The sequence below is a fragment of the Aulonocara stuartgranti genome (assembly GCF_965226115.1).
Source record: "Aulonocara stuartgranti genome assembly, chromosome: 3".
In the NCBI taxonomy this organism is placed as follows: Eukaryota; Metazoa; Chordata; class Actinopteri; order Cichliformes; family Cichlidae; genus Aulonocara; species Aulonocara stuartgranti.
This window is the reverse complement of record NC_138941.1, coordinates 47,611,606-47,739,141: the sequence shown is the minus strand read 5'-3', so window position 1 is coordinate 47,739,141 and position 127,536 is coordinate 47,611,606. Positions and strand designations below refer to the sequence as shown.

The following is a 127,536-nucleotide window of genomic DNA, read 5'->3' as shown; positions in this document are numbered from 1 at the left end:
GCGCAATTCTTCCGATGACTAACCACGCAAACAATTTTCAAATGAACGGAAAATGATAATTGTTCAAATTTTAGTTTAATCAGGTTTGAAGCTGAATTTAGGCATTAACGGTGATGTCAAAGTATATTACTCCGTAAATGAATCTGTATGCCATTAAACCCACCTCAACATTTTAAAATAATTGTGTTAATTTATAAAATGTTCTCACAGGACTAAATGCATCCCATGGCCCTCTCTTCTTTATTTTAGGGTTTTGTTTTGGGTTTGTTTATCAGCATTTTAACCAGGTCTGGACTTGGACATGACCATTGCAGCACCTTGATCCTTTCCTTTTTCAGCCATTCTGTTGTAGATTTGCTGCTGTGACTGGGATCATCGTCCTGTCGGATGACCTGATTTCAACCAAGCTTCAGCTGTCAGACAGGCGGTCTCACATTTGACAGGTTCTGCGAAATGAGGCCAAATCACCAGCCCTCCACCAGCGTGCCTGGCGGCTGATGTGCTGTGTTTCGTTTTTGCCAAACCTGTTGCCGTTCATTACGGTTAAACGTCTCCACTCCACAAACGTCTCATCTGGCCAAATCACATTGTTCCAGAAGTGTTGTGGTTTATTCAGATTTATTATTTCTCCTGCCAACCTTTCCAAACAAGTCGTATTTGTTCAGGCATTTTCTAATTTGACAATCATGAACTAACTGAGGCCTGTGGAGTCTGGCTCTTTGTTCTTTTACATTTTCTCAGAGCATTTCACAGTGAAGGATCTCAGGAGTGAGTTTGCTGAATGTTCACTCCTAAGAAGATCGCTGCTTTGTGTTAACACATGGCTGAATGCCCCTTATTGCTGATCAGTTAATCGAGTATATTTGATTAGCAGGCTGGCTGCTACGTACCAGTCATAGTACGGATTTCCCCCAACCCAGTTTATTTCTCCAAACTTATTCTTTTTTATTTTGCTTAGCACAAAATTATAGAAAGGAAACAACGGCTAACAGAAACCATTTTATGAGCTAACTGGTGTTTATTTCAAGTGTCTCATGGCATATTACATTAATTACAGGTTCATTCATTTCTTTCTTTGTTTTGAATTTTTGGCAGCTTTGGTCCTCCATACGAGTCTGAATGGAGAGGGGGAAGCAGCTCATATTATCTCAGACGTTATATCACCATCCAGAGAATAATATTATTCTGGGCTATTTTTAACTCTTTAGAAATTCAGCAGGTCAGTTTGAACTTCATGTGCTACCCTGTAAATGTTGGCGGCCCGGGACTCGTAAAGTTTCACCTCCTCTCTGAGCGCTTTGTTTAGATGGTGAATTGATTTTCTTTTTTCTCACAGGCTGCTCTCTGCAGCCAGTAAAAACATAAAGTAATGGTGAAAGTTTAGAGAAACCATCATGTGTCCTGGGAACAAGCACCTGCTAGAAATCCTGTACGTTATGTTGACTTAATGGGACTTTAAAATGGAACGAACCCTGTGAGCTAGCGATGTTTATTGAGCCTTCAGAAACAAAGACAGAGATGCATAAAAATGTAATGTTAAAAAAAAAAAAACCACACTGGGTGAACATCTTAGAATTCATTTGGGATTTTTTCCAGTCCACACAGGATCGTACAAATGTACATGCATATAGATACAGGTTCTAAAGTGTGTGTTTAACTATGACAATGCCTATTAAAATTCAGTTGTATTTATATAGAGCCAAATCTTAGCAATGGTCACTTCAATGAACTTAACATACAACTGACAGTTCTTTGTCAGCATGAAAGGGATTTGTTTGACAGCAGTCACTGACCAACATTCAGAACAGTGGAAAAGTCCAAGGAACTCGGGACGATCTAAGCTGGAGAAAGGTAGATTTACATAAAATAGGAAGATCTCCGGAGACACCCTCAAGGCTGGAACGCCAGCATCGCTGTCCACAGAGAATCGGCACCTTCCAGCTTGACTGAAATTTGCAGCTGCCCACATGGAGAAGCCAAATGCTTTCTGGAGAAACGTTTTCTCAGTCGAGACAAAGATGCAGTCTTTTGATGCTGTGTGGATCATAGAAAATCCAAAAAAACTTCAAGCTTTTGCACCCAATTCTTGTTTGTTAAAGGCAATGAAAAAGAACAGTTCAAATCAATCTTTAAATGCCCAAAATTACCATGATTTTCATGCCCGTGATGAATGTACAGCTGTAACCTACAGAATGCTTCTCCTGCTCTCACCTGCATCCACCAGAAGGATCTGGGAGGATGATTTACTCATCACTGTCCAGTTTTATGAGCAGCATAACTGCAGGGAGTGGTGAGCTCTGAGATCCCTTTATCACTCCGTGTATATCAGAGTCTGCAGCTCATCGAATCGCTCTCAGCACATTTATATAAGTGTTTAAAACTAGTTAAATGAATGCTTTTGTTATATACAGGGATGAGATGAGTGTCTCATTACCACTGTATTTTGGTTGGCCCACTGCTGCAGCAGCTTTATTGATTGTGATTGACCATTTCCTTTTAAACATCATTACCCTAAACAAGATCATCGCCATGATGATGATGATGATGGTGATTTAAACTCTAAAATCAGCCTGATTGAAACATAAAAGCACCAGCGTTCATCTACGTCACGTCCCACCTGACTCTGGCGTGTATTTGCCAGTATTTGGACGGATCTGTATCGATGCATCTGTTTCCAATTGAGCTGTAAGAGAAACTTGCTGCTTGCTTGCTTTTTGATTTCTTTTTATGAGCTGGTGCCAGAGAGACGGCAGGTTCGAAGCTCCTACCATTTCAGTTAATTTAACATGCTGGTCACTGATAATGAGCTTCGATTTGCCTGCAAAATAGTGCAGAATAGACACATACAGGGGATCACACCAGAGAAACGGGCATTTAATGACCAGAAAATGAACTGTAGACTTTAATTCTAAGCACGGAGACCTCGTTACTGATTATTTCATGGCTTAGATGCAAAAAGTGACTCATTTTGGACAATACACGAGTCCCTTAGAGTAATTATGCATTACCTTTCTAAAGGATTTTGGCTAATACATGGTTGTAGCTTGGTTTACCTCTGCATATATAAGCTGGTGTGGATGATTGATGTTGGAGGCATATATAGTGTTGGATGGTAACTGAGTAGGAAAGCCGCATTAATTTAAATCAATATTTATTCATTTGAGCCACATTTCACATCACGTGGAAGCACTTTCAACTTCTCCTGTCTTATAAATGATGTGAAGTGGGTAGGGAGAGGTCTATGGTGTCGGCACAAGACCCAAAATATGATAACTTCAGGAGACTGGCTGGTTATTGATCGGCGGACAGAAAAGCTTGTGCAACAGGCTAGACAATGGTTTAAGATAAATTGATCGTTTTTACTGTACTATTAACAAAGTGCCTGACTTTTTTTTAAGAATACTCCATCCTGGCTGTGCTTTCTTTGGTCACAAATAGAAACTGACTGACATACATCTCACTCAGTCATAACTGTGGAGGACCAAAACTGCCAACGATTTGATGAGGTCCCAGTAGGCAAAAGAGCGAATTACTGCGGCCGTGTGCAATGAACATGCGATCATGTTTTCTTTGACATCACAAGCGCTGAAGCTTGAGACCAGGTCTGCAACACCTTCATTCGTATTGTCTTCAAAGTGACTTTGGTGCTAAAATGACAATAAGATGGATTCAGTCTGCCATCAATTTAGAACTAAATCAAGTTTTGATACTATGGTGATAAACAGCAATAAATCACTGAAAATACCACATCTGTTGAAACTCTATTGACATGCACATTTTAAACATCTAAGCATTTTTACTTTAAATGGAAATGTGCATTAACTATTTACAATCAGTCCAGACACAACCTCATAGATTTGAAAGAGAAATGTAGAAATTTCTCCTGAAAATACTCACATAGGTCCTGGAGAACAGTGATTTAAAATTGCATGGGTGCGGTGCCACTTTGGTTTCACTGCTGGGAATTGATTGAAAAATGCAAATATAACTAATGCAATCAGTAATTATAAATCAAGCAGTAATTGATTAAAAAATATGATGGAAGATAAAATATAGTACTGTGCAAAAGTTTTAGGGAGGTGAGAAAAAAATGCTGTAAACAAAGAAAAACAAAGAATGCTTTCAGAAATATAAAAGATTGTTTATTGGCCCCAAATGTATTCTGCAGCAGGATAATGACCCCAAACATACAGACAAAGTCATTAAGAACTATTGTCAGTGTAAAGAAGAACAAGAAGTACTGGAAGTGACGGTATGGCCCCCACAGAGCCCTGATCTCAGCATCATGGAGTGTGTCTGGGATTACATGAAGAGACAGAAGATCTGTGGTTAGTTCTCCAAGATGTTTGGGACAACCTACCAGCCAAGTTCCTTCAAAAACTGTGTGCAAGTGTACCTGGAAGGATTGATGCTGCTTTAAAGGCAAAGGCTGGTCACACCAAATACTGAATTGATTCAGATTTCACTTTTGTTCTTTCACTGCATTTTGTTGAATGACGAGAATAAATGATTATCACTTCCATTTTTCAAAGGATTCTTTGTTTACAGCATCTTTTTTTCCTCACCTGCCAAAAACTTTTGCACAGTACTGTAAATACTTTTTTAAAAACCAAGTTCTGTGTTTATTTGGTGATTTCAGTCCTTCATAATATGTACTGAGGCATTTAACCTTTATTTTTATGACAGGTCAGTAGAGTGCGCAGGAAAAGAGGGCGAGGATATGACCCCTGCAGGAGCTACAGCAACGCCACCTTCTTTTTAATGGTCAGCAGGGGGCGATGTCTGTAATTTTAAAAACACTTGTGTTTCTTACAGAAGCCTATGGGAAAACTGGCTTCTGGCTTGATTGCTAAGTACATAAAGTAATAATTAAAGTGTTCTTAGTCACTTGTCTTATTTGATATCTAAAAACTAAGTAAATTTTGTTCATTTTGGTCATTGATAGAGTGTGAAAGTAAGACTGGTGTTTCATCAGAAAGGGCATAATACTTGGCCAAATCTGAAACTCTGTGACAAGAGAGCAGCACTGATAAGGTAAAAAAAAAGGCCTTATCCAGCAAATCTGTCAACCACAGGTTGTTATCCAGTGAGATTACATCCATCTCACTTAGATCCTCGTCACATCCATTTTTAAAAAATGGTCAACCTGAGGACTCGTTACGAGACTTCGCCAATGGTTCGGTCATACTAGAGTAAGAAATGCACACCATCCTCCTTGTTACAAGGAAAAATTAGGAGTTGCCTCGTGACGCCCTCAACCTCTGGACCGCCACTTTTGATCGCAAGACAATTTTATAGGTCACCTGGTGGGAGTATGTCTGTGAAGGTTCTCAGTCATCCAGGTCATCGTAGTCTAAGGAGCTTGGTAAGAAAAGCGTCTGGACTTCTTTGAGTTGCTTGAAGATGTTTCACCTCTCATCCGAGAAGCTTCTTCAGTTCTAAGGGTGGGAGGCAACCTGTCTCCAGGCAATCACAATTAAAATGCCTGCGATCACTGTTTTTCCACCAGTGGGTGAGGTCACAGTGACTACATCCATCTTTTATACGAGTGATGTTGATCTCATTTTACTTCGAGGGTCATACTCGGGCAACTTTGCTATGAAATGGGCTGGATGAGTAAAGATCATCTTTCTGTTAGCGTAACGTTGTTTAACTACACATTTAATCCCTGAGATTAAGTCTTAATGTCAGATTTTAAGAACTGCCGTTTCAACAGATTTGTCAGGCCATTTCTCGTTCCTGAGCCTTATGTTTGACACCCCTGCTTTAAACTGTCGTAAGACTGAGAGCTAATAATCTTGGTCACTTTCTTACTCTGTCTAATATTTATATTTAGAGTTCTTTTACATGTTTTTCCTTACACACTGGAAAAGTGCATGCCAAAGCTTAAGCGAGCAAACACTTTAACTGCTAGGCAACAGTTTGTATTTTACCAAAATAACGCCGTCGTGGGTACTTAAGCAAATAACTCCACCTTTGACTCGAAAAGGTATAATTACCTGCAGGCGTGACTTTACTGACATTGTTATGTATGATGCCTCTGCCCCCAGAGGTCACCGTCCACTTTAGGCGCCACTTGCTTAGATGACCTCGTTGGCCCTCGGGTGTCAAAGGTGTCATGTGGTCACTCTTGACTCAGCGTCTTCGAAGTTGAGTCAGAGCTCGTTTGTGGCCACATAATCTCTGTGAGAAGGAAGTCAGAGGCATGAAGATGGAGGGGAAGCATTTGTTTATGCGTGCGTAGGCGTCTGCACATGGATTCACTTTTTGCACATGAGTGTTTAGCATCTGTGTGTGTGTGTGCGTGTGTGTGTTGGGGAATGTGAGTGTATTGTAGCCAGCTAGAAATGACTCAGTGTATTCTTGAGTTCAGTTCCTGCGGCTGAGCCTTCACATGGGGCTCGGGTTACCTGCCTGCTCATGACTTCTACACTCTCACACCTGAAAAACGCTCACGTACACATTCGCACACACAGGTTATACTTTATACTTTTATATTGTCTTTCCTTCCTACTTTTTTTCCGTAATAACTCTGACTTTTTCTTTCCTGTGTTCTGTTACTTTCCTCTAAGATAAGCTTCCTTGCCTCATTTACTGCTCTTTGTGTCATATCAGTCATCCAGTTCCCAGGCTCACCATTGTGTCTGTGCACATTACAAAGCAGCAAAAACATCTTGATGTGGTAATAGGCCAAACTGAGTTGTCATCCTACACCCTAAAGTGTCAGATCTCTCTCTCTCTCTGTTTTTATGCCTTACCTGTCTGGGTCTGTGTTCATCAGTGCAGAAGGAACAAAGGAAGCATGCAAAGATGACTTGTTTGTTTTCCTGAGGGCTGTACAAAGTAAGCAAATATTTATGATCAATCACTGCCTTTGTGATTTAAGTGTCTATGTGTATGCAATCCAATCTGCACCACAGTGCTGCCCTGCAAGGCACACCTGAGGTTATCAGGTGGAGTTTCCCACGGTTGCCTGCTAAAAGATGTGTAACTCACAAACTGACCTCTCATGAGAAACAAGCTAAGGCCAAGATATTTTAGCAATGGATACCACTGTGTGTAGTCTTTGAGGATGGGGGTCGAACAAGAAGCATGTACTGTAAATTCATAGCTAAAGTGACCTCCTGCCTAGCTTAGGTTGCTCTCCTACCCTTTGAAAAAGTCAGCACATGAGTCCTACCTTTAAGAAAGTAATAATTATACAACGTTAAGATGTTTAGAGGTGCTGTCCGGAGGATTTTGCTTTCTTTAGCGGAGCGGTTCTCAAACTTTTCACAGTGAGTACCATCTCACAAAATATTTGGCTCTTGAAGTACCGCCCTAACACTCACAGTAGTATATTTACCACCACATACAGTTTACATGAGACAATTTTATTTCTTATATGAATGTTATTTATTTTAACTGTCATAAACAGGATGTGACAAGTGTAATAATAACAACTGTAGTGCATTAAAACATTCACAGCAGGTAGGATATCCAATCTTTAAGTGATGACTTGATGAAACCTGCTTCCGGGTCCAAACTACTCTGCGTTTATTAAGACTGTTGTGTTTTTAACATGTTTTAATGCTTTATATTTTGTTCTGTCTGTAAAAACAGTCAGTGATCACTGTCGGCCGCTCTCGGTTTTTATTACCGCTAATCATTTTAAAGCTCAGTTGTTAAAACCTTATCGTGTAACTACAGCCCAGCCCATGCAGCAGTATATTAATGACTAACCTCACATTGTGGATGGATTATCTCAGTTGTTCTCCGGTCCGTTTACAGCATCGTGCCATGCGATCAGGGAACCTCACATTAACTTTTATTGAGTGGAAAAAAGTTAGCGTTCATCCTCTAGCGTCACTGTGTTTATATTATGCTAACCATAGCTGTGTAGTTAGCCACCACGCTAGCACATCATTAGCTAGTCCAACTTCAGTAACCCTACAAACGCCACTGCTGTTTAGTTTTCTGTCTTCACTTTTGTCAGAAGTGACAGCAGAGCTGTATGTTTTGACTTTTGCTTTAGAGAGTCATTGTAAATATATTGGTAGTTGTTGCACGCTTCTAGCTTAGACTGCCAGCCAGCGGGTTAACATAAAATGAAGGCCACTATATGGCTGCGAAATGTGGCACGCAGGTTGAATGTCCTTAAAGAAGCCTGGACAACTATCCCTAAAGACTGCTTAAAAAACATTACAAGAAGGCTAAAAGTTTAAAGGAGTTCAGGCTATGTTAAGGAATAAAGGTGGTCATACCAATTATTGCTAGAAATGTACAAAGGAAAATATAAACTATTTTTGCCTCATATACTATATTTCCATGTACGTTTGCACATATTTCAATTAATTAATGTACCTATTTCCTATTTTCCAAACAAAATATAAAGAAATTATGGTTGGCTCAAGACTTTTCCACAGTACTATATAGCAGAATTAATATATCTATTTTAACTTATGTAAATCTACCAATATTTTCGATTTACTTTCTTTTTTTAAACCGAAAAATTAATACATAGGTTATATATAGTTTAAAAATATATATATTTTTATCTTTGTTCATACACTAATTAATGTCTATCTATAGTTTTCCTTTTTTTTCTTTGGTTTTTGTTTCCATTTTGTATCCTTATAGTATTTATATTTATATATATATATATATATATATATATATATATATATATATATATATATAATTATAATTATAATTATAATTTCGGCAGCTTTGGTCCTCCACAGCCAGATGCTTGTTTAAGAGGTTTCTCTTTATAATATTATAAGGTCAATATTATAAGGTCTTGGTCTTACTCTATGATCTAAGTCAAAACAAACAAAAATTTTTTTTATAGATATGACTACATGGGACTGCTGTTAAAAAGCCACGTAGCCACTACTCATCCATCAAATATCACGAGACTTCAGGTTACTAAAACACATCTGCAGAGTGTTTTGGAAAGGCTAAATAACATCCAGACTGGGAGCAGGCGAAGTGTGTGGGGAGCATGTAGAGTTTCTGTACAATGGTGTATGGTATGAAAATAAACTTGACTTGGGGTTACTGCAATGTAAATCTGGCTCACATTATTGAAAAGACTGGAAAAAACATCAAGAAAAAATATCCAATGCAAAACAAAGAAAAAAGTATTGCATAGATTTTAAGCCACATTGCAAAAAGTATGATTATTACAGCATGAAAAATGTTTGTAAAGAGAAATAGCTAAGGGCAGCGCGGTGCCACGGTCGAGTGGATTGGTCACAGTGGCATTGTTCATTAACTGAGTGGCAGGCGTGATGGATTGTGGCGCAAATAAAGCTCATTGGTTGTTTGTGGAACTGAAATCTGGGAAAACTTCAGAACAGTCTGAAATAATTTTCGAACAGATGCTACAGCAGTGAGTAATAAGCAGAGAGGAGCAATGAGATGACAAATATATTTAATAAATTACAATATTTCCTGCACTAAATAAACTGAAGATGCTTATGGTGGAAAACCTCAATGGGCTCATAATCTTGATCAAATCTATTCTGCAACATTTCCGCTTCACATCAAAAAAATAAAGTAAGAAACAAATACTGCGCCAGTGAGACCTGTTTTAGTAAAATACAGCACTTCTCACATATGAGGCCTACTAATTTAGCAGGCACACCCTCCGTAGAGAAAAAGTGCAAACAGATGTATTTTAAACACGATTTCCATCCAGTTTTCATGTTGATACACGGTGCTGCTTGTTTCAACCAGGCAAAATCAATGTGAAGGCATGGAAAGCACAGGCTGCACTATAATTTAATACAACCATCGCCATAAAGCTAAATCAACGTCTCTCTAACGGTATAATATTTATTACGGTGTTGGCCTGGATTGCGTTACAGTGTGCAGATGCTTGTATTTTTCTGGTCACAGTATTTAAAATGTTACAGCCAACATGTCATCCTGATCCCCGGCCAAACATTCAGCTAAACCTGCAGATTTTTAAGCTGTGCCATATTTCTGTCTTGTAACTGTTTATAAAAACAAGCACCGAAAGCACATTTTTAGACATGAGGAACTCTTGGCAGGACTGGTCACTCATCAGCATTTGGCAGATTGATTTAAACCTCATTTAGTCCATTTGTGTCGAGCTAAAGTCATCAGTCTGCTCATTTTACAGTAATAAAGCAAGCAGTGCATGTGCTGTCTTCCTAAAACGTAAGGTATTACGTTGTGCTTTGCACAGATGTAGTAATTCTGAAATTCCCTTTCTAATCATCTTCAAAATAAAGTTTTTCCTGATGAGAATTCTGTCACAGTAGATGATTGACATGTTTCAGGTTATTTTAATGTCTGCTAGGCCTGTTTGAATGAACAGAGCAAGAAAATGTAACCAGTGGTTGAAGTGGGATTTGGCAAGTGGTGGAACCCTAACACTGGATGTAGTGGTGAGGGAGGAGGAAACTAATTACTCTGAAATAATAGAAATGTGTGAGTCTATGATCAGCTGACCTGTGCTCCAGCTCTTTGGGGATTTACTCTACTGAATTTGACAATATATAAGCCCATAGGCAGATGTTTCACAAGTTGTAAGGCTGATTCTCTAGTCCCTGGACGCTATACTAGCAAGCATATTTGAGTAAATCCAACATTTCTGACTTAAATGCATGTCTACATTAATGTCTGCTATCCTTGATGTAACATCGCCACTAGTTGTTATCAGTCCAACATATGGATCTCTATAAACTTCACCATCATGTAAAGCTTCAGTATCTGATTTAACAAACTGAATGATGATAGTTATATTTCAATTTCTAGTCTGGCACCTGTCACTTGCATAGTTCTTTTGAAAACAATCTTTCAAATTCATTTAGCTAGCTAGATACTTAAAGTTACTGCGAAAGTAACTTAGCATCTGCACCATGAACGCATCACAGAAACGGGCTTTAACCCGTGGACATAGCCACCATAAATTCACATTGTGAAGCCCAAGTTTCACCGTTATGGTTGTTGCCATGTTGTTTTGTTGGAGCCAGATGTTATATTTGAACTAGAGTGAAGACTCTAATAATTTGTGCACAGCAACATAATGAAATAATAGATTTTTTTCTCACTTTAGCTGAACTTCAACAAGAAACTTCTTGGAAGGTCTGCAGGACTGGTGAGTGACTCACATTAGCAAAGGTGAGGCTTGGCAGACTCTGTCAAGATACCTGTCAGTAAAATCAGCCATGCTTCTAACTGTAAGCCCTTCCAATGCGCACACGGATGGATCTTAAATATTTTGCCCGCTGCACAGAAGTTATGCAGGGTGAGACTAACCACAGAGGCTTAAACGTTTTCTTCCTCCATGCTGTAAAAATGTTTTTTGATGCTGTAAACTTGGGCATTTAAACATGACAGTCTATGGGGGCTAAATTGCTTTGGTGCCAGCCTCAAGTGAGGAATTTTAGCCATTTCCCTGTTGGTTTTGTTTTTCAATTTTTTTGAAAAGCACAGATTTCGACAACAGATGTTTTCCATTTAAACTCTTCCATGTCACAGCACTGGTATGTATGCTGGCTCACTGTAACGACAAACATTTAGATAACATGGAGCCATTGTTAAAGTTTCAGTAACGCTTGTTCTTAAAAGCTTAAAAAGCTGAACAGAACAACAAGTAATTTAAATGAACTCTACCAATTCTGCCAAGAAGACTAGTCAAATATCCAGGCAAAATTATGCCAGAATGGCCCTCGAGGCCTGGAGTTGCCCACCCCTGGTGTAAATGTTAGTCCTGCGACAGACTGGCGACCTGTCCAGGGTGTACCCCGCCTCTCCAGCCCCCCACAACCCTGATAAGGATAAGCAGAAGAGAATAAATAGATGGATGGAAATATTGAATTATAAATAAATGAGACTGAAAGAGTTTGCTACATCTTCAAAGAATGCACTCGAAGTTGACATGACATGAGTTTTCATGCTTTGATAATGGTAACATCAGTCTTTAAGTTGGTAGAACAAAAAGTAATACTGACACTCTGGGATTCAGAATAAAATACAGAAGAAGAATAGCTGTAGTTGAGTATGTTAAAAGTCTGGCGTGAGTTTCATGAAGTTACACAAAGGGCTAGATTTTTGCACAAAATGGAAAATATTTTAGCCTGGGGACAAAAATTGGCTCTGTTGCTTTCAGTGACCTCAATTTAGCTTCCAGTGTCCAGAGAGGAAAATTACGACACACTGTTTAACACTGGAACAACATGCTGGATAAAAACCAACATGATTGCAACCACAGGTCTATGTTCTGGCTTTGTCACGGATGTCATCACACGATGGCGTGACCCAAGCCCCTCAGTGATCAGGATTCCTGTACGTTATGTGTGTAGGGTTCAGTAAAACTACCTGAGAGAACAGAAACTCGTTCCACCAGTACATTTAGATCACTTCCAGAGTACGTGTTGGCCGTATAGGATTTCTTTTCCATTTCCCACTTCTCTGGATTCAATCAAGCTTTTTTTTCACCTCTTTAACCTGTGTTTTTGATCAGAAGTCTGCTCCCCGCGAGCTCTTAAAACAAAGAGGTGCCGGCTCGTGCCACCTCAACCCAGCTGTTCCATTAGATAAACTATGAGCAGAAGCCTAGAGGCTACAAAATATCTGATCCGTGCATTGCTGCAAGAGACTAATTCAGCACATAAATATCAGTAAAATAACACACTTTTATGGTAGCACTTGCACAAGCTGCCAGCACAACCCGGGGTTAAAGGTGTAAGGCATGCTTTTGTGTTGAAAATATTATCATACAGGCTCATAATTCTGAGGTGCTCCCTGTCCTCCTCAAAAGCTTCTTTAAAAAAATCAGCTTCATGGAGCATAAATAGTTTGACACCTACCTATTGACAACTTCCTTATCAGGAAGTAAATGTTACAGAGCATTTTAATGTCTCTAAGTTGGTTCCCAAGAAGCGGAAATCTGTTCATTTGGATGTTCTCAGTGGGAGAAATGTTTCATCACTCATTCAGGTGACTTCTACAGTCTCATCAACTTTTTAGGATTTCCTTACCCGGATGATTGAGCACACATCAAGACACTAAGCTGGTTGTTTTTGGTTGAGCTCAAGCTTTCTTGTTTCAGTTGCCCTTAACACTCTCATCAATGCAAAGTTTGCACAGCCAAGATAGCATGGTTGTTCGTGCCAAACCTGTTGGTCTGAATATTTCACAAACTGGTGATCTGCTGGGATTTTCCCACTCAGCCATCTCAAACGTTTACAGAGAATGATCTGAAACAGAGAAAATATCCAGTGAGTGGAAGTTCTCTGGGTGAAAATGTTGATTGTTGATTTTAGAGGTCAGATGAGACTAGCGAGACTACTTTGAGCCCCCAGGGCACTTTATATTCTAAGGTAGAGACCCTGCAATAATACAGAGAAAAACCCAACAATCAAACAACCCCTATGAGCAAGCATTTGGCAACAGTGGGAAGGAAAAAAATCATTTTAACAGGAAGAAACCTCCAGTAGGACCAGGCTGAGGGAGGGGTGGCCGTGTGCCGCAGCTGGTTGGGCGTGACACAAAGGCTCATCAAAATTTGGAAAATGGAAAATTGGAAAAATGTTGCCTTGTCTGTTCCTGCTGCAACGTTTGGATGGTAGGGTCGGAATTTGGTGTAAACAACATGAACATTTGGATCCATCCTGCCTTGGATTAAAGTTTCAAGATGATACTGTGTGGGCGATATTATCTTGGCACACTTTGGGCCTGTTAGTATGAACTGAGCATCATTTAAGCTTAGCTGAGTAATGTAGATGACCATGTCCATCCCTTTATGCCCACAGCGTGACATCTTATGGTGGCTGCTTCCAGCAGGATAACACACCATGTCACAAAGATCAAATCATCTCAAACTGCTTTCTTAAACTGTAATCAGATGGCCTCCGCAGTCACCAGATCTCCGTCCAATAGAGCAACTTTGGGATGTGGAGAAACAGGGGATTCACCTCGTGGATGTGGAGCCGACAAATCTGCAGCAACTGTGATGCTGTCATACCAACATGGAAAAAAATCTCAGAGGAATGTTTCCTGAAATAAGCCACGACTAATGAAAGCACCTCTGAAGGCAAAAGGCGGTCCAACCTGATACCAATAAGGTGTAACTAATGAAGTGTCCTGTGAGATTATATAGTTTGTTCTCATAGTTATAAAAATATCAAACACATAATCTCTGTGTGAAAAAGCACTTTCTCTGATGCACACACCTTTTTATTTTCTCATTCTCTGTGGGTAGTTTCCTGCAGCTTCCTGTGACAAACCCTTTGTGTGCCAAGGAGGGCTGCTTTAAAGGCCTTATCAAAGGCCTAATAATGTTTGTTGCTCCGCTGCAGGAATAACTGCATTGTTTAGGTGCCCTGTAAGGTATTCTGATAGCACCACTCCCACTGATTCTGAAATTCCCATTTCCAATGGCCGGTAGTCAGGGCAGCGGGGTTGAAGCAGTAGTATTGTTCTTCCAAAAAAAGTGTGTGTGTGTGTCAGGTTGAACGCTTGTCTGGCCCCACTTAGTCTCTTCAGGATGTTTGGGATTTTCTGTGTGTGTCTGTGTGCATGTATAAGTTTGTGCATGTCTGCTTTCCAGCTTTATAAAACTCATTTCCTGGCTGGCTCTTAGGAAAACAGAGTGTATGTTGGGCAATAATACAGGCGACATGGAGAGAACGGCAGCGCTGCTGATATGCTGCAGTGTTATGATGGATGTGTGTGTGTGTGTGTGTGTGTGTGTGTGTGTGTGTGTGAGAGAGAGAAGATGGAGGGAAAGCGGGTCCAGTATGAGGAGAATGCTGATATGAAGATAACAGTAAGTAGGTGACTGCACAGTGCTTGTGTGTGTGTCAGGAAGGGTGGTACTCTATGGATGGGGGCAGGTTAGAAAAACCAATAGGTCTTTTGTTAACACTCCTATGCAAACACAGCAGGTCAGAGAAAAAGTCATTTAAGTGTTTAATATGACCAATGTCTCCATTAATCAAAACGTCTGTCTGGTCTGTGGAGCTGCTTGTATGCCTGTTACTGTACTGGCAAAAGCAGTTTGTTGGTTAAAATTGGCACAAAAAGAAAGTGTTTCTACAATTTCTACATTCCTGGTACAACTTAGGTATTACTATTGGTTCAATTATACTCAGTTTTGGACACAGACAGGTGGAGACCCGACAGACATGTAGTTGCTTCTGTTATACTTCTTTGAAGTCTGCTTCTAATGTAAATTCTCCACAGATGAGTCTGTTTAAAAAAAAGGGCAGGGTCAGGGTTAAGCAGGTAGGCCTAAAGCTGCACGGATCCTCTGTTCACCATCTGATAATGAAATTTACATGGCATGGCTCTATGCAGACTCTAGTGGACTCATGGATACAGAAAGTATAATACTCGTCAGACAGGTAGCCAGGAACTGCTTGGTAATCAAGGATCATTAAGTCCCAATTATTATTATAAAATGAAAACCACCTCCACCTGCTTCAGTTCGGTTGTAGCCTCACCAGGTGAAATCTCATGCTCAATCTTGAAACTCTACACCAACAATGCAATAATTTATGTCTATGTTTGACTTTGAAATGCATTCTTCTGGTCAAACACGTGCTTTCCTTAGTTTCAGATTAGGTCTTTATTAGTCTTGGAGCCAGTTATCACTGATGGATCTACATGCTGTCCAAGCATGCTGAAATTACACACATTCTTAGCCCTTCTGCAGGGTAATGAAACTGAGCTTTCCTTTCATTTACCAGGATGCACACACTGTCCCTTTGTCCACACAGTCTCAGGGGGAATTTACACTACTCGTTATGCGTCTTTATGAACCAGCCGTCTTTGTTATTTAACCGGTTTCTTTTGTCTGGTAAGTTTTCTACTGTGCCCACTAAAACACACATAAAGCAAACCTCTTGAGTTAGGAGTGACTGATTTCATGTCGGTTTCCTCAGATTCAGGAAAAGAAAAATGTCTAAAGTCGGCTTGAGTTGAATGGTTCTGGTTTATGCTAATAGTCTTTCAAACATCAGCAGGACGTTAAGCAAAGCCAGAGACAATGTAAACTGAACATGATGTTAATGCGGTTTCCCTCAAGTGTTTTGTGTCACCGTGGCTGTCCTTGCTTCACCCTGGTGGTCTGTACAGAACCATCCTGGTTACCTTACTCATGTGGCATGCAGAGAAGATGAGGGGCATCAACAGGGAACAGCTTCATTATCCGCCTGTCAGCAGTTTGCCTAAAATGTCCATCAGCCGTTTGAACCCATGTATAGGCAGCAGATGTTACCAACTTTAAGAGCCTCCAAAGAGCTTTGAGCATCACAAAAGTGTTCATGTGTTTGTGCTTCAGATGAAAAATGCCACTAAGAAAAGAGAACAGCTCTTTCTGCTTCTCATGTTCAAAAGAACTCACTGGTTACTTCGTTAACTGAAACTGGCTTGTGGTCCAAGCAAGAACCACATCTTTGGTAACTTTGGCCCATACAGTCCTAAAGCAGCACACACAAATACACACACACACTGATCTTATTTGGATTGGTGGATGTGTGTTTGGTTCATTGGTTCAGAGAAACAATGCTGCTGGTTATTATCTCTCTATGACATAACACAGAAATGAACCCAAAGAAAGTCCTATCGAGTTTGACAGGAAGATATCCGTGCAATTCTGGCCTGCTCCACATCTCTGCTGCTTCCTGCTGTTCTTCTTTTTCAAGCCGCTTCACTGGCTCAGTGATGGTTGGTTTAGAAAACGGCAACGAAAATTACTCCATAATGTCAAAGAAAAATGCATTACATAAGATTCAATTCAAACCAGCACAGCACAAAACTTGGGTATTGAAGTGGCTTATGTTATATAAGGTTAGATTCTAAGGTTACAATTTTAAAAGTCTCTTTTCTCATAAAACAAACAAACATGCCAAATACATTTTGGTATCAGTCACATAGTATGTGATATCTAACATGCCTAACAGGTACATAAAAAAGAAGGTAAGAAACAGATAAATAAAAACAATAAAAAAGCAGTTATATTAAATATTTGTATGGAGCTTTTGGGCATAATTTCCCCACCAGTGTATTTCATTGTACAACATTGTACAAAAGTCTTGAGCCATCTCTTGTCCCTAATTCTTTATATCTTACTTCCAAGCAGCCAGACTTTCTTCTAACTTCTAACTCTGTTAAATTTCATAAATTCTGTTTTCATGGATGCCTGGATGTTAAACTTGATTGTTACACCTGGGAGGCTCCTGACTACAGTATCCGTAATACTCCAACAGTCCATCAAGTGGTGCAGCTTCGTAGCTTACCAAAGTCGTACTAAAACATTTTTTGACAAATTTCTGATCTTGGTGTACCATGTAAAATCAGTTCAAGGTCAGTAAGCACAATCAGAATTCATACATGAGGCGCACGGTCGATTTTTGAGAAAATTGAAGTATTTTAAGTGCAGCTTTTTGTCCAAAAAATAGGGTCATTTTCAGTCTGGAGGAATGTTTTTTCAGATTTTTCTTTTGGTTAACACTGAACTATTAATCATTTACACATAACAGAAAACCATTTCTTGAGCTGAGAAGCATCTGGCCCTCCAGTAGACCCATCTGCTGTTTGCTGAACTCTCATCAGAAATGGTCTCACTGGAAGGGTGGCTGTAAAAAAGCCGGAAGGGAAACAGGGAGAAAAGGCTGAGGTATGACGAATTACACAAGAACTGGAATGAAAATCGGTGCAATACCATCTGGAAAACATCTGATTGGCAACACCTTCATTTTTGTAGCATGACAATGATCTCAAAAACACTGTTAATGGAGTAAAAGCATACCTGAATAGAAAAATACACAATGGAATGCTATCAGTCCTGGTTTGGCCTCCCAAGAGCTCGGACTTCGACATTACTTAAGGGCTGTGGGATCATCTTGATGAAGAACAGAACAAAAGGCAGCCAACATCCAAAGAGTTTTGAATGTCCTTGAAGAAGCCTGGAGTACTATTCATGAAGACTGCTTCAAGAAATTACAACAATGATTGCCTAAGAGTTCAGGCTGAGCTAAAGAATAAAGGTGGTCATACCAAATATCAACTTTCACACACATTTTCCTAGTAAAATATAAGAAATAGGGGGTCGCCCAAGACGTTTGCACAATACTGTAAGATGCCATGTTCAGATACAGAAGTTTTAGTTGAAGATTTCTTTGTAAAGTAAAACCAAAATTTCCTTTGGTCATTAATTTCACCTCTGTGGCTGTATTCCACTTGATGAAAATGGAAGTATCCTGCCAAAATCCAAATTACAGCTGCAATTACAAAGTGCTCAGTTTGCACAGGATCAGTATTATCAAGAGACCATCGTAAGGAAATTATGGTGGGCAATTTGTGTTGGAATTTGTACTTGACAAACTGGAGACATTTTGAATTCACAGAGGGTTAAAATTACTGATAGAGTCAGCAATTATTACAAATTACTGGATATCCTCAATAAAATTCCTGTGTTGAGACGTAGAACAAAGGTGAGCCTTGGTTCTGGATTAACCTTTTAACCAGTTGGACAGAGGGAGCAGTTGTAGGAAAAGGGGCAAACATAAGCTGAACACAGTAAACATGTGTTGTAATTACACTAAAATCTTGTAATTACAGTGCCAAAGAGTTTACGTCTGCAGCCGATCATAGTGGCAGGCAAGATAGCTTTGAGAAACTGGGTCTGTTGTTTCAAGACAAACCGAACAATCAACTGTAAGAGTTTTAGATCCTAAATGAACAATTGGTATAGGTTGCTGGTGTTCCCATTATAACACCAGCAACCTATACCATCCATACAAGACAGGATGATTCATGCTTTTGTATTTTCTTACACCAAATTCTTACCCTACCATCTAAATGTGGCAGCAGAAATCGACCCCCATGAGACAAGGCAACGTTTTCTGTTGTCCAAATTTTGGTGAGCCTGTGTGAATTGAAGCATCAGTTTGCTGCTATTATCTTATCAGGCAGGAGTGGCACCTGCTGTGGCTTTCTGCTGCTGTAGCATGGCTGCTTCAAGTTTTTTGTGCATTCAAAGATGTTCGTCTGCATAACTTGGCCATAACGAATGCTTTTTGTTACCTTCCTGTCGAGTTTGGCCATTGTCCCAGCACGTTCTCACTCCTGAGCGTACATGTGTAGATTCATTCCAAACCGTTCTCACGTTTTCATTTTTTCTGATCTCGTAATGTAGAATATATCGTAATATATCGACGGTTTGTCACCTAGCGTAAAATGTTACGCTTTGGGAGTGAGAGCGTGTTGATTCTCCTCACCTCTGAAATCAAGAAGGCATTTTACAGACCATTCTCTGTAAATCCTAGAGATGGTTATGTGGAAACATCCCAGCAGATCAGCCCATGTGACAGCAACAACCATGCCACATTCACTTACACAGTCACTTACATCTCTATTTAAAGCAAACAACTTGGCACTAATATTCCTGTTTGACAGTAGGCACTTTATTTGAGCACAAAACGACACAGAAGAGCATTATTTTTAAAAGGCACAAGGCAATCAGCAGAACTTTACATGTACATTCTTCAGTTGGTATCAAATGTGATTTTAAGAAAAGCAAAAGGATATGTGTTGAACAGTATCTACATTCATAAACCGCTTTAATGGAGAACTGTTTGTTTCAGTGATCCCTGTGATGAGAATCAGTTTGTAGTGTATTAACATGTCATTTTTTATAAACTAGAAGACATATATGAGCAGAAACAATCATGAACGAAAATCTCCGCCTCGTGACTGTAGTGTAGTCATCAATGTAGCTGATTTGTCAGAGTGGGGAATTGGAAACAAGCTTTATCTAACACTAACAACACACTAGAAGCTGTTTCATAATGAAGTCTAAGATTTATGTTGTCTGTGTGCACGTGATTCATTTCAGCTCAGTGTAAGTCTGCTGCTGTTTAGTTGCTCTCTGTTTCACCGAGTGTGTCCTCTGCTAGACTGTGTTTGTGACGCAGAGTGGAGAAGAGGAGTGAAAACCACAGCAGCCGACTTCAGGAAAATACAATACACTACTGTGACTGTAATAAAAAGTTTCCAACTAGTGCTAATCCACCTAAATTCTTTGCTTGTGATGATAGTTTGCTACAGGAACTGTAAACATTTTCATGCGCTCAGGGAGTTTTTTCTCTACTCTGACTGGCAGGAACAGAATACTATCTCTGTTATGGGTCTGTCTGATTCACAAATTCAGCCCTGCATTTTCTTCACACAGTGGGGTCTAATGCTGTTCTTGTTTGTGTTCAAAGAAATCTTGTGAGTGAGTAAATGAGTGTAGCTTCCATGAGCCAAAGGGTGAGGTTGGGGCTAATTTACATATCTATTGAGCCATGACTAGTAAAAGTGATGTTTACATCATTTTAGGCCATGGAGCGATTACTTTCTTGGGAGAAATTCTAAATGTGTAATTTGGTGGTAGAGTGGGTCACCGGAATTCAAAGCACATTCACTCTTGTACTCTTAGTCAAGCTAGCATTGGAAAGGACATGTGTTCATTTTTGGAAAGAACAGAATTATATGTGAGGTTTTGGACCAAAGCTTAGACAGCCAGCTGATTATGAGATTTAATGTTTAATTATGCAAGCGGTGCTGCTTAGTGACAACTGATACAAATCTGCATAGTGGTGCACATCAAAGTCAGAAATAGAAGCAGCAATTTAAAAAAAGCACTCTGCTGTTTTCAGATGCTTGTTTGGCATATGTTCGACTTATTGCGTAACAGTGATTGTCTTTTATTTGTAAGATATTCAAATATGTACACAGTTCCAATCCTCTGCAGTGGGGGAAATTTGCCTGTCCTCAGCTCCTCGAGGGCTGTTTCGGTGCTTGCAATAGAATATAAATGTTTGACTTCTGACAAGTACGCCTGTGGAGATATAAAGACATTTGGGGGATCTGGTTGTGTTTGTCCTCTTCAGTTCAATAAATTTGCCAAATAATACAAAACAGTATTTATCATTGTGTCAGTTCCCTGCAAAAACTGGCAAAAGGAAAACTAATCTGGTCCTGATGAGTTGATAGAGTTAGTTGTTTCATGTCGGTGCCAACAGAGCACTGCGGCATATTTGCTGTGTATGTGGTACTCCGCCAACATTTGGGGGTGTATTTCAAAATCTGCCAGTCACTCGAGCTGTTAAATAGACTTAAATTCGATTATTTCTTTAAGTGTCCTGCAACATGCAGCTATTTAATAAGCAACAGATGTTTCTTAGAGCTGGTGTTGAAACCAAATATAATGGCTGGGTTGCACCTGGGGAACAACTTGAATCATAGAAAATTAGCTAACTGGCAGGAACTGTGGTCAAATTATAACATATAATGGTCTCACTTGTGGTTCTGTGCAAAATCATTATGGCAACATGTTAAGATATGTAAGGTAGATGGTTGCTATGAATTTAAAATGTATGCTTCAAGTTCTTCCAAAATTTGGCTCTCAGTGTGTGTTTTATGAGAAAAGATGCATTCAGCTTGTTTATTAGTGTCCAAATGGTTTATTGTGTCGGGGAATCACGACCTCAGACTCTTAAATACAGCTACATCCTCACCGGGATCAAAACAGGAGCTTGAAGGTGGTGTTTTTCCCACCCCGTGTAAAGCCAAGACTGGAGAAGCTATTGTGTTTGGACACCCAGTTTGTCAAAGTGAAACTGGACTTGTGAAGCCCTCCCCTTCAAAATATATATCTATGTTCCACAAGCCACGCTGCTTGCAAAATATAAACACAGCATGAATCTTGGATGGGAGCTCAAAAGAGAGCATAACTGGAAAAGATCTCAACGCTGACTTACATGAGGTCTAGATTTTAGAGTGCCCCACGGTGATGGCTTAGTTTCTCTTTCCAGGTCTCGTAGAGAGCAAGAGATGGACATGTCTGACTCGCGGTCTGGCAGTTTCAAGCGCAATGCTTTCAACTGTTGTCCAAAACCACTTTTGTGCATAACCACACACACACACACACACACACACACACACACACACACACACACACACACACACACACACACACACACACACACACACAGATACACGCACAGGAAAACAGACAAGATCTGATTTCAAACTAAAAGCAATATTTTACCAAAACACATCAAAAACAGGCCTTGCTCAATAATAAGAACTGAACTACAAAGGTAAACATCGCTAGGTGGTGATGTTTTATCATTCACAATCCAACAGATTTAACCAAACACGTGTTGGGTTCACAGCAGACCACACATATATTTGTACTCTTCCTATCTCACAATACGACCCTTCTAATGATCATCTGCTGGATGAGCAGCATTTACATATGATAAACTTTGGTTTTACTTTAAGTCGCCTCATCAATTTAACTTTATGCTCTCGCTTTCTCATGCACTATACTTTCAATCTTGCCAATATAATAGCAACGATTTTGTATTTAGTAAGGCTTAAAAGTAGGAATTGAGACCATAAACACATCAGCAATGTGTTTAGAGTGGCTGCAGATAAGTTAAAAAGTTAGACTTTTTGCTCATTGGCCTCCATAAAATCTGACTTCTTTTTGCGACCACAAGAGTCGCCCCCTGCTGGGTATTAGTAAGACTGTAGGTTTAAGGCACATGAATGTTATGTCCATCTTATGTCCAACACATAAAAGAACACCCACAACCACAAGACTAGACAGTGGCAATACCTAATCTTTGATTCATTTCAAGTTGCAACATTTTTGTCACTGTTTTACATTACTATCGTGTTAGTTAATATTTCTGTGATAACCTTGAGTAGTTTGGGGAAAGCTTTTTTTATTGACCCAGTAATGTACTCTGAGTTTAGGACCGACTATTGTTGCTCATCAGCCTAGTAAAATCCAATGACTTGGATTTATTTCACCCCCACCAAACACCATCTGATGTTTTGAGTTACTTGGATGATTTGTTGTGACATTACCCCACAGTGTGCTGACAAGCTCATGTTTTATGTTTTTAAATGATAAACTAAAGCAGCGTGTGTCCTTATTTATACATTATCTAACAGAAAGTGAAATGCTGAGAGATGAACACACTCACTCTGCAGGGTACTCCACATGAAAAACATTTTAGCTTCAGAAATTTAATTAACTAACCAGCAGGAGTAACGAGTGTGTACACAGAAATGTAATGAAATGATCTGTAAATCAAATCATAACAGAACAACTGTCCAATTACTTGCAACATATGGATCTCTGAAAATCTTTGGCTTCAGCGTAATGAATACATCTCAGAGGACAATCATTTATGGATGGAAAAGTGACTTTACGTGACATAAACTTCTCAATTATTATCTTGTGACTCTGTGACACATTGTGAAACATTTTAAATCACTAAATCACTATGCACAGAGACCCCAACACAGCTAAATGCTGAAATATGTTATTTTATAATCCTTTCTGTTAAATCTGGAGCAAATTTGTAACATTGTTTTTGCCTGCAAATTGTAAAACCTAAGTTAGCCTAGCATAGCACAAAAAAATAAACATGGAAGCCATTACCACGACTTTTCCCAATGCTCACTAATTGCTCACAAATAGCCTGTCTTCTATACTGTGAATTTAATAAAGCTGCTACTAGTAAACATTTGAAAAGTTTCAATGCAACTTCTTATCAATTCTACTGTTTCTGATACCTATGCTAATCTAAGCTAATTATCTATTAGCTATTGCCAGCTACACCCCAGTCATACAGGCCTAGAGAATGACCGCTGTGGCAGCAACAAGTAAAAGTGTGAAGTCTCCAGTATGTTATTGAGTGATTAATGGAGGTTACTGGTAGTCACTATGTGAAACTGGCTACCAAGAGGATGTTGCACCAAAAACCTTGTTAGCAGATTGCTGCTGTTGCATGAGAAACACTGACTTGTCTGCAAACCCTCACCAATTAGTCACCAAAAGGCAATGAAATTAAGGAAAGTACAACATGAAGACAGTTCTCCATTAAAGTAAAAGGTGCATCTTTTGAAACGCATTGGTTATAGCAGCAAAGCACAACATTTACTTAGTTAACTTTCTAGATTTCTGGTTTGAATTGTATATTTTTAAGTTTTACTAAGGCTTGGCCAGTAAATGGAACATCTTTGCAGATAATTCTACAACTTTCCTGCAAATTATCGGCAACTTCAGTAATTTGCTAGCAACCAAAGCAATCACACTTTTTTGTGTCTGGCTAACAGTTTAGTTGGCAGAAAGTACAATTTTAGATTTACCACAAATACCTTTCCACAAAAGGTATTTGTGGTAAAGGTGTTTGTCTGTTTGTTTGTTTTTTCACTCAAAAGAATAACCATTTAAACTGCAAAAGGTAGGAAAACTTTGTATGCGTGGTATAGAGATTTACAGTTATAATATTATTTAACATGTTGCATAATTGTTGAAGTTACCATATATTATTTTAACTGGAATATAACTTGACTTCACACAGGGAGCGTTAGAGCAACAGAAACATGTGCAGGTGCGTGCCACCCAGCAAAAATTGAGCTTAAAACAGTAATTTAATGCAATATGAGATTTGCCTTTCATTTTGTGATTTGAGTAGAAAATAAACCAGCTCTGTTGCTGTGTTTTCATAGCATGCCTGACAAAACTACACCATAAAATAACCTTCTTCACGGTATGCATACAAAGATATCCTGTGCTGTATGGGAAGGAGGGGCTTAGTCTGGAAGTTACCCTATTAAATGTGTGCTTAAGTGTACAAAGTGTACAAAGCAAACTGGAGCTCACATTTGCAAATAAACACATGTGAAAAACATTTTTTTACCGCATTTTCTGAATCATCTATGTGAACCAAGCCCTTTGAATTCTTGTGTGCGCACCCTCGCTGTATGCCAGATCACTGACAATTACCAGATGGCACAGGGAGGCTAGACAGCCCAGATTAATCAGGGCATATGTTTCTCGCTGGATGTGACATTGGATGATGTGTGTGTCTACATAGCACAGGCTAGCCTGGATGTAGTGTGAGGCGATGTGTGTACTTTTTTATGTGCACACAGAAAAAAAAGCATGTAGGGGTTGTGTCTGTGCTAGGCGGTGGATGGTTTATGTCTGCAAATATCCTCTCTCACTCGTTCCAAATCTTGGGCTGTGTTCGCTTGACTTGGTGTGGGATCCTGTGTTTCAGATTTGTAGCATCCGAGTGTGTTTGAGAATACAGTTTCTGAACTGCTCATAATGTTTGCAATTGTTATGTGTATGCACCAGTGTTACTAAGTGACTGTCAGCCAATTTTAGTCAGCTGTTTGTGTTTCTGAACAAACAATTTCAGCACCGATGCATTAAATTAGCTTCCATACCCTATTTCTTTCACTGTCACTGACGTCTACAATAATAACATAGCTGAGGTTACATAATGAAAGTATTGTTTATCTTCCCTTAACCTGGGCACAGGCTGCTTAAAAACCAGCCTTTTTGCCAAGTCAAGTGCTTTACATTTGTAGTCGTTCTCATAACCAGCAGGGGGCAAATCTCTTGTTGCAGAAACAGGTCCGATCATGTCGAAGTCTGACCTCAGTAAACAATCTCCTGATGAGTAAATGTTTGCAGACGCAAGCTGAAGATACCGACCACCACAATGCTAAACTCAAAGCTCGAGAATGTCCACAAACCAGTGGGTGACTGTGTATTCAAACTATCAAAATGTTCCTTTGAGTTTTTCTGCTAAACCCATGTTCTTGCTTAAGGTGTGGATTTTTTGCATTCTGAGTGTCCAGATGGTGGTTAAAATGTTTAGCACCAATCATTTTTCAGCAAATAGAAGGACAATATGTTCCACTCTAGCTAGCACAGAGAAAGCTTTTATTGGCTGTTCCCTTATTTAAAATGAGTCGCCACAGCGGATGCATCCACATATTTGATTTGGCACAGATTTTTAGGCTGGATGCCCTTCCTGATGCAACCCTCCCAGGGATCTCCACCTTCTCTGTGTTAGCTACTATACTAGAGGATTTTTCTTTTTTTTTTAACTGAAGCATTGACATTGCTAGAGGCTTGACAGGTTTTAAACTTTCCCCAAATGCAGAAGCTAGACCAACAATTACAGTGAAAGAAAGCATAGAAAAAAGTGCTCATGTGAATGGGTGAATGAGGCAAGCTGTATGAACTGCTTTGAGTCCACTATATAAGAACCAGTCCTTTTACTAAATGCTGCAGTTGTTTTAGGTAAGTGCACATTTTGCCATGTTCAAGTTGAGCTACTACCCTGGAAAGATAATGCAATACACCAATAACACCAATGTTAACTCCATGTATCCAAAATGAGATTTTTATGTTATGGAACCAGTGATCATTGCAGTGAAAACAACAACTCCATGTAACCCAACCTAAATGTCACTTTAATCCATGCTCTCTGTGATTGTGAAACTAGACTATTTGCATGTGTTTCTGTCATCTTCTTCTCACATTGTTGCTTTGTGGTTGGTTGCATAACTGCTCCATGAACTCAAATATAATGCAGCTTCACAGGTTTGACAAGATAGATAAAATAGTTAACATGAAAAGATAAGAGAAGGAATCAAGGGAAAGAGAAAGAAAAGACATCAACCACGCAGAGTGGTCAGGCTGCATACTACCCACAGCATCGCTCTCTGTCCTTTAATCTTTCAGTGCCGGGCTAATTCTTATTGGCGTTATCAAGATTTCTCCCTCCTTGTTTTCACTTCTTCTTGGCTTGCAGACTCCTCTTCAAAAAGCTCTTGGCTCTTTCTACAGTTTGTCACAGAGGCAATCCCCTTCCTCCACTAAAGGTCTTTACATAAAATCCACAGTTTTAGTGTTTCGCAAGTAGGAAGTCTTTAGATTCCCCAAGTGGTTTTAAGTCCAGTCAAAGGTAAAATAAAAATGAATTACTTTTAAAATCACCACAGTCCATTGTGTAAATCTCATTCTCAGCCATACATATGTACAGAACTCCCATCGCACACTTAAAAAAGAAGTTTTTGCTTTGGTTTGATTGTTTCATTTTCTTCTGCAGCCGTTGATGTAGAGAGTAAAGTTTTTATTTTGTGTAAATTCTTCAAATCCAAACCAAGGGTTTAATTTTTTCCCATAAAAAGGTCACTGACATATTCACACATGTAGGGTCATGTTATATTGAGATCTAGATAGCATGGTGGACTAATTTCTGAACTTCACCTAGAAGGTTGTGATTTTATTTTTTTCCTGTGGCAAATTCCCCCTTAAGAATCAACTGTAAATCAAAGTCCTCACATTTATTTCTTTTTCACAATTGCACATGTCTTTTATCTTGAAGTCTTGCTTTCTCTTAATCGAGAGAGCAGGAAAGGCAAATCCACTATCCTCTTGCAGTATTCTTCACCCATGTAGATCTTTCAAACCCCAGTTCTTCCATCCTTCAGTGCATCTGCCCAAGCAAACACTGACGATCCAGACCTCCATTTCCTCTTCTGTCTATAGGACCATTTTTTCCCCCCCAATCAGTGGATATTCAAAAGGCCCCAAGCTCTCCAGCCCATCTGTTTATCCATCCATTGTCCCATCGCTTCTTTTTTTTTCTCCAATCCTTTCCTCTCAGAGGTCCAGACGGAAGGCGCCAAAGTAGCTAGCAGATTCTTCTGCATTTACCATGGTGGGGGAAGAGACAGAGACGAAGATCTCGTCACCGGCCCTCAGTTCAAAAAGTCCTCCCTGGTAAACGGAGTGTAGGGCGTACTCAGCGTCTGGAGCCCAGCACTTGGTTCCCACACCTTTCAGGAGCTGGAAAAAAATTACAAAGTAGAAAATCATCCCAGTGCTAATGACAGTGCTGAAAGGTACAAATACTTCAGGGTGATCTTTGATTGTTTTAGGAAAACAGAGATGCTGTACCTGTATGGGGCTTGGGTAGGACGTTTTCTTGTAGACGCACTGCACCAGTTGGTGGCTGACGCTGCGCTGGTCCCCCTCATTTGCAGATGGGGATGGATAACGGAAATACACCTGGACAAAGGTGGAAATAAGTTAATGCAGTGACTTGTTTTATGTTTTTTCCTCTTTGACGTGCCCTTGTTTTTGACAGAAAAGCAGGTTTCCTGCAGTCTACCTTACAGGTAGACCCTACTTGTAAGGTAGACCCTACGATAATGAATCCAATCATGTTGTAAACAACAATTAATGGTTAATAAAATTTAATTTACAACAGTCACAGACACCTTTATTCAGCAGCTATCACTACAAGGTTAATTAATGACAAACTTGTCATGTTAAAACACACAAAAATATGGCAAAGTGCCTGGAGCATCTCCTCCATCTGCATAGCTTTCTCACCTGTGAGTACAGATAGTACCTCCCATCTTGGGGCACTCGGAGCTTCCCATTAGACAGGGTCATGTTGTGCAGGTGAGCTCCTAGGCTCTGATTGGCCCATGAGCGGACCAAATGGCGGCAGGACTGATGAAGACCAGGCATGATGCTCAGGGAGGAAGAAAACCCTGTTGGCAAAGATTAAAAAAGTGTCAAGAGACAAATTCTAAACAGAAGAGGGAAGAAAAACTGTCACATGGGGATGGAAAATAAAAGGAGTGGGGAAAAACAAACCAGCTAAAGCCTAGAAATCATAGATTGGATGTAATAAAAAAAAAAATCAATACCAGGTTTAAAAACTAAGCAAAGACACATATCAGTGAGTGTTTGCCCAAAGCTCAAAAGCGGCAGCAGCTGGCAAAATGAACCTTGAATAAATACAGTTTGTGACTCCAGAGTAGTGCGCTTCTTTCTTACAGCTGCCAAAGTTGAGCAATAGTTTGCCTTTTCCCCTAAAGCCCTTAAAATATTGAGAAACATCTGAAATACTGAGTTAAAAAAGATAAAATCCTGTGATTAAAAAAAAGCACTTTTAATTACAGTATTATTTAAAATTTTGGTGAACGATGTTTACATTACACAGTTGAGCCACCATGTCTATTGGACAATGTAGGCGATGTGGATTTTCCTTCTGAGTACTCTGTAACAGGGCACTCTGAAGTGCACATTCAAACTTGTACAATGGCCACTTAAAGCAGAAGTGGTGATTTAATCTTTGGTTAAGCCTGTTTCACCGGTAAGAGGCACCAACTTGAAGCCAAAGTCCTGTAAGATGCAGGAAATACTGAATACTGCTGACTAGAACCATGTGTAGCAGTTTTCCTCATGGCAGAAATTAAACATTTAACACAAGTGATTTCTCGTGCATGCTGGCTTTATTTCCTCTGCCACGTGTACTTGTGTGACTAGTGTGCAAATCTGAAACACTGCCATCAACAATAGAAGCGTAAGTCTATAACACTACAATGTAAATGCTGTGATTTATTAGCACATAACCATCACAGAGACCTTAACTGAATAAACTCTTCCATCTGATCCAACGCTGAAAAATGATTTTCAATCCAGAAGTGCGAGAAACTGCAGTTCCTTTAGTGGCCACTTGAGGCTCCAAAAACAAGTCACTTTCCAAAGGCTTGCATTAAAAAACATGTTTACAGCCTGATACCAAAAACTGCATTAGCTTTTCTCTTCATAAGAACTCCATGCTGGGTGATTTTTTATTTTAGAACACATCCACCTGGATACTGAAGGGATGGGGGGGTACATTCACTTTAAATGAAAAGTTTTCCCAAAAGAGCTTCACCTCTGCTAGTCAATGAAGTGGACTGCACCATTGTGTACGTGCTGTTTTAGCAGGTACTATCCAAAAAATAATATGACTTACTGTATGGAACAAACCATCCAAGACGTGTGTTACTGACCTGTTGTCTGTGTGACAGTCGTGACAACTTGGTCTTCAAGATGCACTGAAACTGGAAAACGGTAAACGGAGATGGTGTGCCTTTAAGTACAAGTTGCATTTTTTGAAACTTGTTGGCTGCACCTCTGCAGTGCAACTTTTACTTTGAATGTAAAAGTAAATTTATTGTACAGTTTTTCAAGTTGCACTGCTGCTCAGCTAATAGTTAGCAAGCATTCGCAGACAAACATGAAAAACAGGAAACTGAGGCAGTTTGTTACCAAACAAATCGATTGCTTGGAGGTTTTTGGTGCAGCAACTTCTGTGCAACCAATTTCCAGCCAGGAACTATCAGAAACCCTAACAACCAGTCAGGAAAGACGCAGTTGCAACTAGCAAATGGTGATGTCCAACATGGCGATAATTCATGGCATAACTCTTAATGTCTGCAAAATGTGTGCAAGCTTATCTTCATTAACTAATACGTAAGCATGCTGTACTTTTGCTGTGCTTTTGCTGTCCACATAAGGTACCTTAGGGCTCCAAACAAACCAACGTGGCAACAGCCAAAAGGCAAACTCTGAAGCTTCAAAACGGACAGTCGAAACCCAGATGGCAAAGTCATGGTGACGACTTCAATTCTTTACACTCTCAGTTGTAATTAGTCGGGTCATAGCTTGTGTGTGCCAGCGTGAAACAGTTTTCTTCATGTGTAGGATAACTTCTCTTTCTAAGAAACACCCATCGCGGATCAAAGTTCCTCCAGTACTTCCTTATGAGAAATCCAGGCTTAATGTGTGAACCTCACCCTCTTACACACACACAGTCTTTCTAGCTCTTGCACACACACACACACACAGCACATTTCTTACCCTTTGTCAACTCAGTGGAAATAACATAAGGAAGGCTTTGCCAGATTGTCAACACCCTTCAGCTTGCACGACCGATTCAGATGAAACAATACCAAAGTCATGAAAAACACATTCCAACTTTAAATTCCATGTTTTATAACGTGTGTGATTCTGATCTGTGAACTATATAAATATCTACTTTACTGCCACATACAGCATACTGGTAGACCTCACAGACTCAGCTTAAAACTTCAGTGTTTCTTAGTAAATGCCTCGGGCACACAGGAAGTGGTACGAAAAAGAGCAGCAGAGTAGACTTTAATGCGCTTCTAAACATGCTACACAGGAAAATGGGGAAGAAAATGTGATTTGGAACTTTAACAGATGGAATAACTTAATAATCCACCCATTCATCTTTTTTAATTGGTTATACAGATAGGACCAGTGGAAGGGCTGGAGCCAATCTCTGCTATCATTGGGCAAAAAGTGGGGTACAGGCTGGACAGGTTGACTTCCATCACAGTTCACTAATTTTGATTAAATAAATAATCAAACATACATGTTTTTGGTTTCTGGGAAACCAGAGGCCCCAGTGTGCACCAAAGAACTCGATAATAATACATTTTATTTCTTTGTGAATAATTTTAATAAACAAAGCTTCCTAAACAGGACTGTAGTGTGTGTAAATCTGAAAATAGCCACTGGGTGTGCGTGACACTCACGGACTGTAGCGCTACATTTCTGTGATCTAAGGCGCTTGGAAAGAAAAGCTCTAGACTTCTTTAAGTTTCTTGAAGATTTTTTATCTTTCATCCGAGAAGCTTCTTCAGATTTTTTTCTTTAGATATTTTTAAACTTCATGAGCAGCTGCTCCCAATGCTCGTCAGTGTTCCTTAGTCTAATTCAGTCCAGATGTCTGCACCATGTAGGAACCAAAACTGTTTATGTGCTTATCGTTGATTTTAACCAATCAACCCACAGTTTTGTGCATGCTCGGCACATGCAAAACATACGGCTCAGCGGCAAAACTTTCATTTTCCTCTCCGACTTCCCGAAATCTTGCGCCTAGATTAATGATGACCGCTTAAACACAGATGCCTCACCTTGAGAACTGGCGTCTCTGAGGGTCAAGTGGGCAGATGGCCTCTGGGTCACGGGGCTCATAAACTTTGACCCTGAGTTGTTGAAATTGTGAGGCATGGTTCTCGCCTCTAAGGGAGAAAGGGGATCAAAGAACATTAAAAAAGTTAGTGAGAAGGTGTGTGTCTGTCTGTGTTTGTGTGTGTGTCTGTAGACAAAGGGATGCTCACCAGTGAAGATGCGCTTTGAGATGATGCTATCTGCCACCTAAAAGAAAATATAGAAAAACATACAAGTCAACAAAAATGTGAGAATAAGAAAAAAAAGGAATTGTTCACTTTATGCTGTTAAATTTAACATCTTAGCGTGACCTAAAAAAAAAGAATGTGCAAACTCACTGCTGGATAAAAAGGAGGTTAATGTAACATGGTGAGCTAGACTAGCTTGTTTCATCTGAGTAACGCAAATAACAAAGGATTATTCACACAGGGCTGGATAGGATACAGCTGATTCATCTAATGCCATCCACCACAATTACCGGACATGTAAAACGATATAAAATTGTAATATTTGTGTAAAAATCTAACATTCAAACTTTTGTTGATAAGTAAACTAAATCAGCAAAAATAAAGTAATTTTTAAAGTTTATTTAATTTATTTTTGTATATTTTGTATACTTTTTGTTTTTTGTCTAAAATTAAATCTCTATATACTATTTACATGTTTTAAATACATTTATTTATTTAAATGATTACATTTCTATTTTTTCCAATGCTTTTTGAAGCATAATAAAACATTAGCAATAAGCAAATAAAATATAATGGTTAACTTAATTCTCTAATGCCTGACAGGAGGTCAACTTAGGTCTGATGACTGTTGTAAATACACGAGCATAAATCAAAGTTACATGAACTTTCCATAATGTTCCAGAGAGAGGGGAAACTGCTCTTTAAGTTAACTACAGTACATACAGTACATATTAAATAACTGAGAAAATTGTAAATAGCTTGATTGAATTATTTCAGGAAATCAGAGGATCTCCAGTCACAGTCACATTGCATAGCCACAGGAGCACAACATCCTTAAACTATGCACGGAATCAGTCTTTAATTAATCATTAAAGCAATTAAACAGCACCACAATAAGGTTTTGAACTTGTGAATTATTGGTCCCATAAATCACTCCCCCACAAATGTTGTCTGTAATTGGATAAAGTACAAAACACTAAGTGTATGAAAGTCAATTTAAAGATAAAGGCACTGTGTTGTACTGTAAGTGTTGTCTGTCAGTCCATTTTTACAGTAACTGTTAATAAAGATGAGCTTGTCCAGCTAGAGTGAGAGTCGAAGGTGTTATTTAACTCTGACTGTAAAGTGAATCATTAACCTGCAGCTGTTTCTTTGGGCTCCTCAGACAGCCAGAGCCAGTTTTATGGGTGTGAAGTGGCTGCAGTGGACACAGTTGTTTTGTTTGTGTCGACTGTTCTGTAATGAATTTATTGATTCTATAGTTAAGTAATATTTGTACAGCCCTAAAGTAGCAATGTGTCATGGTTGAGCTTCGTGATGTTTACGACACCGTCCCAGCTTTGATTCACATAGGGAAAAGAAAGTTTGCTAAGAGAGGAAACCTTAAGGCAACAAACATGTTCTAGGGACAAGACAAAAGCAGAAGTATTGAAATTACAACACGAATCATTGTGAATATATCAGATAAAGATAAAGATGTAATATTTGGTTTTTTAAGTTTAGCTGCTAAAGGTAAAAGATATTTTCTTTTTTCACAGAAAAATCTTCAGTTGACCCAAAATGCTGCACTGAGAGCACTAACTGGGACTAGAAAGAGAGAGCATATTTCTCCCATTTTGGCTTAGTTTTGGCTCCCTGTTTAATCCAGAATCAAGTTTAAAATATAAAGTCTTTAATAATCAGGCCCCATCTTATCTTAAAGAGCCTTCAGCTTTCAGGCCCCTCATCTGTGGAAACAGCTCCAATTAAGGTTTGTTAGACAGACTCTTTCAAGATGAAGTTTTCCGTATAGTTATGCTGGACCAGGTGACCCTGAACCATCCCTTAGTTACGCTCCTAAAGACTGAGATTGCTGGAGGATTTCCCATGATGCCATTACTCCTCCAATCCCTTCTTTCTTCCTTTGTACACCACTATTGCATGTCATTAACTTTTGTCCCAGACTGCCTTTTGTCCTGTTTATTGCCTATGGTCTATTACCCCCTCACTCCCAAACCAGTTGCAGCAGATGGCTGCCCCTCCCTGAGCCTGGCTCTGCTTCTTCCTCCCCGCCATCGTAAAGTGCTAGTGGAGCTCTTCCTCTAAGACCTTGCAGGTCTTCACGTCACAACAAAGTGCCTTGAGATGAGTGTTGCTGTGAACTGGTATAATTAATCTGAATTATTTTAGCGTAGCTCAACTAACTTTGGTACACTTCTCTCAGTGAGAATGAGGGAGAGGGACCTGATCCTGATGAATAATGACTACAGGAGAAAGAACATTCAGGACATTTTCATCAGCAGAGAATGTGTGGAGAAGTTTCAGACTTAGCTTAGTTTTAAAATTGGACAATACACTACATGCTCTTTTTTTCTTTCATTTTACACTCTCCTGTCTTTTTTGCCTTCTTTCATCATCTCAACTCTTAAATATAAACTTTCCTTTTCTTCCCTCAACAGCACACACTTCCCCGTCGTCCAGTCTCTGGTTTATTTCTCCTGCTCCTCTCTATCATTTATGTTCCCAGGGAGTGGCTTTTGTTTCATCCCAGGTGTAGACACAGCCAGGACCAAAATACAAACAACTGACAAATTCAAAGAATAAAGAACAAACAGCCAAAAAAACAAGCCGACCCTCAACAGCACAAAGTATGTTCTAGTAAAGTGTTTGGGCAGCTCGTGCTGCCAGAACAGCTTCGGTGTGCCTTGGCATTGATTCCTCAAGTCTCTGGAACATCAATCTAACAAATGATATTCCTTTATTTAGTGTTTTGATGATGTGGTGGAGAGTGCTGTCCAAAGCATGGGCCCAAAGATCTCCCACAGGTGTTAAACCGAACTGAAAGCTGGTGACTTAAAGCGAAAGCATATGATTCTCATCAAACCACTCGGTGGCATTGTCATCCTGGAGTCTGCCATGAGAATACAAGTGTTTTAAACTGATCTTTTCCTCTAAGGAATCAAGAAAGCCAACCCCTAACAGAGCCACCAGACCCCATAACGGCAAGGGTCAAGGGTCAAAGTTCTTCCTTTAATTTGTCACGCGTGCACACACACACACAGATGCGTTTTGTCTCTCACACACACTCAGTAAATCTTCTTCTCCTACACACTGCTTTCTCTACTGACACGTGTTCCTTTTTTTGTCTCTCCCACTTTGTAAATCAAGCTTCAGTTGCCTTTTGTGCATAAAATAGATTTCCCTCAGCTTTAACTTACTTAGCGAGCTTTTAATTTATAATTCCTTTTACTTCTCTCCCCCCTTTTGCCTGTTCTCTCTCCCTTTCCCCCCTTTCTACTACATGTCTGCCCACTCTGCCCACCTGTTGGGCTCATGTGGTCAATCTGAAGTGCCCCGAAGCTGGGCACTGAGCTCCTATTGAAATAAATCTCTGCGATTAATTTGCAGAAATACCACAATATCCTGAATATGATTAATTCCATTTTTAATGGTCACCCAGCTGCCCATGTGATGTTATTCTTGGCAGTGGGATTGTTTCTCCTGCACTGAACACTCAGCTCAACCTGCAAATTGAGCATGATTGCTCTGGGGTTCAGTATGTGTGTGTGTGTGTGTGTGTGTCAGCGTGACACCACGGCTTGTGTATATCCTATGTACTCTAAGGGGGGAACACAATATAGAAAAGTGCAACACAGAGTGTCGGCTGGTCTCGCTCGGCGTAGCGTGCCTGTCTCTGCCTAACGTTCCTTGGGTCCTGAAACCAGAAAATTACCCCCACACACACTTAAAGAGAGAAAATTGCCAACAGACTTTCTGCCCTGCATGTGGCTGCAGTTGAAGAAAGAAAGGGGAAAAAAAACAACCCAGAAAAACACAGTGTTTCAGAAGCTTTCAAGCTCTTTCAGGGCAACTCTGGAGCAACATGTTTTCATTATGTCTGCTGTCTCTGATGCTTAAGCTCTCGCTTGGGAAACTATGGGATGGCTACAGCGTGACATCAGCTACATGCATAATGCTGCACACAGGATTGGAAGGTTTCAGTGGCATCCTGAAAGATTCTGGACCAGCAGCACTTTTAAATGTGAAACCAGTGTCACTTGGAGTTATAGTGCTTTGTTTCCTTTACTGCCATTTGCCATCTGGTTTTTATTTACAACCTTCTGTATGCAGTAACATATGCTCGCTGGCCACTTCATTAGGTACAAGGTGTCAACCGCTCACTAATGCAATCAGCCAATCACATGGTGGCAACTGCATGCATTTAGGTATATAGGCATGGTCAATACGACCTTCAAATACCAAATAGGAAATAAAGCTGAGGAAGGAAGTAATAATAATCGCTTATTACAACCAAGGTATTCAGAAGAGTGTCTCTAAACAGACTGCAGCTCAATCCTTGAAGCAGATGGGCTACAGCAGCAGAAGACCACACTGGGTGCCATTGCTGTCAGCTAAGAACAGGAAACTGAGGCTACAGTTCACACAGACTTAATCATATTGGACAATATATTGGACTATATTGCACATATACATATAAAGCACATTCTCACTTTTAGTCTTATTTTAGAATGTGTACTTGAGTGGGTGTTGTGTGTTTTGTGTACAAGGCGTCAAACTTGCTTGAAATAAATAAATGTGAAAAGATAAAGCACATTTTAGATAAAAATGATTCCTGCGGGATTTTCCATAAAGACATAAAACACACAACTGGCCGCAGTGAAAGTAAATCATGTTCTGAGCGAGGATGATTTTTCTTGCACTGTCCAAGTCCATTGCTATGAGAGTTAAGAAACACTTGCTGAAAAATGGAGTGTGAGGGAAGGAAAATGAGTTCTGACATCTTAAACATATAACGTAAAAACACATCTAAGTGTTGTTCTGCATAAGTAAACACAATATTTCCTTCAGGTGAGCCGATCGCATGAATTATACCTCAGTGGAAACTTGCATGGCTTGTTTTCAGTATGATGAATTGGTAATAAAGGGAACTTTTTTCTTTCTTTCTTTCTTTCTTTCTTTCTTCCTTTCTTTTTTTTTTTTGATTTTCCAACTTTCCCCTCTGGTTGCAGCTTGAAGTCATTACTCTGCCCTTTTAATGAAAGGTTAATTATGGCTAGGATCAAGAGATAATTCTAGGTAATAGGGGTTTGTTGTAGGAGTAAAACAATTTCAATTATTTAATTACACTTTTAAAAACAAATAACTCGATTAAATTAAAAGCTGGAAGCTGCATTTGGATTACTCTGGGACATACTTTAATTGAATAAAAAACATGGAAAAGTTTTGCACAGAAAGCCATCCTGGTCTTGAATCCACGGGATATGAAAACTTCAGCATGCACACCTGTTCTTTAGCTGAGTTAAGGGCTGTTATGGCCTTAAATACAAGTAAATAAAAATAATTCCTTACATTCTCAAATAGGTTTGATTGTTGCTAAAGGGCACATGCTTGATCACAGTTAGTTTGAACTGATGCTGTAATGACTGACATTGTGAAATATTTCCAGCATGCTAACATGCTAAGTGTGACACTGACATGGAAGTCATTCCTGGTATGAAACTATGGAAACTATTTGAATTTGATCTGTTTTCCTAATTTGGCAGCAGACCTCCAGTGAGGGGACTTTTCCATTTCAGGCTTCACTGTTGGAACGAAAAATAAAAAGAGACTTGGACCCATCAGTATAGAAGAAGACGTATCAAGATTGTGATATGTTTTCAAAGTTAGAACCTCTTGTAATCGTGCAAAGTAGCTGAAAGAAGATACTGATGCCACACACCACACTGGAGGTCTCCAGCCAGCTCATTCATGGCCTGCTGCCATCTTGTAGACTTTGTTGCTCAGCCAGTTTTTGCCAATAACAATTCACAAATGGCCTTTAAAGTGTGTTTTCATGCCCATGTCCACAAACAAAGAAAAATGAATATGCATGAATACTCATCAGTTTTGCATGGAGACTGTTGTGAGTGGGTACAAACATACCAGGCATGACAATGCTGGTGCTTTAAAGGTTGAGGTAAAATATTTTTATGGACATTTCATTAAAAAACAAAAATGTCAACCTGTTTGCGGCACTAGAGAAGCACTAAGTCGATTGCCTGTTTATCTTCTGAGCAATCTAAGAATCCACCTTATCTTAGCCATTTATCTGAGGATTGCTTCAGCCAATATTTTGGACCTGCGAGACCAAGACTTCCTGTTCCATCCACTGATCGCTGTTTACAAATGTAAATAAATTTACAAAAGCAACTAAACAGCAAAATGATGGTCATAGAAAATCAGACAGCTTCTAGTCTAATTTACATTTCAGCAAATAGGTTCCTTCTCATGTTTTGTATCTGCATGCAACCAAAGCCTGGTCAAACATGAGTGATATTACTGGGACTACAAACTGCAACCAGAAAGGTATAAATAGTTATTCATCCATGGGATCACAATTTTAAGTGGTGGTCATTCATTAAAAATGTCAGTTACACCAAATCATCAGCTCTGCATCTATCTGTTATTTATTTTTGCTTCATGTATGTCTGACACAGTATTGTTGGAGAGCAGAGAGTCATAAAGTCAGTACCGTAAATGAGGATAACACATTGGACTTCTTGCCTGGAAGTAAAATATAAAAGTCTTCACTGATGCACATCAGTTTCCTGTGAGTTACACTCCAGCCACTGAACCCCACTGGACTTTGCATTCCATGGAGCCCATCTAAAATCTGAAGCCTGGAAAGAGTTACTGCGTGTCGGAGGTCGAGACAGTTATTTGAGTCATTCGCCACTTAAATGGCTCCCCGCAAATGACTAAAGGCTGCGTTGACAACGCATTGGAGCTGCTGCATTTCAGGTGAGGTTGTTTATTTTCAGGGGTTTTATCTTCTTTACTTTTGATGTTTCACTTGGTATTTTTATGTTTTTTTGAGAACTGTTTGCATTGATTCATTTATGGTGTATCCTGACAGTTTTTTAAATTTAGGACTCTTCACTTCTTCTAAATGATTTTTTCTTCTCATGTCAGCTGCCTGCTCGTCTAATAAGACGGAAAAGGCTTTTTTTTTAAGCTGTCTTTTCTAAACTGTTCATTCATGTCCTTGGAAATCAATCACACACAATCCTTCTAAGTGCCTCCTTCACACACATGCACACACTATCCTCCACACTCACACTAATGTTTTGTTTTACAGCTTCATATGTCAAGATTAAAAATGAGAACATCAAGAAAGGCTCAAAGATAAGGCGCCAATGCTGAGAAAGGAATTCTTTACCTTTTCACCCTACTGAACTTTTTTGTGCCATTCAGGAAGAAGAATGACAGGAAAGAAAGGAACAATTAGCCAGAGATACTTAGTAGCAGTTATATAAAATTGTTCTGACCAATAGTTCTCTAGGCTTTCTAAAGGTCTGTCACTCATTTTCCCTTATTGTACCTGACCATCTCTAGAGATTTTGTTTTCTTCAAGCCACTTAACATTGACCTATGAAAGGATGAATCAATGTAGTATCACAACAGACAACTTCGCGAAGAACCAATTTTAAATTGTATCTTTAGGCACAGCAGCTTTAGCAGCAGCTTTTCACAAAAGCACATCATTTCTTCCCATTTCTATAGTTGAAGCTAATGAAAAATACCACCAACAACACAGTTTGACAAAAGTACAACATAACTCACCATGGTGTCCTCAAGAAATTGGTGGAAACTGGACAAATGGAGGACAAAAGAGTAAGTGTCAGGCCTAAGAAACTAGCACCTGAAAGTCATGTGCTTAAGAAACAGAAAAACCTCCAGCGAAAACCTCTATCTAACCCTTCATTCGTTCACTGAAGCCTCACCAGAAATGGTCTCAGTGGAAGGATGGGCGTTAAGAAGCCATTCCTAAAGAACGGAAATGGAGAAAGGGCTGAAGCATGGCAAATTACCAAAGAACCGGACTGAAAAGCAGTGGCAGCAGAGTGATAGATCCTAATTTGAAATGTTTGGTCCACGTTGTTGTCAATATGTACGGAAGATGTCAGGAGAGAGATAAAACCATGAGTGTCTACAGCCACCTTTGAAACATGATGGTCCACCATTGATCCACTATGCAATTTGCCTGATTGCTGATGGATTCATTTTTTAGCTTGACAATGATCCCAAACACACTCCCAATGCAGTAAAAGCATACCTGGATGGAAGAACATACGCAGTGGAACACCATCAGTCATGGATTGACCTCCCCAGAGGCCGGACCTCAACATTTTTGAAGCAGTGCAGGGCCATTAAAAAAACAACTATTCCTGAAAAATACTTAAAGAAGTTACAAGAAAGCTGCTTCAGACAGTTCAGACTGTGCTGAGGAATAAAAACTGTCAGAGGAGGATTAAAACTGTTTCTTTCAGATAGAAGAGAAACCGAGGGGCCGCATCAAGACCCAGTTTAAGCTACATATGGAGCTGGAGCTGATAATAAGCACAATCGCTGCTCTTCAGAAGGATCATTTGCAGTCAAATGTTGTTTGCTCATTGCAAATTACAGTCTTTATGTCAGTGAAAATTAAAGAATGCCTATCAATGCATGAAACCCAGATGAAACACTAAATAATTGCCATAACTCTAACAATAATTCATCTAACCTTACCAAAGGGCTCAATAAAACCTCTTTCTCACCATGAAGTGAATGCTTTTGGGCTTATTTTCTGCAACAAGGAAGTAAGTTTTATGTGTTTATGTGCTTTACCCTTAATGAGGATTTTATCAGCCACTGTGTGCTGGTGGTTTATGGTGAAAGACTGCACTCCTGCCCTCGTTAAGGAAACTGCTTTTGTTTCCAGTAAATCACTATGGAGGCTCTGATGTGACAAGCCTCAAAGTTCAAGTTCACTGCCAACGTGACCTTATGCGAGTGCATGTTGATTACACCGACCTGAGGGCATTTGCTGTGGTGCGTCTGCGAACGTGTGCGCATTTGTGCAAATATGCATGAGCTTTAGGGAAGCCTGAAACAGCTCAAGTCCAAAAGAACCCCGTCCAGCTGCAATAACAACAACAAATAAGCCCTGAACTTTCCTCTTTCACCCTGTTTGGAACAACAGACAGAGATAAAAATAACTGGATTTCTTCACGTCATGCTATGTCTGGCCAAAAGCTTAAAAAAGAAAGAAATGGAGAAATCGAGGGAAAAAATTTAAGGTTACGGTACAAGGAGAGAGACAGAGAAAGAGACAAGATAGCGAGTAAATCCTTAAAAATGTCTTCTTGGAAGCTCTGCTTTCTGTCAGCACTGCCGATATGGGGGGAACACTGGTCAAGAGGGAGTCCAGAAGGGTGTTCTAACTTTTAAATAATCTGCTGGATTAATTTGTCAGAATGCATATTATCTTATGCCTATGGATTAAAAAATCTACTTAATATGTCCTAATATTTCTTAATAAACTGGCAATTTTACTGGTTCAATCGATGAGCTTACATTAAAGTCTCCATTCAATAATGGGAGTTAAAGTACAGAAGTAGCTGCATGTATTAAGAGTGATACAGAGGAAACACGCAGCCTGGACATGGCAGCAGTGAAACCAGAAGCTGGCTTACTAACACCAGAGGCACACAGCTGGAATCACTGAAAATGCCACTTTAACTGAAAAGCACCCTTGCTGTTCTTTCTGGGATAAAAACTGAATCTAATGGGGAGGAGACCAAAAACTGGAGTAACTCTAATGGCCACTTGAGGCTTGCTCCATTAGTGAGTCAATCCCAATGTTAGACTCCCTCCGTTATACCATAAATAAACAGGTTTTTTAACCAGTTTTTCTTCCCCTTATTCCCACCGAAAGGCCCCAGCAAGCCTGTGGATTTAAACCCAGGACACTCTTGCTGTGACCCCCCCTACCAATGGTAACCACAATTTGGGTCTTTATGACTAAATTTCCTCATTTTGGAAATCTGTAAAGAGGAATATTACCACAACTTACATATATTAAGGCTTAAAGGGGGCGATCGTGGTTCAGGGGGTTGGGAAGCTCATCTTGTAACCAAAAGGTTGCCGGTTCAATCCCCAGCTCTGTCTGTCCTGGTCATTGTGTCCTTGGGCAAAACACTTCACCTACTGGCATTGGCCACAGGGCACCTGTGGCTGCAACTGTAGCTTGCCTCCACCAGAGAGTGAATGAGTAGTGGAATTGTCTTCATTAACCAAAAATTTTCTTATGCAACAACACACACCACTTAGCAGGTCCACACGGGATGCACCTGCCGATCAAGTTAGCTAGCAAGTACTGGCCCTTCCCCAGATCTATCCTGGTGTACAAATATGGCCACATCCAGTCTGAAAAAGACAAGACTGTATCTTTCAAAACGAACAACAAATAGGATGAAATACGACAAAAATCAGATGCTGTTAGGGCGAAACACCAGTGCCAAAAATCAGAAACTGGTGGGAAAAGAGGGAAACGGATCGACAATTATGGGAAATGAGAGAAGAAGAGGAATGATGGTAAAAAAAAAAGAAGGAGAAGTTGGGAAAACACAGAGGAGAGTCACAGTGGACAAGTATGGAAAAAAAAGAACAGAAGGGGAACTGAAAGGGGGGATTGAGGGGGAAAAGAGGAGAGTGAAAGAGGGACAAGTATGCACATGAAGGAGCGTTTCTTCTGCAGATTAGCAGTAGCTGCAACCCAATACTTTAATATGCTGCTCGACCCCGACAGGCCTGGACTGGCAGTATGTGTGTGCGTGTGTGGTTCACTGTGTATTTCTGGAAGCTACAAACTCTTATCAGCCCTAATCTGGTCTAGGAAGCAAGTCATACCACACTGTCTGAGTGCAATAAAAAAATGACATTAACCAAAGACAGAGGTGAACTACCACGTTTATGTACCCAAGGGCTGCCTCCTTAAAAGTGGGTAAAAGATTAATCTGTAACTCAAATGTCATTTAAGGCCAGGTCGAAGGTGACTCTGTGACTTTGGTCTTCTTGGTAAAGCCATACTGTTCAAGACTAGCACCAGTTCCAGAGCGATAAGAGCACAAATGAACATTTTATGGTTGAATGCTTTGAAGGTGTTTCTTTTTCACATTTGCCTTAATGTAAACCAAACACCTCAGTGTCAGGAGTCGGTATGCATCAACAATGTTTTGTTTTTCTTTGACAGTCTTTCCTTTCTTAAATCTCCCTCGAGCCAAACCACAAATTTATGCTTGACAGGGTAATCTCCATGGAAAGAAATCCGACCACATTACGGGCCATGCACAAATTTGAACAGATGAAGATATTTTTCACATTTGATGGCAGGATTTATACTTTTGGTTTTTCATCAGTAAATAGAGTAACTGCTAGTTTACTTGAGTTTTGGCCTTTGGATTCATTGCCTGACCTTTTGATGTTCTATATCTGCTGAAAAACTGGTAAATATTTTTTTTATTTGCTTTTGGTTTTTTTGCTTAAAAATTAAAAAATCATTTAAAAATGAATTTATCAATAGAGATGTGGCTTTAGCGCTACAGTCGTACAGGTGTTTCCAAATCAGCAATGTTGATACAGAGTTACAACTTGAAAGCAGCTTAAACATCCCCACACACTTCTTCCTTTCGACAGTGGAGTCAAACATGGTACAATAAAGGAATAATGGGCCATAACATTAGAAATGAATCAAGGCTCAGAACAGTGTTATTCTAATCCACATGAGCTCCATTTATGGTTTATTTAATGTATGGACTGTTTGGTCTGGAGTGGTGTCAGGACGGGTACTTCCAGCATCGCCACAGGAACGTTTCCAGCCAGTTGAGTCCAAGTGTAGGGAAAAAGAAAAAAAAAAGAAAGATCATTCACTGCTTTTGTTGTAGAGAAGTCAGTGGAGCCTGAACTTGCAGACCCAACATTTTAGTGGTTCCTTTGCATAATCAGATGAGAGTAGAGGAGGCAGGAAGGTTTCCATGTGTCGTATTCCACAAAACTTTCCTCTCTGTGCTTAAACTATCTCCAGCGAATACTAGAGTAGCTCTGCATTATTCGCAATCTTAAAAAAAATCTGCTTTAGGCCTCTAGTCAGCAACCTCTACTCCCTGTAAATCCCGGTAATCCCTGACTGGTTGGCAAGTGATTGCTTGAGGCTGCTGCTAGTTTCTGGGTAAAGAGAGAGCTGCACCAAAAACCTTGTGACTGCACTAGCAGATTGCCACCATATGAAAAACATTCACATATCTGTAAACACTTCTTGACAAACTACCGAGCATATGATGCAAACCAGAAACTGACGCTGTCTGACTTCAAAGTAAATGTTGGGCGTAACTGCTGAAACCTGTTTCAAGAGGCGCAACTTTTACTCTGAAGTGATATGGGAAACTGTCTCTGTGTCCAGTTTGTGTTTTTTTTCTTGTAGTTTTGCTGCTGCTTGGTGGGTAGCTGTGCTGTGCTGTGCTAACATCCAAACAAAGCACACAGATGTTTTCAGTGAAGCAGCGTATACGTTCTTGTGAACTTAGCAACAGCAAGTCAAGGAATACACATTTTTCCTGGTGAATGGTGGTTACCAGGGAGGTCACTGACTGGTTTCCAGGCTTGTGTGGCTGGGGCATTGGCAATCGATTTCACGTTGACTGCCAGCAACCACCCACATCTGGTCAGGGAATATATATTTTTCCCTAGTGATCGGTGGTTGCAAGGCAATCTCCAACTGGTCTCTAACCCCATGTGACTGAGGTCTTAGCTCTGCTCCCTTTAAGCTAGCTTTCTTCTGACTGGCTGCCTCTTCTCACAGCCATAGCCATGTGCCTGAGATCATTACATATGGAAACTGGTCTTATTGACCTCATAAAATCCAGTTGGAAACAGAGTGTTTACATCAGTCTGAAGCCTGAGCTTTTGGCTCACAGCCCTACCTGCACATAAGTTGGCCTCATTATTTTAAGTTTGGTCACATTTAATAAGAGCAACCACCAATGTAACAGTACATACACAACAGCAGAGAAACCATAAGAGGTCTTCTTTAATGCATTCCTTCCTAATTAATGTTCTTTATTGGCTTTAGAATTGGATGATTGACAAGATTTTCTTGGCGCAAGGAACTCTTACTGGGAATTTTTCCAAAACCTTCCAGCCACGTGATAGCAACAATTCATTTGATTAACGCCGTGAGATGAGGCTGAACGCTGTCTTAAATTTGTGTTGTTATTCAAGCATTTAAAATCCCCTTTGTTTGCCTCACTGACATTAAAACAAGAGTATGCTATAAATACCTAAAATCTACAGTATATATCCTTTTTATATTTCTATTTAACTTGGAGCGGTAGTCTAAGGTCTCTGCATACAGTTGTCCGTCTGTGATTTACTCCCAGTGCAACTAAACAGGAGTCGTTCATTAGGTTTATCTCTGAAAAGCAGCAAGGAAAGGTTTCATGACAGGTAACACACCAGCGACCAGCTCGATGCCAGGAACTGATTACTGACCTCTTTTGCATGGTAGGTTCCTGCCAGATAAAATGCTGTGTACAGTTGAGGAAGCCATTGACTGTACACGCTTAAGAAGAAAAAACAAACAAAAAAAAACCGGGAGATTGGTATCACCCTTTATTGCTTTTGGAGTTTAGTTTCAGCCACATCAAGAGGACTCTGAGTTATTAGCCCTGCTGTTCTCAATAACTTTCACAATATAGTTTCACAACCAAGAACGCAAACAGGATAAAACTGTTTATACGCTAGAAATAGTGCATTATCGCTTCTTTCTTATGTGTATTTACCTTCCTATAAGTGTTTGTGTGTTTTTCTTTCTGTATTGTTCTCTCTGGCTTTGCTGCAAAAGAGCTAATCAACTGTAGGGCTGCATTCAAGGAAGCAGTTTACTCTCTTTCCTCCCTCCCTGCATCTCTTTATCTTTCTGTCAGTCACCCCGTAATCTCTTTTAAAACTTGGTTATCGCCCCTAAAGAAGCAAACAACATTAACACAGGCCAGAGGCAGAGTTGTCTTACAGCCTCGGTCTTCTGTTTCTCTGACTCAGTATTGTAGGTTTCATTTCATTGCAAATAGTAATTATAAGGTATGTCATAATGAAGACAGCAGTGTCTGGGAGATCTCTGTTCTTTAATAAAGGACAAAAAGAATTTGCATGCGACACGTGTTTCTGAAAAAAGCATTTTCTTTTTGTGTTCCCAATAAACATCCCATAACATCAAATTGAGGGAATAAAACAATAAAAAAATCTCAGCAGAACTGCAGCACGTACACAGCTGGAGTCATCAGTGCTGCTTTGTGTCATTTCCCAGCAAGAATTATAAAAAGCATTTCTGACTATGACATGATAAAGCACTAAAACAAATACCACTGGCTCAGCAGTGACTTGTGCATGATAATTGACCTGCACGATATCCTCATATCTCCCATTGCAACCACTTTTCTTGTTTCAGGAAGCACTTTGGGCTCCTCAGTTGGCACCAACCCATAAGGACAGTTGGTCATCACGGGGATGAGAGAAAGGAGATAAAAACATTTTAAAAAAACATTTTACAGGCCAACAAAACTAAAAACAAAGTTGCTGCAGGTGACCGAGTATGGATGCCTGAATTTGCATCACAGGTTGAATATACAGCTTTAGGCACCATATCAACATTTGTGAATTCACCGTTAAATGTTTAGCTTATTTTCCTTCTGATTCTATCTTCTTTGCAACTCTGGACTGTTTTAATGTGGCTGCTATTTTTAAATTGCTGTTCTGAACTTGTGGAGACATCAACTTTTACATCAAACCAACCCTGTAACTGATGTACCACCCAGCAGTCACTGGCAGTTTTTGGGTGAAGAGTCCACAGTTTCTAACGACCAAGGAGCCAATGCGCCAAGTAAGGAGCGTAAACAGGACTGTGCTTGGCCTTTTCTTTTGTTGATATTCACAGTGTTGCACACCAAGAATTCATTGCCCATGGTAATACAATGTGCAGTTCTACTGCAATGTCCTGATTAGATTTTAGAGAGAAAATTCAGCAGAAAGACTCAAAATAATTTTTTTTCCTGTTTGTCTGCAAACTCCTCTACATAACCAGAAGTTGAGCAACCAAACTTAGGGCTCGGGTACATCTTTATCTGCGTACCATTTTACATTTAAAGTTTTTTTTGTATAAATTAGATGTTATTGTTGTGAAATTAAAGTGATATTATAAAGTTATGATACATGTGTATAAAAATGTACTTCGGGTATGATATAGTATGATGTCATTTGTTACCTCTCAATCGCCACTAAAATCCCAGATCAAGCAACACTGTAGCATATAGTAGTCTTACTATAATTCACTAAATCTCCTGCCCGTCTCTCTGTTTGTCCTTCCTTGAGACTTCCTACACAATCAAGAGTTAAGCAGCCAGTTGGCTAGGTACATCTTAACCTCTGAAAGTTTATATATACTACAGTAGAGCAGGGGCATTACAGGCAAAAATTGCCTAGCACTCAGTCCCATATTTCACTTTTTTTATTTTCTATGAAGCATCTATCACCCTTAATTTTTCCTTTTTCTCAATGTGATTAATTACATCAGTTTGCCAACAGCACAAACAGACCAAACAATACTGTTACATGGGCATGCACCAGAATCTGTGCTTATCACCTGCCCTACTTTCCATAGTAGTTTAGGTAAAAACTACAGGGTAACTATTGGGTAGCACTTGTAATAAATGGTCTGTATTTGTATAGCGCTTTACTTGGTCCTAAGGACCCCAAAGCACTTTACACTATACACAATCATCCACCCATTCACACACTGGTGATGGCATGCTACATTGTAGCCACAGCCGCCCTGGGGCGCACTGACAGAGGCGAGGCTGCCGGACACTGGTGACACCGAGCCCTCTGACCACCACCAGTAGGCAACGGGTGAAGTGTCTTGGCCAAGGACACAACGACCGAGACTGTCGGAGCCGGGGCTCAAACCAGCAACCTTCCGATTACAAGACGAACGCCCAACTCTTGAGCCACGATCGCCCCAAACTACTGAAGGGAAGTCAGTAATGGACTGGACTGAGATGTGACATTTGGATAAAAACATTTGACATTTTTTCCAAAGTTGAAAAGTCTCGACCAGATTGTTATTGATTTCCTTCCTCAGCTGCTGCTTCAGTGATTAGTATGAATTAGAACGATTGTGTGTCTTCTTTGTTGCACCTTGACTATGGCAAATATCCAAAATAAGAGCACACCATAAACACACTGACTCATCAGATGAATATCTCTCTCTAACTTGGCTCACCTCTGTATGTTGTCCAGTGACCCCACCCATTTGCTACATCTGGCAGGTTAAAACAAAGCTCTCAGGTTAACATGACAGCTTTTTTCTTTTAATACCGTGAAAAAAAACCCAAGCCCTTAAGCAAAATATCTCATATGAAAAAAACAAATCTGTTGGGTCTTTCCAGACTTGGAAGGTGGTGAAACTCTAACTCATTCTGTTTATCCTGCCAAAAAGGACACATTTATCAAAAGTGGCTTTAGACTTTCTTACCATGCTGTGACTTCATTGGGGTAATATGTTACTATTTCATCTCCAATTTGCATTTACGCCAGTTTTTCCATTTTTAATTTTTATGCCGATAGCAGAAAAGGCAGAGTGTGCTCCAAGAGGTCAAAAAACATCTAAAGAAATGCTGTAAATTTAAAAAAAAGATAAAAGTAAGGGCTGCAGATAATATATGATAAAACCATAGTACACAGCAGAGAAGCCACAGAGAAGCTCTTCCTGTGACTGTTATTTCCCCTGAAGGAAACTCAATAAACAATAAACCCTCAACAAGAGCATCCTTGATTGTGAGTATGAAACCATGACTTCATCAGACCCGACTCAAATGTCACATTTTTAAGGATGCAACAAAGCAGACAGTATGTTTTAAAACAGATCCTGTTTATCCCAAAAGACAAACTGTAAAATTTTTAACCAAGGCTAGAAGCCAAAGAGAGGAAACCAACCAGTTTTGATCTTCTAACAATGTTTCGTCTGTGAACGCTCCATCAACAAATATGTGTGTGTGTGTGTGTGTGTGTGTGTGTGTGTGTGTGTGTGTGTGTGTGTGTGTGTGTGTGTGTGTGTGTGGAGGGGCTGTTTCCCAGAGGCTTTAGATCCTTATACGGGTTTATTAGAGCAACTTGCCTGTTTTACCCTCAAAGATATGTTTAAATCAGATTCTGTGAAAAAAAGCAAGATAATAAGACCACAAAAGGCACTAGAACCTAAACATTTGTAAAAAAAAGTGTTGTAAAAAAGACGATTTTCGTTAACATTTAAACTAATGAAATGGTAGATCAGACAGAGAGAGGGGGGGAAGAGATGCGGCAAAGGGACGGACTAAAACCCGGTCCGGCCGCTCTCGGCCGTATGTGGTGGTTGCCCGCTCAACGCACTCAGCGAAACGGGCGCCCAATGAGTTTGTAAATAAAATCAGCAGAAGAGTTTTCTCATTGACTTTCACCAGGCTTTCTGAAACCACAGGAATCTTCACCTGCTACCACACTAGAAAACCTCTAACTAAAGCTAGCAAGCTCGGAGCATAATAGCTCACTCGAGTTGGTCGGAATTGCTCTTGCAGCCTCTTTCTGTTTAGTCTGAATTTTTCCATTTACTGAAGTCTGACATTTAGTTCCCTTGAAAGTCACTGTTGACAGTTTGTTTTTTTGGCAGTATGCCAGTGAATCCACTCATTGCAGTGATTTTCCAATAAAGCTCTTCCAATCAACCTTCATTGGATATGAAGTGTAATACCAAGATTTATGTGTGTTTTTGATCCCCAGGTGTGAGCTGAGTGTGTTGCAATCGGGTGACGTTTGTTTTACTCGTTCCAAGTTTCATTTTTAACACTTCTGACTTCTATTTGCTAATTACTGATTCTACTTATTGGTTCTTGTAGAAAAAAATATGCCTGCACTGGTTTTCTGCAGCCATCCAATTGTTTCAGTATCTCTCACAATGGAGAAACAGTGGAAAAGTTTGCATATACAAAAACTCTGCTGTTATGAGTTTGACATCATTGTTTTTTCAAGGTGCAGCTGTCAGAAAATGATGCCAGGAACCGATAAACTCAGACATTTTGAAACATGTTATTAACTAGAAGGGGTTAGAGATCCCCGCAGCAGTTATCGATATTCTGCACTAAATCAGATTCTCTCTCTCTCGTTGTTTTTCTAGAAAACCTTTGAAAAAGACTAACACAACAACTTTAAAGGATATTCAGACTGGGTATATAAACAGGATTCACTGAGCCTAAACTGACTCACAGCTGTGCCATGGTCTCACCAACAAACCCACGTCTGTTGGTTTCTGGTGAAAACCCTGCAGAGATCCACAAAATATTTTTCATTTTCATAACGCTGGCCAGAGAGCATACAGTGTAAGCCAATACAAGAGCCCGAGAGAAAGTAATACATCTGTTATGGGTTATTGGAAAGAGTGAAAAATTGATTGGAGCACCTGTACATCTTGTAAGCTTTGCTTTTTGTTAGCACCAAGTGTACAAGGTCACTGTAGGCTATTTTTTTTGGTTGTTTTTTAAGTTAAGGCATTGAAAGTTAATGTAAAATTTGTATGAAATCTATTACATGAAGTTGAAATACTTTAGGGATGTGCTATACATAAATGATGGATGCATTGGTCATGTGAGGAAAAACTTCTGCTTTGGGGAAAAAAATAACGTGAGTCTGGAATTGAGCATTTAATGGATATTTCGTGACAATATGAAAGCTTTTCTGATGCTTAAGAAACTCAGCAAATGTGAAAGCTACAGTGAGGTATTTAGGATGTGAAGATGGAGGTAAGGGGGATTTTCAGGGGTTTGCTGGACAGGAACACGTCCCAAGGAATGAATGGAGAGAGAGAGGGAGGGTGGTCGACGCCAGACACAGAGGTCTTTTGTGTTTGTCTATCAGCTGGAAATCACTAACAACACAGCAGCCCACCACTCCACCCTGTGTGTGTGCTAGTGCATAAACAGTATGTCAGTGACTGACATTTGCTTTTCAATAGCCAACTGTAGAGCAGAATAAGATAAGGGAGTTTTGCTCAAAAGCCAACTTGTTCCCTTGGCATGAAACAAATCCTCAGACAAATCCAAGAGTCTGTCACTCCAGTTACATCATGCTGCCTTCAATCTCTTCATCACAGATGAAGGTCAAACAAGTGCCTTCTAATTTTTGTTTTTAAAAAAATATATATTTACATTTCAGTGAAATATGAATTAATGAAATTATGTTCTCCATGTTTCTCACAGTCAAAAAGTCCAAAGATCAAACCCAACAATGACCTCATCTTATTTCATGGAGACTAACGCTCATTCAAAAATTATTTAGCAACAGCAGTGAGCGAGATGTTCTTGCAAGATACTGAACACTGTGAGTATTTTGCAAGCCACTTTGTAACCCAGCATCAAAATCGAATCTGTTTTCATGAACAACTGCACAGCTTTCCATATTTTCCAGTGGAAGGACCAAGGAGTCCCAGAGCAGGACCATGCTACCAGATGCAAATTAGTGTTCTTTTGAATACAGAAAACTTTATTTCTTTGGATGCAATAACCTTTTCACTAACTTATTAGAAAGTATTACTGTTTCTAGCTTGACAAAGTTGAAACAACTTACTATGTTAGTTTCAAGTTCATATTTTTTACTGAAATATAACCGTTCTTGCATTATTCATCAGCCCAGGCTGCGCTGTCCTGAGTTGACCACATTGAGTATATTCACACACATTGACTTCATACACATCTACAAGGAGGAGAAACTCAAAGCAAGATTTTAGAGTAAACTGAAGGAAGAATTAAAATAGGTCCATTTGTGGGGTTTTCCCTGGTTGAAAAAAGCAAATAAAAATCCACAAATCATTACTGGGAGTTGTTTATTAAAGACAACGATGTCCCTAAAGGACACCACATGTTTGTCTCCATGGAATAACGTGACAGTTGATCTATTTCATTTGACAGCCAAAGAAACAGTTAAGGTACTGTAAGAGCAAATGTGTTTTTGCGAGGTCTGTCATGTGGAATATAGACCAGTTGTGTATTGTGACACTTTTCATGAGAAACAAGACACTACTGTTTTTTGTCAACAGTGGTACTTGGTGTTTTTTATGCCCACTGTTATAACAATGAAGCTCTTGATAAAATATAAAGTGTGATTTCTGCCTCTTTTTTCCTCAGGAACTTAAAAGGAAATACCTATTACAATTACACAAAGTATCATTGGTGCACACACTTGCTATTCTTTCCTGCTAGTGCACTAGCAGGAAAGAATATTTTTAAAAAAGGCTACGAAATGCATTACAAGCACCTGCGTACTTGTGACAGTCAAAAAGTTGGAACACTAACCATTATCAGCCATCATTTTACATATAAAATCGAAGGTGAAGGCCCACCAACCAGTTTTCAGCCAGAAGAACGAGGACACATTGTTGATGCTGTGAGTTAGCATTAGCTAGTTAGTCTTAGTAAAGTAATGTTATCAAGCTAGCAGGATTTTTTTGTGTGACATTATATGTATTTAACGTTATTTGGTGTTTATTCATGCTGAATTTGTCAGAACCACGATAAGGTATTTATTCTCAGCTAGCATGTGGCTAGCAACCAAATGCTAGCAGGCAAATTGCCCATTTCGAATCCTGTTGACCAACTTCCATTACATTATTTTATAAGAGTTTTCTGACTGATGCTAATTCTTAGAAGATAAAATAAAAGTCAGGGTTCTCCTCCAGCAAAATGCAGCCAAATCAGGTGCTTCAGCTTGAGGACAACAAAGGGACCGGAGGACATTAACAAATACGTCCTTTAACGGTAAACACCAACGTTTTAACACTACACTGTCTTCATCAGAGTCCTAAAGTGAACTGGGACCATTGACTTTAATATTGGCAAAACTTATTTTAAGGACCTTTTCATCATCAAAGCCTTGCCTTGAGAACTCACAATGGTGATGAAATGTTCATGCTTAATAAATTGTGAGTCATGGGTCCGACTCTTTGACGTCTATCAGGGCTTTGTGAATTCATAACATACTGTTTGTTGTTAAGTTTGACTCCACTTACTTTCCTTTATGTGTAGAGTATTATTTGAGTGCAATAAAAGAGTTATTTCAGCAAAGATTTTAAACCGTGCATTTATAAACCACAAACATCTTTCAGACACAGGGTTCGCTCAGACTTCAAGTGTCGAAAGAAGACGAGAGCGGCAGAGAATCAAAGACACACTTTTTTCTGTTATTGGTTAATATAATTAAAGACGTTTTGGTGTGGCATAATAAAGCTGTTGAACAAGACCACATTCTTGTCTTAATAGCAGAAGTCACAGTGAATAATTAAGCTTCAAAGAGTAATTTAATACTACATTGCATGGTGCATGAAGGTTAAACCTTTGAAGCCTGCAGCTCGTCTATCCACACCCTAAACACTGATGTCAAAGCAGCTGTTCTGCATCAGCAGCCAAAAGCTAAATATTTGCTGTGACATCACCGCTTTGAGACGGGGGCAGATTTAGAGATATAACATAACAATGCTTTCACAAAGAGAGACCAACGGAGCTTTGTTTCCTAAGGAAACTGAGCTACGATTGCAAATAATACACTGGAGCGTAACGTGTCTACAGGCACAAACTTTCATATTTGTCATCTGAAACAGTTCTGAAATTATTATTATTATTATTATTATTATTATTATTATTATTATATAACTATTGAGTAAAAAAAGAATTAAAGAGGCGAGAAATTACTTTTTTTTAAACTTTTTTAAATTTTACTTACTTAGTTTTTTTTTATTTCTTTTATACCAAAACAGGTTCAATGTTCGTCTTAAACTGTACACATTTCATATGGTTAGGTGTGGTTTCACTTTGATGTCATGTGTGCACACTAAACCTTATTTGAAATATCTAAGGTTGGTGTAGTGGTAGTAGTTTACTTACACCCACCCAAAAAGAACAGTTCAAAGAAATCATTAAAACCCTCAAATTATCTCAACATTCATGTCCATGAGGCGTGTGTGGAAAATTCTCACCACAACTTCCTCTTTTTCTTGTTTTCACCACGTATCCAGTATCCATATGCTTCCACCTACTTGACAGTGATGGGTTCCCAGATGGGCGTTCATCTGACCTCAGCATGCTGTAAGCTCAGCAGGTAGCCTACTATTGCCAATTGGGTGAATCAAATAAAGTGAATGAACAACATCCTTTTCTTAACGCCTCACATGCTGTTGATGCTTTATGTGGCATAACCATTCCATTCTCTCCCTCATCCTTTGAGAAATTCTTGTCTATTTTCTAACACATTGAACCGTTTTTCACATTAGGCTCTGCCTGCTCCTTTAACTGGGTGTTCCTGGCACCCATTTATATGCTATAACCTCTAAAACCTGGCTAAACTTTGTGTAAGCGCTGATATCTGCAGGTGAACATGCTGGCAAAAGATAAGATTTTTAGTTAGAGGAGTACTGGCCAGTGCTTGGCTTATGGTTGTGTGTTGATATACTCCGTGTGGAAAGCAAAAATATGAAACTTTTTTTTTTAAGTGCAAGAACACTGGCCATTGTCCAATCAGGATTCAGTTCTTTATTGGCTTTTTAAAATTTATGTGCAAAACCTTAAATAACGTCCAGCAGAGGAAGTCTTAAACTGGGATCCCCTCACCACACTGGAATCCCTGATATATTAGCTGTTGACCTCAGACATGTAATCAGCATACTAACTGATCGGTTCCCATTTTCCTGGATTACTGTAGGTCTCAATGTCTTAAACATGAAGAAAATGCTGGAACATTAAACTAAACCTTGGTTAGAATTTATCCAGACCAAGACAACTTTTTTTCATGTCAGACGACCGTTTGGCTATTTGTCCCAAACTGTGCTCCAGGGAAGGTTTCAGCATCTGTCATTTTGGTCTGGAGAAAATCTATGTTTCTTGATACTCAAGCCTAGTTATATTTTGTGAACTTTGGTAACCATCAGATATTTGGTAACATTTCATTAAAGCGAAGCTGTTCAACGGTCACAAAGGTGGATCCGAGGAACATAAGTAAATGGGATTTCTAATGTAGTCTCCTCTTTTTGTTAACTTTTCACACATTGCTTGCATACAATGGCCAAGATGCAAAGCTAATAACAGAAGAATCTGAAGGTCATTAAATGTCTCTATGGGCGCTTTCCATCATCCCAGTTGTAAAGTTAGGGGTTTCAGATTTTCACTTTTTCTGAGACTCCCTCCATGTTGGCCAAAGATAAAGCAGCAGGTTTAGATAATAAGGTTAATGCTCCTTTATGTGGACTTTGAGATGACAGAAAGAAAATGTAAAAACGTCTTCCTTTCCATGACAATAAGCAGCCCTGTCTCCTGATAACACCACATGAAAGCTCATGTTAAATAGAAGCTGAGGTCATATGAGGATAGCTATGATAATGTTTCGCTACAGGTCAGAAAAGTCTTAGTAAATCTGCAGCTCTACAGCTGGGTGTGGATTGACTCACTCGCCCTAAATTGAAAGGTAAATCCTTTTCCTTTGCTCTGAACAGTCAAGACGAGTTGGTTTTGACCCTTTGACCTATAGCAGAGCGAGCAACAAAAATTCCCCCTCAAACAAAATGAACTTCTCCTCAATCCCTGTATTCATCTTTCCAGTTTCATTCACTCAGTTTTCAGAAGTTAGCAAAATAAGACAAGAAGCCAGTCTGCAAGTCAATGAAGATAAAGATAGAGTAGCGCTGAGACCATGCAGAGGTCTAATATAGTTTCCTGCTGTGTTTTGAGTTCAAACCAACCCAGTCCCTGAGTGTCATCAATCACTGCAAACTCTGAGCTGTGAACTGATGCGCGGATATCGGCAAGGTTGTTTTATGCCATGAACCATCTGGTCTCTTATTTAGATGCATACACCGGTAAGCACAGTGCAATAAAAGTGTTAGACAGATATACTAGAGTCAACTAAATAATTTTATCTAGAGTGAAGTTTAACTTGGTCCCCTTTCCTCGCCTCCACACAATGTGTATGTTATTAAAACCGTGCTGTGAGACGTTTTATTGATTCTGGGTCAGCTTCTCTCTCTCCTCTTTCATCTGCAGAGCCCCTACGTGTTTCCTGTTTGCATCTACATCTCTTCTCCCTCTCTTCTCTCTTTACTTTTTACTGCAGCTGAAGTACACATGAGGCTTCAACTGTATGAAATAGGAAAATCCATCTTCAAAAGTATTTTTGTGCAAATGTTTTTTTTCCTCCTACGGTACATTGAAAAAATAAAATCAAGCAGACCTGACACATTTAAATGTGGTATTAATAACAGAAAGAAACATGTTTGTTGCTACACATGAAGATGTCTCATTTAGCAGTTATCACTATTTGTTTTCATGGAATCCAACTGCTTCAGTTTTCGCTGTTTCAACGTAATTACGAAATAATTTTATTTTTTACAATCTACACTCATGGATGAATACACAACACATGTTTATCTGCAGTTGGAGATAGATAGACAGTTTTAAAATTAGCTTCATGTACAATAACTCTTCTCCATAACGATAAGAAGTAATCAGTGTGATTTTTTAAAATAATTGTGATATACGCTACTGCCAAAAAGTAAACGGTATACAGACTGGTACTTATATAGAACCTTTCTACGCTACCTGAGCACTCAAAGTACTTTCTACAACATGACACATTCGCCCAAGCACTTCATCTACACTTACGCGCTTTTTTAACAACTTGGGGTATGCAGACTAGCATAGCCAAAGATTTAACCACCGACCTTCCAATTAGTAGATTGGAAGATTGTTCTCTATGGCTACACCTGTCCTTCATAAAGTATATAATACTGCAACGTGTACTCACGGTCTAAGTGTTGATATACATTATACAAAGCTATGGCGGTGTCACTGTTTGCAAGCAACACAACCAGTGCGGCAACCGCAATGGACCCATGAGATTGTAATCAATGAAATGTCTTTTTGAAGAGTTGTGGTAGACAAGTGATTACAGCAACCAGTAAAGTAAATATCCTTCACATTTAGTGCATATGATGAGCCGTGCTCAAATTTACTTATGTTTCTCTTATGTTTCGTTGGTAGAGTTACATTTTTTATGGTGTTGTCTGAAATTAGTTTGCTTTTTAGTTTCCATTTATTCCATGTTCATCGCTTCCACTTCCATTCCAATTTGAAAGTGCCAAGAAGAGTGTTGACTAAGATGGATTAGGAACACCGCAGGCAGGTTTTAAGTGTCTGCAAGTTGAAATGAACCAAGAGAAGAGGTCTAAATGGTCATGAGATTTAATGGCAGTCAGAAGCGAAAAATGTCTGATCTCATGGTGTGCTTTTTATTTCTTTTCTCTCCTGCCTGTTTTCCGTTCTTCTTCAGCCTCTCATCTATATTTTTCCCCTTCTCCATTTGTTTCTGCCTGGTTGGGTTTGTTGATGGCTTCTCGTTTTTCTTACCGGTTTCTATTTGTTACATCATCACCGCATCACTCATGCACAGTTTGTAGGAATGTGCATTTGGTCCATGCGCTCCATGGATGAGGAATCTCCATGTGGAGCCAACGCATTTTATAAGATAAACGACAAGCCAGATCTGCTTTAATGCTACTTTTTTTTTTTATCGTCGCCTCTTTATTAGTTTTACATTCTTTCCTCTCAAGCTCATTCTTAATACTTTGTCCTTCTCACACTCTCTACTCATCAGTCTGTTTTTTCTTTTCTAACCAAAACGTCACGGCCAAGCCCAAGCCTATCCAACACACATAGTTCATCAGTGAATCCCATCCAAGCATCTGTTTTGGACTTGTTGGATTGTCGGTTTCGTGCCAAATCTAAGAGGCACAGAGCCATTGCGTGTGCTTGAGAGAGAGTTTGTGAAGAAAGAAGTGAATTCTCAAAATTATTAGTGAAAGGTTAGATAGCTTTTTTGCTTTCATGTGGATAACTAGAGATCTTTTTTTTTTTTTTACCTTGGACTTGTCAAATATCTCTTTAATAATCTTTATCCAAGATTAACCATGTCCTCTTGCCATGTGCGTTTGTTTGTTAAATTATGCACTTAAATGGACATCACCCACTAACGCATTTTCACGCAAGCACAGTAATAAAAGTCAACAAAATGTCAACATGTCGCAAAAGAGTGCAGCACCAAATGGTTTTAAGTGGCTGCAGTGAGGATCCGCGATAAGCTCCTCGCTTCCAGCACCTGTTAGCTGCAAACAGCTGGTGTGCCTTACAGACACCAACAACATGCCTTATAAGTGGCTGTGGTCAGACGTGACCTATTTTTGTCATATAGAATTGTGCTTGTTGTTTGGCAGTGACTTTTTGCTTTATTCCACTTACACAAAGACCTGCTGTGGTCATCAGTTGAAGGAGGAGAAGGAGGAATAAACGTCTCAATGTTAGTCAATTCAGTGAAGCAGACTGTGTGAATCGCAAAGGCTTAGCAAATCACTAGTTTAGCATGGGAAACTGACTCTGAGACTAACGGAAGAGCTCTCAGCCTCTTAATGTACTGACAGTCAGGTGATAAGTGGGTATATTTTGCCCTGTGCTACACAGATCACGACGTTCCCATCAGAGCTCTTGGCTTAACCCTGCTTTCATCTTAAACTGTCTGGCATGATGGGGTGGACGCTTGTTTTTCTGAGTCAACTGTGTTGTGATTCCTGTGAAAGCTACTGATTAGCTTTAGTTTGTCTCAAGGACACAGTCTGATTGTTATATGACATTCTCGCTGTTGTACAGCTGTCATAATTGAGAATGTATAACTGCTTTCCAGCTTCTCCATTCATCTGTTAAAAAAATGGCAACAAAACTTTGGAGTTTCATCTCTGGTTCTCCGGTCACTTCACTGGAACATTTTATAAGAAAAGGGATGGCGCCTCCTTGGTCTGCCAGCTTGATTTAACCACCATCTTGGCTTTTTCGCGTACCAGTTCCACTCTTTAAAAAGTCAATCTAGTGACGCGAGCTGAAGAAGAACAGAACGTGTTGAGTTTCAAAACCAGCTCGAAGGAATCAGTAAAAGTGGACAGGCTTCCAATGGCTTACAAATGAACCGAAGGAAAATTCCGGGGGGGTTTCAATTAGCACGATAGTACGTGTGTCTGCATGTGTGAGCATTTGTAGGGAAGTAATGAGATGTAAACATGTTTAAGTGTTTGTCACCAGCGATTGCCCGCCTGCATTTTCTCTGTTATCCACTTATGCATTGGAGAAAAACTAGACATTCCTGTTCCCGTCCACTGAGGACCACAGGGGCATGGAGCAGCACTCTCTGATTGTTTCATACAAGTAGAGCAGAGAGAGAGGAGGGGGTGAAGAGGTTAAAAAAAAAAAGGTAGAATGTAAGCCAGACACAAAAAGAGATTTTGAGTGGGGGCAACAGGAACTAAGGGGGCTGAAGATATACTGCTGTGAGCGTCCAGACATTCAGACTGAGGGGAAAAGTCCTGTTGGCAATGTCTGCAAGAGGAGGACTTATATCAGTGGAGTGGGTTAGTGGGTTTATGAATGACTGTGTGTGTGTGTGTGTGTGTGTGTGTGTGTGTGAGAGCAGTGGTGGGATTCTCGAAGGGCTCTCTGGAGTCACTGGTATGTTGAAGCTGATTCAACATATGCACTGAGACGAGTGTGACGTTAATGTGTGTCAGCTGCAATTTGTTTACCTACAGCAGGGATGTTGTGTGGGTAATTGTATTGCGGGCTTACATTGGTGGTCTACATTGCTTATGCGGTTTGGACCTCTGAGCCCCAAGGAAACCACATGCCAGTCGATGTGGTCGACTGGCATGTGGGAAAACTACTGGACAAATACTGTGCAGCCCCCCCCCCTCTTGTGTCAAAAAAACAGATCATATTCATTGGGGTATAAACATATGACATTCCGGTGTGTCCTGGGGCATCCAATGCCAGAAGGTTAACAGCAGCTACTTTGGGCCCTGTGGTTTGAGGGTTTCGATCTTTGGCTTGTTTTGGCACAACTCAGGATGGGGTCTGGGTAGTTTGTAGCAGGGTCAGTGCATCAGATCGCAGCAGGATGCATTGTACTGTGGCTTGAGACCAGTGCCATCGGGGAGTTCACTTGAAATGTCACAGTGTACTAGGTCTCCACCAATATTTAGGTGGGTGGTGTATGTCAAAGTAACATCTACATAGCTGTCAGTATGCAAGGTTTCCCATCTGGTCAATGTTTTTCATTTCACCCTTCAGTAGTTTTAATGCTTTAGTGTAGAAAAAAAAGCATGATTCATGACACGTGTGAGGTTTTTCACAAACTAGCACATGTGAGTGCAGCAGTATTTTCTGGCATGTCACGTTAGTCTGTCGTTAGGTCGTTGTTAGGCAAAACAATGACGTCATATCATATTAAGCATAATTCAATATTTTGTAAATAGAATTCATATGTTGTGAATATAAATGACAAGTTACTGCCATGAAACGAAATGATACTAAGCTTTTCCATGGTCTTTTAGGTCCATAAGCAAAGAAATTGTTAACTTTAGCCTGTTGGTTGCTAGGAAACATGATGCTGTCTTAATATCTGATAAAGATAAGAACCCTTAGGGGCCTAAAATGAACTTGTGTGCCAGCTTTGGTTGCTCAACTCTTGATCATGTAGGAGAAGCTTGCAGGCAAACAAACTGAGAGTTTTTTTCATCGTTAAAATATAAAACTACAATTGTATAATCACTTCTAATAAGTCAATGTCAAGGAAGACCACATTTTAAAATCTGAATATGGTTGAAAGAGATGAAGACTTCCCACAAAGTTTTATCAGTTCTATAAACAAACCCTCTAGTGCCTGAGCTGTGGGTCCAGGAAAAGAAAAAAAACAACACACCTTTCTTCAATCTGCAAACAAAAGAACATCATTTTACAACTTCGAAATGATGACCAGAGAATGCAAGCTTTGCACAAAATCCATCAGGCATTGCACAAAATCCACAATTTTTTCAGTAACACAAGAATTTGTAACAACCCTGCATGAAGAATCTTGCCTGCAAGTCACTGCCCACATTTGTTTGACTGGCCCAAGTGCTTTAAGAGAGCAGTTTTACAGATTACAATGATAAAGGCCAAACAGGTTTAAACCAAACATTTGGCAGGCAAACACATGCAAAAAAAAAAACACATTTGCAAATCAAGCTTTTCAAATCAAGCTTGTGTTGACAAGTACAGAATTGCGTAAGATAGAGGTTACATATGGTAACGTCTAGCAAAACAGCGGTGTTAGATTATAAATGGATTAAGGCTCCAGTGGCACACCTGATGCAGTCAATTATTGACTGGTGTTGTGATGACTGCATGACTCTATAAACACCTGACAGTCTGTTGGGTCAAAGGTTCATCTCTACTAATACTATCAATAAACTTGCCACAGAATCAAAGAAAATAAGCCAAACTATAAAAAAAAACATGCAGGGATTCTGACTGTTGAGCACAAACTTAGAAAAATTAGGTGTTTTACTTACAGCGCTCTCATTTCTAGTACTAATAATGATTCCCTTTCACTTAATCCATCATAAACATCTGGGTTTCCAAGACATTTATATGACTGATATGGTATTCTTTCTTTATTTTTTTGTTGAAAGGGTACACTTGACCACAAAGCCAAGACCATGAAGTAAAATTGAAAGAATGGCAAAACATCCTGCCATTTTCAGTAATAGAGAGTACAATGAACAACCAATGAGTTCCAATTAAACCATGAAAAAAGTTTAGAGTCGGAAAGCTTTCACAAGAGCCACACATACGATTGGTTTATTTAAATAATCTGTTCTGGATACAGCTATTAGGCCATTGAAACTTGTCACTCAGTAAAAGCCATTTAGCCATTTACTACACATACTGTATATTAGTGGACTGCTGTCAGATGCTGTGGGACATTGTGTATATTTCAGACAAAAACCTTGGATGGTATCTTTACAAACTGTCCATTCCTCTTAATTCAACTCACATGTCCTATACACATATATAGTTATCTGATGATTGAGTGATTTTCCCTCGGAGCTGAAGTTTTTTTTCTATTATAATGACAAATACACCCAATTACTTCCAGCCAGAGTTCCAGTTCTGCATCAGTCACTGCAGATGTTTCTAAATTCACTGTAACTGTGCAGATTCCTTCATGCTGAAACCAGGCTCCATCTGGTCTTTAACCCAGGGTCAGCGGAGTTGTCTGGGCTCACATCATTAGTGGCAACATTAAAAACTTTTAGTTGAGGGCTTTAAAAATTCAAATCTGGATTTCATCAGTTAACTTAATGGGATATAAAGATAATCATTCAGAAAAGTACTGGATGAGTATTAGCTGGTAAAGATGCATTTAATGTACCATCCAGTCTACAAAAAGTATATTTGCAATATTTTTTCTTGAATGAGCAATACTACATTCTAACTTTTGTTCGTTGTTGGGTTTTTTTATACAAAGTACCAGACATACACAATAGCCATTGACTAAATTAGCATTCTTGAAATCAATTTTATAACATGTTAAGTGTATCTCAAACCTTCTACTTCTGTACTTGCCCTTCTTAAGCACATGAGTGCATATTCAAAAAGATATCTAGTCTTATATTAAGCACATTAAGAGTGTGCACGTCATGTTGGTGATGTCATCACAATGATGTTTGCTAGTTAGCTAAGTTAATGCTAACTGGCTAGCATTCAAGAGTATATATATTTTTTAAATATGAACTTTTAACATATTGTGGCATTACTTGGGTTCATGCAGTTTTCATTGCAGTCTTTACCGTCTGTACTCTGTACCACAATAACAGCTGTTGACAGCAGAAAGGTTTCTGCAACAGTTTGTTTATTGCTTCTGGTCTTAGCTAGTGTTTGCTAACACCAGTGACTGGAACTTTATTTGAAGTGGATCTAACACTGTCAGACTTGGGCAATTAGCCAATTAACTCTCATTTGATATTAGAATTTAATCAAACTCTTTATTAAAGAAAAACTCAGATGATGTACATACAAAGGCACAAATCTTACGTGGTCAGATATGGTTTGAAAAAGCTATTTGTGATAGCTTCCAGTAGTTTTTGTTATATATATATTTAGGTGTTTGAAGTGACAATCAGATTTCCAGTTTCTTTCAGAATTCTTGGGAATCTGGAATTTTCTATTAGAAGTTTATTGGGTTGCAGAGGGTTAATGTAAAAGAACTAGTGTTGTGTTTGTTCAGGTGTTTGACAAATTGCAATTGTGAGATACACGCAGTAGTTAGGTTGAGTCACTGTCAAACATTGCACTTATCATTCAATCTTTTTTGATTTAAGACAACACTACTCTGCCAAAATACATGCTACATATTGCACACAGTGCACTTTTTGGATTTGTATTAATGGAAGAATGCAAACTGAGGCAGTTTTACGTCAGTGTGTGTGAAGCTATTATTTCAAGATAATATCGGCACTGGAAAACTAATAGACCTACAATGTTGAAGGCTGTATTAAAACTAAAAACAATGCCCTAATACGAGAGGCAATTAAATCTTTTAAATCAATTTATTAAACATGTTTTGCTTAATAATATTGTTATTCATTTGGTTGATGCATGGTAAATGTAATGTTCCTTTCCTTCCATCTCTTACCTTGGAGATGTAAGCTTTGATGCCTTCGGCCAGTTTGATGCAGGGTTCGCCAAAGAGCTGGGCTAGCTGATCTGGGATGTCCTGGTCCTTATCCAGAGCATTTAGTAAACTCAGGCATTTTAACTCCTCTGTCACTCCCTGGCTACGCACCTATAGGACAAACATGAGACAAAAACAGAGAAAGTTAAACGACTGTTAAATGACAGTAATTCTTGATGCAAATTGATCCTCATGAGATGCGGAACCCAAAGATCCAGCGTATCATATAATATTTGTCAGTAGCTAGAAGACAATCGTTATCACAACTGTTTCCACAATAACTATCCCAAAATCAAGTCTTATTAATCATTTCTGATCGCTTACATGGGTCCATAAACATCCTTAAATTGATTTATTCTTTCCCTTTACTCTTGATATTTATGCACGTCAGTTAGTCATACTCTTGTGTATCATCACTCTGTCAGCATTTTCAGAGCATCAGCTCATGTGCTGTCAGTTTCCTTGAGCACGTGTTTCTAATTTCTGCTATTTTTTTCTGCAACATTATCTTGAGGCACCAAACCTTTCTGCAGGTTTTCAAGGATGGAAATAACTGATATAAGCAGGTTTAAGTAAATAAAAGTCAATCAGAAGCAATAACAACTAGGATAAAATAATAATTTGAGGATTATTTTAGAATTTGTGCATTTTTTTAAGTGTTTGGGGGGGAAATGGCATTCGTCTCGGATTTATTTGTAGGCTGAGACCAAACGTAACGAGAATATTTTGGCACAGGTGCACCACTGAAATGCAGGTACTTATGCAACAACACTTAGTAAAGGGTTTTTCCTAGTGTGAACATTTCTTATCATGTGTGCAGACATACACACATATGGAGTCTAATAAGAGACAATTGAATCAACAATTCCTCAGTGGGCAGAGGGGAAATTGTTTGTTTTGCTACGCCTCCTGTTTGGCAGCGACTTCCATCCCAAATAAGAAATGTTTTCATGTAATTTTAGGCAGCATGGGTCAAATAAAACATCTTTGGGAACCAGATTGTCTACGGTGCTCTAGCTTTGGAGTTATGCACACAGATGTGTAAGTGTGTGTATCCGTGTGTGGATATCTTTCAGGGAGGTTGTCGGCATCACGATCTGAAAGCCCTGTTAATGACTCTGTAACAAGCACTGATGAGGAGAGAGATTACAGTCCTGCCCTCCTTCAACCCTCCTCTGTATTTTTATTAATTTCTTTCTGCTTGACCTCCATTTTCTAATGAAACCCCTTTTCTTCCTCTGTGTTATTTTCCATCCCCTGCCTTTTCTTTTCCCACACCAGCTCATGCTGATGCAAACGTCTGTCTCCCTTTCCTGCGACTGTGTGGGCAATTTAATTCAAACCAAGTGAGAAGGACAGAACCCTTACGGGAAAGACCACCGGGGCCACATCTCAACATTGCTGCCCAGCCCTGACAAAAGATGACTCACGTCTCTAATGACTTCACTTCTATTCAAGGACAAATCCCAATGAGTCTAATTAGACACACATGTTGGTACACATTCCAGTTACAAGTCTATGTCTAGTTTGAGGTCAACTTTGAGAGGCTCTTATTATCCATTACAGTCAAATTTACAAAATGTGCAAAGCTGACAAAAAGGTTTTCTTGACCTATCTGACCTTTGCATGACCCCAAAACCTGTGTTTCATATAAGACGGTGTCAGTAGCAACACAAGCATGAACCCGACAGCTTTTTGGGAGAAGGACAAGAAGACAAAATATCTAATGGAAAGTTGAGTCTTCACTGGATACATTACTGTTAGGGAGAGCATTTGCAACTTGACTGTTTCTCCTGTAAAAAACAAGTCGACATCTGAAGTTATCACATAGATCTACAAGGTTTTTATTTAAGTTATAGCTCTACAGAACAAACTCTTTCAAAGTAGCCACATTTTGTCTAATTCAGCATTTTAAGATTATCTGTACAGCTTTTTATTTATATATTATACTATATGAAACTGAGCAGCCTCAAGTAGGTGCTTGTGGCTCGCAGGAATTAATTTTATAATTAATAAAATTTGAGAGCTGTACTAGTATATATATGAGGCAGAAAATAAGGAAATGCATAAAAGGTCTTCTTAAAATAGCTACCAAAAAAGTCTCACGTATTCGTTGTTTAAACCTGCAGAGGGTAAAAATGTGCAAATCCTTTAACTTAATGGCATTTAATGGTATTCTCTGCATGTGATGAGGTTAAACTTAATCGCACACAAAATTACATACCGCTGAGTTAATTAGAGTACACGCTCATTTTAAGCGTTTTGTGAAACTTTAAGGGTCATTTGTGACTGTTGGCATCACTCTTGAAGACTTGGCTCAAAAACGTCTTTCTTTGAGAAGTGACTTAAACTCACTCATCTATCTACTCTCTATTGTTTTTCACCATTGCGATGAGAGAAAAGGAAGCACAGCAGGTCATTTTAGATCATCCGAATACAAGCAGGATACATCCCAACAAAAACTGCTGACAGTGGAGTATGGGCAGAGACACCCCGTGCATTGCGAGGAGTGATGACAGCAGAAGTGATAGGGAGTTTCACACATGCATGAGTGGATCTGAGCTCACTCAGCACACGAAACAGAATGAAAGTGAGTTGCGTTTCTTTCTGGCGCCTTTGCCAAAACACAAAGATCCACCCTGCTTTGGTGGATCTGGTTGAAGGATTTAATTGCTATTAAGGAGTTCCTTTGTATATAAAAATAAAAGATTTTACAGACCATGCTTTGCAAGTGTGTTTGCACGCAAGCATGTGTGTCCATTAAGTTTTGACAGGGCCGGTAGGGAGTGTTTGATCTATTATGGGAAACAGTCTTGTCCATGTTAGTGAAGAGATAAAGCCCATGCACATCAGTGCACAGAGCTAAAAACAGGATTAGAAGTAATCTTTCTGCTCCATTAGTGGATGGAAACGAGGCCAGAGGCCAAACTGAGCTTCCACAGAAACATTATCACAAAGTTAATGCACTTATTTGTTTCTGAATTTAAACTAATAGTAAGTTAAGTGTGAAAAAAACATCCTACGTCCTCTCAGTGGAGAAATTATGACATCATCACTAATTAGGACTAAACCTTTGAATATTTAAAAAGAAACAAATTGTAATTTGCAGTAAACTAACTGAATGTGAAATAACCTAAAGGTATTTAAATTGCACTTACAACTTACCATCAATTTACCACTGTGAATATATTTACGTACCTCCAATTATGATTGTATATGCTTTTCTTAATTTGTGATCATTTTCTTCTGATTCTGTGTCAATTGGCATTGGGTAATTGACCCAGAATTGGGAAACTGGAAAAAGATGGATTGATGGATGGTTTTCGGTTGTACACATACAATGAAATTGCAGGACAATATGAACCATCCACTGAAGGTTTGACTACCTCAGCTGGAATTCTGTTATGTATAAATAATAAATACCTCTCCACAGACAAATCTCTGCAGTCAGAAAAAAAAGAAAATTGTTAACAAAATTTTAGCCACTTAGATCTAAGGGACCTTACAGAAGTCATGGAAATGCAAGCTATGATACTTTGTTTAGGGTACTTTAATTTCCCCAGTGTACAGGAAAAAACAACCTGTCCGACCTGACTGATACCTACACGTTCAGTAGGTGATGCAGATGTGTGGAATAAAACCTTTGAAACATTGGCTAATGTTGGCTGTCTCTACAAAATTGTTCAGACACATTAGTGAAGACCAACCTGACCAATAGTGGATTGACCAGCTAGCAAACCAACATTGCTGATTTTTGCCCAATGCTGTGCAATCTGACTAAAAGATCATTGTTTGAACAAACAACCCAATGACTTCCAGTCCCAACTGAGAGATGGGTTGGAGGAACAAATTTTGTCACATTTATTTAGAGTCTTCGTGCTGTAGCTCTCATGATTACAATGCAAAAGCTGGCTGGTGTCTGGCTTCAGCTGGGAGCCAGCACCACCACAGAGCCAAGCACAGCCTTTCTTGCTTTCCATGTTTGGTTCCCCTGGAGGATCTTTCCATAAATACTTAATCTAATTGTCTGATCTGTCCGTGTAAACCAAATTCTTCCGATCCGTTGGTTGGCAGTTTGTCTTTCATTTACTCATTTTGAAACCATAATATTAAAACGAACTCTTCATTTAAGCGATTGCATCGGTCATTTCCAGAACTCAAAATCCTTTTAAAGCTGTTGGAAAAGCAAAGAAAATGTGAGTGTGTTTTTTTTCCTGTAGGCCAGTGTGGACATGCAAGCCTCTAGAGATGGAGGAATCAGCCCCTACATCATTACCATGCCCTGAGAACATCCATCTGGAACGGCTCCACAGGTTTTTAAGCATGAGCATTATGAAGAGGTCCCTCCCCTCATCCATCCTGACTTCTCCACTGACAGCAGTTTGTCAGCCAGTTCCTGAATCCTCTTTGCCAAAACCCCTAAATTGCAAAACTGCCTTTATTAGCTATCATTTCAGGAATAAGTTACACCCCTGTGATTCGACAAGAACAAATCAATAAGCTGGTGAGAGGACAGAATTACTTCTTTACAATTTGCAGAAATGTCTTCTGACAAAGACTTAATTACTTTTAATTCTTAAACAATGGTCTAAAGAGGGTTTCTAATCTTATTGATAGCATGTAATCTGCTTTGCAGTTTTGCTGTTATTATTTTATGAACGCACACTTTAATTTTCTCTGAAGCCATATGATATATTTTACACAAACAGTCTTAAATTCTGGTCTTGCTGCACTTATCCCCTGAGCAAAGTATTTTCTCAGTGTATTGACATCAATCATTTATCCTTCCCTTGGCTCCTAAGCAATGAGTCCATCGGGCCCCCTCCGCAGCCCAATCCAAACCAACAAAAGCTAAAAGCATTTGCAACATGCAAAAATCTTTTGTAACTCTCAACTGTGTTGTTAAACTTGCTCAAATATAACTGTATAATGTTGGCTAGCTTGTCAAAAGAAAAGAAAAATAGATATGAGAGTCTGTAGATGTTGTTTTCCTTGGCAAGACCCCTGACAGTTGTTGCATCGCGACATATCCATTTGAAAACTGCGATGAAGATTAATTTTAATATATTTGGATCATAAAAAATATATTTTGTTAATCCAGGTTACATGGTGATGTAATGCACCCTCAGGCAGCCTTGCTAAGAGGACTAAGAGATGAAACATCTGGCTAAACTCTTTGGCAGAAGTTTGTAGAAAAACAGAAAAATGGGTTCATTATCATTGTCTTTCCAAGACGTACTTGCAGTGCGTTGGACCCTGTGCTTCTATTGTGATTACAGTTTGGCAGCTAAAGTTAGAAAACAATTACTCTGACGACTAAAACAAACCAGCTTTAACTGTTGTTATCAGACACAACATGAACTGTGGTTTCCAGTGTCACACACTTAGTACATCAAAACCATATCAAAACTGACTTTGAAGATTTTAATGGAGCAATTAAAAAATCATTTTCCTGTGCGCAAATGGTCAGATGGAGTCTTTTTTTCCGAGTGTGTGTGTGTGTTGTAACTGCTGCTTGTTTTTGTGATAAAATGGCAAGGCTGGTGATTTTTTTTGAATTGTTAGGTAGTTTAGTCGAGGACATTGGGCAAAAAATAATCTACCATCAATTAAGTTGAATATACTGGAATTTTCAGTACTCTGCAAAACTTCTGAGCCACCCATCATTTCTTCATATGTCGCTTCCACAGTTTTAAAGAGAGCAATAATTCTCCAGCTCCATTTTCAGTCATTTTAATTTAGGTACAACCATGAGTGTATACAGCCATCTGTAAAACATGGTGGTGGCCGTGTCATGGTTTGAGGCTACATGTGGTGTTAGAGACCTTGTCTAAATTTATGGAACTGTGAATGCCAAAAAGTACCATCAGATTTTAATCCAACTTGCAATACCATCTGGAAGCTTTGGATTGGCAGCAGCCTAATTTTTCAGCACGACAGCGATCCCAAACACACTCCTACACAAACCGACGTGGATAGAAAAACACACAATGAAACACTATCAGTCATGAATTAGCCTCCCCAGAGCCCAGACCTCAACATTATTAAACCAGTGTGGGATCATCTAAAGGCAGACAACATCCAAAGAACAACTCTGAATGTCTTTTAGAAAGCCTGGAGAACTATTCCTGAAGACTACTTAAAGAAATTACAAGATATGTTGACTAAGAGAGTTCAGGCTGTGTTAAATAATAAAGGTAGTCATGCCAAATACTGACTTTGAAGGTTGTTGGAATTATACAAGCTCTGTTTGTGTCCTATATACTGTATTACCAAGTAATAAATCACTGCATGTATTTCCCATTTTCCAACCAAAATATAAAGAAGTGAGGGGTGGCTCAAGACTTTGGGACAGTTCTATGTATGTATGATCAGTTTAGAATTATGAGTCAAGCGAAGATTAATTGTCCTTGTGAGTCAAACACAAAGACACAGAAACACAGACTTTTTGCTCTGCTAAATATTGCACCACCAGATAATGCTCGTTCTGGTCCTGTTGACAAATTTTTGAAATGCACGACTTGTCGTACATAGACACCACTTCAGGACCCTTTAAAACCCTCCATTCTGTCCCTCAGGCCTGTGGTTGTAGTATAGAGAATATATTGGAGTATATTTTAAACCTCAGTAGATGCCCTGGGATGAGTGCACAATCCAAAATTAAAATTAGATGGCATAGTAATCATTGCTCGCATCTCATATCTAAGACTGGTAACTCAGTAGAAATGTATACTGTACTGACAACTGTATTGACATGGTGCAACTACACTTTTCCCTTTAAAATGTAATAAAGCACAAGTTATGTAACGACTCTGTAGCTTGACTAATATCTCTGCACACCAACATCCAAATCATATTTTTTTCTTGCCAGTTTTGTGGTACAGCAGCAGACTGCTTAAAAACAAAGACAGGAAAAAAGAAAACATTTCTCAGCCTGTCAAAAAGTTATTTTACTGCTGAACCTGAACTACTGTTCTCCAGACACAAGAGCTAAACTGGGATACACTCCCCATTGGTCTGCCTTTGGAACTGATCCTCGCTGCAACGAGTGGAAAATCACACACACAAACACATGCATTTATGAGTGATCTATGCGCTTTTTAAGCGTGCTTAGCCAAAAGACATGTGGTCTCTCATGGCTGTCCATACTCAATTAGATGCCTGGGCTTCAGAGAGAGGCTGACAGAGCTCCTGTGATCCTGATGCCGGCTCTCTCAGGAAGTAGCAAACAATGCTTCACTGTTTCCTCCCCTGTGTGAGAGTTTTTGTGTGTGTGCATGTACATCTGTGTGTGTGTGCATATGTGCAGTTGAGTGAATGTGTGTCTATGTGCATGACCGTTTGTGTGTATGCTTGGCCCTCGGTGGGACACCAAAGCCTGAAAAGAATATCTCAGAGGGCCACTTGGAAACCAAGCTACAATTTTGTGTTTCACTGTGTATGTGTGTGTCTGGGAGTTCTTTTGCAGTCCACAACTCTCATTTTAGGGGATTAGGAAGAGGAGAAGGCAACCACGTAACTCAAATCCAGCAGGCCAGAGGTCTCGATCCAAGAGTGTGTGTGTCTGTGTGTGTGCATTGCAAGATGAACGGCTAACGTAGAGGAAGACAGAGAGCAGGGTGAAATAACCGCTGAGGCCTCACTCACAGTGGCACTGCACATAAATCACTTCATCCAAAAACAGCGGCAGGGAGACACACGAGTGCGGGAGTCAAATAAAACATACTGAGTGTGCAACACGGTGGAACGAGCTTCATCATGTTTAGTTACACCCCAGCCCGTGGCTGTGGGAGGGAAGAGTCTAGTTTTTAGGGAGCAATCTACATGGTATCACTACAAATTACCATCAAATCGATCCGTGTCTTTAGGCAGAAGGAGAATCAGTAGCAACAGTACACAAGAAGGTAGTAACTTGGAAAAAAAAAGCCTTTCACTGGTTCATTAAACTGTATGTCAAATTTGAAGACCATTCGTGAATGCCTCTGAAGGAAATGCTCTGAAGCAGAAGTGAACCAAGGCTCCTACAGTAACCTTCGGGGTATGGTTGCTTGCCTCAACAGGTGAGGTATAGAGGCAGAGCCCGTCCTGCTCATCCAGTATTAGCAATCTGCTGATGTATCGATATAGATACATAAAAACATTAAAAAGTAAAGAAAATATGGAAAATGCCCTTTAGCCATTTTATGGGTGCTGATGTTACACAGTTTGTCCACTGTTGGCAACACGTGTTACAACATGTAACACGACCATGCTTTTAAAAAATAAACTTGGTTTAGTCTTACAAGTCATGGCCATTATAAATGCCAAGACTGATATATTGGTGAATAGCTAGTTTCAGCTGATATATCGGTGGGGCTCTAATTGACAATGCTTCCATCAATCATTTTCTTGCCACTCACAAAAATGCCTAAACAATCATTTCACATTAGATAAAAGAAAATATTCTTTTTTTTAATCATATAAGATGCCAGAGGGAAAGTTTTGAGTGAAACTGTGCATTCGGTTATTATTTAACTGACGCACGTTCAAAATGTTTGAACAGTAAATTTATCAACTTTAAAAATCTCTTTTATGTCACTTCACAGTGTAGCCTGTATCCTGTTTTGGCAGTATTAAGATACACTATGATTTCGTCTTGCTGAATAGCTAACTATACAAAAAGCCGTTTCCACAGCTAGGATGAACCTCAAGAAAGAAAGAGCTTATCACAGCTGTGAAATCTGTTTCTACCTCATCCAAACTGTTTCTAGCAACTGCAACCACAGCTGTTTGGTAAACTGGAAGTAATGGATATGTCACTTTCCACTGTTTGGTTTATGCAAAGGAAAATGAAATAAGCCGCCTCCTTGAATACAAACAGCTAAACAAGAACACCATACCACACTGAAACAATAAAGTTCAATGAAACAGCAGGTCAGTCACGCACACGAAAATCAATAACATGAGAAACTAAGGGATATCTGTAAATGCTGCAAAAAACAGGCAACATGTTTTAGCTTTAATAGCTTTTACATACTTCAGACCTATGATTAGCACGTATGTTTCTGGAGGTTGTGACACCTTCAGAAAAGTACACGTTTAACTAATTTAGAGAAAGTCTATACAGTCATAAACACTGGAGTATTGTAGGCGTTGTGGTGATTTATTACTTCGGCACTTAAAAGCAACACCCAGCTCACTGTAAAGATGAGCCTTTGGCAAGAGAGTCTGACTCTTCATCCACTACTCACTTTCCTTTGTTAAGTAAAAGGCCCAGAGCAATCGTTAAAAGCTGCAGTGAATGTAGTCATGTGTTTGCATCGGTGTACAAGCTTCTGGTTATTTGTGCATGGGTGGGAAAGAGCAGTTTTATATTTAACAGATAGGTTTGAGACGGTTTTCAGTCTAAAGGCATGCGTGTCTGCAGGTTTATTAGCACACTGTGTGCAAGCTTCACTATCTGCTGTATCTGGCAGGCAGCCAGGGTGGCGCTGACACTGATTTATTCGACAGCGTTGTCCGTTACACGTTTAATGGCCGGCCATTTTTTCAGCAATCCATCACGTTAAACACCAGGATCTTTTTGCTAAGGAGCTCTTGATTGCCAATAAGGCACAAATGGTATTTACGAGGGAAAATAAAAATATAGGCTGCTTTCATTGTAAATAGTGAAGTAAACTGCGAGTTTCTACCTCACTCCAATGTGCGGGCCAAGTTTTTGTCTGGAGAGAAAAGGCCGACACTCCCCCACATGAGGCCTGCCAGATTGCAGCACACAATACAAAACAGCTTCCAGGGGAGTATTTTGAAAACTCGAGCCAAAGACACAATCATTAGAGCACCGGGGAGCAGAAATCACCATTTTTAACATGGGTTCATGCAACCACATGAGTCCCAGCCGGGCCTCACATGCCAACATCAGTTTGCTTCAGGAGAGTAACCAACCCGGGAAAGTCTTGGAGAAATGCCGACATTTTTAAAGAAGATAAACTGAAAAAAGTGTGCATCAACATGCAACTACATTTGCAATCATCATTTAAAATTCTGACTATTGGTGGCATAAGATTTATTTCCAACCAATCCAAATTACAACAACATCTTAAACACTCTAAAACATTATAGAAAGAAACCCAACGACACAGCAATCCACTATGAGTAACGGTTTGGCAACGATCGATGGAGTAAACAGGAAAAAGAAAAACCTCAGGCTGAACTAACTTCAGGGAAGGCAGCTATCTTCTTTCATCCTTCAGGTCCCACTGTGACCAAAAGAACTTGATTCACTGTTTATCAGAAAACATGAGGAAGTGCCAGTTCTGGCATGGAAGTGATTAAAAACCACGAAAACCAATCCTCGACTTGTAAACTCTACATCCTCTTCCCCATCTCGGTGACTCGCTTGTTTTGCAGTGACATGCCAGTCATTATTTGGGAGTCAGTGTTTGGTCTTTGCAAATTTCCCCCAGACAGCAGCAGCAGGTGCCTTAAAATGTAAAGATGAGCGGACTCTGTCAAGGTCGAGACCATATTTTTCAAAACAATTTTTTTGATGACATGAATAAACAGAAGAAGAGTTCAAATAACAAGATCGCCACTCATGCCCTGTGATAAGGAAATATTGCCATTTCACACCGCATTTTCGGTGCCATTTAGCTGACCCCGTCGCCCTAGTGCAGCACTGAAAGCGCTTTCATTATGAGCCGCAAATACTATGTAAAAGCCATTATCGGTTTAACGGATCACACGGCTTTGCCTAAATTTCTTCTGCATTAAATTTCAATCATGCTGTTGCCATAATCTTCCCCAATTTAGAACAACCTTTGCTTCACCGTGACGTCTCTCTGACTCTGATCTTTCTGAAGTTCGATTTCTGCTTATTTGCCTTTAATGAGTGTGTATTTAGCCGCTAGCTCCTACACAAAAAGCTCCACTGATTGCAGCCAAAAGGGCAATTTTATAAATTAATCAGGGAGGTCCTGAAAAATCTTGATTTTTAATCACAATCAAAGAACAAGTCAGGCTCTGTGAGAATAATAGTGAGCCTTCAAAGACAAGTTAAGAGTACACAGATCCATGTGACATGAGTATAACAGAGTCCTGGATGGTTTTGTCTAAAAAAAAATGTCACAAAAAGCTATGAAAAGTTATTGAATCTTGTGGCAGAGTTACTATGTGAACTGAAATATCATGATTGCTGTTGGGTATTGGGTAAAAATGCCAAAAAACAAATTGTCGAATCGTCAAATATTCAGGCACAGTGCTACTTATTCAGAAAGGAACTTCGGACAATGTCACTCAGGTTACATCAGTGTCCGAAATCTGCTCCAGATGTGTTCTCACTACTGGAAACACTTGTTTGTCTGCTCTGTCACTGAATTCACACAGTGACCTTTTCTTTTCTTACGTGGGACTTCACACAGATTTTGTACTAGGAAGCTGGTTGGTTAAAGACTGTGTTATGTCCAGTTAAACTGGTTCTCACATACATCAAGTAATGTCAAGAACATTTCAGGGCTACATTGCATGTGTATAATTGCTTCAGAAGATGTTACTACAGGTGGTGCAGTGCTTTGCAATGCACAGCACAGTCATTGCCTCACAGCAAGACTATTCTGGGTTCACGGGTGGCTGTGTTTTGCCAGTGCACCCTGTAGCCGTGCAGTTTCTCCAGGTTCCCTTTGAATTTGACCATGAGAAGCATGTGGTTTTCTCTCTGTCTATATGTACCCCGCTGGCGCCCAGGACAGACTCCAGCTGCCCACAGTTTCTCCAGAATAAAAGCAGGTATAGCGCGGATGGATATATCGCTACATTCAAACAATGAGTGTTTTATTGCAGAGTTTCCTGGTGAGAAAAGATACTCAGCCGCAGCCAGATCCACTCAGGAACTAGATCATTTCCTCCAAATCAAGACAAATTGAAGGTAACCATGTGCGAACATGATTTTAACAAAAGACAGCACACATGTTCAGAGAAACTTCACCTAATCTGATTCGATAAATATTCAAGAGATGAATTGCACCAATAAAAGCCCATAAATACACAATTGAACAAGCTCGTCTCCCACTGTTAAGTCAAAGGTTTCTCTTTGAGCTTTAAATCACAAAGAGTCTGGATTTTATACATGCTTGGAAGATGTCAATAAGGCTATAGCTGCTTCTTTCTTAATTCTATCCAGAAGACGGGCTGCTTCTGCTTGCAGGCATTAATGACATCAGGCGCAGGCAGTTACTTCCTTCTGCTCTTATTGGTTTTTTGAGGCCTTTGACATATTTATTGATCATTAGTTTACCTGCCGGCTACAATACAAATGTATGCATGCATCTCTGTGCATTCGGGCGTATGCATTCATGCACGCCTTTCCCTGCCAATATGCGTGACAGTGTACGCAACCCCCATCGAGAACGCAGAACGCCACTCCCAGCTTTAGCGTGTGGAACTATGACCTTTCTTTGTCAGCTTTGCTGTTTTGGAGTACCTCCAGTTTAAATAAAGTTTAAAGACATACAAAAGCAGGGCGGACCTGCATGCTGTTCTTCTGGCTTTGTCCCCTTTTTCTTTTTTAACTTCCTTGTTAGTAAAACAATTGAGAATATTGCTGTTTAACTAAAAAAAGAAAGAAAGAGCTGTTAAGATTAGTTGTGATAAGGACACAGGGCCTATTGTAATGCAAGGCTATGGTTATGCGAGCTGCGTTATCTAAGTTGGTTTTGCTGCTTGATTTGGTTACAAGGGTTAAGTTTCTGTTTCTTCATCATCTTTCCGAGAAGAAAGAAAGGGAAAAAGACATTGTGACAAAAGCGAAGCCGAGGAAGAGAAGAGATCAGGACTTTCTGGTTCAGGCACCTGTGCACAAATGACAACAGAAACACTTACAGTAAATGTGTTAATTATGCCTGATATGAAAGTCGAGTCGAGTCTCAGCGAAAGCAAAAAAATGTTTATTCTGATCAGCATGGAGATTCTCGCAAAGGATTTGGTGCATTTCAGCACATGCTAGAAAATGGTGTATACAAGACAAGTTAGCACCTGTGCTATTTAAACCTAATTTAAACCGGATACTTCACAATTTAAGTCCTGTCAGTAAATTACAGAAATAAAAATACTTTTAAAATCCATTTAATAGCGCATAAAGCACTTAATGCTCCGGCCCCTTGGCATATGTCCATCTAACTCACTATTTAAAATCCAGGTCATCGAGTGGATTATTTTATTTTTCCTGTGGAACAACTTTCCTGCTGACTATAATCTAGTGTTTCAAAAGCAACATTAAAAATCTCAGTTTCTGCTTAACTGTTGGTTCGAATGTTTGAAGATATTTTTGTTTGTTGGTTGGTTTTTGTTGTCTTTGAACGTAATGAGCTTTGTGTTAGAAGAACTACTACAAAGATGATTTTCATTCTACTTTTTTAAAAGATTCATTTATATTGATCTGTTTAAACTCATGACACAGTCTGTGTAGATATTTGAACACACAAGCCCCGATGTGGGAAAGCACCAGCTGACATGTGTGTACTGGTTGTGGGGACAACCAGTTTCAATCAGACAAACAGCTGGATATCATTAGCAGCCCACATGTATACTTTTACCTGAAGTAACCCTAAACTGTTTAGCTGTAGTTCTTCCAAAGAACCACTTAACATTTCTGTTGTATGCAGTAAAACCCAAATTATAGATTAGATGTTATACTACTGTACCGTCCCATCATGAATCATATTTGGGAAAAATCAAAGTGAACAGAATGCTAAAACTGTGCGCAATACGACCAGTTAAAAGCAGCTGTTAGACCAAATAATACACAGCAAGTGTGGGGAAAATGTCACTATGGGAACCAGAGTGGGTCAGAATGCTGCTATGGGGTCCTGTAGATGCTTCTGGGTGGGCAAGTCCACCATGTGTGGGCAAGGGTGTTAAGTTAAATGTGTTTTTGTGTAGAGGTGCTGAGCAAGTAAGATTCAAGAGGAGTCTATGTAAGTGTTACTATAATGGTACAAATTGTAGCTGATGTGTTTTCTCTACTGATGTCCAGGCGGCTCCACAAGAAGGAAAAAGCATGGAAAGTCTGAGTTATCTTAGGGTTTTGTGTTAGAAGTGCATTTCCCTTTCATATAGTAAACTTAGTAAGTAAGTAAACTTTATTTATTAAGCGCTTTTCACAGACAGACAATCACAAAGCGCTGTACACAAATATTAAAATATTAAAATAAACAATAAAATCAATAGACATTATAAACAATGTAAAAGATCAAATGTAAATGATGTAAAAAATATAAAATATGTAGATCAACAAAAGGCTTGTTTGAACAGAAGAGTTTTTAACTGTTTTTTAAAAGAATCCACAGAGTCAAGCAAACATAAATGTAGTGGTAAACTGTTCCACAGCCTTGGTGCAACAGACTGAAAGGCTCTGTCCCCTTTTGTCTTCAATCGTGTACGGGGAACAACTAAGAGACTCTGAGTCTGTGAGCGGAGATGACGAGCAGCAGTGTATTTTATAAGAAGCTTGGATAAGTAATCTGGAGCCTGGCCATTTAGTGCTCTGTATGTTAAAACAAGAATTTTAAAGCGAATTCTAAACTCTATTGGGAGCCAATGTAAAGAATATAAGATGGGAGTGATGTGAACACGCTATAGCCCTAATTCTCAAAATTAATTAAATAATAGTAGAGAGAAAAAGTGGCACTAAATTTGTTTCCATGACTATTTTAATTAAAATTATTTAGGATTAGACAACTTTTACCAACCCTCCGAAAAACATTATTAGCCCTTGAAGAACAAATGAGGAACACATTAGCAACAGCAAGTCTTTCGGTAGTTACTATTTACAGAAAAACAATTGAAATTCTAATATTAATGAATCATTAATTAGTCATTAAGGAAGTGTACATATCCAACATATGTACCAAATAAGCAGGAGTAAAATCATTTAAGGCTTTAAATGTTGTCCACGGAGAGAAAGTAGGGCTACTAACACAGAAGTAATGTGACCTCTCTTTCAGAGCAAATTGTATTACAAACTTTAGTAAATTCATTTACACTTTCTTACTTAGGTGTTGCTGATTGGTCCTAATCTAAACCTTTAGTTTCACTAAAGGGGTAACTATTCTTGTAATATACAATAACCCCAAGAAGCCCTTCTTGCTATGTTTTTAGTTTGTATTTGTGTTAGCAGTTGTTCTTTAGTTACTTAGTACTTAATGAATACTTCCTCATCAGTAAGTTAGTTTTTGTGTCCCTTCTTTGAATGACTTTGAAAACATCTCAACTGAATTCCTGGTGGTAAAAATGCATTGCCACCATTTCTGTGTTTTTGTTTTCATGCATAGATGACTGCCTGCCTACGAAGCTACTGTTCAGACATGAGTAGCTGTTAGTGTTACCAGCCGCCACAATAAACACACAGTTGACCTCACAGACCGCTCTGGCTACACTGTCGTATACAAAACTCTACTACTTGGATGGTGCAGTTTGTTTGTGTGTCCTTATAGTACCTATGTTGTGGAGACATAAACGTGTTTCCGATACCACACTGTGGACACTTTTGGGGACAGAAAGCAAATTGGCACACATTGCAGTTATTTAAATCTTGACAGAAGAATTCCCAAAGTAAATTCTCCCCTGCAGAGAACAGTTTAAACATTTGCTAGATGTAACATTATAGCACTGGATAACTGAGTAAATCCTGTCTGCTTTATTTCCCTGCTTGCTAGGTCAAAGGCTATCAGGAGCTGTCGCTAAAACCATGACTGACCTTAGGCTTCAGATCCTTGAAATATACTCAGATTTCTTACTTGAGAGCTTTCATGATTTCACTACAAGTGCAGTACATTTGCACTTTGCTTACAAGAGCACAGCTCCGACACGTTCTCTTCAGAATTTCTTTTCAACGTGTTGTTCATTTTAGCCGTGAACTGAATCAGCCTGGCATTATTAAATAAAACCAGACCACTTGAGATCTTTTGTATGACTTGCAATACAAAGCTTCACCAGCGTGGCACTACTTAAAACCTATTCCGCGGCTGCTATTTGTCAATGCGCTCCAATTCCTCCATTCAGTTAAAGCCAATCATTGTGTATTTGTGCAGTCTGTTGAGAAACACCTTGAACACCCCATGAGAAGATTAAAGCTGCCAACTCGAGAATTTGCCAACTCCCAAAACCTGTTCGACATGTGAACTGATGTGATTCTTTGCTACTATTATGCTGCTTCCTGGAATCCAAAGCAAGATGGTGAAGTTACTCCAGCTCTTGCTGACAACTAAAAACCTTCCTTTACGTGAGAAGATGAGGGTTGGGAGTTAAGCTTATCAGTGAGGACTAGACTGTTAAAGATATAGGTAATCTTCTTATGATTAATCTCTATGCCAATGGTAGATTTCTGGTTTTATTTGCATTCTGTCTGTGGTCCCAGTACATATCTGTTAGTAGTGACCAGTTACGCATTGGTTGCATGCAAGTAACAGTCCCTATGGAGAAATGCATCAACTTTCATAAACAGTGACAACAACACAAAACAGGAAGTTTTAGTCCAGATATTTTCTGGTGAAACTGGAAGTACCAAAAGGTTCCTTGAGGCCAATGGGTGTCCAAGATTGCCACACAGTGAACCCTAATACCTTTGATAAACTCCCTCTGCTATCACCACCCTGAGGTGAAATTAAGTCAAACGCTTGAACAGAAACAGGATGTAGTACAATGCACTTTGGTATCATCCTTAATTTCCCCTCAAGTTGAATAGTAACACTTACGGACACTCTTACTGTTGACTATGCAGCTCTACCAGCTCAATATTTGAGTAAGTCTGTTATGTCAACTACTGCTTTCATCCTGATAACCTTTAAGAAAAACTGGGTGAAACTACAAATCTTGACTTCTTGGAGAAGCAAAAACAGCCCCTCTGTGTTGGCTACAAGGGTCTTCAGTATAAAATTCTTGGCGTCCCCTCCTGTTCACAATATTTTGGAAGACCCAGTTCTACATTGGTCTTGTTTTCATAATATTCAGGCAAGATCTCCCCTACAAGAAGCCAAGACATCCATGTAGCTATTTTTGGAAACAAGTCTTTTTTTGTCCAAACAACTGCAGCATGTTAATGTTTCTTTCCGCCTCTGGAAAGTCTGGGAAATTTGATTAAGGCACTGAAAATAAGGTCAATGAAACCTTAAATGAAAGCACTGAATCGCAATCTTTTTACATACATGCCAGAGGAATGTTTTAGTTCTTGTATTCTGATGACCCGGCTTCACATCTTGATCTAGATCTGATTTGTTCATCCAAAGTCCCATTACATTGAGAGCTAAAAGGTCAGTGTTAAAGGTGCTCTAATTTAGCAATCAAACCAAGATCTGTTTTCCAAAATTTCCTTCCTTCCAGCTTTTAACAGACAAAAATATCTACCCGCACTGACAACATTAGTTACAAGTCAAGGCCCGAAGGGAAAGCGGCTGCCTGACAGGTTCATGATTTCACTTCTTTTCCCAGAGCTTTATATATTGAGGGTTTTTCGTCCAGCAGCTGCAGACAAAGCCAAATCAGCGCTCAGAGGTTGATTCATTGATTCATGGATGGCCTGTCCAAGAATTTTAGAGGTTTCTAATGAAGTAGTGTTATTTTGTGAAACACGAAGCTGGAAAAAAATATTTTTTGGTTTATAGCTCAGTGAGGCGCTAAGGAAGTGGGACAGCGGCGATAATATTTTTGTGGTTTGTTGATCTGAAAAAGCAATGATGATAGGTTACGATGGGCTCTGATCACAAGCCAAAACCACAGTATTCCTTACAGTCAGTGACAGACTGGGGGAAAACAAAAGGATAGACAACACTGTGGTTTAGGGAGGTAACTGTTTTTAGAAGTGGGACCTGAGCAGCTGGAGAAATTTGGAAATGATTAGAAGACAAAGCGCAGAAAGGAGTTCAGTGGTTGTTTAATTGGTAAAGGAATGAGAGCTGACAGAAGATCAGGCTGGCCTTATTACTCAGCTCAGAAACAAAATGTTGATATGAGAGGGAGAATAAGTGTGTGTATGTGTGTGTTTGACAGAGAGAGGAAGGAAAAGACTGGATTTAGAAAACCTTTATGCAATGACTAAAAAGGGTCTCCTCTTTATGCCAGGAGAGATATATCTGTCGATTCCCAAGGACAGATAATGTAAAAGCAGCTAAGAACTTCCCATCTAATGAACCAAGGGCTAATCAGCTAACACACAGTCTGGGAACCCATCGACTATCATTACATGGCCTAGCCTCTGGGGATGATGTCCAATATTTCAAAGGTAATAGTTAGGCTAGCGGTTATCCAGTCCAAGACTTCCTGCTCCATGATGAAAATGAAAAAAAGTGTATAAAAAAAGACTGCTTTCCTCCATAAAGCCTGCTCAAACTTACAGTAAATGAAAACCAGAAAGCTCCCGGTACTTAAAATCTAACCCTTTTGAACACAACATGCAAAGGAACAACACATGTCAATATGAAACCTGATTTCACTTCAAGTGACTTCAGTTGTTGCTTTGTCTTTTTCAATTTATCATCACTCAAGGGAGAGACGAGCAGAAAGGCCTTTTTAGGTGAGCGCCTCATTCTTGGAAAAGTTTGTTGTTTTTGCTTGATTTTTTTTTTTTTAATTTGCTGATCAGTCACTTAATGATTTTTCCCCACAGAACTGAAACCATGGAGTTTCTGATATGACACATTTTATAGCACAACTTGTACAATAAAAATTTGCAGGGTTTTCAAAAACAAAGGTGTATTGTTCTGTCGTAGTCTTTTTATTCTCCATGTATTGTTCCTATTACTTTTTCTTATTTAAAAATAAGTAGTGATATAAGGTTTCCCTCTGTCTGTATTTCTGTTTTGCCCCTTTGAAGACTGGTTTCTTGTGCTTTTACTTCCATTCTTTGTTCTTTTCCAGCTTTCATTATTGTCCAGTTAAGTCGATCTGCTTCTTTTTTACCGTTCCGTTTGAGTTTATCTTTATTTTTTTTTGTATATACAATACACTCACATTTGACAGTGACTTCGTTTTTACATTGCCATTACTTTCATCCTTCAGAAACCCTTTTACCATTACCAAAATTACTCATCCTATACAACCACTCCAATACCATACCATACCATATTCTTAGTTAGCGTATTGTCTGTCTTGTCTTAATGTTGGTTTAAAATGGAGCACTGTAACAAAAAATAATTTCCCCCAGGGATCAATAAAGTATTCTGATTCTGATTCTGATTCTGATATGCTGTGGTTTGGTCTCTTTTGATGACACATGTATAGAAAATAATGAAAAGGCTTTAGTTACCATGTGATGGAAGCCATGTGGATCTTTACAGTGAAGACTAGAAATGAGAGGAGAGCCACTTTTTGTAGAAGGCAAATGCAATTTGTTTACATCACAATAAAATTCACATGTTTCTTGGCAACTCCAAGACTCGTAAAAAAAACTCTGCAGAGGTATCTGTGTATCACCTGGCTAATTTTGCACAGGCACTGTTTTGGTGGTTATTATAGCTTATTAGCTTGAGGGGGGTCTCTGTTAATGAACAACATTTGTATAATTTAATAAGCTTCTACTAAAAGAAAATGGTCTTTAATCTAAAGCCAAAAACATGGTTTCTCTTAGAAGACTTCTAATAGAACAATTGTAGGGGTTTGTTGTTGCTGTTGTTGTTTTGGGGGTTTGATATACGTACTGCCTGTTATCAGGCATCAATAATTAATACAAAAACTCATGTGAACATATTAATTTAGTAAACCGAAAGCTAACGCTGCAGTTAAGCTGAGATTCTTAAAAACTGAAACAGGTTTATAAACATGAGCAGCAAGGATGACAGTTATGAGATAGCTCTGTTAGGAGCATCAATGCCCTCAAATCTCATGAGCAACATTTATCAGAACTTTATAGCCATGTTGACCGAGCAAACAATGTGATAACACACAGTGCTGCACCAGCTGTTGGCACATGCGCGCACACACACACACACACACACACACACACACACACACACACACACACACACACAGCTGTAGCCACAGCCTAATGAGCATTCCAGTGTGGGAACACAAATACCCTCTTTTTAAGTGTCAAGCTGTCAACCCAAGGTCGTGTGTGTCTGAGTGTGGTGGGTCTCTGCATCTGTACTCAATCAGATAGCATAATGTATAGCAGCAGACTCCTGTCCTGCTCCCTTTGAACTTACTAATAATCTATGCGGCACATCACTCTATTAATCATTTGCCTCTTTTAGCACAACTCCTTCCTCGTTTTAGTTATTTTAATTTAGAGACACCTTTTTTACCACATGTTTTGGTGAAGAAACCAGGCATCCCCCTGTGCTTTAGAAGTTTTACAATTTAAGATCACAGTGATTTTAAGGAGCATGGCCACATGTAGTGAAACCAGACTCATCAGTGAGAAGCGGGAAAGACTGGAAGTATAAATGAAAACCACAAACTTGTTAAACGAACCCAAAAACACAATTTTGTGCTGCCTCATGGCAATAATTAGCAGGTTGACACATTAAAGCATTTGTCATAAAGAAAGAAGAAAAAGAGCAGTGTTTTCCCCCCTGATTGCTTGATTTGTCTTTAATGATATTGAAAATTGTGCTGGTTCTACTTAAAAATTTCACAGTTGAACGATAAAATATTTCGAAATTATGCCAGTGAAGGTTCTCAGTCATCTCTCCACCATTTGACCCTTTAGAACTGAAGAAACTTCTTCCGAATCCAAATCCAGTTTGGATTCGGGAGACAGACACTATCTCTACTTTTAAGATTAGGCTTCAAACTTTCCTTTTTGCTAAAGCATATAGTTAGGGCTGGACCAGGTGACCCTGAATCCTCCCATAGTTATGCTGCAATAGGTGTAGGCTGCCGGGGGATTCCCATGATGCATTGAGTATTTCTTTTTCACGTTTCTCACTATGTATTAACAGACCTCTCTTCATCGAATCATATCTGTTATTAACCTCTGTCTCTCTTCCACAGCATGTCTTTATCCTGCCTTCCTTCTCTCACCCCAACCGGTCTCGCAGATGGCCGCCCCTCCATGAGCCTGGTTCTGCTGGAAGTTTCTTCCTGTTAAAAGGGAGTTTTTCGCCAAAGTGCTTGCTCATAGGGATCATACGATTGTTGGGTTTTTCTCTGTATGTATTATTGCTGGATAGTTTCTAGTGTGAAATTTGGCACAAAATGGTAGACCTTAAATATGACTGTTTTGGTCACTAGCAGGTTGCCAGTAGTTTGCATGGCATTGCAGACTTTTCTGTAAACACTCACCAACTACTCCACGCAAAACTGTGCCACGCAGAGTAAGTAAGAGTTGTGCCTCGCTGTTGAAACCAACACATTTCATAAGGTGCAGCTTTGACTTTGGAGGTGAACGTTCTACGGTTCTGTATCAGGTTTTAATACTGTGTTTGTAGGCATGTCGGCATCTTCCATCTCAACCTGTGTGACTATGGCAGTCTGTTGGAACACAGATTTTTCCCCACTGGCTGGAGGTTCCCAGGGGGCTCACCAGCTGGCCTCTAGGCCCATGACTGATGCTTAACTCACTCACAAAGTTGAAAAAAAAAACATGCTTTTTGGCACAATAACAGGAATTTAAAAATCTAACTTGCTATTTGAAGAATTTCAAATTCCAAAAAAAGGGAAAAAAGAATTATGTACATTATGCTATGCTAAACTTTGGCCCCCGTGTTTATCTTCAAAGCTTAAACCCAGAGTTTGACAGTATCACATTCATACTTTCTGTCTCCTTGGACAAACACTCTACCTTTAATATTAAAAATGAGATGCCTTAAATGGCAATATTCTCACTGGGCAACAGCAAAAATAACCCTGGAGTTTTTTTGGTAAAATTCATAGCTTAACTTGTGTTTACAATGTGGATGTCAAGGAAGTGTGCCTATTGTTCTTGTTTCTGTGTATATACTGCTTCACGGCAGGTTAACGGTTTTAAATATTCAAGTCAAATCCTCCTCTGTCAACTCTCAGGTCCAATTTCTCTTCTTGCCTCCCTCTATCTTCCTGCAATCCTTGCTTTCTTTTTCATCCTGCTCCAACTGACCTGGCCATGAAAACATTGAGTGCACATCCAGGCACTGACGCCACACTGTGTTCCATGGACATGTCTCCACAAGTCTCCCAATGTGTGTGTGTGTGTGTGTATGTGTGTGTGTGTGTGTGTGTGATATAGAAAGCAGAGGCATCACCTTTTTCTCTTAAAGCTTCTCTCTTATGGGATCAAAAAAGACAAAAATATTTTATGATCATGGTATCTTATTAAGCCCAACCAACTCTTGACAGAAAAAAGCCAGAACTGTTTATTTGCTCCAGCCAACACGTCTGATTCATATTTGTCAAGAGGTTATTTAACAGACGTCACTGGGACCTTGTCATTTTAATTTAAGTCACGTAGACATGAGGTTAAAAGCAACGCCAACTATATTCGTCTTCCACCTTCTTGAAGTAATCATGTGCATGCAAGCCTCTTCTTTCCTCATTCTCTCTCTCTCGTTTTATGTTTTACACCACTGTAAACACCTTACGTAACTTTGGAGTTGTGCCCAGGCCCTGTTTAGATGCACGCACACGCACACACACACACACACCAGCTGCCAAAGAATCACTTAACTTGCAATTCTCATAAAAGGCAAAAAGAAAACCTCTGCTTGTGTCACTCTTGAAAAATCCATCCCACCCTTGAGTCCTGAAACTGACTGTAACTCGATTCCCCGATGTGGACCTGAAGCATAGCACACGGAGGGGGCAGGAGGTTAAAGAGAGAGAGGGAGATTTGTGTATTCTGGCAGTGGAGCCTGGTGTAGGGTGGTTAGTTACTAGTAGCTTTGAATTAAATCTAAATATTTGCAGTGACAGATTTGATTTTTCTCAAAACTGTTTGCCAATCATGAACATGCGAGTGTGTGCAAAAGAGAAGTTAAAGCTTGAATGTCAGTCTCTCACACACACACACACACACACACACACACTATTGCCCACACATTGACACCTAACCCCCTGTTATGCACACGTGCTGCACCCCCTCTGCACATGCATGTATTTCCATTCTCGTTAGGGCAACCACTGGTTCTTTAATGGTAACTTTAACCTTGGCCTTCACCAATAAAACCTAATCCAGTGTGAAAGGCTGGGGTAAATATACGGCTGATTTATGTACCAGTGAAACAACTGGCTCATCTTATTCAATCCTGTGATCCGAGTTTGCGTCAGAAAGTCCTTGGCAAGAACGTCCGAGGCCACACAGGGAGGTAACGAGACTTTTGCTTGTCTAGTGAAGTGCTTTTTGAAACAAGTTGCCAAACAAACCCCGTGGATCGGTTGCACTTGAAGAGCCACAGGCATCTTTGATGGGATGTTATTTGTGAATTAAATGGCCTTCCCCTGTGCAGAGATCTGCAAGAAGTCAGATATCCAGCAGTCCAACAGTGTGAGCTGTAGACAGCAATCAAACACAGCGGAGCCCATATTAAATCAACTCTAAAATTGAAGGGACATTAAGTTCTTGCTACCAGATTCCCGGTTTAATTTTGGTGCGAGTGAATGTTAAACTGGTTGATTTGTCCAGTCTGCTCCTTCTACTTTCACCGTGTTATAAAGAAAATTTTACGGCTGTTAAATTGAGAATTTTTTCTCTGAGACAGGCTGGGAGAAATGTATATTTTTTAATCAATTTAAAAGATGGGAACAGCTACTTTGATATTACTGATTGGTTTGTTCTCTTTTGAAGTCTTAATTGTGGGATCAATTTTTTTTTCCAAACGCAGCAGTGGCTTACAAAATGAACATTAATAAACCTAATGGACCTAATGGCTGAGATCATAAATTTGCTAGAAAAATGTTTACTCAGGTGATAAATCAAGTGAAAAGTAGGGTCATTTTCCCATGGATTTCTACAGAATTTGATTTCTATGGAGTTGCCCCCTACTGGCTATCTAAAAGAAAGCAGGTTTAAGGCATTTTAAAAATAGCATCAAAAACTAAGATAGGTTTGTATCACTGTCACTACTTTGTAAAATACCAACAAACACATCACCAACATTCAATTTTCATGTTATAAAAATAAACAGAAATAAAAACCAGAAATCCCAAATCACTGTTTGAAACTAAAAATGATTTATTAGACAAATAAGAAACTTAATTCACATTTTTATTTTTTATACCTAATTTTGAGCCGACACACAGAAATCAATTAAGTGTAAGATTCAACCGCTAAAATTATTTATTCATATATATATATATATATATATATATATATATATATATATATATATATATATATATAATTTTAGTAGTAATATAGAAACTTACTACTATTTTTTCTCTTGCGTTTTTTTAAAACAGTAAATTTGAACATTTGCGGAAAACAAAAATACTTATATTTTTGCATTAAAAATGTGAATTTTGATTCCAAAGTTTGTGAATACTGGTGAATTTAAAAAAAAAGACTTTTAGTAATTAGCAACAGTGTTCATTTAGGGCACCACTCTTACACTGGGTGGTGGTCTAATAAATGTGTGGAGCACTACGGTTTCTGATTAACTTCCTGTAAATATGTCCATCACCTGCAGTTTTATTACGTTTTCCCATGCTGAATATCTCAAACAAGTCGATCTAAGAACAAAAATGAAGAGATTGCTTTTAAATTTAGCCGTTCCCTCAAAAACATCTGAGCGGGTGTTTGTTTGCATTGTGACTTCAAGATGTCAAACAGCTCAGCTCAGAAGCCAGCTTCTTGGCTTGGCTTCTGCTTTGACCTTTAACCTATAAAGTAACCTAACACTAATCTCTAATCAAAAATGTAAAGTAATTCTACACCTGAAACCAAAACTGTGAAGGGTACGCTGTAGGCCGTGGATTTTTCAGTATTTTGAAGATTCTTTCTTCCTGAGCTTGGAACCCATCTGTTCATAACACAGATAAAATCATGAGAACACATACATAAAAAGACACGCTTAAATCGCACAAATACAGATTACAAAAAGTGCTGATCTTTGGGGGTGAACAGGCCACACACACACACACCCTAACAACCGTCCACAATAAGTAAAAACGACATCTGTGTAAATCTGGCCACACACACACACTCACAGACACACACACACACCGGCTCTATTGTTGCATGTAAGGGTGAGTCAGACCCTATCAGTGAACCCAAACAATAATAAAGTGGACCAGTGAAGTTTAAGGAATGGAATGCCAGTCAGTCAAACACAAAAGCACAGATAACGCCAAAAAGCCCCAAATTTCACACAAATTTACAGAAATGGCATGAGAACCCACAGTCTTACAGGATACGGATCTGGAGGCTTGTGTGTGATAAAAGAAGTTTCCTTACAAAAATATGAGACTTGTAATTCACTGCATCGTAGCAAGCACAGCTTAATCTAATCTCTACCTCTTTCTCGGAAGTGAAGATTTTAACTTCAGAAAGTCATTAAAAGATATCCAATATATATGACAAATTACTTGTTGTACAAAAAAGTAATTTCCTCATTTTAAGAAGAACCCACTAGTAGTTTTTGTGAAATTCTTTAGAACCAAGTCTTCAATACGTCATCATGATCGCTAACTTTTATCTCTTGACTGGATGAAACACAGATGATTTTGCTGTTAAAAAATGTATGTAACCTCCTAGGACCTGGCGTCCACATATGTGGACATCACATTTTGGGTTATTTAGACCAAAATACTAAATTTTGCTCATATGTGGGCCTGATATCCACTTATGAGGACATTATACTGCTACTGTTCTTTCAAAATTTTAAATGAATATCCTAATACGTGGCTCTTATTTTTCCTAAAAACAAAAATAGGGTAAAAAAAAATCTGGTAATTCTTTGTTTTTACATTCATCGGGCCCCAATATGCCCAAATATCAAAGAGAAATTAAAAATGCATGCTGTGGAAGAGTTCGGGTCTTAGGAGGTTAATGTAATTTGTAGAGCAGGTGAAGCTCAGTTAGCCACCCATCAATCCATCTATTTTCTCCTATTTATCCCACTCACAGTCATAAGGAGCTGGCGTTTATCCCAGCTGTCATAGGGTGAGAGGTGTGGTACACCGTGGACAGGCTGCCAGTCTATCATAAGGCTATCATGGAGAAACTGGTAAACATTCACACCTATGGGCAATTCCACATTATCAGGCTCTCTAACAAGCATGTCCTTTGGACTCCAGACACAGGTCCAATTCCACACAGGAAGGGCCCAGCGGGCTGGTGGAGTCAACCCTCGGACTAGAGCCTGACCGATATAGGAATTCTAAAAGTGATACTGATATTTGGTGAGTTAAAAATCAGATATATTAGCAATTTTTTTTTTCTTTCCGATACATGAAACAAACAGATTTACATAAATTTCATACATACATTTCAAACATATTGTAAACAATGAAGTTACAAAGGGCCCTCTGGTGGACATACTATGGTTGAAGGGATGCCTCTTCTATTTCTTTATTACCGTTTTAAATATTCATTTATTAACAGTTATAAATGCAGATACAGCTATGTCTGCTGGACTCTTACCAGGACCTAACCAACCACAACACCGACAAATACAAACAATGGCTTAAAAGCCAGTTTCTCAAATAATATGCAAATTTTTTCTTGATTAACACACTAATAGGTTGTTAAAAACCAAAGTCGCATAAACTGAGAAAATTCTGATAAAAGACATTTGGTCTTATTTATTTAATCCCAGCATTTGGTAATCAAAGAAATGTTCATTAGAACTAAATATCTAAAATGTTTTAAGTTCTTTAAGCTCTTTATCACACCACCTCTGGACATTTAGCAAGCCACTGTCATTGTCCACTGTCACTGGTAAATGGTGATTGACTGATATTACTCATCGAGACCGATACTGGCCAATATTGAGGTTTGAATGATGTATCGGCCCAGACGAGTACTGTGGCATTCTAACCAATCACTGAACAGGCTTTAATTTAGTGTTTATGTCTTTACATGTTAACTCTTTAGGATGTGACTCTGCTAAAAGAGTTTCTCCTTCTAAGAAATGCTGCTTATTTCAAAGTAACACTTCCAACATTCAGAGAACATGTATATTTATGCCTGATGCGATTCACTGTTTTGCTAAGCGTGCTTGATCCAGCAGCAAAGGACACAAAACGAAGCGCGGGCGCGCGACACACCCATGAGTTCAGAAGCTTCGGTGTTTACATGTGTCTGTTTGCTTGTATGTGAATGCCACAGATGTGAGGCAGTGCTGGAGAATTCCTCTTTGTACGATGGTTATTGTTGCAAACATCTTTTGTCTTAAAACAACCAGCACAGGCATGGGGTGTAACTCTGTTGCAATTCAAAGAAGGGCCTGTTTCCAGAATAGCTGGCCTTCGCATGAGAACCGGGGGATTCCCCACATGCAATTCATTTAGTCTCTGTCCAGTATCATCTCTAAACTATTCCTTGTGCGATTTCCTGCTACCTCTGACATGTCAAACAAAAAAAGTTTAAAAGAAAAAACTCCAGAAAGACTAAAATCAAGTGAACTGCTTATAAAATAACCTTTTAAACCCATAACAAGAATCTCTATATTGACATTAAAAGTCAATAAATCCTGATTATGGTAAATTGCTCAATTTCTGATACAGGATTGTTACTTTTATGCCAAATGAGTCTAAGTTGGATAAGCACAGATCAGGTCACAGCATTAAAACCACCTATCTAATAGTGTATAGGTCCCGTTGCTAATCTTAAGACAATGTCATGTGTTTCAAGTGAGTACCTTGCCCCATCACTACGGGGTATCCTTGTCTTTTTAACGTCTCTACATCCACTTTTATTCACGACTGGTATTAAACTTTTCACTAAAATGAAATAAAAGCTGGACTCTCTGACTTGATGGGGACAAACAATAAAATACATGGTTTTATAATGGTTTTATGTTTTCACATGATGTCATCTTTGAACCACAGATAGGACCATTTCAGTCCTGCCAAACTTCTCTGACTCTCTTTGTCACTTTGAATGCAAACCTGCAATATCATGATTGAAAAAAGTGGCCATGAAGCGTATCCAATGCAAAATGTCATTTTTCGTCTTCTATGCGTCACACGCTTACAGCTGTTGATCTCATATAGAGATAGACACAGCGCACCACTGTAGCAGATTTCATGCACCATCAGGATCATACATCAGTTTCCTTCATCCCTGCAGACCAATATATGTGCACCTCCCACTGCAGTGTATCAGAAATCACAGGCAACGCTTCTCAACACATTTCCTTAATGCCAAAAATAAACTTCTGCTGTGTAACTAGCAGTTCTGACTGATAAGCCTATCTCTCCCGTATTTTATGCCCCCTCCTACACTCAAGCACCATCAGCAATGACTCTGATTGTCATCGTGTACTTTCCCCTGCTGGGACTAAATGAGCAGCTCACTGACGCCACTTGTGTTCCTCTAAGGAGCACATGTGCAACAGAACAAGTCGCTGCAGTAGCGTTTTATTGATTACTAGACGCGTAAATAAAACCGAACCCAGTGGAAGAGGAGCCCACATCCACACATGCACCAGCGACGTCCATATTTCTGCACACATTCTTGCCCTACAGCTTCTCTCCACTTGCCGCCCTAACCAAATGCCTCCAATGTGTGTGTGTGTTTTGTTTTTGTTGGGTTTTTTTTACACACGCGGGTAAGCTCGTGTATTTCCGTCTACCTTGACTGCTTGTAAATTCCGCGTTCCGTTGTTTAACAAGTCCGATCAGGCAAATCTGCCTTCCGAGCGCCCGGCAAGTCAAACTCCCGGGGCGAACTTTACTCATAAACCTCATTCCAGAAATAAATGAAGAAAAAAATGTGTAAACCTGCTTAACTCTATAATAAACAAATACATAAATAAATAAATAAACCAGCAGCAATGCTCCTATAACATTTCTTAATCACCTGCAGCAGCTCTGCTGTCAAATGCCTTGTTTCCCTCGACTTTTTGTGACTGTTATTATTATTTACTTATTTATTTTGCAATACTCCAAATACTGTGCACAGATTTTGGTGTGTGTGTGTTTGTGTATGTTTTCTTTCAGCCTTGCAACAATATTCAGAGTGTGCATGTGACGCTGAGCTGTGAATTTGAACGCACATTGGATCTGTTTCTTGGAAGTTCCGAGCCCAGCGAGGACCTCTCACGAGAGGCTTTCTGGTAAATCGGGCCAACACAGGAACCACATGTGGCTCCAAATACAAACAAACAAAAGAGGGGGAAAAGGTTAAAGTGAGTGGAAACCAGCTCTCACCTGTGATATCGACATATTCAGGTAGACAAAGAGTCCCGTGGTCGAAGCAATCTGCAACACTACCACCACTATCACCACCATAGCCACCCACATCTTGGACGGCGTTTCCCGGCGCGCTGCCGCGGTCGGCCCGCCTGCCGGGACCATCATGTAGGTGGTTGATTCGCTGCTCACCGATCTGAAATAATCCTGTTGCTGTGCGCTCGGAGTGGCCATGGCATTCCCGACGCATGAGTGAACCATTAAAACCAAGGGAGCAGCGAAACGACAATAGCCTCCACAGACCTGAGCGACTGACCGAAAATTAGAGCAAAATTAGATTTCCATGAGACGGCAGCTGCCAGCGCAGCTTCTCACTCGGAGCTCAGCCCAGCGGGAGACGGAAAGGGAGGACAAGAGAGGAGAGGAGCGCGGGCAAGAGAGGAGAAAGACCTGAAAGTTAAAGTTCGGATGTGTCCATGTCCGCTCAGCGCTCAGCTGCCGTTTAAAGCGGGACTGGAGCCGCAAAAGGAGGCAGAGAGCACAGCGGAGAGGGGCTGGTTTAACCTCTTCATCACCCTGGAGCTGTGGAGGAATTCGCTCTCTCTCTCGCTCTCTCTCCCATGCACTGTTCTTTCAGTTTCAGCGCGGACTCTGCTGCCAAATGTTTCAAAAACACAAACTAAAACAGAGAGACTAACTTCAACTTCAAGGGTTCATTATTTCCTTAAATTTACTGTTTCTTACTGATTTTTAAAAAAAATCTACCTTTTAACATTCACACACGCCCACATCATTTTTAATGATCTGTGGTGTCCCTATGTGTGCAGGTCTAGGCTCCTGGGGGACTCCCATGATGCATTCTTCTTCAGTCACCTTTTTTCACTCACTATGTGTTTATACACCTCTGCATTTAATCATTAGTTATTATTAATCTCTGGCTCTCTTCCACAGCATGTTTTTGTCTTCCTCCCTTAATCCTAACCAGTCGTGGTAGATGGACGCTCCTTCCTGAGTGTGGTACTGCTGGAGGTTTCTTCCTGTTAAAAGTGAGTTTTTCCAATCCACCATTGCCAAAGCTTTGCTCATAGGTGGGCAAATGATCGTAGGGGTTTTCTCTGTTTTCTTTACATTATTGTAGGGCCTTTATGTTGTTGTGATTTTGGGGCTGTATAAATAAAATGTGAATTGAATACTGTGTCTAATGATGTAACAGAAGAATACAAGATGTTTACACTGATGTCCTTCAGTATGCTATACAAGGTGACAGATGATAGATAACCCAACCTGTGGCTGGTACATGTAAGTAGCTTCCTGTTTCACCTAGAGCAGCGGTCCCCAACCCCCGGGCCTCGGACCGGTACCGGTCCGTGAGTCGTTTGGTACCGGGCCGCGAGAGTTGAGGCTCAGGTGTGAAATGTATGGTTTTCAGGGTTTTCAGTGTTATTTTGTTATCGTTTTTATCGTTAACTCGGTTTTCCTGGGTCTTTTCACGTGTGTTATGAATAAATCTTCTTTTTCGGTACCGGTACTAGTTTCATTTTGTTGTATTTATCCGCGACACCTTAAAGGTCGGTCCGTGAAAATATTGTCGGGCATAAACCGGTCCGTGGCGCAAAAAAGGTTGGAGACCGCTGATCTAGAGGACCAGGACACCTGCCAATACAATGCTGAAGGCCATAAATAAATAAATAAAAAGTTTTTGGACATATCAACAAACGGGTCAGCTGGGTTAGTAACCTGCACTCAAACTGTATGGCGTGCACTGCACACAGACACAGACAGCTGTTTAATGGTGTTGGCTACAGCTGAATCCACATCCACACAACTGAAGCAACATGACAACATAATAACACATGAGGTAATAATAACAACAACAATAATTATTATTATTAGCATTGTCATCCTACAATCAATAAATAAATCAGACATTAATAATAATTCTTTATTTTATTATATTCCACTGTATTGTAAATGTTAGTTGACATTATCTTGTTATGTAGTTTAAGTTGCGTTTCTTATTATTTCTCTGCGTTAGCTGCCTGCTGGTTTGGTTGTTCCTGGTTTGATGAGGAGGAGGTGGTAGGCGAAGCTGCTTAAAGTTCAGATGTGAATTTGCAAAGTTGATTTAAACCACCTGTCACAGATTGAAGTGTGTTGCACTGGGTTTGGTTATTGTTCCTCCACTATGCATTTTAAATATCCTGTCTACTGGTGGAAGAGTGAGTTTGAGTAATGCTGTTTTTAATTGACTTTTGGTGTGATGCGATTCATGTCTTTAAATAGCTTAAAATTATATCAAAAATTGTATTTTTAATATAATTTCAAAGTAACATAAAACACACTTTTTGGCCTGTGCATTTTTACCTGTGTGTGCTTTGACTGTGTGTAAAGTACAACTAAAACAACACATTTCAACTCATCAAAAGTGGATCACAAATGGTGTGCTGTGAGGAAAGGTGTGCCCTGGTCTTTTGTTATGAAGATCCTGTGATTAAAAAAACATTTTGACAGCAACGGGGAGATTTTGTGGTTTGCTGCCGTGTGCAGCAAACCACAAAAACCACTGGTGGACTGGTGACTCATCTCCGAAAGATTTTTTAAAAAAGAAGGCTGTCAATAGGAGCTCCTGCAAAAGTCTACCTGCCTTTTGGCTTCAGCTGGATTGTTTTGTGTTAATGCCAACACCGTGTCAAAAGCTTAAGAGGTACTTAGGCAACAAACATCTCTTCTGAAAGTAAGTAGGATTACTTCTATAGAGTGAGTATAGAGTGAGCCAGATTCTATAAAAAGGCAGTGAAAGGAGTCTGAGTGCCATAGTCTATTAAAAAAATCACAACAAAAGACTTGTTAAGATTACTGTGGAAGCTTGTTTCCATAACTGCAAAAATAAAAAATAAAGATTATATCTATATATATTTTATGTTCTTGCTGTTGTGGAAACAAGCATGTGTACTCCACATATTTACCAATCCATTTTGATTTATTAACTCAAACATATGAGAAATAACTTGAAATTTCAAAAACAACTTGAACTATAAGGAACATAAACAAGACTCCATAGCTTAAAAGCAGGGCACAAAACAGAAAAATCAGCATGCAGACTAGATGAGCTGGAAATCAAACTATTAACCTTCCAATAAATAGATAACCTGCTGTACATCCTGAGTCACAACCTAGCAGAGAACTACCAGCTGTAGCCTGCTGTGTCAGCATCCATCTGTCATTAAAAACTGTCACACTTTCATTCGTGCAAGACATTTAATTCAGTTCAAATCAGTTTTATTTATTTAGTACAAAATCACAACAATAGTCACCTTAAGCACCTTATATTGTAGGGTTTTTACCTTACAATATACAAAACAATACAAAGAAAACCCCAACAATCAAAACACTATGTGTCATGGGCCTGAGTGTGGGAACCCAGAGCTCATGTGTTTTTTGGACTTGTTTATATTTTTGATGGCAGGTGTGTGCGTATTGTGCTGATGTCCCCGTGTCCCTGCTGCAGGTGTGCGTGCTGGTGTATCCGGTAGGCCGGTTTACAAGCACCATCAGGCCCGGCGAGTGTACCCTTCCAGGTGGCTGGCCACACCCAAGGATGATGACACACACTTTCAGCTGGTCAGCCTCATCGGGGGGAGCTACTTAGCAGTGTGGCTCAGCTCCCCTGGACGCTGGATCGTTGCGTGAGAGTTCCCGTCAGTTTCCCGGCAAGTCAGTCTGAGTGTAAGCTTGTCGCTGTGAGAGTGTTCGTACGTCTGCTTCTGTGATTTATCTCAGGAGGACTGCGAAAATGAGAGGGTAGCGAGCACGGGGTGAACGGTCACTAGGGAGAAGACACGGCACGAGAGTCGGGGAAGCACGGGGATTTATTGTTGTTGTATATAATTTACTTCACTGTAAATAAACTCACAGCTTTCATCACACAAAGTCTGTTTGGGTCCTACTTCCCCACATCCCCACGGTCTGCCATCGCAGTCCGTGACACTATGAGCAAGGTATTGGCAACAGTGGGAAGGAAAAGCTCCCTTTTAACAGGAAGAAACCTCCAGAAGAACTAGGATTGGGAGGGGCATCCATCCGTCTCAACTGGTTGTGTGTGAGGAAGACTTGACAAAGATGCTGTGGAAGAGAGCCAGACATTAATATATACTAGTATTTAAATGCAGAGTAGCACAAAAATGCAGTGACATTCAACACAGGATCTTGTTGCCTTAAATACGCAGTCTTTCTAATGATCTCATGAAGGTTCTCTGCTTGTTGAGATCTGGAAAGACCAATCAGATTGCTGTTTACAAAAACCTTTCAATAATCACACACACACAACTGAATCTTGTGGTTCCAACTTCTCAAACCTGAATTTTTGCCCATTACTTAGTCTTCACTAATAAATATGCTGAAACAGATTGATGAAATAATGTTTTTCCTTTTCTGTCTTGTAATCTTTGTATTCTCTGAGCGGCTGTCTGAGCCACATTTGTGTGCATGTCTGTAGTCTGTTCTAAATCTTTACCCTGTCTGAGAGCAAATATTTACCCAACGCCCCCCAGTTTATCTGTGCAGCCACAATTATATATTTTAACATCAGTTTCCAAAAACATCACAAAGCAGCGTTTGGGTCTTTTCAGAGATGTGACCTTTGGGGATGATTTTATTAGGGTCTGCAGTCAAAATGTTGCATAAAGACTCCATCCTGCTTTAAATCACCAATGTCTTGGTTGTCTTATTGTCTTTGGAAATAAAATCATGATTTAGTGCATATCTAAAGCTTTAGTGGACAGTCAGAAACAGTGTTTGCAGTTCAGCTCTAAACAACGCCCTTTGCACACTGCCACAAACAGCTGCGTGTGTCTGTTCAGCATCAGAGCTGTTTATCAATGATGGGAGGCAATGAGTTGACAAAGGAGGCAACCTTGGGTTGCTGCCAGTTGGAGAGCAACACTTCTGTTTTTAAAACTTTAGTCTGAAGAAAAACTGAAACATTTTCAGGACTGGCCTCCGAGGATGTTTAAACCAGAGAAACCAGAGTCGGAGGCACTTCCCCGTGTGTTTTGTTTTTCTTTCAGTTTTGTTGCATTGAAGAATAGGTGATACTTTTATGCGTGAAACTCTGTAGCAGTACAATCTGAGAGCGTTTACTGCTCTCAATGCCACTTTTTCTGGGAAAAGCCTTTTGAAGATTGGAAGTTGTTGTGGTGTGATACAGAAGTGCCAGAGGTTTTAGAACCAGATGTAAAAGCTATTCATTCCAACTGGGACATCTTGCTGGGACTTTAAAATCTCAGTGTCCAAGAAGACTGTGATGTACTCTGCAGGTGAGACCTAATCAAATTTGGAATGAAAGAAATAAAAACACAGATGGTGAAAGAAGAGCCAGATTCTTTCCATGTCCACAAAAATGGTTGTTATGATGGAGGGGACACTGTTTTGGGTTTAAAAGTTAACCCCTGGTGGGCTGATTCTGCCACCACTGTGGGAGGTGTCTTTGACTGGATGATGTTTCAGCACTGCAAGGTCATGGGTTTGACCCCACATGTAATACACAGCACCTGCACTGATACACATGCAAGTCTCGGACAAGTTGTAAGTGTTGAGATGTGCAAGTGATTCAGCCTGGAAACAATGTGGCTGGCATGCAGTACAATCAGTGTAGAATGGATATTTTCAAATCACTTAAAATCCAAGTTAAACTTTGCCAGAAAAGCCAAGAAAAACTGTCCATAACTGTCAGTTAGGGCAATAAAGTGGTAATGTCCCTTATTGTTCTCTAATATCTGCTTAATGTTTAAACTTATGCAATACTACCATTAAAAAAACTAATACTGGGACTTTGTCACAGTTACAAAACAATATCTAATCTTTTTACCTTCTAAAAATATCTTCATTTAATTTGGTAACAACTCTGACATAACGTCATGATGCATTAAGGTGGACTTAACTGTTTCCAGAGAAAGGCGATCTGGACCTCCTTGTCTCAACTCACTTTTGCATTTATTTTTTAATAGTGACCCTTGGGAGCATTTAATGCAGCCTGCAAGCATGACAAGGAAAGAATGGGCTGCTGTATGTATTCTTCCACAGTTCATGTGATTCTATGATGTATATTCAGAGAACAAGACAGCATTTCTCTTTAGTTTCAGGTTATTCTTTCTAAGTGATCACAAAAGTCTACAGCTTGATCCAAACTTTGACAATGTCTGCTCCTTCAGGTGAAATTTTAAATTTGACCATTATTACATATTTAGAAAACTCCTTAGCTCTGATTTGTTCACAATTGTCATTCATGTAAGCAGGTTAGATTACACTCAGCAGTAACCTCATACAAACAGTTTGTGAGGAATCAAGGTGAGTCCAGACTGCTGCACCTCCCTGAGCCTGCTGGAGGTTTTGTCCTGTTAAAAGGGAGTTTTGACTTCACACTGTCGCCAAAGTGCTTCCTCATATGATTATTGGGGTTTTCTGTTTTTCTTTGTATTATTGTAGGGTCTTTACCTTACAATATCAAATGCCTTGAGGCAACTGTTGTTGTGTTTTGGCACTATATTAATAAAATAAAATTGGGTTGAATTAAATTGATTACTACTGTCATTGCGCAACAAGTAAGTTGGGCGCTTTATGTGTGAAGTTTGCATGCTATCCCTGTGCCTTCATGGGTTTATGCAGTTCAAACACTCGCATGTTAGATTAACCAGTGATTCAAAATAGATGCAAATGTCTGATTGTCTGTAGTAGCCACATGACTGACTCATGACCTGTTCAGGACCTCTTGCCCTATGGAAGCTGGGATGGACTCCAGCCCGCTGTTGGACAAGTCAGCAAGAAAATTGATATATGTTTATTCAATTTGGAAAAAAGAGGAACAAAGTGCCAACTTTCCAAACAGTTGGAGTATTTTCACAACCAGATGGTCAGAGGAAAGGAAAAAGAAAAGTATTTAAGCATCAGTGGATACCATGCTAAATTGTCTGTTGTTTTTTCAAATATGGCAGTACATTTTTCTGATGAAAAGCTGTTTAACTTATCAGCCCTATTCAGCAGGGGTACAACGATACACAAAATTCACGGTTTGGTTCGGTTCGGTTCGATACTTTGGTGTCACGGTTTGATATTTTTTCGATACAAAAAAAAATGTTCATGCCTTTTTAATTTGTCATTTATTAAAATTATAAATATATATATTAACTCAAAATTACAGTTTTTAAATTTAATGTTGCTGAAACAACAAAGTAATAAAAAAAATAAATCTATCTGATCGAGAAATCACTCATCTTTGGAAAAGACAGTTTATTACAGAGAAATGGCTCTTTCCAAAATAAAAGCTATACTATACGCTTCTTCTGGGCTATATTCTCAGCAGCATATTAAACATATCAGGTCCCCATAAGGAGAATCATGTGCTAACGGCTGTCTAAATGACTCGGGTAACGTTTGTAGCATGCTTGATTGTTGTTTTTGTCTGCTTCCACTTGTCTTTGCACTAGGATGATGTCGGCGTAAATGTGCAGTCATATTCGTTGTGTTCCCACTAGTGCTGTCAGCGTTAATCTCGTTGAAATGACGTTAACGCCACAACACGGCAAATCTCCGTTAACGAGCTACCGCGGATCGCCCCGTGCGTGGGGCTGGACGGCCAACACGTTAACGAGCTAACTGCGCTAACACACTAGTTCCCACTAATGTAATTGAGCATTGCATGGCACATCCAACATACTGTTTTACTTTAGTCCATGACTCGCTTACCTTCAGGGTCATACGTCACATGAAAACCAAAATAGTTCCAAACGCCAGATCTGAATGAGGGTGGGGGAGGTTCAATTTGCCATGTTGCAAGGAGAGCTTAACTTCTGTCTGGCTAGCTTGCCCTGCGCTCAGTGAATCTGCGTTCGACTACTCCGCCTAGGCTGCACTGTCGAGCGCAGATCCACTGAGCGCTCAACACAGACAGCATCGTCAGAAGGAAAGTTGATAAACTAAATTAAAAACGTTGTATTGCTCGATACATATGCGCACCAAACCGAAAGCACTGTATCGAACGGTTCAATATCGATACGAGTATTGTTGCACAGCATGTGTCCAACTTACACTTCACTCTGATTTATGAATGCTGAGCCAGTTTTACCCTCGTAAAATAGAACAATCTGTACACTGCGCAGGTTTTTGCAGGCTATTTTGGCAGTGAAGAAAAATTGTCTTCATACCTGCTTCAATTGTATTTTGAGATTTTAATTTTTCAGTTTTATTGGCTGTTTTAAGAAATTCAATTCAGCACACAATTTGGTGGTTTAAGACTTTAACAAACAACTTAATTGAAGTTGAATAAAAGACACCACTTTCTCAGTGAGTCAAAGCAGTGAAACCAGTAGTACAGCAAGTCAGTGTATAAAGTTCTCCTGCTGCTGCACAATCAGATCAATGTAGGTCTCGACAAAGAGCTTTAAGGGTCTTTTTAAAAAAAAAACAAATCCATTTAATCTAAACTGACATTATGTGAAATGATAGAATAACTAACTGGAAAGATACTGAAAACAAATGTTACGATTTTCATACAGTGTTTTTGATCAGGATTAAATCAGAAGACATGGTGTTCTTATTTAAAACAAAAAGTACCATCCACATGGCAACGCTGTGCGGTCCTGGCATTGGGCTGAAATGAAATCAAAGAAGATCAAGTGGAGGACTGGTGAAAAAGGTCTTTGAGTAGTCAGGTACTTTAAGGAGCAAAGGGAGAAACACAGCTGGCAACACTTTGGTGATGCAAGAAACACTTAAAATCCTCTAAGAGATTTTCATGAAAGTGTCTGCCATTGAAATATACACTCAAGTACTCCATAAATCTAAAAATCTGATTATTAAAGATATAAAAGATTTTAATTATTGCAATTTTGTTTTCCTTTTCTTAATTTTAAAATTGGAGAAAAAAACATGGCTACGCCCTTTCGACACTAGAGTCCAAACTGCATCGAATTTGCAGATGACACCACGATTATTGGTTGCATTTCAGATGGAGACAAGTCTGGTTACAGAGCAGAGATGAGAGCCCTGACATCATGGTGTTGGGACAACAACCTGCTGCTCAACATCAGCGAGGCCAAAGAGCTCATTGCAGATTACAGCAAACTGCGGGGTGGAGAGCACACCCTCATTCACATCGACAGGACAGGGTTGGAGAGAATCAGATGCTTCAGGTTTCTGGCGTCAACATCAGTGAGGACCTGAGCTGGTCACATTACATGGATTTGATCACAAAAGCAGCGAAACAGCTCTGCTTCCTGCGATGGCTGAAGAGGTTTGGCATGGACTCTAGAATACTCACCAACTTCTATTGATGCACCATCAAGAGATTTCTGTCTGGTTATATCACGACCTGGTACGGCACTTGTAATGCTCTGGACCACAAAGCTTTATGGAGGATGGTCAGATCAGCACACAGATCAGCAGTTTTCCTTTTCTACGTGCAATACTGAGAAACCTCTGAGACCAAGAATTTTAAGGTGTTCTGCTTATTAAATCACATTTATCACATAGAAAGCAATGTGTGTGTACTGAAGGCATCAAATGCTCATTTATTGCTTTAAATTTAATTCGTGACAGTTGCAAATAAATGTTATCTAATTATACTTGGCCTTAATGATCACAAACTATCTGAAACAAGCAGCTGAATTATTACTTGCACATATACAGACCTCATTATTCGAAACTTCTCTGTTGTGTGGCTTGATTTTGAGAAATCTATCTTGATTTATGAATACATTGAGTATTTGGTGTTAAATCTTACGAACTCATTGGTGATTTTCTTTCATAAGAAATGTGATAACAGTGTAAAACCCCAAGTTTTTCCTAGTTTTCCCTAAAATGCTTATCTTGGTGCTCTCTTTATTTATTTTTTTTAAATTTAATTCAGGGTTCATATGAGCAATGGCTTTACCTTCCATAGACTGAGACAGCTGCAGCAATTTATTTACTACTAGGGTATACAGAACCCCCCTGCTATGCCTCCTATGTGTATCATTACACTTCTTCCCTTTTCCATCTCTCCCCTCTCCACCCCCTTTGTCTTTCTGGCAGCCAACCACCTGACAACACAACAAGCATTTCTCCAGATGTGTGTGTTTCCTCTGACACCACAGCTGTCCACCCAGCCCTGCAGCTTATCTATGCGCCTGTGTGTCAGTGTGTATATTTGTGAGTGTGTCAGTCAGTTAGCGTCCCGTGGTAGGAAAACACAATGGTGATCAGCAGTGGGAGTTAAAAGTTCAGAGTAAGCATTCCATGACATATTATGTATCAGAGCTGAGGGACTATCACATACTGCTGCAGCCAAGCCAGCGTGTGTGTATTGTGGTCTCTTTGAATGTGTTTCTACCTTAAGTCAGCAAGTATGCTTTGCACCTTTTAGGTCCAAAATCTTCAGTTTCCGTTTTTTAAAGGCCAAAATTTTTGTTTCGATGACCGAATACATCCCTAGTGTCTGATTAAAGGAGCCCGATAATGTCCATTTCTGTAACTGTTCAACATCACAGAAAGATTAGCCAGCTGTGTAGAGGTGAGAGGAGTTTATTGTTGATGTGCTTGAATGCTATATCACCAAGGCAACAAGGCCAAGAGACTTTAGTAGTAGCTGTGTCAGGCATTTAAAATTGACATTAAGGCAACAAAATATGCTAAAAGGTTTAATCTACCTTAGTCATCTCAGGAGGACTTTAGATCTCTGTGGAGTGGGGACACAGCAATAAAATTCTTCACAATTTTCATTGGCCTGGGCAGACAGAACCCTCACATTGCAAACCAGGAAAGGTTACCTCAGCTTGCCCAGTTCCAACCTTCATAACAAAACACGGACATACCCATGACACTGATGGATGCTACAGATTTCAAAAGCTTGTAATTAAGCAGAGGAAAAACCTGCTTCCAGAAACTGTAGCCAGCTGTGGCCACAATATTGCAGTAGTTTAAACAGAGGTGGGACCAAGTCATTGTTTTGCAAGTCTCAAGTAAGTCTCAAGTCTTTATCCTCAAGTCTCAAGTAAGTCTCAAGTCTTTATCCTCAAGTCTCAAGTAAGTCTCAAGTCTTTATCCACAAGTCTCAGGTAAGTCTCAAGTCTTTATCCACAAGTCTCAGGTAAGTCTCAAGTCTTTATCCTCAAGTCTCAGGTAAGTCTCAAGTCTTTATCCTCAAGTCTCAAGTAAGTCTCAAGTCTTTATCTTCAAGTCTCAGGTAAGTCTCAAGTCTTTATCCACAAGTCTCAGGTAAGTCTCAAGTCTTTATCCTCAAGTCTCAGGTAAGTCTCAAGTCTTTATCCTCAAGTCTCAAGTAAGTCTCAAGTCTTTATCCTCAAGTCTCAAGTCTTTATCCTCAAGTCACAAGTCAAGTCTCAAGTAATGTCAGGCAAGTCAGAGTCGAGTCTCAAGTCACTGGTGTAAAAGTCCAAGTAAAGTCACAAGTCTGAAACTTTGAATTTCAAGTCCTTTCGAGTCTTTAAAAAAAATGAAAAAAGAATGTTGCAGTTATATGCTAAATGTAAATATTAGACCATGTAATTTTAAAATCTGTGTTTTTCTCAACACATGACAAAATAGTGAACTTAGAAAATATACACAAATTGTGAAGTTGCACCTCTTTAAAATGCAGCTCAATTAAACCTAGCTCCAAGAATAATTTTCACCGACAGTTCTGAGATAAGCTGCATGTTATTCTTGGATGCGCTTGTAGGACCGGCTTTAAAATAGCATGACAAAAATATCATACACATTAAAAAAAACTGTATCACCAACGGAGCCTGGACAACATTTGCTAGTTAGATGAAGTCAGCTATCTCATTGTAGCAAAAGAGAAGCACCACCTCCTGTTCTTTATGTAACTTCAACTGTCGGAGAAAGTTGGAAGTTGTTCCATATCTGTCTGTGATTCTCTTCTTGCATGTTTTGCATATTGCATTTCGGTTTTTTGTTGACTACTTCATAGTTTATGTACCTGAAAAAAATAAAATTTTTAAGCGTTTTTTTTTTCTTTTAAAAAAAAATCTGGTTAATTTGATTGGCTGTGCTACAGTTCACACACACATACGTACGGCGTGTGGTTTGAATACATGATGCACACTTTCTATACAATATGCATGTTAAATTTTATATTTGGGGTGAAATATCAAGTCTTTTCAAGTAAACCGGTTCAAGTCCAATTCAAGTCCCAGGTCATTAGTGTAAAAGTCCAAATCAAGTCACAAGTCTTAGAACATTTTTTCAAGTCAAGTTTAAAGTCATAAAATGAATGACTCGAGTCTGACTCGAGTCCAAGTCATGTGACTCGAGTCCACACCTCTGAGTTTAAATGCATACAAACAGGTTTATAAGAGAGTGCTGTTTGACATGCAGGGAAAGAGCTTTGGTAGGTTTTAATCGATGTCTATTTTTAAACGGGTAAGCACTAGGGCTGGGCTGTATCATACCGTTCACGGTAATACTGGTGTAATGTTGGGCAACGATAAGAAAAGGAAATATCGCGATAGAATATGGGTAAAACGCGCATGCGCAGTGCCTTTGTTTACATACGCACATGGCGGCGACGCAGAATGAGAAGAGCGAAAGCGGATCGTTGAATGAAACAGATGAACCAGAATTGGTTTGTAAAAATGCTGCAACTTCACTGGTGTGGAACTGGTCTAGCTTTCGTCCGTCAGATACACAACAGAGCACTATTTTTGGTAGAGCATGCTAGCGGGCCGTCGTTATTACCGTGTTGTTTGGAAAATACGGCACACTTAAAATCAATCCTTTTATTTTTCTGAAAATCGACAGTGCCCCTTATAATCCCGTGTGCCTTATGTATGAATTCTGGTTGTGTTTACTGACCTCGAAATGATTTTATGTGGTACATGGTGCTCAAAAATCTGTCAAATGTTTTAGTACAACTTTGCTAAGCTACGAAGCCGCACCGCTTGATGGATTGTCGGAGCATTACGGCTATCGTAGGCAGGCGCCTCGCGGAGTGATACGTACTGTGCTTCAACATAATATTACCGTATTGTGTGTGTATTACCTCTTTTTAAGTTTTGTAGATATTATACATGGTTATGCTGAGGATATGTCAGCCAATTTCCACTGGAAATGCCTTTTGGTTAAACTGTCAGCAAGGAATTTGCACTGTTACGTTTTTATATAACTTTAATGCACATAAAAAAGCTGCTTGTTTAAGTGAAAATACATTGATGGTTGTTTGTTTTGTTTTTTTTGCACTAATAAAGTTGAGGAGTATTTTGTCTAGTGTCATTTATATCGTCAGTTATATCGTTATTGCAAATTTTCAAATGTGTATCGTGATAAATATTTTTGGTCATATCGCCCTGCTCTAGTAAGCACTGCTGTTTTGCTTGCCCTGACAAAAATTTGTAACTCATACCAAAAACATTTTCTTTGGAAGATAAAAATACACTGCTCAAAAAAGTTCAAATCAGAGTATAGCATCATATCTGAGAGGAGATTCCAGGAGACAGGCATTTACTCTATGAGTGTTGGACAGGCCTGTAGAAGCCCCTTAACCCATTAGCAGGACAAGTATCTACTCCTTTGTGCAAGGAGGAACAGGATGAGCACTGCCAGAGCCCTACAAAATGACCTCCAGTAGGCCAATGGTGAGAATGTCTCTGACCAAAACAGGAACACGAGGTTGTCTGAGGGCCTGTCATCCTCTGCTGCTCACTGCTTGGTACCACGGAGCCCATTTGACATTTGCTATTGAATACTAAAATTGGCAGGTCCAACACTGGCACCCTGTGCATTTCACAGATGAGATTCTACAGTTCTAGGCAACTGCACCTTGACTGCCATCAGTTATCTGGATGACCCATATAGTTGATTCTGGGACAGTAAAGAATCAACTTTGATTTTTTGATTTGATTTTTTTGTACCTTGATGACTGACATGTTTAAAGACAAATTTTTGGACCCATTGTCAGACCCTACGGTGGTTGGTCTCGGATTCCTCCAGATGCACGACAATGTACATTTACAGACTGACATTTTACCAGAAATGAAAGTTACAACAGATAATTATTTTTTTAATGCATAATAGTGATGCATTCATTAGTCTTTTCAGAGCTTTTATTCATGATCTGAGATTGAAACAATAAGGTATGCTTGTGGTTCAGTTGTGCTCTGGAGGTTGCTTTGCCTTCATTTTGCCACCAGATGTTGTTCTTTGCCTCAAAACTTTGGATCTTTTTTGCCAAAAACAGAAGTAAAGCTTTAAACTTTTGAGACTTTAGGTGCCCATCGCTGGTTAAAAAATACCCCTTCACAGGAAAAAATGTTTTCTACTCTTATGATTTCTGGACAAAAGGCCCCAAATGTAGGACTCACAAAACAGACTTGAAGAATGACACAAAAAAAAAGGACTTTAAGAAAGTTCAGTACAGGGGACCAAGAAAGTCACATTCCAAAACAGGAAATAAATTCCTGTTTCCAAAAGTCTTTACAAACACATATAGCACACAAAGCATACCAAAGTGTGCTTTCACACTTGCCAAAATATCACTTTTGTGGTGTGAATGTGATCCGACCCCAATCCAAACTAATTACTGTATGTTACAAGCCTAGAATGCTTTGTATTCTCACTGTTGGACGCTATTACAGATGTGTAATAATCTGTAAAGGCTAGCAGCTAGCCATGAAATAAAGGTAAGTTCTCTGTGTTTTCCAATAGCCCAGAACACAGCACCTTCTTCCTCTATTTACTTTTGTTGCTCCTGCCCCAGACACATCTGGCCAATTAGCAGGCTGAACATTCTCACGTGGTTTGTAGAGCTGCATTTTAGTTTGCTTGGAGTTCACTTTGACTTTTCTTTGCGTGAAAACACCCAACCTGACAAAACTGAGGCTGAGAGTGGAGACACCTGGGAAACTAGACGCGGCTTCATTAAATAAAGTGATGAGACAAGGGAAATATAACTAAAATAAAGATCTGTGAGACAAAGGATTATCAAAATAAAACAGCAAGTAACATAACAAGGAAACAACACAGAGATGATGACTTAAAAGAAGAGGATAAATTAATAAATATAACAATAAATAATGTCAAAACATAGTAATTCTTCTAAGTAGACTCTGAATACTAGAGTGAAAGGACACCTCCAGAGTCACAAACAGCTTCTTCCCGTACGCCATTAAGACTATTAACAAACACTAACCCCCACACCCTACAACTGCCCACCCACCTCACTCATCTGAGGCATAGTCTGAGTAACCCTCATCACTCACACACAGACTCCACTCAGACCAAGGCTTTTTTTTTCTTTGTATATATTTCTTTTGTATCTATCCCTCTTCATCATATATATTTATTCTGCTTGCTATTTATTCCTGCTGTCTACTATTTATATTTTATTCTAGCATAGTTGGTGTGGAGCACTCACAAGTTCATTGTACATGTACAATGACAATGTGTTCCATTCTCTTAAGTAACTCCATAACTAAAACTCCATTATTACCAGAAAATCAACAAAAGAACCCAACAAAACACAAGGATCATGACATCTGTAGAATAATGTATAAGTTGGGAGGGAGACCTCTCTCACTGTTGAGACAACATGGCACTGATGGAAAAAGGACACCTCGTGCATGTCTGAGAGAGGGCATTGTATTTGAAAATAAGAGCAGACTATGACTTGCCAGGAATGAAGACGTACTGGTTTTCAAATATTTCCATCGTCACAGAAGCGACTGACTGCCTTCTTACTAGTGTTGACTGAAAATGATAAAAGCACTAAGTCTTATGTCTGCTGTATGTTAGTAATTTGTGCTCGAACTCTTTGTTAATATGTTTATACCTCATCCAGACAAGTCTGTAAGTATTAACATACAGACCTAATTGGGGTTCTTTTAGTGGAAAGAGAGAAATATGCTTCATATCATCTGCACATGTTTGGGTTGTTTATTGTATGGTGGGGCTTTTGTGTGTGTGTTTTGTGTTTGTGCAAAATAAAAGGGAGGGCGGAAGGGGGTCTGAGTCTGTTTGTGTGTCCCACTTACCTAGTTTCTTGAACCAAAAAAGTGTGTGAACTCAAACAGCGGTGACTAAGAGGAACAATGAGACTCTTTATTCAAAACAGCACTTTATAAGTTCAGCAAAGATTTTCTTGCAGTAAATTTGTCAATCTCCAACTGTGTTTAAGTAGTTACTGATTTAAAAAGAAAAGAGAGTTTTTATTCGATTCCAGGATCGCATCAGTGTTTGGTTAAGACCTGTGGCGCCCTGTTTTTTTTTCTTTTTTCTTTTTGTTCTTCCAAGGTCTGACATCAAGGACGAAGTGAGTATGAAAACGAGCTTTCTTTGAGCCAGAACACAAATTTGTCCAAAATGCCAGTATCGTTGCTCAGTGTACGGGCTGAATGAGTCATGCTGGATACATAAAGATTTTGAGGGTGATTACAAAGAAAACTCACCAAACAATTTGCCAATGTTATGTCTGATTATAATCCAGTGTGATACAAGTTCATCTACAGAACATCTGCTGTCCAGTTTCATCTTCTGTTACAGATATAGCAGTCTGCAAGTCGTTGTACTCTGCATTATATTTAGCAGGGCTTTCCCTTTTGGCAGGACCTGACCATAGAAGCAAAATCAAACAAAACAAAACAATTTTACTGACAGGTGACCACCATTTAAAAGTAAATGATTTCCTAAATGGAAAACAAAATTAATTCCAGTTGTTGTCATGTCCCAAGTAGGTCAGCACTGCTGAGCTCATGCTGAAAAATGCTGAAATTTCTTTACTGTGCTGCCATCCGAAGGACAAATGTGGTTATTGCTTTTGGAGCCAAGTATTGTTTTGTAAGAAAGAAATAAAAGTCAGATCCAGTGTACTTTAATCCATCATGAAATGTAACAGTTACTTATCATCCAGCAGTTTTCAGGATGCAGAAATGCCACTTAACCTCAATGACAAGTTCATTTCTGAACAAGAAACACAAACGAATACACAGTTGAACTCATAATAATATGTTATCATTAATAAATAGCATTAATATAATATTACAATTAAATGCAAATGAATCATATTAACTCCTGTAACAAATGAAATTCCCAAATCTTGGAGTAAGATAATGTGTATTGCCTACTTTAGAGGAAATAACAGTAACAGACCCCACAGACTATATATAAATGATAGATTTAGCTTCTAAGTCTACAGAGTGACCAACAGAGAAGTACTGGCTTGGTAATGGGTAGGACTATGGACTTGCTGAGGATTGTAGTCAAAAGCTGCACAGAAAGGGTATATATAGACCAACTCTAAAGATAGTCCACAATCCACAGTGTTTTAGTGGCTTAGAGAACTCAAAGTGGCAGGCATCTTCTCTCCCTGTGCTGCAGAACAGAATGTTTTGTCATGTCATCGTGTAGCGAAGGAGTATGTGGAGTAGGACAGAAGTATATGCTAGAGATAGTCTATCTATCTTGCTTTTACCTGCATTCTTTCTGATGCCCAACAGGGGGCGATTACTCAGGTTTCTAAAAAGCCTTCTGCTATTATAGATGTACTTCCATACTCTCTGATGTCACTGAATACCTGGTAACTTTTTGAGGCTCAGTTGCTAGTTTTACATCATAGTGTACAGAGTATGAAATTCCTTTGTAAATTTGTCATCATTATTTGAGTCAGAAAGGTGGATAAACCAGGAAATGCTAATTGGTTAATGACTTGTTACTCATAAGCTGTTAACCAATAAGTGGTTCACTTTTCGTGTCTGACTTAAAAACACTAAGATAGCTACAAAAGACAATTAAACTGATTGTGTTATGGTGGCTATGTCCACCTTTTATGTATATATAGTCCATGGACTGAGCTTGTGTGTGCATATATATAGGCTATTCATCATACCTGACTCCATGAATCACTTTAAATCCTAGATAAGCACTTTAGCTTCATCAATGGAGGACGTGATAATGGTTTCAGCCAGCTGTTGGGCCAGTAGGTTGAGATCACTGTCATGTGACATCTGTTCTCTTTTTTTGGCAGCCAGAACCCACTTAGTAATATCACATGACAGAGCCTGTGCAAAAGTCTCTATAGTTGGTTCATGCAGAGGTGCTACTTCGAAATTGCCTCTCCCCAAATCATCTGTAGACAGCGACTGCATGAGATGCTCCATCAGTTCCACATGAGGGTCGCTGATCAAAGCGTCTCCGTTGTCCTCCTTGTCCTTTGGCGTTGGTGGAGGAGGCGAGGGTAGGAAAACCTTTGCCAGGCCTCCTTTTAGCTTACGGGCGAAGCTGCTTCTGCTCCTCTCCAGCTCTGGGAGAAGAGGCGTGGTCGGTGGGGCGTCGGGGTAGTCGAGGGATCCCACAGCGGGAAGCCCTGACTGGGATAGAGGTGGATGGCAAGGCTGGGTAGAAGTCTGGTGTTCTTGGTCTCTTCTAGATTTATCCTCAAAACACTGGTGTTCACCCTTGTTGTTCTCCATCTCTATTTCAGCACCCTCCATGTGGTCCTTTAAGTTTCTTCCTCTACACACTTCACTCAGAGCGATCTCAATCACTGCGGATGCTAGCGCCTCAGCTAGCATTTCGTGCTCTTGGTTATAAATGGACTCCTCAGGTTCTACTGTTTCCTTTTGGCTAAAAACTGATCGAAGTATGTGCTCTGACATGTTTTGGGCAAACTCCCCGAGAGCCTCTGTGTTTAGGGGGCTTGTTTTGAGGCCTTCGGGAATACCAGGGTCTTGTGGAGGGGGCTCTGGCATCCTCGAATCTGCACTTTCTGTCTTCATTGGATCCTGTGTGGATAAAAACAATAATCTCCGTGAAAGTGCAGGGGATATTGATTTTCCTGCAGCTTCTTTTCAGCTACAGAAGGTAATGGAAAGCAAAGAAAAATAACCTCTGGTTTGGACTGCTTGTTTGGAAAATTAGTTTATTTTTGCACTTTTATTTGAATATTACTTGCCAGCGTGCTCAGTGTAAGCTAAGTACGATGTCAATATTTCCCTTGGTGTATGCTTTCTCCTTTCATCCCCCAAAGAAACATTTTTCTTATCCCTCAGCTGTTTCAGATTAGACAAGAAATAAAATGAGATTACAAGAATGCTACAAGTACAAGAAAAATCAAACAAGAAAGTCTAGCAAGGAGAGCATAGAGAAAGAATAACGAGACAGAAATAATAGAGGAAGTCCCCTTGCAGAATGAGATGGAAAGTAAGATTAAGGCCTCAACCACAGCCTGTCACCATATGAGCTGTCAGCCAGCCAGGATGTGACAACCAGGAAGTTCGGTTTGCTATTAGATTAGCACGAAACACTCTGTTGGTCTCAAGTAGCACCAACTCGCCCGACAGCTGATGCACAATTTGTACAGAAATGGAGAAAGGTTTGTTACCCGGAGAGCAAATGATGATAGCTTTTGACAGGCGTAATAATTTTCTAGAAGGTCTTTGTTTTTCAAGTCCAGCTTCATTTCGAGGCTCCGAGTGTGCATTATTGAGATTAAATAGCATAAAATGTCCTACAGCTGCCACTGTTCTAAAGAGTCAGATTGAATAAATTTCAGGCAGCCTGTTTTGTTTTACTATTTCCTCTTATGTTAAATTAATAGTTTAATATTGTAAAAGACACTAAGCCTTTCTTTATTTCCTCTTTTTGAGAGTTCAATGAGAAGATAATTACCAACAACATCCAAACACTGTGGTGGTAATAAAAGTCTGCCTGGCACCATCTCTAAAGCTTATCATTAACTTTATGTGTTATTTGTTTAAATCTCTCAAAATATGACAATTAAGAACAGCATGTTTTATTTTTTATGGGGGTTATAGGGGAATGTTTTTCTTTCTTATTTGTCTGGCTGCGAGCAGATGAGCTATTGATCTTCTGATGTAATTCTTGGCAAAATGTGGCCTTTTACATAAACATTACTCATGACATTTGAGAGCACAAACAGGCTTGTGTAATGGGATTTGCCCTTATTGTTAAAGTTACATCTTATTTTAAACATACCTTACTATTAGTATGCTTCTTGACTCAGAAACTACAAAAACAATGTGACACATTGTGAGATGTGTGTCACCACAGTGTGTCACTTAGTGTAGTAGGCCTATGACCACATGGTGTGAAATTCTGGTTAACTTAATAGGCGTTAAGCTGCATCCATATAGGGAGCAACCACAGCAACGTTGTGACCAGACACCAGAGAAAGTCAATGAATTTCAGTACTTATGGGTGAAAAAAACTGCTGACAATGTGAAGTAGGTGGAGATACACTTTTTTAACTTCAAGACGAGCGATTGAAGCAATTACCAACAGGAGCATAGGACACTGGTGACTGGCCTATGATTGGACAGTAAATACACTGAACTGAAGTGAAGCTTGAAATGACCACTAACAACAACCTGTGAGCTTCAAAGGGATGTGAGATGTGCGAATTGCTCCCTGTGCTTTATTAGTATTAGTGTAACTTTGGCTGACTAATTAATTACTTCCATCAAATTATTTCATCTAAAATACTGGGGGGATAACACCTTTTAACTACTTATCACTGAGTACTAGTTAGGTTGTGTTTCAAGGTATGTTTAGGCTGGCATAGAAAGATAAAAAGACACTTATTTAAAATGCATCTTATTTTAATACTTCCTAGTTGCCCTGCGACAGACTGGCGACCTGTCCAGGGTGTACCCCGCCTCTCGCCCTATGACAGCTGGGATAGGCTCCAGCATCCTGCGCGACCCTGAAAAGGATAAGCGGAAGCAAATGGATGGATGGATGGATGGATAGTTGCTAAGTATTCCTTTTGACTCAGAAATTACAAAGCAGATTAAACTGCTTTCGGTATAGCTTGATCTAACTAGATTACAAAGACATTAATACCTTCAAACAGCAGTTATAGCCGCTGAAAATAATATCTTCTATCAGTCCTTGCTCTGTGTTAATTTGGTTGTTTATTGGGATTAGAAAGCAGATGAGATGAGCTTATTTAAGGTCTCAGTTGTAGGCCTGGAGACTGGTTCGTAAGTCTGTGGCAACCTATGGTTGCTATGGGAAAATGTGTAATCTCAGTTGGCAAATTGTTAATGGGAGTCTCTGGATGACATCGACTGTAAAGAGGGTGCTGCACTTGACACCTGCTTTTGTTTGCTTTGGTAGCTCGAAAGTTTCTGCAGTTTACACGTAAGATGACTTTTCTGCAAACACAAGACAGACTTGGAAACTAGCTCTGTGAGCTGTACTGAAACTTGAAAAAGCGCAATGGAAACCAGACATGATGAACATTCACCTTGAAAATAACATTTGTGCCTTACCAGTGTAACAATCACATTTCAAAATATGAAAAGTTTCTGGTTCATGTCTTACTTTTTACTGTTTAACTACAGCTTTGGGAATAGTTTGCAAGTGTTTACAGACCTGTTGAATACTTATTTCTTTTTTTCAAATGGTTGTTTTCAGATGGTAACCAACAGATCTATAGACCTGTATTTTAAGTATGTCTTCTCGCTCGCAAAGCCCACAGTGTGTTACTGAATTTGTTAGCACTTGCTAACATAATTGCAATCAAATGTTCTCATCTAAACTACTGAAAATAATACCTTGCAACCATTCCTCACGAAGTACCAATTCTGGTGTTTTTTGGCAGAGACTTTGTTGTTGTTTTAGTTTGCTTTCTGAATGAGGAACTACAAAACAGATTAGGCAAGATGGAAGACAAAAATAAAGAGAGGGGGCTAACGATATAGTTACTCCTCTCAACACAGCTTTACTTTGCTAGTACAGAAATGCATTAATGGCATAAAACTGTATTTTCTAAACTAATAAAAATAAGAATTTTGAACCAATCCTCGGTTCTAGTTGAATTGTAATAATGAGTCAGAAATGTGGAACTAAAATTAGTACCGTGAACGACTTCCTTAACTTTAGTTTCATCACAGTTATTGTGTTATTATTAGCTTACGGTCTCTGAATCTGGCTGTGAATGTCAGAATTGGCATTATTGGCCTTCTAGGCTGGCTGGTTCAGTTGCAGCTTTTAGAGGATCGTTTACCTCTTGAATGTAAATATAAATTAAAAACAATAATTTTCTCCTTCCCATTGTTTTCCTCATGTAGCCACAATGTAAAATGATTTTTACTTTACTGGCATACATGTTGCACATTTAATATGGTGTGTCACACCATTATCCTGTCATTACCCATTAATTTGACCACCATCCTCTGTTCAAAATGGACAGAGCCCAAAGATGAGGTTGAGACTGGGAATGAAGTGCAGATGTGGAGTAAATTGCAGCTAAAACAAAAAATGTTTTTCTCTTGGCAATATGACTTGGACCTCCACATGGAGACAGGAACATTTGGGCCTGTGATTGCTGTGTTACACAATCCTGTGAGTCCCTAATTTGATTACACTAACACACCTCGCCTACTCTCTCTAGCGCCCACGCTAACAGCACAAAGGCAGGTCAGAGATGCAAATTACTGGTTAAAAAAAAGAGCCGATGCCTACAATGACCTTCTGTTTAACCTTTATTTCTTCCTCTTCCAGTTTCAGTGTTACAATCCAAAGTTTTTTCTTTTGCTTTGTATCTTGTCTCAACCTATCTTGAATTAGGTTGAGTCTTTGAAAGCTCAAGAACATCCGTACAAATAAGGATTTACAAATTTACTCATGCAACTAGACTTCTGCCCAAACAGAACCAGAATCAACTCACAGTGTACAATGTATGAAGTACGGCAGCTCAAAATGGCCAGCTTCTGATTTTTAAAGGTATATGGCAAGACTCAGGAGGAATCTTGAAGGCCATTTGGATACGATTAAAAGTAAAAGTTACATGCCTCAAAAGTTACGTACTACAGAACTGTATAAAAATAAAAATAAACAAGATGCAGTAAATATCAGGCAACTTAAACTGCCTACATTTAGAGAAACTTACCAGCTGGGAGAAGAGTGACAGTTGACGCTTTAATGCAGCCAGTGCAAATGAGTGTACAAGGAAGTGGTTTGACAAAGAAGTTCAGAAGTTTTACTCACTTCCTGTGTGTGTGTGTGTGTGTGTGTGTGTGTGTGTGTGTGTGTGTGTGTGTGTGTGTGAGAGAGAGAGAGAGTGAGAGAGAGAGAGATGATCAGCCATTGTGCATAAATATAACTCACTGACACAACAAAAAATGACACATTCATGGGCATTAGATGAACCTATTTGGGTCTGATATAAAACGGTTCTGTCAGCTTAATCGTCTTCCTTTGTTCATGAGTTAAAACAGAAGAGGATCAGATGAAGGGCAGAGGAGGAGAGGTTATGAAGGAGGTAAAGCATTCCAGATGCTCACCATTTACTCTTTTAAAAATACAGTACTCTTATTTACAGTTTGGTGCACCGCAACGGTCAAACAATTTTATGTATGAAAGGAAAACTCACCATGTTGTGCTCATTTGCAGGCTTGTATTTATTTTGTGCTTTGTCTAGAAGGTTTACACAGTCGCATGTTCAGAAAACACATTACATTGCTGCAATACCTTTTTTTTAATCTTTTGTTTACAATGCTTACAAATGTTGATGACTTTGCTTAAACCTTTGTTTAAAAAAATAAATAAAAACCTTTATTAATAATTATAGATGGGTCTGAAACGTGTAGCCAAAACAAAAGTGCCTGCATTCTTTTCAATGGCCTCAAAGGGAGCAATGGCTGTGGTTACAACAGCACTTTTGGTCTTATAGACGTAAGTGGACTAGTTCTAAAACACTCAAAGCAGTTTTTACTACAAGTGTTATTCACCCAATCACACAATACTATACAATCTATGTCTGAGTGCTTTCTAACATGGACACACTGCGGTGGATGCATCAGGGCAACTTAGGGTTCAGCATCTTGCCCAAGGATGCTTTAGCATGTGCACTAAAGGAGTCAGAAATTGATCCACCAACCTTCTGATTGATAAGCTAGCTTCTCGACCGCCTGACTTACATCTACCTTGAAAAAAGAAGATAAGGAAAAGTCTGGGCCAGGGCTGCCCAATCCCAGTCCTCAAGAGCTACTATCCTGCAGCTTTTAGATGCATCCCTACTCCAACACAGCTGAATCAAATGGTTTGATTACCTCTTCAGCATGCCATCATGTTTGGCAAAGGCCTGATAACAAGCCATTCATTTGATTCTGGTGTGTGGGAACAAGGATGCATCTAAAAGCTGCAGGACGGTAGCTCTCGAGGACCGGGATTGGGCACCCCTGGTCTGGGCAAACAGCAGATAAAAGACACAGATGATTTTACTGGTGATGGAAAAATTCAGAGCCTTTATGTGAAGCTAATCTGTAACAAGTAAAAATCCAGACACTTTAGCCTTAAAAATATCACTTTGATTAAATAGCTTGCACATACTGGTGAATTACCTATTAGAGAAACATATAAATGCTGTTAATTTTTAATGTATGAACATTACATTGGGGGGTAGTCTAATAAATGTGTTGTGTATATGATAAATATTAGTTGGAGACGTGAGGAAACCATCCATTTTTTAATGAGCAATAAGCACTGCAATATTTTCCATTGCATAGAAAGAACATGACAAATCATAAAAAGAGGGTCCAAGTGCCTGAATTTGTACATCCAACCACTGGAACTGAGCCCACAGTCTGATCACTTTTGAATAATATTACGTGATATACTACCTCCATGACCCTGAATTTAACATTGAAACTCCACTCTTTTCTTTGCAGCTCTAACCAAATCCTCAGAATCATACAAACTACTCCTCCAAGCTCCGATGGAAGCAATCTGGAAGACTTTTCGTCTTGGAAGGAGGACAGCATGGAGAGGAGATGAAATAAAAACTGTGTCGTGAGATGATATCTCTCTGTTGACTTCATTAGACACCAAATTCCATGTTTGAACTGCAGGTCTTGTAGCTGCTTTAGTGTGTCCTGTTCAAATAAACTGAAAGCATGGGGGGAAATGTTTAAACGGGTGAAGCCGAGGAACTTGTTTGGCCTTTTTAAAAATTTTGTTGAATCTGCTCTCTTGTGTGCTTGGCTTTGGCGTTGAAATGAAAACCGAGGAATGTTTGTTCAGTTTGGTGGTGATGAGGGTGTCCGGAGATATGTAATGATGTGATCAGAGGGTGGATTTGAGGATGACGTGGCTGAGGCTGAGGTCCCCTGGTTAGAAATGAGTTTATTTTGTTCTCTTAGATACACTTTATGGCCTCAATTCCCATTATTCAGAAAAGAATCATAGATGACACCCTCCCAACTCCTGGCGTGTGGGTGGATGTTAGCTGCCAGCTACTCCCACTGTCCATCCTGAACCCATTTAATCCACAGTCCTGTGACTCTATTACCCATGCTGTTACTGCAGTAACGCTGTGTTGTGAGCCCGAGAAGGCCCTCTGTGCTCTTTCCCCTCCAATCCAGGAAATACTTTTCTCTGCGTCAGTGAGGTCATTGCTCAACACGATGATTTAAATAAATTTAAAGGGTCGTTTCGATCTTGTGTGGCTGCCCATTTTAAAAATCATACAAATGCCAGAGGTGTCTGACACACAAAAAATCTGAAAACCTGAAAAATATAAGCCGGGAAAAGAACATTTATAGGACTGCTGTGTAGCTATGAGCTGCCAAAACCTGTTAGTGTTACACAACCAGTTTTAGTTAGATACAGAAATGTCACAATTTTGCACAATGTTTCTGAACAAGTTCATGTTTGTCTGTGAGCATCTTTTAAACCACATGTTACGGGCCCCAGGAATGGTGCCACAATAACAAAGAAGAAATCCCTGCAAACACAGGTAAAGTTCAGGAGCAATGAAGACAGTGCACTCGGTTTGCCTCTCAGATTGCATCTCTTATTCAAGTTTCAACAAACATGAACAGCATTAACAATATCCACGTGTGCATGACTTTTTCAGTCCCAGTGTCCATATCTGTCCATTTCCCCAAAGTCACAAGTAGAAAAATAAATGAATTCACACTCTACACGTTCCACTATTTTACATGTACTTCATGCGATCGCTCAGTCTAAGCAAAACAAAAGTACACACCTGCTCTTACTTAAGTAGTTGGAAGCCACTGTAATCTACAATGAATTTACAGCAATATACGACTGTACAGATTCTGAATACTGAAATTGAGCAGAATTAGACACACATTTACAGCACACTGAGGATGAAATTCACTTTTGCATAACATGGACAACTTCTTTCTACTTCACATGTCATTAACACTCACATATTAAACAGCTATATACTTTTCAAACCTCAATGACACTTAACAATAAAACATCTTTGTATCATAAGCTTTATATAAAATAGTAAAGTGTGCGGGAGTACCAACCTTCATAATGAAAAGAAAAGAAATCGATATGAATGACCTTCCTACAAGACAATGCTCTGGGCGCTAACGACCCACAATACAAAACATTACCGCGCCGTTTCTGCTAGCGGCCTGCGCAGCCTGACACCGCTGTCTCACACTGATGCGAGTCGACCGCGCGGCAGTGCCCATAAGTGTTACAGGTACTGTTCTACTTCTTCACAAGTTAACATGGAGATAAAACATTGTTATGTACAAACAGTAGTAGTATTTCTTTACCAGGTACCAACCTGCAAACACAGGTAAAGTTCAGGAGCAATGAAGACAGTGCACTCGGTTTGCCTCTCAGATTGCATCTGACTCGTGGGCGGAAGTCCATCCCCCTAAAGCAACCGGGTTGCACCTGTCTTGGAATAATAGTTCCACCTGGGGTGTTGCTCCATTTCTTTGTACCTTCTATACAGTTTATGTGACAAAATAATGCACTGGTTAGGTTGGTCATGTTGTCAAAGTCATTTTGGATATTAATAGCCACAGAAAATAACTGATAAACAAATTAAATAAATTAAATTAAATGATTAACACAAAAGTGGCCATGCATTTTGGGTGTGCCACACACTCCCCTACAAACCAAAAGTGGCTCCCGACACTTGCAATTAACAGTGTAAACTTCCATTAACTCTGAATCAAACTTTAACTCTTCACTCAATATACTCACAAATTACAAATACATATAGGTGTGCAATGATTTTCTACATTTTCTGAATACCCAACACTATATGTACCCAAGGTCCTATGCCCGTCTTAAACTCAGCAGCAGATCGGGTAAGTGACAGCGGAGTGTACACCAGGCATAATATGGATGGGTTGGACTGAATGCCAGTACGATTGTGGACACTGGTGCATATAGAACACTGGCTCTACACCCACAGAACTAACAGCAAGACGTGGCTGATACGTTGGCTGGCCAAGGGAAGAATAGGTCAGTATCTGGCCAGGTCTCCTCTGCCTTGTAGATCTCCTTAGTACGGGGCTGAGGTCCAGGTTGAGACCCTTGAGTGTTTTCACTGGAGTCATTGGTCTGGGGCGCCAGCTGCTCTTCGCCAAACTCTGGTTCCTCCACAGGGGGCGAAATGTCATTCTCTCTCTCCTGCTCCATCTCTCCTACACTCACTCGGTCAAACTCTGATCCCATAGGAACATCGCCACCCTGCATGTCACCAGGTGTCTCAGGACTAACCAATGACCCGCTCACTGGGACCTGATTAGGAATGTCCCGATTGGTCCTTAATGATTCTCTGGGTACCCGCAGCCAGTAACAAGGTGCCTCCTCATCCGTTTCAGATCCACTTACATCACCAGCCTCTATTTGGTCGACCGTTTCCCGTGGCTGATTTGACTTTCCTTTTGCCCTTGGCGGTCTATCAGGCATGCGATCATCTGTAATGTCTGCTGGTAGATCATTAACTTGAAGCAACAAATTTCTGTGGAGGGTGCGAGTATGGTGACCTCTGTTTTCAGGGCTGACCTTATAAACTGGGTTGTCACCAACCTGCTCTCTGACAATGTAGATAGTTTTCTCCCAATAGGGTTTCAGTTTGCATGGACCTCCCCTTTCTGCAACGTTGCGAACAAGAACCCTGTCACCTGGTTGTAGGGTTACACCCCTGTTCCGTTTGTCATAATAGTGCTTGCCTTTGGCACTCGAATGTTGGCTGTTCGTGCTGGCTATCTTGTACGCTTCGATCATTTTCTCTTTCCATCGTTTTGCATATCCACTTGGAGTGTCGGCCTCGTCCTCAGCTACCAACCCAAAGAGGAGATCGACGGGGAGACGTGGATGGCGACCATAAAGGAGGTAATATGGAGAAAACCCAGTGGACTCATGTTTGGTGCAGTTGTATGCGTGCACAACGTGAGACAGGTGATCTTTCCAGTTCTCTCGCTCTTTCTCGCCCAACGTCCTGAGCATTTGTAGCAGAGTCCGATTGAACCTCTCTGCAGGGTTGCCCTGTGGATGGTATGGGGAAGTCCTAGAATGGTTTACACCGGCCAGTTGTCTGAGAGCCCTAAACAACTCATTCTCAAACTCCCGGCCCTGATCATGGTGAAGCTTAGCTGGATAGCCAAACCGTAGGATGAAGTCACCGAAGATTCGCTCCGCAGCTGTCTTTCCAGCCTTGTTTTTAGTGGGGTATGCTTGTGCGAATCTGGTGAAGTGGTCGACTACAACCAGTATGTATTCGTACCCACCCCGGCTGGTCTCAAGGTGCAGAAAGTCAATGCATACGAGCTCTAGGGGCGAGCTCGATGTAAGGCTCCCCATAGGTGCCCTGTCAGGTAAGGCTGGCTTTTTTTGCTTAATGCAACGACATCGTCTGGTGATATATTCCTCAACCTCTCTCTTCATAAAGGGCCAATAAAAGCGATCTCTTACTAGGCTAAGGACTCTTTCCACACCAACATGTCCCATGTTGTCATGGAGGTGTGAGAGGACAGTTTGTTTGTAGATGGCAGGCAGGACTAACTGCTTTCGGCTGGGAGTCTTCCTATAGAGTAAGCCATTTTCCACCTGCAGCCTACTCCATTCTCGTGACAATTGCCTTGTGGACTTGTCCAATGTTCTACGAACCTCATCAGTTAGATCTCTGTTATTCTCCTTTAACTCTAACATTTTGCTGATAACAGGATCTTTCCGCTGCTCATCTGAGAGCTCTTTGCAGCTGATGACTGGAAATGTTCCAGTGTCTGCATGTGTCTGGTGTTGTGATGTTATGTTGAGGGCTGCCACCCATGCTACATCCCCTTTTTCTGCAGTCCTAGTTCCCTCCCAGGTGGCACACACTGCCTCTTCTGGTAGTCTTTCTGAGCACTGATCCATAAAAACACTGATATCAAGTGGACAGCGCGAAAGCGTGTCTGCATCAATGTTCTGTTTGCCTGGCCGATACCTGATTTCAAAATGGAAATCGGCAAGCTGCCCCACCCGGCGATGACCCACAGCATTGAGCTTGGCTGTGCTCATAATGTAGGTCAGGGGGTTGTTGTCCGTGAAGACCGTGAAATGGGGCGCATAGTACAGGTAGTCGACAAATTTTTCACATACTGCCCATTTCAAGGCCAGAAACTCCAGTTTCCCACTATGGAGGTGGTAATTCTGTTCTGCTGGGGTCAGTGTGCGTGACCCATAACCTATCACCCTCATCTTATCATCTTGTTTCTGGTACAGGACCGCCCCCAGGCCCTGTTGGGACGCGTCTGTGTGCAGTATGAAAGGGTGATCAAAGTCTGGGTAGGCTAGCACTGGTGGGCTTGTTAGAATGTCTATGAGACGCTCAAGAATCTGTTGGTGTTGGCTGCCCCACTCTACTGGAGTCCGTGAAGATAACTGTGGCCCCTTCCCCTTTTCTCTTACAAGGTTAGTTAGAGGTGGGCTGGGGTTTGTCTTGAGCAATTCATAAAGCGGCCTGGCTATGCGGGAGAAGTCCTGCACATAAGCCCGGTAGTAGCTCAGAAAACCCAGTAGCTGCCTGACATCACCGACTGTTTGAGGGGCTTTTTGCTTTAGCGCCTGTACTGCCTCTAGGTCCTTTGGGTCTATCCTCACTCCATCTGCCGACACCAGGCGGCCTACATACCTGACCTCTTTGCGAAGTAGCTCACATTTCTCAGGGCGGAGCTTAACTCCATGGCGTTGCAGAGCTTGAAGTACACGCCGCAAGACCTCAACATGTTCCTCAAAGGACCTGGAGAAACATAGCACATCATCCAGATAAGGGATGCAACACTCATCCCTGAGTGTGTCCAACATTTCCTCCATGCTTCTTTGGAAGGCTGCTGGTGCATTAGAAAGGCCAAACGGGATCCTGACCCACTCATATAAGCCCCATGGGGTGGTGAATGCAGTCAGGTGCCTGGACCCCTCCGCGATAAAGCCTTGGTGGTAAGCCTTGCCCTGATCTAGGATGGAAAACCACCTGTAGCCTCCGAGTGAGTCAATCAGGTCCTGTATGCGGGGGAGGGGGTGCCGATCTGGCACAGTCTTTTTGTTGAGAAGCCGGTAATCAATGCACAGGCGCAATGATCCGTCTTTCTTTCTCACACAAACAATAGGGGCAGCATATGGCGAGTGTGATTTTACAATCCACCCCTTCACAAGCAGCTCCTGTATATATTCTTTAACCTCCCTGTACAATGGCTTTGGGACTGACGCATAAGCCTTTTGGACTGGGGTGTCATCTTTGAGTCCAACTGACATTTGGAGAGAGGGTATATATCCAATGTCACTGCCGTCCCGTGCAAAAGCAGCTGATTCCTCATTCAACATTTTCTCGACTATTCTCTGCTGTTCTGAACTAAGGTGACTGAGGTCAACCGGTGGTCGCCACAGGTCAGCAGGGGGAGTGCCAGGAGAGGCCACATTAACTTCAGCCTTCAATACACAAGCTTGTGTTGGACCCCCATCTCCAACGTCCTGTTCGCCTGGCTCCAGAACTTTGGCAACATGTTGGATGGAGCCAAGTTGGGACCTCTTTGGCAGAGTGATTACTTGGTTTGTGTGGTTGGAAATTGGCACTCTAACAAATGGTTGTTTGGTGTTACTGATTTCCAACAATCCTTCCCCCACACTCAGCTGCTCTAGCGTGGCGCTATCCTCTAGTGGCTCATACAGGACAACAGGGTTGGAAATGTCAAAGGTAGATGGTACTTTACATCGCACATTTACCGTTTTACCAGGTGGAACATAAACATTTTCCTTCCCTACCCTAATGGTGGTTATACTGTGGTTTGACTCTTTCTGCAGATTGATAAAGTTGACCATGGCTCTTGCCTGTTCTTCCCCCACTCCTAGGGCTTTGCGGAGAAGGCTGAGGATCATAGTGTGTGCATCTGCATCACACTTATGACTATTAATCATCCCTTGGAGGACATTGGCTCCCAGTAGTGGCTGGGGGAGGGGGAGCTGGCTGATTAGGAAGGGTACTTCCATTGTAAGGTTGGGATCGGTGTTCCCCGGGAGATTAACTGTTAGCTCCACCCACCCATCATATGGGATTGGCCGTCCATTTGCTGCACACAGGTCAAGGCTTTCCCCAGGATCAAGAAGTTCTTGTAAGGGCCTCACTGCATATTGGGGAATGAACGTCTCCTTCCAGGATCTATCAATGATGCTCACTTGTGAGCCAGTATCAAATAGTACTGTCACAGAATAGCCGTTGACAAAACAATTTAGTAGGCTCTTTTTACCAATCAATGGCACTGTTCGGGCTGTACTGTCAGTAACTGCTTGGCTTTTCAGTGGGGAGGGCTGGCTTTCTTCTTTGCAGCGTTTTTTTCCCTTTCCCTTCAGACGTCTCAGTTTGCTAGTGGGCATTACTGAGTGGGACTGGGGATTTGGGATGGTCTCTGTCTGTCCCTCAACAGAGACCGGCTCCCGTTTCCCGGCTGGTTGGTTCGTTTTAAACAGCCAATTGCCCTATGCCCGGCATCCCCACACACAAAGCAGTGATTACAGTTTTCTGAGCCTTGCTGCATACATTTGGTGCAGCTGGGTATTTTACCTCTCCTTGCAGCTGAAGGTTGACTTGGTGGAGGAGTGAGTGCCTGGTTAACAAGAGGTTGGGTGCCATGGAATTGGTCCTGGCCTGGCGTTTGGAAAGGTGCAGTCTTTGATTGGGTTGTATGAATAGCTGCCGCTTGTTGGCCCATTAAAGTCGCAACCATGTTAGTCAAAGCCTCTACTTGTGCACTAAGCTGTTGGATCGCATCATTATCCCCACTGTTTGCACTCACATCCCCTCCTTCCACCTGGACACTATGTGTATGTGTTGTTTTTTGACGGGGGGCATGACCTAACCTACGCTGGTGTTCATTTTCATCGCTAATCATCTTCATAACCTGTCTGAGAATCTCCTCATCAGTGACGTTGCTGTTTGAAAGGAGTGGCCTTAGTTGCTGTCTGATGTCAGTATGTTTTGTGCCCAGGCCTTGGTGGATACTGTGAAGAAAGACTTCCTGAATAGTTTTGGGTTCATAACGAATGTCTGTACTGACCTGTTTTGATTGGAACAGGATCTTCTGTTTGAGTCCAATCATGCGGTACAAGAACTGTTGTGGGGTTTCTTGTTCACTCTGTCTTGCACACATAAGCTCTTGGAACAATTCAGTGCTGGCCTTTTCACCCAGGTGTGATCTGAGAAAGCCCTTGAGTTCATTCACAGTGATTTCATCTTTGTTGATGAGCATATCCTTGAAGACACCTGGCTTTACAATTCTCAGTACACCCCAGATAACCTCAGTCTCTGTGAAACCCTCTCTTCATCTATCTGTTTACACATGCTGCTATAAGTTATGTCAGCATTGTGGTCCCCAATCTGGCCACCATGTACCTTAAATTCCCTCCGTTGGAGGTAAGAGTAAGTAAAGTAAAGTAAAATTTATTTATATAGCACTTTTTAAGACAAAAACGCTGTTACAAAGTGCTTCACAAGAAGACATGTCAAACAAACAATATAGCAACATAAAGTATAGAAGCATATCAAACAAGCAATAGTACAATATAAATATAAAATAAAACAACATATTACGCATTAACATTACCCAAATGCCTGTCTAAACAGATGAGTTTTAAGCTGTTTTTTAAAAGAGGCCACCGTGTCGATGGTGCGTAGTGAGGAGGGTAAACCGTTCCACAGTATTGGAGCCAGGGTTTGAAAAGCGTGATCCCCCTTTGTTTTCAGACGAGTCCGTGGAATAGATAGACGACCGCTATCAGTGGATCTAAGAGTCCGCTTTGGAGAATAGGGCTGGAGAAGCTCCGAGATATAGATGGGGGCCTCACCTTGTAGAGACATAAACGTAAAGGTGAGGATTTTAAACTTATATCTATACTCAACCGGAAGCCAATGCAGGGATTTTAGTATAGGAGTGATATGGGAAAATTTATTGCTGTGGGTTAAAAGCCTTGCTGCAGCATTTTGAACCGCTTGGAGCCGATTTAGTGAGGCCTTAGATACGCAGGAGAAAAGTGCATTACAATAGTCCAGCCGGGAGGAAATAAAGGCGTGGACAAGCATCTCCAGTTCGGTTGTGGAGACAATAGTCCTGAGTTTGGCAATATTTCTTAAGTGAAAAAAGCAGGAGTGGGTCACGGATTTAATATGAACGTCAAAGGACAAAGATTGGTCGAAAATTATCCCAAGATTCCGAGCAGTGGCTTTTATCGACGATGAAAAAGCACCCAGATGTTGACTAATCTGGGGCTTGATATTCTCTGGGGCTAGGATTAAGCACTCGGTCTTGTCTGCGTTCAGCTGCAGGAAATTGTTTGTCATCCAAAGATTAATTTCCTTAAGACAGTCCATAAGAGTGGATAGCTTGTCTAATTCCCAAGATTTAAAAGAAATGTATAATTGGATGTCGTCCGCATATAAATGATAGGAAATATTTTTGAAACCGCTAATGATCCGGCCTAAGGGAAGAATATATAGTGAAAATAACAGGGGGCTTAAAACCGAACCTTGTGGAACTCCACATAGAAACTTAGCCACGTCTGATTGGAAGTTTCCCACTGAAACTAAAAGCGTCCTATCTTCCAGAAATGAGGTGAACCACTTTAGAACAGATCCTGATATCCCTACCGTGCAGTTTAAGCGATGGATTAAGATCTGATGGTCAACGGTATCAAAGGCTGAGCTAAGGTCCAGAAGAACCAGGACTGAGCAATCAGCCCTGTCTGCAGCCATCAAGAGGTCATTTGTGACTTTCAGCAGAGCTGTTTCTGTAGAGTGTAACTTTCTGAAACCCGATTGAAATTTATCAAGAATGTTATGCTTCTCCAGCGCTTTCTTTACTTGTAGCCAAACAACTTTTTCTAGGATTTTAGAGATAAAAAAAAGTTTTGAGATGGGCCTGTAGCTTGACTGAAGTGTTGGATCCAGGTTAGGCTTTTTCAGCAGAGGTTGAATAACCCCCTGTTTAAAGCACCTGGGGACAGAGCCAGATAGCAATGAATGGTTTATCAGCGTGACCACAGAGGGCCCGATGGTCTCAAAAACTTTACAGAATAAATGAGTAGGTAAGACATCAGCTAAACTCGTTGAAGGATTCAATTGAGTCAGTGTTTCCAATAAATCCTCTAAAGAAACTGGGAGGAAAGATTCCATAATTATGGGGTGTGGACGATCATGGTTGGTGGGGTTTCCTGAGGGAGTTATGTTATGTCTTAGGCAACTAATCTTATCTTGAAAAAATTTTAAAAATTCACTGCAGTCCTTATCTGAAGAGACGGGTGTACATGGCGTTGGGGGGGGAGACAATGCTACTCACTGTATCAAAGACAACTTTCGGATTTCTTTTTCCTACTGCAAGTAGTTGAGAGAAGTAAGTGGCTCTTGAGTCTGACACCATGTCATTAAAGGTAGATAATAGTTCTTTTAAGTGGAGCTTGTGAACCTCGAGTTTTGTGATTTTCCACAGGCGCTCGGTTTTACGGCATATTCGCCTAAAGCTGCGGATAGCTTCTGTAAACCAGGGCGGGCATTTAACAGTACTGCCTTTCCTGATTTTAAGAGGAGCCACTTTATCTAGAATTTTTTGACATTGTGAATTGAAGGAGGCCATCTGCTGATCTATATCGTCTGTTTCAGATAAATTGTTATCAAACAATTCC

The 127,536-nt window shown here is 39.9% G+C and overlaps 2 protein-coding genes across 2 annotated transcripts; both read right to left on the bottom strand.

Moving 5' to 3' along the window:
* Nucleotides 1-19,408: 19,408 nt before the first annotated feature.
* On the bottom strand, nucleotides 19,409-93,130 carry tnfsf10l (TNF superfamily member 10, like). The gene is made up of 7 exons (XM_082528727.1): nucleotides 92,617-93,130; nucleotides 63,322-63,471; nucleotides 31,834-31,870; nucleotides 31,627-31,734; nucleotides 28,238-28,401; nucleotides 27,800-27,910; nucleotides 19,409-27,688 (listed from the first exon to the last, which is right to left on the bottom strand). Exons 1-7 carry the CDS (start codon nucleotides 92,857-92,859, stop codon nucleotides 27,503-27,505), a joined length of 999 nt encoding a protein of 332 aa, XP_082384853.1. The 5' UTR covers nucleotides 92,860-93,130; the 3' UTR covers nucleotides 19,409-27,502.
* A 16,307-nt stretch (nucleotides 93,131-109,437) lies between these two features.
* On the bottom strand, nucleotides 109,438-115,538 carry LOC309703865 (uncharacterized protein). Its single transcript, XM_082528786.1, has 2 exons — nucleotides 115,496-115,538; nucleotides 109,438-111,362 (listed from the first exon to the last, which is right to left on the bottom strand). Exon 2 carries the CDS (start codon nucleotides 111,354-111,356, stop codon nucleotides 110,493-110,495), a length of 864 nt encoding a protein of 287 aa, XP_082384912.1. The 5' UTR covers nucleotides 111,357-111,362; nucleotides 115,496-115,538; the 3' UTR covers nucleotides 109,438-110,492.
* Nucleotides 115,539-127,536: the final 11,998 nt, after the last annotated feature.

Excerpts from the sequence above, each read along its gene's own strand:
- tnfsf10l (XM_082528727.1), bottom strand. The coding sequence starts at position 92,859 with ATGGTTCACTCATGCGTCGGGAATGCCATGGCCACTCCGAGCGCACAG. Across the intron at positions 63,472-92,616 it reads TGAATATGTCGATATCACAG|GTGCGTAGCCAGGGAGTGAC; the intron begins GTGAGAGCTGGT and ends TTTGTCCTATAG. Across the intron at positions 27,911-28,237 it reads GGTACTATCTGTACTCACAG|GTGTATTTCCGTTATCCATC; the intron begins GTGAGAAAGCTA and ends ACCTTTGTCCAG.
- LOC309703865 (XM_082528786.1), bottom strand. The coding sequence starts at position 111,356 with ATGAAGACAGAAAGTGCAGATTCGAGGATGCCAGAGCCCCCTCCACAA.